This window comes from Ostrea edulis, chromosome 6 (assembly GCF_947568905.1).
Source record: "Ostrea edulis chromosome 6, xbOstEdul1.1, whole genome shotgun sequence".
In the NCBI taxonomy this organism is placed as follows: Eukaryota; Metazoa; Mollusca; class Bivalvia; order Ostreida; family Ostreidae; genus Ostrea; species Ostrea edulis.
In genome coordinates this window covers 84,505,155-84,617,654 of record NC_079169.1, presented here as the reverse complement: position 1 = coordinate 84,617,654, position 112,500 = coordinate 84,505,155, and the positions used below count along the sequence as shown (strand labels likewise).

Sequence of the window (112,500 nt, the reverse complement as noted above, 5' to 3'; positions counted from 1 at the left end):
TCTCATGTCACACATACCTGTCATATTGTTATCTCACATCACACATACCTGTCATATTGTTATCTCACATCACACATACCTGTCATATTGTTATCTCACATCACACATACCTGTCATATTGTTATCTCATGTCATATATACCTGTCATGTTGTTATACATCACACATACCTGTCATATTGTTATCTCATATCACACATACCTGTCATATTGTTATCTCACATCACACATACCTGTCATACTGTTATCTCATATCACACATACCTGTCATATTGTTATCTCATGTCACACATACCTGTCATATTCATTATTATATCATGCCATACATACCTGTCATATTCATTGTTATTTCATGTTGTACATTTCTAAAATTTTCGCTGTTAACTTCAGCAGTAGATGAGATCAGAAGTGCTGGCTTGGATTTTTTGATAAAATCTCGAACTTGAGTTTGAGTTTTCTTTTATTTAAGCAGTAAAAATTTGAGTAAAATCTCTTACTTAATTCCATGTTTTGACTTAATTTTTTGTTGTTGAGAAATCCAGGCCTGATGTTAAGTATGGTTAAGGCAGTCATTTTGGTCATTCCCATTATGCAGTCACCTCCACCCCACCCTCTAAAATTTATACAGTCTATTCATGTACATTTGATACAAGAAACATGACTTTTTAATGCAGTCATGCTAGCCATTCTGTTTCTAGCTTGTAATATTTGATTCATGAGGTTTTTATTGCCAGGTATGACGTGGGTACAGGTTTCATTTAATTCGCTTGAAAATTTATCTATATTGATTAGAGTTCATTTTGTGGAATCCCTTAGTTTAACTACTTCATAAGTGTTTAACTATACTTCATGTCCTAGTGAATACAGTAGATTATTATTACACATAATGAACTAATATACACATTAATTTGCAACAAAATCAAGTCTCTGTTTATTTATTCATCAATAATTTACATACCAGGTGAGGTCTTTGGAGTATTGCACCTGCATTTTTACATTCTTGTAATTTGACTTAGAATGACAATTTCATCAAATTTTAAAAGTACTGATGTTAGATAAGGAGTCTGTAGTCCATTAACTTCACCATAGTACGTACCAGCCGCAGGTGCCACATTGTAAAACCAAACACTGGGTTGAACAGTCTTGCATAAAGATGACTCCATCATAATTAAAATTTGTATGTCATGAATGATATTTTATGCCCCTGTAATTGGAGATATAGTTTTTGGTCTGTCAATGGTCTGTCCATCTCTCTGTTCGCCCACATAAACTTTAACCTTGGCCATAACTTTTGAAAGTATGGTGATAGAGCTTTCATATTTCACCTGTGTATCCTTTATGACCTTTGTTTTTTTATACTAGATGTTTGAGGTGGTGGAGGAGAGGGCTGGTATTATGACCCCTAAGTATAACCTGGAGCCCCCACACTACGACGGAATTCAGTCGCTCTGTATACACGATGACACACTCTTCAGTGGATCCAGAGACATGTGTATCAAAAAGTGGGACCTGTCATCTCAACAACTCAAACACGTAAGTCACATGTCATCTCAACAACTCAAACACGTAAGTCATGTGTCATCTCAACAACTCAAACACATAATTCACATGACCTGTCATCTCAACAACTCAAACACATAAGTCACATGACCTGTCATCTTAACAACTCAAACCAAAAATCACATGTCAATGTCATCTCAACTCAAACATGTAAGTCACATGACCTGTCATCTGCACAACTGAAACATGTAAGTCATATGACCTGTCATCCGAACAACTGAAACATGCAAGTCACATGATTTGTCATCTCAACAACTCAAACACATAAGTCACATGTCAGCTTGGCTTCCAGAAAATTTCATACACCAATGTTAAAGCTCAACTGAGCTGAAGACTGAAGATCAAAGTTAGTGACTGCTACATACAAAAATGTATATCATTTGCATTTAATTTTCCACATGTTCAAAAGAGCCACTGACCAATTTCAACCAATTCTTAACACAAAGCACTTTTGAGTAAAAGAGGAAACATTTGTTTAAATGAAGAGCTGACACTTATTTCAAGGGGGATAATTCAGAAAATAATTTTTTTTTTTAAATCTTGCCTAGAACCACAAGGTTAGAAATTATTCATTTCAGCCTTATTTCATGTTGTTCAAACCATGTCCCCAAAGCTTAGTTGTGCCATAATGGAGGACCCAAAATTTTACTTAATTTGTCCAAACCTGCCTCTGAGTACTCCAGCGCTCTGTCAATTCTGGTCACAAAATATAGTCCCTAAAATTTCTTTAACAAATCCTTTATTAATAAATCCCTGTACTCCGGATACTGCGTATTCTGTATATCGGCCGGCTTACACAGTCCCAACTGCTATTAATTAACTCTAATTATCCTGTGTAAACTGGCCCCTCGATGACACACCAACCTAATTGGTACGTCAATCGTATTTGGTTTACACGAGGTCCCAACTGCTCGTAATTAGCTCTAATTATCGTATTTAAACCAGCCACCCCACGATGACCAACCTGTCGGTATTCGGTCGATCACACGCGGAGTACACAAAGGGTGTTTCATGGGGAGCCTCAGGTGAGGAAAACAGTTCAACTGGCAATGAGTCGTAATCAGTTTAAAATAAAACCTGATTTTTGGGGGATACCCTTTTCAATTATGACAGCACCACGCAAGAGATAATGGTGCACGGGCCTCCCCCATAACGATAGAGACGAGAACTGACAACAACAGACAAAGTTCAATTAATCGATGAATTCGATACATTCTTGGAATGAAACAAAATAGTCATCAACCCAGTCATATTTTCCAAAAGCAGGGTATACCTTTCGGGGCTCTCCGACGAGTCAGACAGTGGTGATATACAGTTAAGTTAGCTCAACTCGCTATATCCGGTCGATCACTCGGCATTACATCAGATTCCGTTCCACAAATTGAGACAGTTAAATGCGATATTTCCATTGAATATATTTACGACGAAAGCTGGGAAAGAGAAATTTTAGACGAACACAACACAAACTTGACGAACGCACATGATGTAGCACTTGAAGACGGCGATGATGTAGACGAAATTGATAATTTATTCACAGAAAAGTGCGCGAATAATTCCCAGATTTTTAAACCGTTTAATAAAAATTGAAACTTTTTAAAAAGAACACGGCGATAAAACACTGATATTTATATTTTCACATTTTGAATTCTTTTGTGATATGATAAAACATTAGCAATCATTACACACGTATGCATAGTAGACAGCAAATACAAGGGATGCAACTCTCATACTTTTCAACATTCTGCACTCCAGACTCTGTGTAAACTGGCCAATTTCTTTGGAACCACACACAGCCGGTTTAGACAGATTATACTGTATAAGAAATTACTGTCCATTGGAAAATTAACACGATTTAACATCTATATGTGAAATCAAAACCATAGTGAATAATATGCTAAAAACATTTAAATGTTTTTGTAATCAAAATTTTAAAAGCAGATTTTCTTATAACATGGAATTAAAACTATAACAATTGGTACCCTTGTCACAAATTGTGAAATTTTAGCACCGTGGCATTAATACAACTTACAATATATGAAAAAATTCTACCTGGAGCAATGATACTATGAAGTATTGAATTACTATACAGATGTATCCCTGTTGTACTAATTCTAAAACATTCAGATCACGACTACATGATTATGTTATTTGTTTCTTATTTTTATTTCTTTAGTCTATAAACTCGGCTCACAAGGATTGGATTTGTGCTTTGAAATTCATGCCAGAAAACAGTGTTTTGTTCAGTGGCTGTCGAGGAGGGTTCCTTAAGTTGTGGAACGTCGAGAACTGTAACCAACTCGGAGAAATCAAGGCTCACACAAGTCCCATCAACGCCATCGCAACAAACTCGTCTGCCATCTTCACAGCATCCAAGTGAGTGTGCAAAGTTGATTCATGTAATGAAAGTATCTCCATTTTTAGGTCATTGAATCAGATTATATAGTAGCACATTGCATCATCTCTTGCATGAGGTAGTTGAAATTAATGTGCAATATATAAATCATTACTCTGCAAGCCCATAAAGCCCAGTTCATGTGGATGATATGTTATAGTGCTATGGATTAACTTTTGATTACTTGGGATATGATGATGATTGATGTTCATTTAAACAGGAAATGAAGCTGTGAAATGATTTATTTGTATTTCAGTGAAACTGTAGTGAAATTCTGGCAGTACAGGAGAATACAATCATGTGAATTTTACATCTGACCATAATTACAATGCATGAAACTGTCCATGACCAAGGGGAAATAACCTCTACTGACGTGTAGCATGAGACTCGCATGTTATGATAAGACCATCTGACCGTGTATGAACTCATTGCTGTTTAATAATTAGCCAAGAAAAATCTATACCTGTGACCATTCAGCATTTAAAGGAATGACTAAGATATAACACAAGAGGAACTAAATGAATTATTATTCTATTTCTCTTCTATCTTTTCTTTTATTCTGTGTATTTTATAAACAGTCCTTTCATTATCAGCTTGCCAAACACACCTTTGCATTGATATCTTTGATTCACTCCTGGACAAGTTAAAGTACTAATTTGAAAGTTGTTTAAGCTAAGACAAAGGTCAAATGGTTGTACATAAACTCTGCATTGAACCAAAATTCAACAAAAGAAATCCATTCCTCTGTGAATGTATTGAACCTTCAAAAATTATTTTTATGGTTTAGCCCCTAATTATGATTTTATTAATTTTTTTTTTTTTTTTTTTAAAGAAATTAATAACCTTAAAAGTATGTTCAGTGTTGAGTAATGAAATTGATATTTTAGAATTGGTACAATTAATTCTTACATGAATTTGACAGCTTTCAAATGATTTCGATTTTATGGTTGTATTTGGGGTAATTAATTGTTATCATTTATAGGAACTTTCAAATTTTAGCCTCAGTTTATGGTATATTTTTCTATTTTAGCTTCTTCTTTTCTTTTATTTGCATCTCACTCCTCTGTTTTGTTTTTGTTTCCGTAGTGACCACACTGTGGGAATCTGGGCCATCAAGTCCGGAACCGATGTCAACGAAAACGGGGAGAGTTTGGAGTAAGTCAGGCAACCGGTTTGGGAACAAGTCTCGCGTTTGACAACAAATTCAACATTAGACCTTTGTTGTGTTAATTTTCATGCCATGCTTGAATGATTTCATTTCGTGATGCTTCGAATACCTGTCACTGTACGCAGAAGTTGAAAAATTGTCATTCTTGAAAGCTTTGGCAAACCAGTATAGTGCTTCATATCGACAATATCTCTGAAAATTTATTATGTACTGCCGAGTCTAGTATATCAAGTCAATGGCTTAGAAAAACACAGAGACATTCTGAATTCATTTAGTGTCGGCTCATGTTTGACGATATTGTTATGACTTGTTATTAAAACATGTTGAAAATAGAGGTTATAAATAGAGTTGAAACCATTCTTGTTCTCCCATTGTTATAGTTCCAAGGTTGTGATGAATGTTGCTGCAGCTTTAAATGGTGCAGTTAGCTTTATAATTCTATGTACCAATGTCAATAGTAAAAGAAATATTTGGTGGTGCAAATGGTTAAAGCACCCAGTACATACTGGTTTTAGATGAAAATCTCGTACAGGAGGATTTTTATGTATCCACATTGAAGTGGGAAGTCCTGTACCAGGGCAGATTGTGTATTAGAATCATAGTAAAGGAGTATTTTAATAGTATTTGTGAAAGTCTTCCATTAGGAATAGATTGTTTTGTAGCTGTAATAGTAAACATGGGGAAAGAATTTTCTGTCTATCTATAAATAAATGAAAATATATATAGATTGTACTGTCAGAGGTCCTTTTAAACACTTTTGAAGATCTAAATATTTGTATTTATGTTACATATATAGTAAATACAAATTAATTCCATATGTGTTTTTTCTTTACTTGCATCATGATGTATAATTAATCTTAGATTGGATATTTCAGCTATTAAACAAGATCAATTGTAACAGGAAAATAAAATGAACAGCATATGTTTTTCAAGTATTTCATCAAAGTAAAAAGATTTCGAGTCAGTTGGTTTTTTACCCTCTGTTTCTGTAAGTGAGCTGTGCTCAAGTGAAGCTACATTGTGTCTTTAAAATGTATGAATTGCGTAGCTTGGTATGTATATATGTTTTCTGTTCATATTTAGATTTCTTATCTTTTTCCAATCTCACTTGAAGCTTTTAATTTTTTGCATGATGATAACATTCCAACAAGTTCTGTGTTTAAACCTGTGATGGTTAGCCAATTTTCTTGGTACAATAAAGCTGATATCCACACTGCTACATTGACCCCCCAGGGAGTGTGTTTTGTGTCATTAATTATTAATATTTTTACATTTTTTGTAATTCTATACTAATTTTGATACATTAAGAGGGAACATTATTTGATGATTCATAATTTGTTGACATGAACAAATGGAAACTGATCTCGTAATATAGATTACATGTAGTATCAAATATTTTTTATATATGAGGCCACTGGAGGAAAGGTTGTTTTTTTCTCACTTAATCATGTGATGTTTGATTCTCCATAAATTGAATATTTGTCTTCGATTTTAAATTTTCACTTATCTGCACACAGTCTGTAGTTCTTTTGGAATTATTATCAAAGTACGTGTGCGAGTTTCATTATTATTCAAGTACATGAAAGTACACATTTTCTTTGGTGAGAAAAGGGGAAACCACAACTTTTGTCAGTTATTTTGATCATATTGTTGATCTCTCATAGTGAACGTTATTATTTTTGTATGAAACGTATTTGTTTAGAATTCATGTAACTGGTTCTAACAGATCTGAAACAATAACATACACTGGTATCATGTCAGATTTCACACTTAGATGTTATTCATTTCATATTTATTTCCCAATACTGGTATTTTGGTGGGTTTTTTTAGATCAATGCAAAAAGAATAGAGACATTTTTTTAATTTTAAAAGCTACAGCTCATTGCTATTGGGTATTTCTATATATAGAAATTGGTTCAAAGTTGAAAGAAAAATTTGTTGAATATTTTTTGCTGGATACTTTTGAGTATGTTCATTGTCTCATCTCCAACAAATTGGTACTGTCAGTGTATATGGTAGACTGTCTCAGTTATTTTTGTTAGTACTTGTATGTTTGTTGTCAAGGAGTCCTGCCCCCTTTTGTCTCTTGGAGGGACGGAGCTTTGAATCTTATTTCAGGGAATTGTTTCAAGATAATTCGTACATGCGTTCTTTGTTATTATTGAAGTCATTGTCATTTTGAAGCGTTTGCTTGCTAATAAGTAATGTAACTGAATAAATATTTTATATTTTATAAATGTTGTTATTTGTACATGTTTTCATATCTGTGTTGAAATTCTGGTAAAAACCAAAAGTGCATTCTCACTAGTAAACAAGATTGCGAATGTGTAGATGTGATACCAGAGGGTTTAGCTTTAAGGGTGTGTGGGCATGTGATACCAGAGGGTTTAGCTTTAAGGGTGTGTGGGCATGTGATACCAGCTGGTTTAGCTTAAGGGTATATGGGCATGTGACGTCGGAGGGATCAGCTTTATGGGTGTGTGGGCATGTGACAACAGAGGGATCGGCTTTACGGGTGTGTGGGCATGTGACAACATAGGGATCGGCTTTATGGGTGTGTGGGCATGTGACAACATAGGGATCGGCTTTATGGGTGTGTGGGCATGTGACAACATAGGGATCAGCTTTACGGGTGTGTGGGCATGTGACAACGGGTCGGCTTTATGGGTGTGTGGGCATGCGACACCAGAGGGATCAGCTTTCTGGGTGTGTGGGCATGTGACGCCAGACGGGTATGTTGGCAGTTGACAATGGAGGGATCAGCTTTATTTGAGTGCTAAATGTCTACCATGTGATGATTTTTCCAGTTTTAGTTGATTAACGAGGTCAATATACAGATAGATTCGGAGGTGTATAGTTTTTGATTTGTAAACTGTAATTTTTGTTTGGAAATCTAATGACTCTTGCAATGTAAATCCAAGTTGGTATTCTGTGAATACATGTTCCAGAAAAGAATTTTTTGATAAAGGAAAGAAAGGGTGTTTCTTTGTGAAATTCATGTTTCTATCAAAGTACTTAGTGGTGTCAGAAGATATTTAATAACACAGGGAGGGCAAAAGTGGGGGTAATTCCAATAGCATCTTGATACCTGTACATGTAATATTATTTCTTCTGTCATTTACTAATGTTAACCTGATAACACAATATGAAATGAAACAAGTTAATGTTTTTATTAACTTCATTTAGCAATAAATAAATATATCAAAGTTGTACAAATCACATCGCATTGATGATATTTTCTATTTGTTATTACATGTGTAGTAGTTGGGGCTATACAGACCCTTGTTAGCACCGTGGTTAGAGCACCTGACTAGTAATGCAGGGGTCCCAAGTTTGATTCCTGGTCTAGCCATAGATTTCTCATCCTATACTACACATGCATAACTATTATCCCCTATTAAAACATGGGAAACACTAGTGATCAAGTATTGATTGTTCTGTACATAACGGCTTAAAATCATCCAAATATGAATTGACTTGATTCCCCTGTCAACAACAGTAAGGTTCAATGCATCTGTGACCTCCCTGAGTGTGCAGAAGAGTGAGTGGTTTAGCCGGAATAGAGTACGAGTAACTCTTCACACTAAAAAAATAAGCCTGAGTAGGGTAACAAACTCGAAGAACACATTCTTGCACTGACTTGTTTAGTCTCGGGATTTTCGCAGACCAATCACACGATGTGCAACTCATTTCATACTCTGTGGCCTCCTCTTTGGCTGCCAATGGAAGAGAAGAAGCCCTGTCCGATCAATGCATGCAAGATTGTGACAAATAAAAAAGACGAGGTGGGTTTGAAGTTTAAGAGACTTATTGTATGACATCTCCCTGACCTTACTTATGCCTGCCATTCCTCCTGGGGCATAGGCCACTGACAAGAGTTCTCCAGGCGTCTCTATCCTGGGCCTTCTGTTCAATCTGTCTCCAGGTGTATCCCATATTCTTGATGTCGGCATCGAGGTCTCTGTACCATGTGTTTCTCGGCCCACCTCTGTTTCTCTCGCCTCCAGGATTCCAGGTCAGCGCTAGTCTTGTGATGTTTGACGCTGGCTTACGGAGTGTGACCAATCCAACTCGAGTGTCATCCCAGAATCTCATCTTCTGCAGGGAGTTGGTTGGTTCGCTGCCAAAGGTCTTTGTTGCTGATGGTTTTCAGCCAGCAGATTTGGGGCATCCTTCGCAGACAAGAATTCATAAAATTCTGGACCTTCTTGACTGTTGCCACTGTTGTTCTCCAGGCTTCAGCACTGTAGAGAAGAACCGACTTGACGTTTGCCTGATCTTGGTCTGCAGAGTCAGCTCTTTGGAATTCCATGTTCTTCAGTTGTAGGAATGCTGCTCTGGCTTTTCCTATTCCAGCTCTCACATCAACACCAGTTCCACCCAGCTTGTCGATGACAATTCCCAGGTATGTGAAAGACTCCACCTCTTCTAGTGTCTCATCTTCCAGCTTGATCGGTTCGCTACTGATGGTGTTAACCTTGAGGATCTTGATCTTCCCCTTGTTTAGGTTTAGACCTACTTGCGCTGAGGTGGATGCTAGGTTGTTGGTCTTCTCCTGCTTTTGTTGTCGGGTATGGGACAGTAGTGCCAGGTCATCTGCGAAGTCGAGGTGTCATCAAGTTGCTTGAAAGGTGTCCACTGCACTGGATTCCTGTTGTGTTTACCATCGACATCCTTATTATCTAGTCGATAGCGAGGAGGAAGGGAAAAGGGGAGAGCAAACACCTGGAATACTGTCTGGGCCTGCTGCTTTGTCGTTCTTCAACTGCTTTTTTGCCTAACAGATTTCCTGTTTGGTGAGTGTTGCTGTCTATGGGGAGGTGTTTCTCTGCTGGTGGTATATCTCGCAGATTGGGTGGTGCTGGTCTATTCAGCAGCCTTTCAAAGTATTCTTTCCATCGGTTGCATTGTTGCTCTTCTCCTTTAAGTGTCTTCCCATCTTTGCTTTTCACTGGCCTTTCTGGCTTGCTATACTTTCCGGGCAATTTCTTTGTGGCGTTATACAAGTCCTTCATGTTTCCGTTTCTCGCTGTCTCTTCTGCTTCTGTCGATGTAATTTCTCTTGTCATCTCTAATATTTTACCTGACTGTCCTATTTGCTTGAGTGTATTACTCTCGTTTTTCAGCTCTGGTTCTACTGTTATTTACAATTGCTTTCTTCCTCCTAACTTGGATCTTCATCGTTCCTGCCAACAACCATTCTTTTATGCTGGTAGCTATTGGGTCTTAGAATGTCCCTACAAGTCTCTTTCACTGCTTCCCTCACTTTATTCCACTTGCCGTCGAAAGTCTCTTCTTCTCTCAGTTCCTGCAGCATTTGGAACTTGTTTTCAGAGACATTTTGAATTCCTCTTTCTTCTGTACATATCTCAGAACATGTGTTGTACTTGTGTCTCTATATTAATGGTCCCATCAATGCTTCTTTAGCTTCAGTTGGAGACCAGCTAACAGTAGATGGTGATTCGACTCAACATCAGCTCCTCACTTCACCCTGGCATCCTGTAGAGACCTTCTGAACTTCTTAGTGATGCAGACATGGTCTATCTGGGTTTTAGTGCCGCCGTGCGGTGAAAACCAAATTGCCTTGTGTATCTTTCTGTGTGCGTAGACGCAGCCTCCGATCACTAGGTTGTTGAGAGCGCACATGTTAGCAAACATCTCCCCATTTTCATCCATGTCGCCAAGTCCACAAACTCACATGACCTCTTCATACCCGGATCCCGTGGGGATTCGGGTTAGAATAGGTTCTCGCAACCCCTTGCTTGTCGTAAAAGGCAACTAAATGGGGTGTTCACAGCAGGTGTGGCACGAATAAGATCCCTCCCTGCTCAATGAACATAAGCGTCGAGAATAGGCCTAAATTTTGCAGCCCTTCACCGGCAGTGGTGACGTCTCCAAATGAGTGAAATATTCTCACGACGGACATTAAACAATATTCAATCAATTCGATCATACCTGGTGTTATCATTTCCTACTTTCGTATTGAAGTCTCCCATCAGGATATTGACATGTCTGTCTGAGAAACTTTCAAGGATGGTCTGCAGTCTATTGTAAAACCGATGTTAAACATCACCAATGCTGTCATTTGTAGGAGCATAGCACTGCTCTACATTCATCATTGTCTTTTTCTTCTTTGTCTGGAAAGATGCTGTAATTATCCATCAGCTATGAGCTTCCCATCCGACTAATGCTCTCTGATCTATTTTCGACAGCATCACTCCTTGGGTGTGTGGGGCATCTTCCTCATGTCCTGAGTACAGCACCATCTCACCAGTCCTGATTGTGTCCATCGTGTTTCGTTTAGTCCTAACAGGGTTAGCTCTTTGCAGCCACCTGCGCTCTCTTGCCTGCTTCGTACATGATTCTCACGTTCCATGCTCCAATGTTGGTCGCCCTGCTGGAGAGAATGGTTATCAGCCTTGTAGCTTTCGGGTCCCGGATTTCACCACACGGTGTCATACTTTTTGATGAAGAACCATTTCTTTCCAGGACTAAGGTGTCTTTATCTCTCTTAGGCGTTTCTGTTGCTTAAATTTCTTTAACGAGGTGGGGTAGCTGGCCCCACACTCAACCCTCCTCCTTTTTCATCCGGGCTTGGGACTGTCCTTGGCGGAATTTGCGTTGCATTGATCGGACAGGGCTTCTTCTCTTCCATTGGCAGACAAAGAGGAAGTCACAGAGTATGAAATGAGTTACGCGTCGTGTGATTGGTCCGCGAAAATCCCGAGACTGAACAAGTGTCAGTGCGGACCAATCACACGGCGCGTAGGTCATGTCATACTCTGTGACCTCCTCTTTGGCTGCCAGTGGAAGAGACGAATAATGCACGCAAGATTGTGACAAATTAAAGAGATGAGATGGGTATTCAGTTGAAGAGACTTGTAGTATGATATATCCCTGGCCTGCTGCTCGCCAAAGTTCCTTAGGTAACGCTTCAATTACCTGGAAACAGAAGGGGGGGGGGGGGGGGGGTAATGTCCATACTTCAGGTGCAGGCATCATCACCCGATGAAACAACGAAGAAAACATTTCTGATTCACGCAGACATACTAGCGCGTTAGCATTTCATCCGGCGTCAAGCGTTGCAGTTCATACCCTCATGTATTTTCAAAATTGGAATGTAGATACACGAAACAGTTTAAAGTATGATCGTCATCACTGGGAGTAGGGTGGAACAATAATGAGGAATGGAAAAAATCCAAATGCTAGGGTGAACCATGTAGCCCATGGACCGTTTATCAAATGTTAAACTATGTTTCACACGTTTTCTGTGAAACTGGGACGCTGCATCTGTTTTAAATTAAAAAAAAGAAAGAAAGATATGTTTCACTGCGCTGATATCTCTCTCTCTCTCTCTCTCTCTCTCTCTCTCTCTCTCTCTCTCTCTCTCAGTTCACTAATTTAATTACATTCTAGCTAGTCCTTTTAGTCTCAATACGATTTAAATGATAAGTGCTGTCTCATCCTTATCCTGAGAGGATTAAATAACCTGCGTTTAAATGGTCTTGTTAATCGGGTGCTGAAAACTTTCCTTAAATTTTATCGCAATAGAAACAAAAACCAATGGGTTAGAGCAGATATGAAATAATATTCACTTATATAAAAGAATACCTTTTCTGAACTTTAAAACATTTCTTTAATTTAATTTTTTTTTTAGATTGCTTCATGTATATATTTCGGTTTCGTGCCACCGTATGATAAGGGGGTTTGTTTACATTTGCTATGGCGATCAATGAGTTTTAAATCTATCGTACGAAATAAAATATGGCGTCTTCAAAACACGGTTTATGACGGCGATACTTTATCAAAATCAAAAGCTTGCAAATTGGGAGCACGGCTCCGTATAAGTTAGAGGATTAGTTAATTAAACTAGGTAAGTCATTACTGTTAATTAGAACAACTGTCTATACTGTAAGAAAGTTTTATGCATGCAACAATTTATAAGAAATTCAGTATAGGCTGTGTATACCTGTCTTGACTTTGTTTGATAAAATATAAAGATCTTTCTGATTGCAAATTCATGCATGTTCAAATCGCTAAGAGTTGATTTGTCCCTGCCACCAGGGGGACAGGTCTGTTGCCCTCTAACAAAGATTGATGGAACTATGAACTAATTTTACTTCAATCATAATGCACATCTCCGTCGATCACGCTGATATGTGCTATTATTAAATGAAACATGGATTCGGGAAGGGACCCCCCGATTTGATTTCGACGTTCTTGAAACGAATGGTTTACAATTTAATCACAGAGGTGTGTAAAATGCATTTGATCTGCCAAAATCTTGTCAGGCTAGATCCGAAATACGGAATTAGTTAAAGAGTTTAAATACGTAATCCAGAACTTCTGTACGGTCTCGGGGGTTTGCCTGTGAATATCCATATATCAGTGAAATTCTTCTTGCAGAGAACAGCAATTGCCATGAAATGGATCTAGAAAATATCTCGAATAAGGTATTTATTTATTTCTTGAGGTTGCCTTCACTGTTAACAGTTTTAAAGACAATCTTCGACATTTTCTATCTGTTTTTCTTTTTTAATTTACAGGAGTAGCATACTTGTTTTATACATATGCTTACATTCATAAATGTTTTGTTTGCATTCCTTCGAGAAAAATCGCGGAAATCCCTGTTAAATTCAGAACAATAAACCACCATTTGCCCATAGAACTCGGTATAGGTGGTCTGGAACACCAGCGATTGATAGAAATTGCACACTCTGTAATACGGTACATGTAAATTAGCCGACGACTACCTCTTCGTCTCAGAATGTTAATCCCTATCCACTTTACGGAAAGAAATTTTGGCTTCTAGATATTGTCATCTACCAAATACACTGAAATCTAGAGAATTAATGACAACATCCAACTTTAAAACATTAAAAACGCTTCAGGAGATAGTCTGCTGTCCTCCCTAACACGTGCGTATGCATTATGCCCCCACCTCTATTTAGTGCTAATGAACAGATATGTACACGTACTATTGATATACTTGTACCCTTGGCAATATTGTTTATATAATTATAAAATTATATTTATGTACCATTGTGAATGGTTTGAGTGAATAAATGAATTGAATCGAGCAATAAACATTGTTTCCCCCAATTTCTCTATGACGGCACAGTGACGCACTTTTTAGTGGCGCATCAAATAAATGGACATAAAGTTTTTTATTATATGTTCTCAATGAATATAAGGGTTGAGGTTGTTCGTTGTACGGGGTTATGAAAACAATGCAATTCTTTAATGGTATAATCGGCGAATAAAACACCTCTTCTAAGAATGTAACATCCAATGAATGGAAGTTAGAAATCCACGACTCTATCTAAAAGTGAAAATTAATTTCAAGCACTAATTATTCTTCATTTGTTAGCTGTGAAATCTCACCACCATTGTCCTATACTTACGTTCAGACCTAATTTTGAAAACTGTATTGCTTTTCAATGGTGTCTGTTGTACAACTGAACAACACAGAAAAAAGATCGATGTTTTTTATACGGCGTATGAATGAAACACTTCGTACATTAGATTAAATTGATTTCACGCTATTACCTGTTCTTCATTCGAATACCTAATAATTTAATTTTCTATTAACCAGGACTTGCTATGTATATTTGCCTTTGTTGGGGTTTGGCTGTACAAATAACCTAACATGGCTTTCAGTCACGGTGAATCACTAATATTTTATACAATAAATGTACAGCCGATTGTGCTTAGAATTTAATCTGTCGATAATCTCACTAAAGTTAACAACTAACATAGGGGTGGGGAGAATGTAGAAAAACTGGGAAAGACTTGGACAATGTCTGAACTCTGATAAGGTTGGTTCTAAATTTGATAAACGACAATAATTTTGACCATGAAACGTATTTTTTCTCTCTTTATAATTATCTCCATATATGTACACCACAACCAATAAAGACTGTACATTTGCATGTTAATCTGGTTGTAGAAAGGGTCTATATACCGGTAGTTGATTGACTGCTTTATTATTCAATACAGCCTCAAGACAAATTCTAATAGCACGTAACACTATGTCAAATTTATTCCAAATAGCTATAAATGGGATTTGTTAAGATACCCATAATCTCCCAGTCTGTGGGTCATTTTTTTTTTTTGACAAAGTTATTTATATACCACAGGGAATCAAAAATGCATTTTTCAAATAGGGCACTCAAATTTCCTAGCAACGAAAGGCAATTTTTATCCTTAAATATAGATAAATCCAAGCCTTTAGCGCTTTCATCTAAGTAGAAACGAACTCATTAAAAAGTTATAGATCGAGACTCCTGGTTGTACTATCTGTTGCTGCTTGACGGTATTATAAATGACCTGTTGTAGCTTCATTACCACATCGAGGAGGGGGAATTAAGAGACATACAACTTCTGCTGGACCCCATTGTCGACAAGGATGCCATTCAACGGATTGAGGAGAAGGTAGGCGTCGCTGCTCTTCTTTAACAAAGGGTGCGCGTGAATTTTGATTTATTTCTTTTCTTTTCTATATTCATATTGCTCGGTTTAAAATTGTCTGAGTCACGAAGAAGGGATTATAAACATTAAATGCTGTAAAAGTTTTAAAGAGATCAATATTTTCATTATCCTCAATACTCAGAAGTAAGTGCGGGGTGCAATCAATTTCTAAACATCCTTTTAACTAAATTGGAGAAACATTATCATTTGAGTTAACTTGTTGCGTTCAGTAATATTTTCAACGGACAAAAAACTGCTACCATCCTTGCAAAAATGAAATGAAATACATGTAATGGAAAACATACAAAGGAAAGAAAAACTTACTTTCTAAAACCAAAACAAACCCCAACTAAGTACCCGTTTTCAAATATTAATGAATCTCCATGAATTTTAACATGACCTCACTAAAATTAAACATTCATAATTTTTATAGTTTTAGTAATTACGATTTCCCTGTGCACTTTTAAAAATCGATCCGAATACAACGAATTTGTATCTGAAATGTCACAGCATAAATCAAAAGTTAATATATTCAATATTGACTCGTGGATGTAATTTACTTGACTCCAGACAATAGTATACATTGATCTTCTGTGAAATCATTAACGGAAAATGATAACACCGAGCATTTAAATGTGGGCACCATTGTCATTTCATCTCGTTTTCAGTTTTTGCAAAGACACCCCGCAACAGACCCTGTTAACCTAGCAATATCGCACAAACACGAACAAATTGCGATCTACTTAGTGGAAAAGGAATTCTCCATAGACAGAATATTTCACGTGAGTATATTTACAATATATATATATATATATATATATATATATATATATATATATATATATGATTAATCCATGTCGTTTTCCTGAGTTTTTCACGTTCTTTTAAATCGTAAGTAAACTCAAAAGGGCTATATCTAAATTCCTTGATATATTGCATGTAGTCGGTATAGGCTAGAATTTTAATAGTTGTACAGATGCACTAATGCCACAACACTAAGATTTGTATCATAAGGAAGATGTTGCCTAATTACCATAGACGGTGATAGATCTACATCAAAAGGAAGTGTTGCGAAAATAAAATTATCTGCTTCCAGGGTTAGAGTTAGGGTTATTCTGCCTGTAGATTTACATTTAATTACCGCTTCCATAACACAATTTTTACCAAATGTTTTTATCATTGCTAAAAATATAATTTCTACACAATATCAGTCAAGATTTGTAAAACGAGGGAAATATTCGCCCAATATAAAATGCAACAAATTCCATCCAGCTTAGTCTTAGCCAATCTTCATGTATTATTCAAAACGAAGAGACAAGATTGGTAGCCGCATGTCGAAGCTTGGTACAGTATTGATTGTGCTATCCGAAACACCCTAAAGCACTATAGCCCGATAAATTGCGAGTTTGACCGAAAGTAGGGAAGAAAATAGGGCTTCTCTTGTTGTTGTTGTTTTTTTTAGTTCATTCGTCAAGAAGAGTTCCTCTAAGAATGGAAAATCTCTCCGAATAGGGAAGTTGGTGATGGACAGAGAGGGGGGGGGGTGTCTTTCATTTGATAATGCTGATATTGCAAAAGAAACTTCTACTTCTCCTTATGGTCACCTGACGATTGTAAGAAGGGGGGGGGGGTATAATAAGATTGGAAATCTAGAACTTTAAGTATTAGTATTTTCAAAATAGCTATAAATAAACACGTGTTCACTGTCGTCTTTTGAGGATGTATACTACATCGTCATAATCACCGACTCCCTTTTAAAATAAGAATGGAAATATAAAATATCAGCAATATTCCTTTTACATTTGACTACTTAATTGGGTAGCTCAGTCAGTTAACCTGTCGACTGCTGATCTGTGGATTGTGAGTTCAAGTTAATCTTTTTCAGACTTAAATAAAGTAAATTTGAAATTTTTCAATTAAAAAAAAATCCCCCATTTTCATCAATTATTAGATTCCACCTAGAGTGTCATTCCTCCTTAAACGATTATATTGCGTTTATAGTGGGATAATCAGAATTGTGATCAGTGGTGCTATTACGATCACGGGATTGACATTTGTGCATCAGAGTACACAGCGGCGGATCATGCTGAAAAACAAAATCTGTACAAACTAAATCAACTCATCAACGAGATCCGCCAAGGAAAAAGAAAGCCGGGCCAAAGTCTGACAGTGCTCAATATACCGAACTATGTGACCAAGTCCGCGGGCAAATCACACCAGGTCAAGTCAGAGAGGGTACAAAATTATTTTAATTCCTGAAGAGTGCACCGTCTCCAATTGCTATAAAAAGGATCATTTTAACAAGTATATAGAAGATAAAATGTTCACACGCAGACGCAAATTGTAACCTGATACACCTACATTTTAGTATTTGAAACACTTTCACTATTTTTCAGCATTTATTAAATATGGAAGCACCCAGGAGAAAGGAAGTAGAGGATGCTCACGAAATACTCGAAAAATACGGGAAAAATTTCACTACGAGGGTAAAGTTTTGTTGATAGTGTATTTGAAATTCACTGAAGATAAATAACTTCAAGAGAAAAAACGTCGTCATGGAATGTTTTCATTTTGATTCTCCAGGACGGAAACACACTCCTGCATGTACACCTACAAAAACCGAGAGTGTACATCTACATCTTCGCCAGTGCTGGCGTCCCAGTGAACATTCAAAACACAGTAAGTCACGATGTCTAAAATCACTGTCAGATTTTAAATTTATTCTTCCAATTTGGTGTAAGAATTATACATTGATACTGGATTCCTAAACTTTCACAAAATCCCTTACAAGTGCAAATACAATACTGGATCCAGTAAATGTTCTATCAAGCCCCTATCTTTGCTCCTTACGAAAATGTTAACAGCTGTGAAGGAGAAACTTCAAACGTACATGTATTGTGCCACAACATATGCCAGAAGTGGTGTCAGTCAAATTTGGATTTTTAAAAATTCTAAAGAACTTTTGAAATCGTAAAACTCCTCAAATCAACAACTTCAAAACGTATGACTTTTCAACACTTTATATGACAATTCCTTACGATAAGTTGAAGACTACACTACATCATAGACAGTTGTTTCTTCATTCAAAAGTCCATTGAGCTCATTTTCGTAGCAAGATATATTTTTCGCGTTATAACGCGTAACATTCGCGAATAAATGCGTAACTTTCGAGGAATGGAGTTCCTCATTGACAGTATCTTAGTTGTCTTTGGTGATCAGGTCTTCCAGCAGTCTGTTGGAATTCCAATGAGCACGAATTGTGTTCCTTTATTAGCAGACCTGTTTTTATATTCTTTTGAGACGGAATTTATACTAAAGCTTCTTCGTGAGAAGAAAAAAATCTCTTGTTGTGGCCTTCAAGTCGACATTTAGATATATCTATAAACAACATTGATATGTCGATTCGATATATTCCAGTGAACTCATGACAAACGGGATGACTTCAGCTTCTCCATCTAATGGTCATTTCCCATATTCATGTAGAAATATTCCGTTGTCGTCTGTTTGTGGCGTTGTGTATCTCAACTGATTCGATACAAAAGAGCGTGTTCTCCGTATGATCAGTTTTTAAGTCGACACAGGCTACTGACAAACAAGTTGATGTTGCAGTGGTTTCAACAGTCTCGTTTAAAGTTATCATTTCGCAAAATTCTATGGTCGTTTTAACGATCTAGTTTGCCAATACAGCATGCCATTGGGTCAAATATTGTCTGACATGTTTCATACCGAATGTTAGACCATTCTTTACACTCTGATTTTACTCCTTTTACCTGATTAAAGTATAGGGATTACGGCGGGTGTGACCGGTCGACAGAGGGATGCTTACTCCTCCTAGGCACCCGATCTCACCTCTGGTGTGTCCAGGTGTCCGTATTTGTCCAACTCTTAATTTTGTATTGCTTATAGAAGTTATGAGATTAATCACTGTTCGTTATATTCACCCTTTCATTCTTGTTCAGTTTTGCTTTGTTTTTTGTTCTTAATGGGGGATGGGTAGCGAATGAACTTTTCACTCAGATCTGTTTTGACACTTCTGGATTATGTCTCAATTTGACTTCATTAGGATGGTGATACAGCCCTTCACATTGCTGTCCGTCAGGGCCTGCTGGAATCTGTGGAGGCGCTACTGCAGTGTTGTGCTGACCTGAACACCAGGAATAAAGTAAGGATTAATACGGGCATTCAAACTGGTATTTTGTTTATCAACAGCTGATTAAGTTAATCAATTTATACAAAAGTCACACTTATGCATTGTACAACAGTGGTTGGTATAGAAATTTACACTATTCTCGTGTACATTAATACTAGAAAGTCGATTATGCACATTTGGACATTTTTGCGAGTCTTTATTTTCGCTAAGTATTGTTGTTATAGCAACAAGAAATGGAGAAAAAAAGAAATTTTCGTGAGTTCATATTATTGCTACATCAAATGTAAACCCATCTTCGCTAGACAAGGGTTTTCGATTCGCTCCGCTTTTCTGGAGTGGATCGTAAACCCCTGGCTAGCGAAGATGATATAAATCTCGATATGTCAAACTCGATCTCCATCGGTTTTTTTGTACGTTTCTGGTATGTATACTAAATCAGTATCAATCATATACATGCATGTAAAGGTGTCTATTTATCTTATTGTTCAGAATTACAGGAAAGTGTAACAGGGTTTCTCCCAACAAGAATGTACAAAAGCAAAACTGCTCAAATTTTACCTCCATTTTATATTGTTAGATGGGGATGACAGCAATCGATGAGGTTGATCCCAAACAAGAGGCCATGGCAGCCATGTTAAACACTTTCAAGGTACGTTATGATGAAAGTCTTCATTCCAGTTAGGGATCTTTGAATTGTAATATATATAATGAAAAGGACAAAAATGTGAAAGTGCTGTTTATTTCTCAAGATTAAATTTAGTATGGTTAGAATTATATTCCATTATCCTACAGACTAAAGTTACATTTTGACAGTTTCTTGATCGTGGTGAAAACTACGGAGGTATACAGTCACAAGCACGTTTTCTATATATACTAGACAAAATAGTAGACATTGATTGCATGGGATAGTTATGTCATGTGTATCTAATCAGATTTATTCAATCATACAGGTCTTGAATTTGTCTGTCTTGAATTTGCTTATGCAATACGATTTATTAGAAAAATTCTGTTATCCTTAAATTTTGTAGTCTAAATCGATTCCAGTAATAATAAAAAATTACAAAGGCTTTAGAATAATGTGGTATTGTTTAAATTTCACCAGCCCGGCATAGTGTCTGCCGTTTGCAAAGGCAATATTAGGAGCGTAGAGATATACAAGCGCTTTTGGGGTAGCACAGAAGCGGTGGCCAACAAGGTACAAGGGAACCAGATTGCTGAAACCAGCTAAAACTCGATGTCAGCGCCATCTAGAGAACATATTTTACAGAATATAAAAAGGAAGCCTATACCGAAGTGATATCGATATTTATGGAAATAGAAACATGCATTCATTACAATTGATTGTTCTTTGATATGAATATCAAAAACAAACAAACATAAAAAACAAAAAACCCACCCTAATTGATGGGAGTTTGTACATGTGTATCCAGACATTTTGTTTCCCATTGAGAAATATGTCCTCGCTCTCGATACACACGGAGGCGCTGACTAAGAGTTGGATTGCTGCACGACTAATCTGGAACAACTCTGCTATGCCCTCACTATGTAGCATGATTGTGTAGTTGTTTTGTCTTCACTGTCGTCCTCTGTTCGAATGGCGAGAGGGGGAGGACGGGGGTGTATGTCTGAAGAAAGTTTTTATGTTGTTTTTTGTGTCTAATTTCGTAGAAGTGAAGTTTGAATTCCGCAGGCACAATGCTTTAAACACCAACTACAACAAAATTTTGTTCAGTCGTCTCATTTTAGAAATTGTAATTGTCATTGCCGTTGGTATGTTCTGGAATGTAGTTTGTGATATTACATAAAATAGGAAAATATAACAACTGCATGTTTTAGTCGCTTTTCCATTAAACATCGGCAATACAATACAACAGTGTTAATTAGCAAGTTTTGAGATAGAGAACATGAGAGAGAAAACAAAGCTTAAGATTAGAAGTGTCCATTAGATGTTGCTAATTTCAACACTTGCATCGGAAAGCATTGTGACTGTGTCGTTTGAATTTGTAACTTTCTAACCATAGCAATCAACTGAACGCCGCTCACGGCGGGAGTAGGCGTTTGTGCATTTTAGATTTGTCAGTGTGTTTCATGTACATTCTAGCCCGGGATAGTGGAAGCTGTATGCTCAGGAAAGAACCATATATTAGATCGATTACTGAAACGATCTTGGTGCAGTTTGTGCAGCATTGTTAAGGTAACTGCAGAACCTTTGACCTTTGACACGGTTGTGTTTTAGACTTACCTGGGCTGCGTTCAAGATCGTAGCGGCTAGCCTAGCTGCTTGGCTAGATATCTAGGTCTATTGAACGCACTGTATGAATTAACGCTTGTTATTCCTATGTAGGGCTAGCCTAGCACATCGTTCAAGATTGTAGCGATACCGAGCCCTACCTAGCCGCTACGATCTTGAACGCAGCCCAGAAGGCTACATAGCTGTATTTGTTAAATAAAAAATAGATTCCGTGTAATTAATTTTGGATAGTTGTAGAATTACCAGTAGTCTAGACGCATTGGTTAAAAGTAGGCCAGATAAATTAATTCTAGAGAGTCGTTGTGGTGGAAATAATGTTCATTTGATGTTAAAACATAACTTTAACCTCAATCCTTCAGTTTCAATATTTGGTAAAAGCGGGCGATTGAATAGAATTTTATTTGAAATCTTTACAAATAATTTCATTGAATTAATATTCAGCTGTAATATTCTGAAGCATGTGTTCAAAATCTGTTTTTGGAATTAACATCTAACAAATATCTAATGACATAATTTATTGAAGTGGGCATTACTGACGGGTAAATGTCGCATGAATTGGTAACTGAGCTAACAAATGAGAAACAGCTGATGATATAGATTTCCTCATGCTTTTATTCTGTTACACGTCAAAGAAGTTCGTTATGAAAAGTCTTTCTTAAAAAAATAAATACACTTTAATTCTTTGAATATCTTTATCATGAGTATGTTTGGTATACCTGTACGATACTACAGATCACTTTTATTTCACGAGACCTTATTTTTGCATGGATGCAATGATGTATTTATTCACTAAGACATTACATTCGCGAATTATTATTTATTGTTAAAGTCTTCTACATGTCGGAGTTTATTCGCGAAAACTAAATTTTCTCGATGGGCAAGTCTCGCGAAATCACGCGTAAAGAATGTTCTCGCGAATTGAATGAGATTTACAGTATATATGATTGTATATCAAATCTTCAAAAGGTGTTTTATTTCTTGATTTGCATATCAGGAGGGCAGAACTCTCCTAGAACTGGCAGAAGCAAAGGCCATGACGCTAAAGGGCACAGTCGCCAACTGCTTCCGAATTCTACAGGAATACAGAAGAACGAGTGTCAGTATTTATGTTGTGTTTGTAACCCAAACAAAAAATCCCAATGTGAAATTGTTATAAAGGACAAATTCTTCAGTTAGTTAGTTTTAATTCAATGATTGAATTTTACAGGAGCTAATCCACGCTGTTTTGTGTGAGGATGTCGACACAGTCCGAAGCATCATTATGACAGAGAAAGGCTGGGCTGTCAACGTTAGGTTTAAGGTAGATCAACGTTTCCTTAAACTCGCAAAAATTATAGTTAATGCCGAGAAAAAAAATTATAGTTAAAGCTATCGTGGACTTTCTTTCTCTCGCTACAGTGATTTCATAATTCTTGTTGAATACCAATTATCGTTGTTTTCGGGGCTCTACCAGACCACGGTATTATTCTGATATGACGAACAAACGCAATTCTCCACGAAATAAAGTAACAACACAACTTCTTTGTAACAAATTGAGGAAACCATGGTACAGTGTAATTAACTTTTTCTTTCTTGTACAACTGCTCACTTTCAGATCGTAAGTAAATGCATGTATGTGTCTGTATGTTTCATCTTAAGTTGTTCACATACATGTCCGACTAGCTCGGGGGACAGAAACTATCGAATACTTTGTAATTTGTTTGGTAATTCTTTTACTGATTCCGTTGATTTTACAGGATCGGATCGGGAAGACATTGTTATCTCAAGCCATCGAGGCGAACAACCTGGAACTGGTTAGCCTTCTAGTGGACGCTCCAGCCAGGGCCAAAATAACGGGGATCAGAGTTCGGGAACATGAAGAGGTCAGTCGTATTTGAAGTTCTTTCAGTCCTTGTGAGTGTGATGTAAACCGAGTGTCAATGAAAATGCGTGGATCTTTTTACGGTCATCTTTAAAACTTAAACCATTGTTACCGACATAGGTAAATTCGTAATTTCGTATTTTTCCAGACAAATGTAACGGTGCCATTATTCCACAAGTCTCTTCATCTAGACATCAATATAGACATCGCTAAATACCTCCACTCCGTCATGAAGGACCCATCCGAACACTCAGAAAAAGACAAGGTGGGTGTGGGTTCCGTCGGTCTGTCAGTCACTTTCCTCAGTGATTCAGTACTAAGTCTTCGCAATGTGTTCAATGAACAATATCAAAGTCATAGTAGGTAAGTCAGTAAATAATTTGTTATAGTGACATGTGTAATACAACTTTTGCATTCAGTAAGATACATGTTAATAGAATTTTACACCCGGCCCTACGGATCTATGTGTCACTTTAAGAAACGATGATTGCGCATGTACAGTCATTTGAACATATATTTCATTTATGCATAATTGAATTGAGTTATAGCTAGCATGGCCTGCACTACCATTCATTACTGATAGTTTGTTCTTTATGGATGTTTTTGTGACGTGGGGTTTGGAAGATTGCTGTCTATTCATGGGTTCAAGGTGCAATCATTTTGGTCTGAAGATGGGGCCTGCATTTGTCTCTGGTTTCAGTAAAGGATAGGATCACACCACAAGCTGTGGACTTTGGAAATCTTCACAGCATTAATAGTTTGTTACATTTTCTTTCTGATTTAGAACGGCAACACGGCAGTATTACGAGCGATCGAGAATGACTGCACTGTCAAGTTTGTCCAGTGGTTGATCCAGTGTACGAAAGGGTTCTGTCTAATGGACAGGAACAAGGTAAATTATCTGTCTGTAGGAACAAGGTAAGTTTTCTGTCTGTAGGAACAAGGTAAGCCCTCTGTAGGAACAAGGTAAGTTTTCTGTCTGTAGGAACAAGGTAAGTTATCTGTCTGTAGGAAGAAGGGAAGCTCTCTCTGTAGGAACAAGGTAAGCTCTCTGTAGGAGCAAGGTAAGCTCTATCTGAAGGAACGGTAATCTCATAGGAACAAGGTAAGTTATCTGTCTGTAGGAACAAGGTAAGCTCTATCTGTAGGAACAAGGTAAGAACTGTTTGTAGGACAAGGTAAGCTCTATTCAAATTATAGGAACAAGGTGAAGCTCTCTGTAGGAACAAGGTAAGTCATCAAGTAAGCTCTTTCTGTGTTGACAGGGGATATCCTGGGGTTTGCCATTTGAGGACTAAAGTACATTATATATTCAGCCTCACTTTGAAAATTTTCAACATCCATGATGTCGTATATAGCGTATTCCAGGGTTTTTGTAAGATGATGTGAATTTTGAAACATTTCAAAATTTAGTCACAATTCAGACCTTAGTTAAGACTTTATTTTCATGTTTTAACACGAAAGTTCATACAACATTGTCTGATTTTAGGATGCCCTGACCCCGAGGGAACTAGCAAAAGCTCACGACAGAGACGACATAGTGAAAATGATAGACAAAGTAAGTTTTTAGTTTCTAAGTCAGAAAATCACAAAGAAGCCCTCTAATGCAGATGAGGGCATATTAAGATCAAATCATGCCTTGATTTATGGATTTTATATTTTCAGTATATTATAGAGAAAATGATACCAGTAAATATACCCAAATTTTCCGGATGTTTTTTCAAAGAAAAAGACTTCGTCAATATCATAGATGAGGTTGGTATATTTTATATTATTTCAAAATGAGACTGGTATTTTTTAAAATTTTATTGTTTTTTTTTTTTTTTGGTTGATTTAAGACTTGTTTATACAAGCTTAGTTTAATAATTGCTTTTCTTCTCGTAGCAAACTGGAAGAACGCTAGCTGAGGTAGCTTTAGACGACGATCGATTTGATGCCCGAAAATGGCTAAATTTTCATGATGTACAGGTGAGTAAATGAATTCTAATGCATTATTTCCATTATGAATTGATTACGATTAGACGCGTGTGTTAAACGTTTGCTATTTTTAGAATCATGCAATTCGCCTTTTTGAGGCAGCGTGTCTGGGAAATGTGGACATCGTGGAGAAGACGTATGATTCAAACTACAAGGACAAGGTATGTTGATTAAACAGCATTTCAACAGTTTGAAGCAAACTGAGGTAGTAAACGACGGTTACGTTCTTCATCCAGATATTTGCAAAATCATACGTCCATGCATTATGTTTACATTGAATTTAGTTATTAGACCCGCCAGTGATATTGGCCGTTGACTTCATCTGTGCCGATCCAATGGCTATAGCCTAGATTTCTTACCAGTGAGAGCTAGTCATGACCACATGAACTAGGAAACGTACCTCCGAATATCTCTGAGACCGAGCTTGACACACTCCTTAGAAGATTGATTGATTTAATATTGGTTAACGTCTTATTCAAGAATTTTTCACTCCTATGGAGACATCGAATCATGCAAAAAATGTTCTGTTTTCCAACCTCTCGTTTGTGACCACGAGCAATTCAAAATGGCGTGTTTAAGAATTAATTTGAGCAAAATCGAATTGACTCCACAGGGAACAAACGAAACTTGGAGGAAACAATGCAGTGGGGTGCAGTGTTCCAGTATGCGAGGACCAACGCAAGTCATTCGATATAAGATGTCCCAATTTACAATTTTGAATTATTACTTTGTAGGGTCTATGATTTTCGCAACTATGCTAGTTTAAAGTTTTGTAATAATCCTAGTATACATTTATATTTGCAATGTGCCTCTTACAACCCAACTCCCAAACCTACCGTTTACTAATGCGGTTCTCCTTCTTTTTCATTAACCGCGATTATCGTGCCTCTTTCTATCCAAAATTATTGAACGGGATTGCAACCCCGGTAACCCTCTTTAGGCCTTCCAATATCCGGAATTCTCAAACCTGGTAACCCCCTCTATATCCCCCAATATCCGGAATTCTCAAACCTGGTAACACCTCTTTATCCCCCAATATCCGGAATTCTCAACTCCGGTAACCCCCTCTAAATCCCCCAATATCCGGAATTCTCAACCCTGGTAACCCCCTCTATATCCCCCAATATCCGGAATTCTCAATGAACCCCGGTAACCCACTCTATATCCCCCAATATCCGGAATTCTCAATGAACCCCGGTAACCTCCTCTATATCCCCCAATATCCATAATTCTCAACCCCGGTAACCCTCTATATCCCCCAATATCCGTAATTCTCATCCCCGGTAACCTCCTCTATATCCCCCAATATCCGTAATTCTCAACCCCGGTAACCCCCTCTATATCCCCCAATATCCGGAATTCTCAATGAACCCCGGTAACCCCCTCTATATCCCCCAATATCCGGAATTCTCAATGAACCCCGGTAACCCCCTCTATATCCCCCAATATCCGGAATTCTCAATGAACCCCGGTAACCCCCTCTATATCCCCCAATATCCGGAATTCTCAATGAACCCCGGTAACCCCCTCTATATCCCCCAATATCCGGAATTCTCAACCCCGGTAACCCCCTCTATATCCCCCAATATCCGGAATTCTCAATGAACCCCGGTAACCCCCTCTATATCCCCCAATATCCGGAATTCTCAACCCCGGTAACCCCCTCTAGATCCCCCAATATCCGGAATTCTCAATGAACCCCGGTAACCCCCTCTATATCCCCCAATATCCGGAATTCTCAACCCCGGTAACCGTTAATTGGAGAATTCATGTAGTGCAATTGTCTTTGTTTTCCTTTGTCATGTGCTTCTGTGATTTTCGACTTTATCAATGTACATCATTATGCTCCTCTGGGGGCCCAAATTGGTTGAATAAATATTCTATTCTATACTATATTGATGCATATATTCAATAATGGTAGTTAGAAAACTACAACATAGATGTGTCATTCCACATGTTTAGGTATCGGATCATAATCCACGTTTTGGTTTTCTTTGTAGAATGGCTACACAGCTATGATAAGGGCGATTGCTTTCCAGCAGTACGATGTGGTTCGCTTCCTGTGTATCACCAGACCCACTCTCAAGTCTGTCCCCGATAACGTACGTCACATCGTGTTACTCCTTCACAGAAGTCAGTGTACTGATCTCACGATACATTTCAGTGGTGTATTTTCTTTTGCAGTGCAATAGATACCCACTACATTATGCCTATGCACTACCAGAGTCTTATGGTCCAGAATCAGATGGTGTAAAGTTAATCAAATTGTTATTAGAACAAAATCCACAGGCAATAGAGCAAAAAGTAGACAAGGTAAGTATCTCTCTCTCTCTCTCTCTTTCTCTCTCTCTCTCTCCCCCCTCTCTCTCCCCTCTCTCTTTTGATAAGCAGATTTATGTGTCTCTATTTCATTCCCAGGACGGTCGCTCTCCTGCGGATTACGCGAAGATTAGAGATACTCTGGAAATACAGAAAATGTTGTATGATGCCAGAACTTTGGATCTCTATGGAAAGGTAAAATTAATTAACATAGTATAAATTGTATGCGAGTAAATATCAAAATATTCTAAGTTCCCCAAGAAAATTAATGTGGTTTTTTTTCTCTTTAGAGAGGTCCACCCCTAGGTCCCTGGCCAGACGGTGCGAGTCGAAGACCACCAGACGAAAACCAGCCGATGGATTACCTTGACGTCATGTGATCTAGACGTCATGTGATCAGGATGTCGTGTGATCTGGACATCATGAACTAGTGCATATAAGGAACAATGCAGTTTTGTTGTGATTACTAAAGCAAGCTCAACATCTTAGAATGTTCTTTTTCTTTTTTTCCCCCCTTTTTTTTCATTTACAATAAATTTATATTCCCAATACTTTGCTGTTTGTATATTGGTGTTAAGACACAACATGAAGTTCTATATTACCTCAATTAATTTATATTTCAAACGAAATTTTTAAAAATGTAAATTGATATATACATGTACAATTATCAAAATGCAAAGTTTGCTGCAAATGTGCCACGAGTTTGCGGCAAACGAATCTGTGTATCAGAAGTGTGCAATTAACGCCGCTAAAACAGTATACATGTATGATGTATCAGATGTTCATCACAATTTTTTCTGGTGGATATATATTGTTCAAAAATAGTTTTGAACGTATTTTATTGATCTATAATCAAAATTATCGGCAACTTAGTCCCTTTCCTTAAATGTAACGATTTAAAATCTGTCCACACTAAGAAATTATTGCACAAAATTAACAATATATACTATAGACATCACATAATACACATGTTTCTGTACATAGCAGTTAATGTGAATTTCAAATGGCAAGAAAGTGTACAAAGGGGTAGGAGGGTATGATTGAAGATGTGATGTACATGTCTAAGCATGGGAGGAAATAAAAACAAGTATTGACTTCAATTCATCGTATTATATACCTCTTACTCGAGATTGGTTATGTGATATTGGTTTCCTCGTAATAATGACCTTTAGAATTTGCGAAATGCTGACTTTAAACGAGACTGTTGAAACTCCTGTAACATCAACTTGTTTGTCAGAAGCTTGCCTCGATTTAAAAACTGACCACACGCAGAAGAATCAGTTGAGAGACATAAACACCATATGCAGGTGATAACGGAATATTGCTACATAAAGATGGGAAGTTGACGATGGAGAAGGTGAAATCATCCTGTTTGTCATAAAGCTGAGTTGTTAGTTTGCCGTTGATATCCATTTTTAATAAAATATCTAAGAACGAAGCAGATGTGGAGAACTCCATGGTTTCTTTTATCTCAAGTTCACAGGGATATATCGAATCGACATATGAATGAGAATTATTATTGTTAAAACGTCGTCGATATATCTAAATGTCGAGTTGAAGGCCACCGCAAGAGATTTTTTACTTCTGGTATATAATATAATTTTTAAATCTGTTGACAATCTTGCACGGTTGTGTAAGATGGCTGGTCTAGAACAGGTGGAAATGTTCTTATCATTTTTCTATTTCATTTCGTGGATTTGTGGGAACAAATTAATTTTGTCTGAAAAACGTTGATTCCGTATATAGGAACGAAATTAATTAGATTACCATGTTCATTGGGAATGAATTTCATTTCGTGAGAACAAAATTAATTCAATGGTATTTCCTGGGAACGAATTTAGTTTCGTTGGAACAAAACTTATTTCTTTGTGTACCAATTTTTTACTTGTCTTAAACAAATACGTACAATTTTTACAACTTGCCCCAAATCTTTGGAGCTTTGAAATACTAAATTTTCTTTGTACTTTTAGGAAAGACATTTTTATCATATATCGTGTAGTAGATTTTAATTTGTCACATCTTGATGCCTCACAATAAGATTTAATTAGTGACAAATACAAGAGGTACATGGGCCACATCGCTCACCTGAGTCACCTTGGCCCATATTTAAAGATTTTCCATACATATTCTCATGGAAAACTTTATCCCTATTGTGGCCCCATCTTACCCCCGGGGGCCATATTTACAAACTTCAATCTGAACTATGTCAGGAAGCTTTCATGCAAATCTCAGCTTTTCTGGCCCAGTGTTTCTTGAGAAGAAGATTATTAAAGATTGTCCCTATATATTTGTATGTTAGACTTTGATCCCCTATTGTGGCCGCACCCTACCCCTGGGGCCGTGATATTAACAACCTTGAATCTATACTACTAGTATGTCAGGAAGCTTTTCATTCTTGAGAAGATTTTAAAAAGATTTCCCCCTATATATTCCCATTTAATTTTTGATCCCCATTGTGGCCCCACCCTACCCTCCGGAGCCATGGTTTTGACAAACTTGAATCTACACCATGTCAGGAAGCTTTCATGTAAATAAAATCTTTTCTGGTCCAGTGGTTCTTGAGAAGAGGGTTTTTAAAGATTTCCCCTATATATTTGCATGTAAATCTGTTATCCCCAATTGTGGCCCCATCCAACCCCGTGGACTTGAATCTGCACTATGTCTAAAAGCTTTCATGTAATTTTCAGCTTTTCTGGCTCAGTGGTTCTTGAGAAGATTTTTAAACGACCCCCACCTTATATTTGCATTTTTGTGATTATCTCCCTGTTGAAAGGGGCATGACCCAATCGGAACTCCTCGAATGTCTCGCGCACTCGACATAGATCTCGGATGTAATACGGTGGCTTCCATGAGTGAATTTGATGCATTGCCAATTGTAATTTAGGGTCATAATTTATCAACTACACTAATATGAAATACAAGTATTGACATAAAAGGGAAATGTGATTTTTCATTAGTCTGTCATAATCTGACTTTGGTGTATACCCCCTATCCACATGTTTCAAAACCAAAGAAACTGTCCTCTGCCACCTCAGGTGAGCTAAAACGATTTCAAGTTTTACGAAAAACATCTAAGCATCTGGTTGAACGAGACTTCTACCACTAAGCTTTTGAATGATCTAGATCTTAAATTTGATGTATTCTCTTTTTTGATTGGTTGAATGTTTACTTATACGCCAATGAAATAAATTGACTCGTAAAATATACGTCTTTTCTTTCAAAATGGCGAGTAGACGTGATAAAAAATCCTTCACCAGGTAATTAAAAGATATATGGCGCAAACCTAGGATGTCACTCATATACTAGTTGTACTTCAGTATCAAATTCTGCTTTATATTTTTCCTAAAATGGCGTAAGCTTGAAATACAGGTTACTCTTTGCTAACGAACTTCTTGATAACTTGCAACACAGGGACCCGTCACGTATAATTGTCCGTATATTCATATATATTTATTATATATACTATAGGTATATTTTAATTCCACCAGGAAAGACATTCAAAACGCCCGCCCGCTTTAGGCGCTTGTATCATTTCTATGAACAATACACATTCCTTATGTAAATGGATTCTGCTCAGTTTATAGAGTACCTGGCTAAAGATTCAGGGGCCCCAGGTTCCAATCCCGGTCTGGTGCTTTGCATTTTCTCCCTAATACCTTTAGGGTTGTAGACCAGCCCCTGGAACTGACAGGAGAAAACGTCTATCAAGTGATAAAGATCCAGGGTTGATCGGGCCCAGTCCAAAGACTATTTCCACCTAAGTAGCTACTTATAGCTACCTAGGTACTTAAACCAACTCCAGGTAGCTATATTTACCTACTTTTTCCTTTACTTGCATTTCATGGCCAAATGCAGGAACAGCACAATATGGTGTGTACCAAATTTCTTGATTCACTTACACTGACGATGAATACCACAAAAATATTGGACAAAAGATGATTACTTTCTAACCTTTCAAATTTGCATCAATAACTACACCCAGTTCCATTTTCTAGGAGCTTAGGATCAAAGCTACGTGATAAGAAGTCTAGAATGTCTTACAAATCTGTATTAATTTTAAAGATTTCCTTCATGCATTATTACATTAAAGGTTTTTGAGGCGATTTTTCACGCATTTCCTCTACATTCTCCATCCTCGTTAAGTATATCGTGGGTCATGTTCTTTACACTCCGAATTTTGCCGTGGACATGCACAACATGATACTTAAAACGACTGACCTGTTTAAAAGATGTGTCTTAATTATTATTTATTTATATTTTTAAAAATAGGTAGAAGTAGCTACTTTAAGTAGGTTTAAATACCTAGGTAGCTAATAATAGCTACGTAAGTAAAAATAGTCTTTGGACTGGACCTGTTGATGTCTCCAGCATGTTCATGAAGAAGTTTAAGGAGAGAAAGAAATGTGGCGGTCAGACAGGTTTGATGATTGCTAGTGGCCAGATGGCTCAGTTGGTAGACCACCTGACTAGAGATTCAGGGGGTTCCGAGTTCCAATCCCTGTCAGGCCTGTTGCATTTTCTTCCTGCCTGTTACATTTCAGGATGTGCAATTATATAAATATTGCATGTAGTTGAGGGTAACATTGAAAATTTTACCCTGAGAAAACCATTGTCGACCGAAACGTAGCAGTATTTGTTTTATTATACTGAATGTTATATAAACAACAAAGCAGAAAGACTTACGTCTGTTTACATTTAATCAATCACTGTCATGCGATCTTTTGTATATCGATGCAGCCATTCGTGTTTATTACAAACGCTCAAACGACGTCATCTAACAATCTACGACGAACCGTACACACATAAATTTGGCGCATGTGATAATTTTTATTATTATACTTTCATGTAAAATACTCGAACCTGATTGGTCGAGAAGCATTTGAAAAAACATATTGTTACCCTCTGAGAACAGAAAACACGCGACCCAGGTTGATAGTATCTAGCAACGGGTAACAGTACTTGACAACGGGTGATATTATAAAAAATTATCACATGCGTCAAATTTATGCGCGTACGGTTCGCCGTAGATTGCTAGACGACGTCGTTTGAGCGTTTGTAATAAACGCGAGTACCCGCATCGAAATACGAAATATCGCACGACAGTGATTGATCAAATGTCAACAGACGTAAGTTTTTCTGCTTTCCAGTTTACATAACATTCAGTATAATAAAACAAATATTGCATGTATTTGAGGGTAACATTGAAATTTTCACCCCTCGAGAAACCATTGTCAACCTCGGCTACGCCTCGGTTGACAATGGTTTTCTCGGGGTGAAAATTTTCAATGTTACCCTCAAATACATGCAATATTTATATAATAATATCACCCGTTGTCAAGTACTGTTACCCGTTGCTAGATACTATCACCCTGGAACGCGTGCTTTCTGTTCTCGCCATTTTCACAGTATTGGTGATAATTCATACTTGCTTATGTTATAATGCATTCTACATCAAGATATATGAGTAAACCCATAACAAATATGACCAAATATTGCCCAAATGGTACCTTTAACAAATCCAATAATATATAACAGTCCCATGTTCTATCAAAAAAAAATATTCAAGATATACAACTGAAAAAAGGGATATTTTGTGTGTTATGCTGTTGCAGCTAAAAAATGGCTTTATTTTCAAGTTTTTGTTCAAAGAGATTTATAGAAGAAGCTTTTGGTAATAGAAACCAGATCAGTGAGAAATTATTCCACTTTTACGTGCAATTTATTGTATGTAAATCGAAAAAATATTAGCAAAATAATGTTTAAATATGTGAAAATGCTTGTACATTATGCTATTTTATAAAATTCCAATGTTAAAACTTACAAGTAAAAAAACTACATGTTAATTCATTATTTCAACTTTTGTTTTGCATTGAAAATTGAGTTGAATACTAAATAAAACATTATAGAAAAATTTGAGTGGATTATTCCAAACTTGAAAAAATGACGCATTTTTCTCTAACTGGCATAAAAATGTCCCAAAATTCTGTAATGTCCGCATCATGTGCATATTTTGGAATGCCTGATGACTTATACTTCTATACTCTTACTGGTAAGAGGCAATACAGTTACTAATGTATCTACCAAACAAACAGACTCTAGCTCAGTATTGCTAAGTTTTCTGACAGATATATTGTGTTTTGTAGTGTCCGCAACCCTGTAGAGTCCGTAACGGCTTTTTGATTTCATAGATTTTTTCAAGAAAATGTATTATGATTTATCTTTATGATAACTATAACTATTCAAGTATTTACTTTAAACATGTAATGGATTAAAATATTGTGAAAATATATGTTCAAACTCGAAATTTACACCCATAACATCTAGTGTATACATATTCAAAATCCTTCAATTTTCAGTCTAAAGTTACATATTTCAAACTAAAGTGGAAACTAACTAAACAAATATATGTCAAGATATTAATTGTGTAATGATAAATCTAAATATATTCCAATTTAATTATGTTACGCACACTACAGTAATGATATGTATTCCAATTTTCTTAAGTGTCTTAGACTAAAAGATTTCAATAAGCCACTAAGATGAGCAGCCCAGAGAGGTTAATGAAATCAAGGGAGAAGATAGAAGAAAGACAAAATAAGGAAAAGGAGAAATAGAGAGAGAGGGGGTGGGGTGGGGTAAAAAACAATCCCCAATTTCTTGCCACAAAAAGAGATTACATGAATGAAAAATACAGACAAAAAGAAATCTTGAGTGAAAGAAAAGGTTGAAATTGAAAATGAAATGCAAGAAAAGGTGAACACAAAAAAAAAAAAAAAAAAAAGAACAACTTTAAAAAGGAAAAGAATTAAAACCAAAAGGGGCAGAGAAAGAAATGTTATTTGTGACAAACATAATTTTCAGATCATAGTTATGGACAATGAGAAAAATGAGGTTGAAATCCCCCCCCCCCCCCCCCCCCCAAAGTACTGCTGGATATCTTAATACAATTCCTGTTCACACGAAATACAGAAAGTAGATTCCTCCTGCCCTGGGGAAACTAATGATAAAATTAGCGTCATACTTTCTGAGTCAATGTTATCCCCAAACAGTACCAACGACAAGTTATTTCATTCTTTTGATAATTAGTACTGTTTTAACATTATTTTGCAATCAACATTTAGTTCCAAGTTCAAGTTTGTTTGAATTTGAAAAAATAAATAAAAGAGTTGTTCATAAATTTATTTACAGTACTTGCATTGTCTACATCAGCATTAATTATCATTTCACTTTTATTTCATTACAATATTTCTGAAATAAGTGAATATAATAAAACATCTCTAATATTCTGTTCTTTTGATGATAAAGTTGGATAACTTGATTAAAAAAAACCCAGATGGTTAGTTTGAAAGATGACACTTCAAACTTGTATACACTTTATAATTGATATATAAGTATTATTTCCAAAAGTATCATTATAGCCCCCCTCTTTTTTTTTTAATTTTCCAATCATATTATACCATTCACTAACATAGAAAACAAGTTAGAGTTTAAGGTTTATAATTTACTTCATTCATATAAAATATGGATTCAATCAGAAATACTTCAGTAGTGTCCGCAACAATATAAAATCTGAGAGAAAACAAATAAGGGTCCTCAGTAAATTCTTTAATTTATGAAATTTACTCTATAAAATCATTCCTTAGAACATGTTTAATAGAATGAACATCTGTGACACCATCAATATTTTTTGAAACTGCATAACAATATATAATGAGGAAAAATTAATGGTCAATGTTATATGGTAATTCCCATCTCAAAAAACCCATTCTACAACTTTTGATATCCAATTTTCCAGAGTTGATCCTATGGCACATGAATTAGTCGAGAAAGAAACATTTATCAACATTGATTTTAAAATAAATGACAATATATTAGATATTTAATGTAGGATAACCTGTAGTGTCCGCAACAAAAATATCTATGTATTTTCAAAATTTAAGAAGAATGAAATGAAGACATACAGAATATTATGATAGATTTATTTGAATTTAGGAATATTCAATGTCATTTTCACATGATAATCATATAGGTCTTATGAGTGTTTGTAAATGTAAATAAACCTAAAAGATTGGAGACAAATTGGGCAAAAATATTAGTAGGACATTTATATGAAAATTTTTCTTGTTTTCAAAGAAAACCACAAAATTTTCTTTTTTATTTACTTCTTTCTGGTACATAGTCCAAAACCATTTTGGCCATGAACATTATCTTTGCATAAGTTTACTAGTTGTAACGGGTGTAATGTAGTGTCCGCAACACAGGTTCTTTTCCAAAATTTGATGTGGCATAACTTTTTTTTATAGAAATGCTTATATAAAAAAATTTTGGTTCTTGTACGCATACATATTGCACTTTTTAGGCAACATGTCAAAAATGTGCTATGTGGATTTTTAATTTTTGCTCCAAGTGCAACATAATTCGCACAAATACTGTGAAAATGGCATCTCTGAGAGTAACAATATTTTTTTTCAAATGTTTCTTGACCAATCAGATTCAAGTATTTTACATGAAAGTATAATAATATAAAATTTAACTACTAGCCCTGGGGCTAGTGGCAGTAATAAAGTTACTTGTCCAAGATCGTCAGTTGCTAGCCCATGAACAACTGATAGTAATATAACAAAACACATAAAAATGGAGTTGATACTTGCAAGCTGAAATATGAATATGCAAATAGTGGTCAGTTTCATACCTTTTATTATTAAACAATTTGTTTGATAGCTTCTGGCCAAGTGGTGAATGATTCAGTGTAATCATAATTTTAGGGCATTTAATACTTTCTACACGAAATGTTAACAACCTTTTAAGTCCAAGGAAGTTAGAAATTTTCCCTGGACCTTTGGATTTTGCAACATCTTGATCTTTTTTTTTTTTTACAGTACTTGCAGTGCGTGAGACTTTTCTCATTATCAAAGTACCATAGTCATGTGTTGTCGACTGTATCTGTCTAGCAGGTGAAAATGCCTGCTAGGGGATAAAGATCCTGGGTTGTTGTCTTTAGGTGTGAAAACATATAAGGAGGGAGGAATGTGTTTGTGACAGGTCAGACGGCTTCAATCCCCAGTGGTCTGATAGCTTAATTGGTAGAGCACCTGACTGGAGATTCAAGGGGCCCTGGTTCGAATTCTAGTATGCATTTTCTCCCTTTCTGTTACACATTGCCCCTACATATACTTTACCTTTTTACATTTCATGGAGGGTAATAAACATTTTAGTATGAATTTTACTTTTAGAAAATCTTTTAAAAATTAATGAACTAGAAAAGCCAAGACTTGTATGTGAAAGCAATTATATACAGTGTATATCTGGGCAGGGCCACAATTGGGGTTCAAAGTTAACATTAGAATATTCAAAATGAAATTTTCAAAAAATCTTTAAATCTAAACGGGCACAATTTATCAAGTGACTATCTTAATGTAGAGCAGATTCAGATTTGTTCACACTGACACCCGGAGTCAGGGGAATATATGATGGGTTTATATAGTCTTTTAGGAATTTAAACACACGGTAAAAAACATCTCATCATTATTAGAATAATTTGTGATTATGTTGAAAGGAAATACATATCTATATGTACATTGGTTCAGGCAATCTAAAATTTGGTTCTGACAAGAAGATTTCAGAGTACATACATCTGTAATGAAGTTATCCATCTCTGCAGTTGCCAAATATGTACCAAGAAATGAATTTTATTCACTGAGTATTTAGCCAGAGAACTTAATTAAAATTTGACTATCCAATGATATTCATTTTTTACATTCTAAGTGCACTTAATATCAGGAATTTGTATTAAATGAACTAGGTGTGTACTACCATTTGTTGTTTTGATTCCTAATTATTCCTGAAACGCCCCTCAGAAGAGCTCTTTCTGAAAAAAAAATATAGTTGTATGAATTCATTTTTGTATATACAGACTGCCCTATTTGTACATGTACCACTTTCTACCAAAAACTTTAAATTATTTCAAAGTTAAGAAATTCTGACAAATCAAAAGTGCTGACATGTTTGGTGACATGTGATAATGAAATTAATTTTTGTGGGAGTTTGTGCACTCTTTGGTGGCTACATGTGAGTTTGTTCTCAAATTTGTAGCATGAATACATGAGTCATGCAAATGATTTGCAAAGTGAATATGAGCATAATGAAATTACTGTGAGCTGTAGACTTATGTGATGTTTCTCCAGTGTAGGGTTAAGGGCAGTCTGATTAAAATCAAACCGTGCCACACCATCCCCATGCTCAAAATCTACATGCACGAAAAGTACAAGTCATACTTTGTCATATGCTATCAAATAATTTGAACCAGTTACAGTTAAAGAGGAGAATTGCAAAGACAGACATCGGCGCCAGCAGCGACAATTAAAATAAAGTTAAGGGCTGATCTCAGTCAGACTGGATTAAGGGATATACAACATGATTTTAATCTTCATAAAAACTAAATCTTGTGCTTATAAATGTTCTCAGATATTTTGATTGTTAATTAGAAGTTTTACATTTTGTATTTTTTTTTATAGTGAAGTTATTGAGATAGAGAGTCTTCTTTTGAATCTAAAGCAAAGGACAAAGAGGAAGTTGGCAGACTGTGATTCAGATGTGAATTCACAGGATTCCTGGAACAAAGATGCCTTCTTTCAACGAGTTCAAACCTTCTCCGTATCCTTTTTTGTCAAGCTCCCGCAGCGGACTATATTAGATGCATACAAAATTATGTTAACAAAATCCTCTATTTTCTATGTACTTTACCCCCCCCAAAAAAATCTAATTTAAAAATCTGTTATTTTTGTGATGTCATACTTCATACTCATGTGATACTTTATTGACCTTTGATAAATAAATATACCCATAGCTATATGGACCACTTTCTAATTTTTGTGAAGTGTTTGATTTTCAAGGATGAAAAACAAAACCAACTTCTCTGTCATACCAGTATTACAATATATCATGGTTTTGTTGACATATTTATTGTTCCTTAAATTTATCATATTACTACATGGTTTGGAAAACCTTCAGAGCTCTCTCCTCTACAGTGTGCAAAGTATGGCTGGATAAACTCGGAGTCAGACATGCTGCAGTGTGTTGTGTGCCGGGCCGTGATCTGTGCTGCATTACCTGTGAACTATGACCCTAAAGTCTGTAAGTTATATATACCATATCATGTCCCTTGAATCAAAGATTTGGGGGCTTAGGTATTTTGTCTATTTGTCTGTGGTTAAACACTTGAACATTGCTTGACAAGGTCTTTCTAATGGTGCCATGTTTGACAACTCTGTGACCATGGCATTGACCTTTGACCCAACATTAATTGTAAATTTCAAACTATTAAGACTGGAAAGGTTTTGACTCTTGGGTAAAAGATTATTGTAATTCTCTAACTATGACACTGCTTTCCAAGTTTAGTATATTGATAATAAACATTGTATCTTGAATTCATATTTAAGTCACAATTGTTCAGTGTACTTAGTAAAGAAACAAATTTACTTTTGCAGATCAAAGTTGTGTTAAAAAGTTAACGGACAAACTTACATCTGCTCATGAATATGCTTGCAAATGGAGGTCAAACCCAACTCCAGGTGAGAATTTGAATACTGTAAATTCTTTATAATCACATCATCTGCGATAACAGGTTTCAAGCAAAGAATAAAAATGATCGATTCATTGTTATTTGGACTTAATAATGGTTAATGTATTCTTGAACTAGAAATGAATGGTCACTACTTGTTTATACATGTGTGTTGTAGTATTTTATCTTATGGAGATAAATTCTGCATTGCCATTACAAATCTTTCTTTGTACTCCTCAAAATAGGAACTATTAAATTCCAATTACAGATTCTCTGATTCGTGTTCCAACTCACAGTAAAGCAGAGGTTAAAGAAGAATTCAACAAACGGTTACAGAGTCTGCTGCCATGTGGAAATAAACTTCCTTATATCAACATCACAACAATGGAGACTCAGGTAAAAGATTAGCACTGATACAGGCACATGCTCTCCTTTTTCTAGAAGTGAGTAAAACCAACCACTTTCTAAATATTCGGTTTGAATACGTTTACTTGTGTCTTAATTACTCACATACATGTACTCTATTGATTTTTTTATGTTTTTGACTCAGGAATTTAATATCACTTTCTCCTTTGCTGTAGGGGGTCACAGATGAAACACTAATAACTCTTGTACAACACCAGTTGATTAGTTCTAGTAGGGAGGGGACGGAGGACTTGGAAATTATGAAAAGAGCATCAGCCATATCACTTTGTGGATGGAAAAACAGGTATCAAACAAATTTTGGTTATACAGTTACCAATTTTCTGTCATATTCTACCTGACACTAGAGTAATTCTATTTCACTTTGATTATTTTGAGTAATCACATCATGGACATCGAAAGGTCATTATATTTTTCTGCAGTAAAGGGCACAGTCCATTGCTTTAAAATGGACAATGGACATGCATATTATGAGCTAGATTTGACTTCTCAAAACAATGGGGGAAAATGATTTATAAGCAAAATCGTTGAGATTTGAAATGCATCTTTTTTTCAAAGTTTCATTTCTAATGTGTCAAACATGACAATTGTATTTCCCACAAATTTTATATCAGTTCTTATAATTTGAATTCATATATATGATATATATAGAATAAAAGTAGCAACTATGAATCTTATTCTTGAAGGTTGTCATTACATTTACTTTATATTAATTTTTATTTTTTTAATTTATTATTTGTCGTACATACAAAAAAAAAATTTATGAAAGGATTTTTGAAAAATATGCAAAATCTTGCAGACGTTGGAACTTTTAACGTAGATGTGTACAAAAACCATACTCAAAACAACAGCCATTACTATATAAAACTTTTGGGAATAAGATTTTTTCTTTGGTGAGTATATCTTCATATATCCCACATTTTTCTAAAGTATTGATATCAACAATGAATGTATTGCAGGTCAGATGATGTAGAAGATATCTTGTCCTGCGACTTCTGCCGAAGAAACATCGGGTTGTGGAACTACAAGAGTCCACATTGGTACCAGACTTATCAAGAGAGTGAGTGTGACACTGCACAAAATTCTAGTCCGAGTCTGACGGAACCCGTCAGTCAAAACAAATATCAAAATGGTGTCGGGAAAGGAAATGTAAATTCTGGTGAAAACAAATCACCTGACCATGTACTCGAGTCGAGTGCTAATGTGGATCAGGGACAGAGTGAATCAAGTGACAATGGAGCTTCTGCTAATGATGGACAATGTGAAAGGTGTGAAAGTGATGGGCAATGTGAAAGGTGTGAAAGTGATGGAGATAAAGGAAATAATTCAATCTCAGAGACACATTCTGGCTCAACAGAGGAAACGACAAATATGGACATTGATGACAGTGAATTGACAAAAAATAAAGATGTGAAGAGTTCAGAGGACTCTCTAGACATGTTAGTAGTACAAACCTGTCATACATGTGAAAGTGGCAGCAACGATAATGCAAGTCCTGCAAGAGATTCTGATGATAGGGACTCAAATGAAGACAAAACTGCAAGTCCTGCAAGAGATTCTGATGGGAGGGATTCAAATGAAGACAAAACTGCAAGTCCTGCAAGAGATTCTGAAGGGAGCGACTCAAATGAAGACAAAACTGCAAGTCCTGCAAGAGATTCTGAAGGGAGGGATTCAAATGAAGACAAAACTGCAAGTCCTGCAAGAGATTCTGATGATAGGGACTCAAATGAAGACAAAACTGCAAGTCCTGCAAGATATTCTGATGATAGGGACTCAAATGAAGACAAAACTGCAAGTCCTGCAATAGATTCTGATGATAGGGACTCAAATGAAGACAAAACTGCAAGTCCTGCAAGATATTCTGATGGGAGGGATTCAAATGAAGACAAAACTGCAAGTCCTGCAAGAGATTCTGATGGGAGGGACTCAAATGAAGACAAAACTGCAAGTCCTGCAAGATATTCTGATGGGAGGGACTCAAGTGAAGACAAAACTGCAAGTCCTGCAAGAGATTCTGAAGGGAGGGATTTAAATGAAGACATAGAGGATAAAACAAGTCCTGTAAAAGATTCAGATGAGAGAGATTTAAATGAAAACGGAGAGGATATAGCAAGTTATGTAAGAGATTCTGAAGGGAGGGATTCAAATGAAGACATAGAAGATAAAACAAATCCTGTAAGAGATTCTGATAAGAGGGATTTAAATGAAGACAAAGAGGATATAGCAAGTTCTGTAAGAGATTCTGATGAGAGGGATTTAAATGAAGACAAAGAGGATATAGCAAGTTCTGTAAGAGATTCTGATTGGAGAGCAGACAAAGATGGACAAGAAAATGAAGACTGTGATTCCACTGGTGAAACACGGCAAAAAAGCCAATCAGAGACAGATACTAATAGCATTAAGGGAACAGAGTCTAGTTGTGAACTGGTAAAGTCCAATGGATGTTCAGAGGAGACTAAGGGGAATATAACAGCAAATGGTGTTGACACCAAAGGTAATTTTTGTCCTTTGAGTTTAGAACTTAATCATGACCAGAAAGATTTGCATACAGAAGAAGAGGACAGTGAAAATGAGAACACAATTCCTAATGGTGAAACAGAAAGCAAGTCGGAGACAGGTACTGATAGTGATAAAGACATGAAATCTGGTCATGATGCAGTCAAGTCCAATAGTTGTTCGGAAGAGGAAATGAATGGGGGTAATACTAAAGCTGTTGCCACTGAAGAGACAGGTGAAGCTCTGAAATCACCAGATATGCCACCAGGTGCTGAATCGATAAATGGTCCCTCTGATATTGGAGAGCTGCCAAGAAAGAGATTGAAATTGGTATGATGTTTTAAATTTTAAACCTGAAATTTAAGAAATAATGTTTAGAATCTCCAAATAATTAAAAGCTTATTTTCTTCTTTATACCAAGTTGAAAGGAAACATTTGAAAACAGCCAGGTTTTCTAGTGATTGTGCAGAAAATGTGTTGTACTCCTAACATGAAAAGAAGTGGTCTAATTGTGTCCTATAAAACAATAAAAATATTTGAATACACAACTTTTACAGAGTAGAATTTTTTTTTTCAAAAACTTTTACAGGAAGAAAAAGACAGTTTTGATCCTCTGGCAGAGCATCGAACATGGTGCCCTTGGTTACAGAAATCATGTGACACAAGCCCTTGGAAGCAGTCAAAAAGTGATGAATTGTTACCATGGAAGAAAATACTAAACATGGTGTGTCCCCATCTGAAGGAGAAGAATCCCCGTGAAATGTCCCTCAGCTTTCAGTACAAAGAGGTAGTTCTCTTCTGTAATAATTTACTGCAAAGGGCTTTCATTTTGCGGAGCTAAAATTTCGTGATTTTTATCGTTTGGTATTTCACTATGGTTTAAATTTTGCAGATAAACTCCTTCTCATGTATGAACTCACACCCTCATATACTTTGAACAGCACTTTGCTTGGGTTTTATTTTCGTTATTGTTAATATAATCGTGAATATAGTGAAAATTAAAACCCAAGCAAATATTTTTCCCTTTACAGTATTTTCACTAAATCATGTGTTCCAGTGTCTCCTTTCTGTTCAAAAGATGTTATTAACAAAAAAGTTTATATTTCTATTTTGTAGGTGTCCCCAGTTGTAGCATTAGAGAGAGTGCGCAGAATATTGAATGACTGGACAGACATGCATGATTAAAATGGAAAGTTATCATTCAAACAGACTGAATGGGAAAAAAACCCATGCCATACTAGTACTTTGATGAAGCTAAATTTTGTTGTATTCCTTGTCTATCTAGGAGATGTATTTCCTTCCCATCAAAGTATACAAATGTTGAAATTGTTCTGAATACATGTATGTTAATAAAATTTGAGGAGAATTCTTTTGCTTCTTTATATTTTTTGGCAAGTTTGTTACTTATTTTGTTTACTTTGGAGTTTGTTACTTATTTTATTTACTTTGGAGAGGTGTATTACTTTTCACTCTGCATTTGTTTAACATTCGATAATTTGAAACTCATTCACAGTGAATGGCAAGGTGCATGTATCGATGTCTGCAGGTTCTTAGAAGTATTTTAACACCAACACATACATGTACTTCATTCTTGTTGAACTGAAAAGTTCAGGGTCTGAGTGAGAAAGGTCAAGGTCATGTATTTATGCTTTGCCACCATTGAGCTTGGTCATGGTGAGAAGCATAGAATGTATATATAGTATTTTTCATTTCAGTAACAAACAACAAGTACTGTTGTAAATATACATTTTATCCTGCAATTATACCTTCATTACTGACCTAGTTAACATGAACCAAAGCTATATTCAGTCGAAGCTGAAATATAGCTTTGGGATGTAATATCAATTTTTTTTTCAAAGTTTACATAGTAACATCTGGACACATTTGTTGAGGGGACATAATTATATACATGTATACTTAGTTTTTCTAATGTAAAATTATCAATGTTGGGTAGGTATGATATGTTTATTCACCAATTAAGGGCCCTTGGGGGGGGGGGGGGTTGTACAATTTAACTATCAATTAATTATAACAATATAAATTACAATCATTATTGTTTAGGAAGATAAACAAATACATGTTTACTGTCTTGAAATGATAATTGATATTTTGGCTTAGGTCTAAATTTTTCAAGACAATACTATGAATTTTTTATATTTTCATTGGTTACAATATTCATAATGTAGTTTCAAACCATTATGATTTTACTTGATACCCAAGTATCTGATGTCATGATGTGATTCAATCACTTCAGTTGATCAATTTGAATATAAATTTGCAACTTGCTGCATTCAAAATGTGTTGTTGCATCTGAGAAAAAACAACAAAACATTTTATTTTAAAGATGTCAGACTAAAGAATGCATGGAGAGGACTACAATGCAAAAATATTTTGTTTTGTCACATTCAAGTGTCATTAATTTTCATTATAGTGTAAATGTTTCTTATGCTATAAAAGGGCAGTGTATAAAGTGCGAGAGTATGTCCTACATATGATAAATTTTTAAATTGGGGTAGACTAGTTCATGTTACGGGGGATTCAGCATTTCACAAATCTGGTCATTATAATGAACTAATTTGCAAATACAAGCTATCACTTGAATGCTGTTTGATGTGTTTCATACCAATTGTTAGGCTGCTCTTTACATACTGATTTTAACTAATAATGGATTACTCTTTACCTGGTCAAAATAAAGGGCTCACAGTGGGTGTGAATGGTCAGACAGGGGGTGCTTACTCCTCCTAGGCACCTGATCCCACCTCTGGTATGTCAAGGGGTCTGTGTTTGCCTGAAATTCTCTTTATTTTTTTTTGTTTGTCTTTTATGGGATTTATGAGATTGATCACAGTTCTTTATCTTCACTGTTCATATAAATTACTAATTTAAATAAATTTCTACTTCTATTATTTTCATAAAGTTCTGACAATTGTTCATTCTTTATCAAACTAATTGAAATTTGAATTAAAATACCATGTATCGTGTTAGGTTCTAAAGAAATTTTTCCAAATGCACCTTATTTTCATCATGATTATAAATGTTGAAATATATATATTTGATGTTGATCGAAGAATGGGGAGTTCATTTGTTATGTAGCCACAAATTTCAATTTTTAAAATTTACTTTTTAGGTGTTTCATTTCACAGGGTTTTCAGTTTTATGGGAGTTTTTGAAATATATTTAAGGGGGGGGGGGGGGGGGGGGGGGGGGGGGTAATAAAAAGTTTCGACATTTTGGGAACGAATCAATCAATGTACAAACTGTCTTGAACTATTGATGTGGAGTGGGTAATGATAGGGCCACCACTACCAGAAAACACATTATGTATACATGAATTTTCTGTGCTATTAACTTTCTGTGAGGTGAAACGAAAATCGAAATTTATATGAAGTATTTGATATATATTCAATTAAACGAAAAACAAATAGATAAAAAAAGAATTCCGTTTCTTGACTTTCATTCCCGGCCTATTAAGATTACTCATTTTACCAAGATCACACAAAATCTACTTCGCGAAATCCTCATGTGGAGTTGGTGTTCCATGAATTTCACAGATAAATAAGGTAAGTTTCGTGTTTCGTAAGAAATCGTAAGGCTAATCACGATGAGTTTGAAAAGTATTGATTTGTATACTGTGAGTTTGAGATTAAGTTTCCGATATAACCGTATTTTAATGGACATAACTCGAGTTTCCTCGAGAAAAGTCTTTGTTCAAGTGCTCCATTAAATCCTTTACAATCATTAAATTGCATATTATTGTATATTCTACAAGCTTCAAAACGTTAGTAGATGTAACACTTTGTAATAATTCTTCCCCCAATGTCTCACTGGCTCGGCTCTCATACATGATTAATCCGAGATTCCTCTTACTCTTACCCCCGCTTTTATTAGCCGAGTTGCGTAGTAAATCTCGGCTTTTAAATTGGCGAAGGATGGGCGTCCAGTCGGGCGGACGGGCTGACGGGCGGCGACCACAATTGGCTTGTCCGGTCTTTAACTTTAATACTTTTTGGTGCATCTTTGTGAGACTTACATAACATGATCACATCCTAAAGAGGAAGGTTCCTATTTATTTTGAGGTCCAAAGGTCAAGGTCACTTTGTCACTAAATGCCATAGATTTGAGCTTGTCCGGTCTCCAACTTTCATACTACTAGGGGCATCTTTGTCAGATTTCCATATTTTGATCACATCCAAAAGAGGAAGTTTCCTATTTATTTTGAGGTCAAAAGGTCAAAGGTCAAGGTCTCTTTTTCACTATATACTGTAGATTTGAGCTTGCCTCTAACTTTTATACATGTACTTGCTGGTGCATGTTTATCAGACTTCAAATCCTGATGACATTCAAGTTTCATGTTGCTTTTGAAATCCAAAGGTCAAGGTTATTATCACACTAAATACCTATTGCGGCCATTCAAAGCTTCATACGTATAAACTATATTTAATGCGTGCATGTTTTTACTTCGTGAATGCAAGTGTGCATAATTTTCCAAACTGCAACTCGGCCATACGCATCTTTGATGCATTTTAGTGATTTTATTGTGACATGTGTGGGGGAGAGTCAGAACGGACTCCATATTGAAAAGTGGGAATTCAGCAACACCAGCTGGTGTCATTGCTTTACCTACTTCTTACAACTTTATTTTGCAGATCCATCTTCGCCGTTTAAATGGCCCTAACACCAACAAATGAAGCATCACTTATATTAAGTTGCCGCCTTGCCATTTGATTTCTTTGCGCATGACATCAGCATATAAACACACAAAATTTCATCGTTTAAACTGCCATAGCATCATATTAATCATGATCTATTTATAGATTTATCTTCCGATAACTGAATTCTCACGTCTTGGAAGATAGATCCGCGAAATAAAGTTGTAAGAGATAGGTAAAGCAGCGACATCAGCTGGTGTCGCTGAATTCCCACTTTTCAAAATGGAGTCTGCTCTGACTCTCCCCCACACATGTCACAATATAAAAGCGGGGGTAAGAGTCGGAGGAATCTCGGATTAATACATGATCTGTACATAGCTGTCAGTCTAGCCAAGTGTGGGGAAATATTAGGACAGACCAGAGAGCTACAGATCCACTCCTTAGAAAAATCTTGGATTTATGGGACAGGTTTTTCTGCACATGGTTGAGGTTTTGTATCAATGTATTCTTGCATCATCATCTCAAAAATTTGATAGAAATAATTCCCAACATTAATCTCAGCGAGATTCGTTGAGGCTGGATATTTGGAATGACACCTCTTACGATCTCAGACCAGTGTCACACAAAGTGATTCAGGAAATCTTGCCTGAACTTCAGTCGCTTGTTGCAATTAAAATGGGTTAAATTGAATTTGTTGTCCGCTTCAACTTTTTACCTTAGACATACTATTAACTCCCTATCACAATGAAACATGCATTTCTAAACCTTTACATGGTGTAAATCCCACAGTAAATAAAGTTGGGTATTTTCAAAGTCGTTGCAAACAGCCACCATTTCATATTTACCTTCTTAACACTGAAGAGTTCCGATAGTTTAGAACGCCTTCAAATAGACTGATAAAGACTTACACAGTTTTCTTTTTATTGCTTATAATTTTCATGCTTAAATACTTTGTATGAAGTAATTGTCAATCAGTAAGTTCTGTATTTCCAATCGTAGTATAAATTGTCATGAAATAGAATATCGGAACTCTTCCCCTCCATGGTGTAGGTACTTCTGCTTCTCACTATAAGCACATTCACCCTTCATTTTCAGCTTTTGAGATTCATGTAAAAGCAAGGACATATTTTTGTAAATGTAACATACATGAATAGGGTTGGAAGAAGTTTTCCAGGTTTACAATGAATGTTTACATATACTAGGGTAATGATACAAACTTGATCAGTACACAAATATACAATTTACCGTATCTTAACTAGATTTCTCCAAGTGGAAGGCCATTACTCTATGCTGTATATACATTTAGTTTTAAATCATGTAAATTTTCTTTCACTTATAGGCTTCAAAATGATTATTCCAGTCCGGTGTTTTACATGTGGAAAAGTTATCGGCAACAAATGGGAAGCGTACCTAGGACTGTTACAAGTGGAATATACCGAGGGGTAGGTACAGAGGTTATCTGGCGACCAACAGGTAGTTATTACCTGGTAAATGTTTTCTATATCTGGTGTGATATGACTGATATAAAATTATTTCTCATATATCATTGTGTATTCCTACACCTAGTAATATCATCATACATATACAACCTATTTTGGTGTTCAGACGGGTAGAGCACCTGACTTGAGAATCAGAGGGCCAGGGTTCGAATCCCGATCTGGTCCTTGCATTTTCTCCCTTTCTGTTACATTTCGTGCCGTAGACCAACCCCTGAAACTGACAGGTGAATAAGCCTGCCAGGGGATAAAGATTCTGGGTTGATATTTTCAAGATGTGAAGACATTTAAGGAAGGAGGAATGTGGTGGTTACACAAGTTTGATCGCTGTTGGTGAAATAGCTCAGCTGGTAGAGCACCACACTAGAAATTCAGGGGGCCCAGTCTTGAATCCCAGTCTGGTCCATTGCATTTTCTCCCTTTCTGTTACCCTATTATACTACAATTGAATACATTGTGTATCAGAAATCTAATTTCAGAATACTTCATTGGTTTTGATGAAATAATCTTGCATTATTTAAAGGTTGATACTTTCAACTGCACTTTTTCCCTTGATTACATTAGGTTGTCACTTAACTTCTCATGAAATGTATGATAACTTCTCAAGTGCATACTAAGCGGATAGTGAGTCATGACATGGGGGTAGAAAAGATTGATGTTTATGATATGGATATGAAAAGTGAGGTAGGAACAGAGAAAGATGTCCACATTTATTGGAATTGAGACAAATGGTAATAATAATATTAAATTTACAAGTGGATTCCAAGGGACAAAAAACTTTTCCATGTAAACTGCACTGTCTGACAGGCTAATATATTTCATATATCTACTGAATCCTAAGGTTCATGTAATTCTTTGGAAGCTTTCTCCAGAGGCATTTTTACATAACTCACCTGTACTCAAATTTCCCATTTTATGAGGAGGAAAAGTAAAGTATTTGTCTACTGTCACTTTAATTTCGAGGTACACGTATGTCATAGATCTAATCTGAATGTTGAATCCCTTTTCAGTGACGCTTTGGATGCCCTGGGACTAAAGCGATACTGCTGCAGAAGAATGCTGCTGGCTCATGTTGACCTCATTGAAAAACTTCTGAACTATGCGCCATTGGAAAAGTGATTTGCTGCGGATTGAAAAAAATTTCACAAACTCCTACTGAATTTGGTTAAAATTTCACAAACTCCTACTGAATGTGGTTAAAAAATCACTATAGTGTGAGACACATCTCAAAGGTTTGCGACATGAGAATAGACATTAAAATCGTTTATTCATTTTTACTGTAAATACAGTATGCCCATAATAACATTGTATTTTCATCATTAAAAATTCATCAAAAGAAAAATTACGGTATTCTTGTTAGTGATGAAACGATCGTCAATTGTTTTTGGTTGTTGATTCCGATTATCAATTCCGTTTTCCATCATTGTCGCCCGAACACAAACCCACAACAGACGAATCACCTACGTATGTGCGTTTTGATTAGTATATTTGAAAAGGGAGAAGACTTCTGATATCATCATCCTCATGGATATTGAAATCAATCAACAATCATGAAGTTGATGACTAATCCGAGATTCCTCTGACTCCTATCCCGATTTTTATAGTGTGACATGTGCGAAGGAGTAAGAGTCAGAGGAGTATCGGATTAGTTGATAACTTGATTTATATCCCTACCCAGGGAAAGCCAAGTCAGACGTCTGGAAGTTTTTGGGGTTTCTTAAAACTTTTGGGATGTTATGGCTAGAAAGAAACACACGTTTCATTCCTCATTCATAGACTAATATATCTGTGTATGTTGAACATATTCATAAAACTATAAAGAAATAACCCCCAAAATATTAAACATTTATTAACTACATGTAAATACCGATTTTATTGATCATTGAACAATACAGTTCTTTCAATTTTGACTGATTATCGATTATGAAATTTTTCCGATTATTTTGCACTAATTCTTGTCATGAAAGACTATATCATCAAAGGATTAATAACAAATACAAAATTTAATTGCAAATGCAAACCTAAATAGCTTTAACAAGTATCCAGTTATGGGTGAAACTCATTTGTTTTATTTTAATTTTTTTTGTCTGTGATATCTCAAAATTTAGTTCTTTTCCACATTTTCTTGTAAACTTTTGTTTATTTTAGCTTTACAGAGTATAAAAAGCCAGTGGTTCCAGTAACAGTTATTTCTGTGATAGCATCATTATATACATTATATTAAGAGAGAGAGAGAGACTACATCTCAGTTGTCGAGGTACATGGGAGATACAGAGCTCACAATTCTTTGTTATGTAAACAAGGCTCATGCCATGTTCTTGTTCACTTAAGGCTAGATATACCAGTAAAAGTTCGTTTAAAACAGATTTTTCAATTTACAAGTTAATTCTGAACATAATTTAGTAGTTTCTATTGTTTAGCACATTTCATTTTGTTTTAAATATGCTATTTTCTATCAAGCAATCTATATATGTAAACAAAAACAGGGCACGAATTGTGATTGCTGCATCTCACTTGTACTCAAAAATTGATATTCATATTTTGGTTGACCATTAGAAATAGCTATTAGTTAAGCATTGTAAACAATAAAAATGGAAAAATAAAATTTTAAGCTCAACGGTGTCCATGCCCCTTTAATGCAGGCACAGCTATCATGAAATGAGAAACTGAGTCTTAACATAGTTACACTGAGAAACAAAACCTGATATATAAATTATATATAATTCTAAACACATTCTTCAAATATGTTGACCATGTTACTGGCCTTCTTCAGTCATGTTTATTTATCATGGCATCGTAACACAAGACTACATGCACAAAAGTACTATGACATCACAGTGTCATAGTTCATATGGTACGAAAAACATTTGAAAAAAGCAAGAGTGTAAGAATGAAATTAACAATTGTCAATGTGTCCACGGAGTTGGGTTAGTATTGTTAATTTCATTATTAGACTCTTACTGTTTTCAAATTTTTCAAGAAAGTGTTTAGCATTTTATTAAATTTTACTTCGACAAAAGATACCTTATATATATAGTCACATTGAAAATTGGGACCTTATATTTGTGTTTTTAGCTCACCTGAGCCAAAGGCACAAGTGAGCTTTTCTGATCAAAATTTGTTCGTTGTCTGTCGTTGGCGTTGTAAACTTTTCACATTTTCGACTTCTTCTCTAGAACCGCTGGGCCAATTTCAACAAAACTTGCCACAAAGCATCCTTGGGTGACGGGCTTTTAAGTTTGTTCAAATGAAGGGCCATGTCCCCTTCAAAGGGGAGATAATCACAAAAATGCAAAAATTGGGTGGGGTCATTTAAAAATCTTCTTCTCAAGAACCACTTGTCCAGAAAAGCTTAAATTTACATGAAAGCTTCCTGACATAGTGCAGATTCAAGTTTGTTCAAATTATGGCCCCCGGGAGTTGGATGGGGCCACAATAGGGGATCAAAGTTTTACATACATATATATAGGAAAAATCTTTAAAAATCTTCTTCTCAAGAACCACTGAGCCAGAAAAGCGGATATTACGTGAAAGTTTTCTTACATATTTCAGATTTCAGTTTGTTAAAATCATGTCCCCCAGGGGTAGGATGGGGTCACAAGGGAGGATCAAAGTTTTGCATACAAATATATAGGGAAAATCTTTAAATCAATCTGATTAAAATCAGATCCTCGATCCGCTCCTCTTTTTTTTTTTTTGTTGCTCCTCGTGTAGCGACAAGAAAAAAAAAAAGAGGAGCGGATCGAGGATCTGATTTTAATCAGATTGATCTTTAAATATGAGCCAAGGTGACTCAGGTGAGCGATGTGGCCCATGGGCCTCTTGTTAGATTTAGTAAATTTTCTTGTTAATGCTCAATGTTCAGAATTAAAGTACGGAATGTACTCCTGGGAGTTGAATTTAGGTAAATGATAAATAAATCTGATTTTAGTCCAACATCTGTTGTACCTACATTCAAGACAGTGCAGAAAAGTTGTGCTTGTATTTCCATTATTTGATATGGTTGATAAAACTGGCTTACAATGATACAAAACTTTTTCTAAGCCACAAAGTTATCAAATTACATAAAATAACATTTTATATATGTCTTGACACAATACAAATTTTTACTTATGATATCTGTCGGAGCATTGTATTCCATTCATGTCATTGGCGTAGCTACATTGTAGCACTGTAAGCACATGCTTACAAATAATTTCGTTAATCTTATCACCGTAAACAAAAAATGTCCTCAGCTTCTGGTCCCCAGACCCCCTGCTTACAAATATTTCAAACCTAGCTACACCACTGCATGTTATATATTTCGGGTGGGGTCTGAGTTTCTTTAGTTTTAGGAGAGTAAAACATTTAATGGAGGACACTGTACACAGAATTTTGTATATAGGCTATTAGGATAGTCTTTTCAAATGAAGGAAACAATGGTGATTTATGGTGACCTGAAATGCTCTTGTAACGTGTAGCGCGTATAGCGGTCACCTAGCCAAGTGCTGATCACGCTCGCCATTGCTTAACTTGCGTGATCAAGAGAGAGACTCTACCACATCACCAGAAAAGCTAGCTCACTAGTGAGGCAGTATAAGTTCCCTCTTATACTGTCTGCTACATTTCCCCCCACTCGGGGAAGCTTCGTCCCGAAGCTTAGTGTGAGTCCTCTCTGAGTGTTTGGCGCCTGCTCAGAAACGGCATCCGCCGTTCCCGACGACAACCACCATCGTCTCCGGACGAATCCACGTCCGTACCCAGAGCTCCGAAGAGACTCTACCCAAAGCAGGCCTCCCGCCAAGCACCATGAAATCTTGAGAGGAGAAACATCACTTCCTCGAGAAAAGCATGAACTCTTATACTACTGTAATGTGTTGCGGTCACCCAGCCAAGTGCTGATCACGCTTGCCATTGCTTAACTTGTGTGATCAAGAGAGAGACTCTTCCACATCACTAGAAAAGCTAGCTCTCTAGCGAGGCAGTATAAATTCCCTCTTATACTGTCCACTACACTCTGATGTATTTCTGCAGCTATTGCATTGGGACATTTATTTCAACTGTAGTGGTCAGACATGTTCGATCACAGTCTGGTGAAAGCCCTGCCAGGGGCAAAAAGAATCTGGGTTTTCAAGGTGTAAAGATATTTGAGGAGTGTAGTGGTCGACAATGTTCAATCGTCAGTGGCCAGTTAGCTCAGTTGGTAGAGCACTTTACTAGATAGTTGGAGTCTGGGTTCGAATCCTGGTCTGGTCTGTTCCATTTCCTCACTTCCTGTTACACAACTACCGGGTATTGCATTGGGTCATTTCATAAACAGATCAGACTTGAAGGTAAACTTGGTTACTAAATGTTCACAACTCCTTTTCGAACAAGTATATAGAGATTTCTGTATCCTATTGAATCACAGAGTATTTTACAATAGAATATTGATGTTCTGTGATTTAAGAGTTATCATTCCTTAAACAGGGGGTCACTTTCTTCTATTGGATTATGTAACAGGAAGGGAGAAGACCGGGATTCAAACCCAGGCCCCCTGAATCTTTAGTCAGGTGCTCTACCAACTGAGCTATCTGGCCACCGGCGATCGAACCTGGCTGACTGCTACATTTATTTACAGTTATGATAGATTGACAGTACACATACCATGAAACCGCAGAAAAGAGGGATATTACAATATTTATGCAATTATAATGAGAAATAAGCACTCTAAAGTAAGACTATTTCTCCTTGGTAAGAGATCTGAATATTGACCTACATGTCTCCTGGGTAAGAGATCTTAATATTGACCTATATGTCTCCTGGGTAAGAGATTCAGGACCCTGGAGGGGTGATGATAAATGCGATATGAAAATGTAATAAATTCTTTAAAAACCGATTCTGGATATCCATGGACAAAATGTTAGTGTAATTTAATCATGATCATTTAGGTCTTTTATATTCTGGTTTTTATCTCCAAAAATTCTTCAAAATCCTTATGTTGCAGGACATCAACATAACATTACCTCGACAAAACACCACTTACACTGAGCACAGTGCAAATCCAACCAATTAACACATTAATTCAATTGATGAGAGCAATTATTGATTTGATGCATGCATTAATATAATTGATGAAAGCAATAATTGACTTGATGTAAGTATCCATTCAATTATTGCTCTCATTAATTCAATTGATGAGAGCATCAATGTGGTGGAAATATTGCTCGCAAAAATTGATTTGGAGTTCGGTTTAAATGATTTGATAATCTTTTTGATTCAGTTGATGATATCTTTATAATATTAATTACGATATTTTTGTATAAGGAATTAATGTGCACATCAATTCTTTTAAAGAGAGAAACAATTCAATAAATAGATCATTAATTCGATTGTAGATATGTTAAAATTGAAGATATCTCAAATTAGATAGTTGCTCTCTCTAAAAGAATCATTGTTCACATCATTTGAATAAATGATATCTATGGCACGCCAAATTCACAAAAATTAGCTAAACATAGTTTCACAATTGATAAACTATGTTTATCGACTGTAAACTATAGTTTACGGACCGTAATCTATATACATCTGTAAACCATAGTTAACAGATAATCTATGTTTCACAAGCGTAAACTATAATTAACAATGAAAACAATCATTTGCGATTGCAAAACATAGTTTATCTGATAAATACGGTTTCACGATTGTAAACTACAGTTTACGAGTCATAGTTTATCTGATAAATATAGTATCACAATTTGTGAAACTAGGATTAACAATTGTGAACTATAGTTAACGAATGTAAATTAGAGTTTACAAATGTGAATCTGTATTTATCAGCAAAATCTATTGTTAACGTTTATTTAAAGACAGATAAACTTGGATTAGCATTTGTAAACTATAGTTTACAACCGTTAAATATAGTTTTACGGATGAAAACTTGTTAACGAATCCTTAACTATAGTTTACAGTTCGTAAACTATAGTTTACAGTTGATAAACCTAGTTTATCAACTGTGAAACTATGTTTAGCTCATTTTTGTGAATTTGGCGTGCCATAGATATCATTAACAATTGAAGAGAGCAATAATTCAATTGTTGCTTGCATTATTTGAATTGATGTGCATTACAATTCAATTGAAGAGAGCATTAATTAAATTATTGTGCACATTAATTGAATTATTGCTCCCTTCAATTTAATTGTAGCATGCATCAATTTAATTCTTGATATCAATTCATTTGAGAAAAAAACAATTCAATTATAGTGTGTATCAATTCAGCAGAATAATGAATGCAAACACCAATGAATTAAAGATATAAATTATTTGAAGAGATCTATAATTGAATTGTTGTGCACATCAAAAATGAATTTAGTATGTTATCTTAAAATAATTAAATATACATGTATCTTCAATTATTTTAGTATATGTTATTTGGGTCATTCATAAAAACAGATGTTGAGACTAATTTTCATAATGGGCCATTGTGCAGTCTTTGCCTACTCTCTCACACTTAAAACATCTAAAATCATAGATAACAAAATTCACTGCATCTCATAAATTAAAATTTTTCTGTATGTTTGACCTGTATGCACATCAGTCTATTAAACATACCATAGATCGGGTATTTTCGGGAAGTTTTTGCGATTTCCTCGGTAAATGGTAGCAATAGTTTATTGCATTTTCCAATTTCTGCAGTTGCATTATATCTATATGCATGCAAGGTGAAGATAACAGTGATCAATGTATATATATTTTGCGATTGTAATAATTTTTGCAAATTTATCTTTAATAGCTGCAGAAAATGCACGTTATTTGGTAAGATGTTGCCTATTGCAAGTAGTTTAAGGTTGCTTTCTAAATGGATTCATCCTTCGGGGTCTAGTGTGGTCGATTTTAAGACCTGTGTGCTGTGGTATACAGTCACATTTATAGACTGTGGTTAATGAGACCCATCATCACAAAGTTCTAGTTTGGTTTTCCTATCGATGAAGCACAATCGGTATATACCAGTATCCCTTCCTAGGATTCAGTTCAAACGCTTTAACCTATTTGATGATATGAATATGCTGAAGTATAAAAAACAACAACTTTATTTTCATATTTTATTTATTCATTAACAAAATAGTCAACACGACGCTTACAACAAATAAATAAGTGGATTTTTTAAAGAATAAAAGCACTGTAATCAACTGTTGCAATATTGATTTTTTGAGACTAATAAATAGCACCATTTCATGGATTGCCTCTGAAAAATGGATGAATGTCTATATTGCCAATGTCTTTAAAATGCAAGACTTCGTTCTCTATTTCCGATTCTCAGACTTTCATAATGAAGCCATTCGAAATATATTCTACGTTTTACATCAAGTGATTGTTCAAAAATGTATGACGAAGCAGGAAAATAATAAACAAATGTGACTTTAAATCATAATAAAGGAGCAATCAGACTTGCACTCCTGTGCGTGTAGGTAATGTAAAACGTAGAATTTATCCAGAACAGCATCAAGTACACGCACACTATACTTTAACATGGTGTAATTACATCATATGCTGTCTCGATTCTTACTGCAGTTTCATTTTCCATATACTTATTGTACACCAAAACGATGAATAATCATGTTATAAAATTCATATAGGATGGACATAAAAAAAAGTAAATTTACAACTGCATGAAATCAGATTTTGACCAGAAGCCATGAAAAATAAGCACGAGTGATTTTAAAGCTGTAGACTGTATTCATGACGTTCATAGAGCTCCTAGGCAGATACACATACACTGAAGTGTTTAGTCTCATAGGTGCATGTACTTGGCATAAAATGTGGGCAAATAAAAATAAAAGTACATATACTAAAATAAAGGATAAAAAATGTACACTTCAAAATTTATACACATTATGACTCAATATATGTTACAAACACAGACTTTTACCACGCAATACTGAAATGTGTCCCCTCCCATGTCAGATAAAAAAACCCAGGTCTGATCCTCTTCTTAAAATGTTTAAAAACATGATAAAAGAAATGTTTACTTTTCACACAATTATGTAACATAACAAGTGTTTTATATCACACAGTTAAGGATTTATCAGCGCTGTCATAAAATATATTGACAAAAGCCGCAGTATTAAAAATATAACATGACGATCCACATTTACTCATTCTTTCACCAGACAGAGTAATCATCATTCTTGAAGACACACATTAAATATTCATGGACAGATTTCGCACTGATTGTACTTTGAACACTGTTTTCTGATGCCTGAGTGAAGTACTTTGGTGTGGGTTTAAGTTTTATCACAGATTGAGGAAACTATTTGTGTGTTATCTCGTGTCAGCTGGCACACTGATTTATCCACTTGTATACTTCCGCAAGTCTTTTGGGGAACCACTTTTGTATCAAGTTCAAATTGTAATTTGGGAGTACTTTTCGAAGGACAGGATCATGTGACATGGCATAGTTATATAAATACACGTGAGGCTCCTCCTTCTGCAGAAGTCTCTGTATAGCAGTCACAGTTGACTTCTGAAAGACACAGATGGTTTGTAACATCTGTTGATGGAAAGCAAGAAACTTGCTGCCTCCGAAATCTTTATTGTACATTAAGTAATAGGCATCCAGAAGTCCACTTTCATTGTCAATTAACCAAAATTTATTGGTCTTGGTGGACTTGAACAGATTTCGGATTCTCTCGGTAATTATGGCTGGTTTCTTCTGTTCATATGCAGCATCCTGCATACTTGCAACTCTACAACAATAATCACAATAATTGAAAGAAAACAAACCCAAAGTCCATCATTATTATCACATTACACACACTTCCAAGGGGAGTAACTTTTCCTCATTCAACACTATTAACCAACAACACATGTCTTATCTTCTAAACCAAATCAATCATGCATTTTGTTTATCTACATACTGCCATGTACCTTTAGGACTACAACACAACAGCTGCAAACTTTCACAGGGAATTCTGACCAGGAAATGGCCAGTTCTCTTGGGTGATGAATTTACTCACCTGTCGACCAGGAAATGGCCAGTTCTCTTGCGTGATGAATTTAGTGATGCATTTACTCACCTGTCGTAGTTTGCAGTGAGGTAGTCAAACAAGAACAAGCTTCCCCACTGGTGTAGTTCTATGACTTCCTGCAGGGTGGCATTGTGTAGGTGGGCACCTAGAATCGGTTTTCCATCATGATACGCCTTCAAGATCCTCAAAGGAATTTTGACATAGGAACTACAAAGAAAATGACGCAAGTTAAGCTCCCACATATGATAATTTTTCATAGCATAATTTGAACATTAAGACAAAACCCTTCCTTGTTTGGGGAATTTTTACAATTACCGCCATCTTCAATAATACTCCCAACAAGTTAGAGCGTCGGTTCAGTCAGAAGTATCTCGCCGTGAACATTTATCATGCTGGAGTACTTCAATATATACTTTTTCTAACCTGAATGTGTTCATATTCGGGATCCACTGTATCAATGCCACCAGCTGATTCTTCTGCCACTCGAGTTTGTCCAGATCTTGTTCAGACCACTGGTCATCACTCGTGACCGAGAGTACCACAGCAGGGACATTGTCCAGTCCCAGTAAGCGAGACAGATAGAAGGACAGCACTTCTCCTAAAACATGGAACACAACCTCACAGAGTTATCTACCTTTAAATATGCATGTTTTCTAGCAAGTACACAAGCAGATCTTATTTTTGTATGTGCATCATATAACAAAGTTGTGTTGAAAAAGCAATGCTTCTGCATACCAAAAAATTAATACTGTTAATCTTTCTTCAAATACATCATCAGGAGAAAGAGGAGGAAGGCTAGGTACCTCTGTGCAACCCATCCTACCCCATGCTTACTTATATTTGAAAATGACAAGGCTATCTGTTGTTGTACGAGAAGGATAAGCATCCTTCAGGTCTATCCATTTCACAAAGAATACAAGTTCAGTGGTCTCCTTTAATTGATGATAAATCTTTCGGTGTATATACTCGCCCAAATTAGTTATACGAGCTTGTCACTAAAATCTACTACTGTGTAAACCTAATCCTAAAGTCACTGACCTAATCAGCAGGACTACTGAGGCTATCATAACAAAATAAGGCTACAGTATTTTTCTCATTAACGCATTTTTCTCATTAACTACAAAATATGATACAATGAACTCTCCCTGAAATCTTACCTAGAATAAACTTGACATGAGAGTCTCTATAGCGGGCACACACGACTCTCTTGTCCTTCAGAGTAACGTAAGCATTCTTAGGTCTTCCACACTTGTTCCAGGAAGCAAGATCCATGCTTTGGACATGTTGGGACTGTATGCTCTCGGTGTAATTGAATACTTCTTCATCTGAGAACCCTGTCAAAAACATGTCCTACCATTGTAAACATCAGCAACTCAGTTGAAAGACATTTCAAGACCAATGAGATATATATTAATTCACCTGATTGGGTGAAGCAAAACTGCCACACACTTTTGGAAAATCAACAGTAATTGTGCTTCATTAAAGGATACTTCATTAGTAACACACTATAAATGTGGAAATGTTGACCAAGTGCAAATGTTAATGAATTTGACGAATGTCAAAATTTTCCACTCCGATCAAATATCTTGACATTTTATATAACCATTCATCAGAGGATAGATACTGATCACAGTAAAAAAAGATTGATTGTTTCCTTCATTTCATTCCATCCAATATAATTGTGCACTCTTTTTGTAATCAAATTTACCACCGGACACGATGACGATGACAGGTATAACAATCTAATCAGTATGTGTTAGGTATGGAAGATGGGCTTCACAGCCTCAGGCACTTGCATGGTAACTTAATAATTTAATCTAATATCAAGATACACATAATTTGTTCAAAATGAAATAATGATAAACTTGAACAAACTGATAATAGATATAAATGTTTCAATTCAAAAATGCTTCAATTAAGAAATAAATTTTCAGTTTTGAAAACACAGGAGGGTATGAACTTTGACACTTATGCCTGTATACTTCATGAAGCCCGCTAATGATTCATAAAAAGTAGGCCAGCATGAAGCCCGCTAATGATTCATAAAAAGTAGGCCAGCATGAAGCCCGCTAATGATTCATAAAAAGTAGGCCAGCATGAAGCCCGCTAATGATTCATAAAAAGTAGGCCAGCATGAAGCCCGCTAATGATTCATAAAAAGTAGGCCAGCATGAAGCCCGCTAATGATTCATAAAAAGTAGGCCAGCATGAAGCCCGCTAATGATTCATAAAAAGTAGGTCAGCATGAAGCCCGCTAATGATTCATAAAAAGTATGCCAGCATGAAGCCCGCTAATGATTCATAAAAAGTACGCCAGCATGAAGCCCGCTAATGATTCATAAAAAGTACGCCAGCATGAAGCCCGCTAATGATTCATAAAAAGTACGCCAGCATGAAGCCCGCTAATGATTCATAAAAAGTACGCCAGCATGAAGCCCGCTAATGATTCATAAAAAGTACGCCAGCATGAAGCGCTGCAGTTCATACCCTCAGGTATCTTCTAAAATGAAATTCTGAATCAGTTTTTATATTTCCATTCAGCTTTCATTTCGGTCGGAATTCTGAGCCATTATAATAGACGTACCAAAGTTATGAAATGAATACAGAATGTAAAATAAAAGTTCATTTAATTTTTTAAATACAAAAGGGTTTGAACTGCAGTGCTTCATGCTGCTTTATACTTTTCATGAAGCACATTATTAAACAATCATTATATTAAAAGACCGATATGCAATTATCATGTACATTGTGATATATATATACAATCTGAAACAATAGGAAAGCTATACTCAACACAAAGTTTGGGAGGCAGGATAAAAGAATAACACTTTCTGCTGTTGAAAGTTTCTATATATACATTTATATTTCATCAAACACTGTTTAGATTTTTCTCAAAAAAGTGGTTTGAAATGCACTTTGTTTTCTAAAGGATTTTTTAAAATTTGATGTTTTCATTTTTGCCAATTTTTTACATCTGCCAAAAGAGAGAAGCTCTGGCAATAAATAAATTTTCCTTATCACCTACAGTCAGGGAAAGCAGATAATCCCTCACAAATTTCAAGTCAAAGGTTAATTTAGTAAATTGGACACAGCTGACATAAGAGAAAGTTCAGAAGTTTAAATAGTAATTTTTCATCACTTGCTCCTACTATGGCAGGAATCCAGGCTCCTATTGATCTTGGCAGTCAAAAGTCAGGTTAATGGGACATGGATGAAACTGTTTTAATATAAAAGCTTTAATTGATTTATTTTCCTTTCACATCTATATTTAAGAAACTTCACACACTGACTGAATCAATGGGGAGAGGGTACAACTATTCAGAGAAAGATAGGAATTTCAATCTTTACAGAATCACAGTACATTGTATATAACCTTTTTTCTATCAAAAGTAGTTACTTTGCTCGGAGTGTTTTATCGTCAATTGCATGCAGTGTAGTCATTTCTATAATCTTTCTTAATGTACCGTACACTGCGAAACAATAAGCTTCTATTGAAAACGTCAGAAAGTTTTTAAATTTATTATCATGAAATCGTGAGTACAGAAAGAAAAGATAACAATTTGTTAAACAGATACTAAGATGTATTATGAAGTGTTTCCTTTGAGTTTTTTTTCCAGAAGGATGTTATCTAGCCATCTTAGGTTACTCCTTGTAATAAACAAATTACGTGCTTGATTTAACCATTACAGCAATAGATTCTCTCTATTAAAGCTGTGTTCCTTTTGGTGCGAACACAGCTGTTTATCCACGTTATTAAATTTTTCGCTATCAGCATTTTGTTAATGCTCTCTGGTAGTATCTCTTGATACCTTTCATGAGAAGGAGAGCTCTTTCTCGGGGATTCTTCCCACCGATAATTAAAGATGAGACCAAAAAGCATCATCAAAATACAAAAATCAAATGCAGCATGCTCCAAAAATCCAATATTTCTTAAATGTCAGAGCGTCTATCACTTCTCCACTGAAGATTGCTTGGTACACATTTAATATGCTTCCTATCAGGCATTCAGGTAATGAAAACAATTTGGAACTGGCTTTTAATTAAGGTGATGAAAATAATGAAAGAAATTGGGAGATTCTTATCTTAGTCATTTCCTTTGAGGAGTCTATTTTCAAATTGAGTCATGCATGCTTCCCTCAAGAGGATCACAATGATAAATTGAAATTTGTCTGTTGATTGCATTCTTTTCCCCCCTTCAGTATATAAATTAATCAAAATGAGCAATATTTGCTGTATTGCATAACATATTGGGAACAGTCAAAAATTATATAAATATAAATACAGGTGTGGTGGGTTATGAAAATGCATGTAATATACAATGACTATGTTTATACTGTCGCATGACATAATGGATAATGCATTGTATTGTTATACAGTAAAACACTGTTACAGAAAACACACTTATAATGAATTCACTCTTGCAGTGAAGGGATTTTCATTCCCTATAGTTTTAAAGTATGAGCTTATTGAATATTATGAATTATGTTTACTATAAAATTCACTTCTGAACTCTATAAGCGTGTTTTACAGTACTTGTGACTGGCCATATGGTAGTTCAGTTGTAGAGCATTCACTTTGTAATCGGTAGGTTATGAGTTTGAGCACCATTTGTGTCATGGCCACATCGAACCTAAGATGTTAAAATAGGTAGTGATTGCTACTTTGCCAAATGCTTGGCATATAGAAGTGAAAATCATGGGTCTTTTGGATATGACCTTAAAAACGGAGGTCCCATGTCATGGCAGGCAAGGTCATGTTAAAGAACTGTCACTGCTACAGTCCCGAGTGCTAAGCTAGGTCTAAATTTGTGGTACATCACCTACAGCTTAGTGACGTCTCAATATGAGAGAAAAATTCTCCATGAGAGGTAAAACAAACACCCAATCAACCAACTGTGTACTTATTAATGATGCAGTAGCCTCATTATGAAACAGTACTGGTCTTGTTTTGACTTATTTTTAATTAAACTAATTTTAACGAGAGATCTCAGCACTTTATCACCACAAAGTTTGGCTAAGATTCTTGCCAATATTGCATGAGCTATCAGTTTTAATCTTCAATTAATTTACAATGATGAAAACTGAAAAACATGCTGTAAACAACATCACACCTTTTAAACATGATCTTAAAGGAAATCTAAACAAATGGAATCAGTTTATGTATCTGCTATGATTTATCTATGACAGGATTGAGGGATCTTGCACATGTTCAAGAATTTAGAAGCGGAGTCAATGAATCTGATCGCCTGAAATGATTTCATGTAAAACAGGGAAAGAAACGTGTTGACCTATGCCCCTTCTCCAGGCTTCACAGAACACAAGCAATACATATCATTTACCTGGGCAACTACAAGCTCTTATCTCCCTCATACCTGTCACAAATGTGTTTTATTGTCAGTTTAAATGATTCGGAGTTTTTATAATTTAATATTTGATCATTTAACATTTAGATCATTATCAGTGTCTGAATTCACATAAAAGCCCCAGTTCACCGGGTCCTCACGTCTCAAATAACAGTGGGTCCTGCATTGCTGTTCCTAGTTTCCCAATTCTCCCACAAAATGGGTGCTTAGTATTCAGTCCCTGCTCAATATGCGTGTGTTACAAAAAAGGTTCAATTATATCTTTCCACTTCTACCATTAAATATCTCTTTCAAATGATCATGCTGGTTATGCATATATTGTAAAGAAATTTTACATTTCATAAGTTTCTTACAATTTGGTCATAATAAAATCATCTCCATTGTTACTGTGCCTGTATATTTACTATGCATGTCTTTTTCAATGAATATTTTCGCTATTGCCCAACAAGAAGTGTTAACCTTTACAATAAGAATCTATGATAGTCCCCAGTGAAGAATTATTTTAAACAAAAAATCTTCTCAAATACTGGGGTTTCATAAATTTTTGAGAGCATTAAATCATATAGATTTGTAAAACAAAATTATGGTTTACATTCATATGTAATTTTATGAAATTCTACTCTTAAGAACAAAATTTTTATTTTGTTCAGCACTAACAATTTTGACATCTGGCACATCTATGATAAGAACGAAAACTGGTATTCCACAAAAAAATTATGAAACCACAGTATTATCAATTTAACTTCATTACTACCACCACCACCACTCCATTTCAGACCTGAATGAAAATCATATTTCAATTCCAGATTTTTCCAGTCATATTAGCTGATAAAAGACTGATATGATAAATTCCCCTACCATTTGTCATTTCAATGTACAGCAAATATTTATAAGATTTTGATTTTGATAACAAATAACGCCTATGATCTATATCAATATTTTTCTTGCTGGATCTACCTTTAGGCACCATTTTCTCTACATAAGTGCTCCAGAAGATCCCTTCAGACACTGCATGTTTTCCCAAGGGTTCCCTCACATCTGACGGAGCCATTACTTTCTCTTCAGACATTTGTTTTCCATTAGGAATTTCTTGGAAGCGCAAAGGAGGTTTTGCAAATATCAACTTGGACATGTTCTGGAAGTCATAAGGTTCGAATATTTTGTTCAGAGAGCCAGTTTTAAACTTGTCATTCAATCCTTCTCCTGTATTGTCTTTGTCATCATCAGCGTCATCATCATCATCATCATCAACCAATCCACCATCTGGATATTCCTCATCACTGTTGTCTGCTCCGATATCTTGATCAGGATTATCTGGAATGTTTTTGTGTGATGTGAAAATGAATTTTTTATACGAACCCTCATCAAATTTTACATTGCCATGGTCACTTTTATCAATGGCTGCTTGGGGTTTCCTAATTCCCTGTGCAATATATAATTCTGGGTCTTTGAGTAAAAATCCATCATCTTTCTGTCTCTTAACCTTCTTTTCAGAAAAGTTCAATTCATCAGCCAGTAAATTTAATACACATAGGAAACCCATCGACATCAGTGATATTGTCACAATCAAAATCCGCCATGATCTTCGGCGCACTTTTAGTATCATGGCTAGAACATTTTGTGCATCCTCATCCAAACTCGAACATTGTGGTAAAGCAGAATATCAAATTGCGAACACATCAAAGTCCATATATCACCTAATTGTAGCAAAATTTTCTTTTGGTGTTCGCATAATCCAATAATAAGCCTCCACTGTAAATGGCATTGAAACATCTCCGCAGTATCAGATGGTTCTCCATTTGTAGCGATTAGGAACTATTCCTTGTGTGGCTTCTCTGGGGATGTATCAAATCTGCCAATAAATGAAAACCAACACTACAGTCTGGGACTTCTCCGAAATAAATCACATCTTACAATTGGTCAACTTTCATCAATAATTACCACAATTGATTTTTTGCCAGCCGCGAGATTTTTTTTTCCAGTAATACTCTTCCTTTACAAAAGTTTGCAAAAAATTCTATCTATCTGCTTTTTTCACTGACAAAAACATGCTGTAATTTCAAAACCACATACAAGAAGCAGGGAATGTTTACTCAAAGGCACTGAATTTTAAAATCACACAAATTTTCTTTGAGATCTGTTGACTTAGGTATCGGATTCACAATGGATATTTGTCAGAGATTGTTTGACCAGTTCTCCTTGCCAAGCTTTGATAGGTAGAAAAAACCATAGGTGTCTCTCCCCACAACAAAAGTTCCTAACTACAATGTCTTTGAAGTGTTAAAAAATTCAGTAATTACTACGATTACATATGTTTACTCAAAATCTGACAAATCCTGCCCTAAAAAGAATGTATGCATGAAAATTGAAATCTTGCACTTACTATACAGCCATATTACTGACCACATCAATCAACTAACCATGCAAATGATATTGGAACAAAATGTCCCCAAAATCGGTCAACAGATCAATGTTTAGATAAACATTATATTGTCAAATTAATTATGGAAATTCAGTGTTTTATGTCTTAATTGATCTTGGCTGGAACTAGTGCTGTATGGCTCTATAATCACTGCAACCTTTAAAACTCAGCAGTTCATTAACCATCTGTATTGATTCAGTTTTTCCTCCTTTGTTGCAACTCTAATGATTTAAAAACATCCAAAGACCAAGACATCTGAAACCTTATAAAAGTTTCATGAAAATAGACGACAATGGAATTTTATGGAAATACCTTCAATGCAAGTCAAGTTTCCATGACGACAAATGCATCCTGCAATTTCTTGTTCCTTTCAATTCCCTCGTTGGCTCTAGGACATGTCATCCTCAGAGAAAATTTTATGCATGATGAGAAAGTAGTCACTGGGAATCTGGAAGAAGACACAACAAAATGATAATAACTTATGAAATCAGTGTGTGCTGTTTTAAACCCAGGTGTTTTGAGGATGAATGGGTTCACCTGAAACTTGATCCTAATAAACATTCCATCACAGCCATGCATGCAATTCACACCGGGACTTGGAATAGATTGTAACAATGTTTCTATTCAATTTAATTAAAGCTGTCCAAAAGCCACTGCAAACTAACATCTCCAGTACTCCGATGATATATCACCTTAAGCATGCACACATACATTCTGTGCACTGAATTCACTTGTGCAAAAGTCAGAGGGAAACAATTAATCACAATGCATTCCCAAATACACAAAGATATACAGAGGAGAAGAGAAACTAAAATATCATTTCATAAGCAGACGTGTCAGTTTATATAAATAAACCAAATATTATGTTCTCGAACATTAATAATTGAAAATCGAACATTAATAATTGAAAATCGTCACACAGGACAATGAAAAAAAGTGCAGCAATGGAAAAATAACACATCAAATTTTATTTCTGTGAAAATGAATTGATTTTGAGACTATTCACAACTTTCGGTTTGTTTGTAATAGATGATAAAATGCCAATTCAGTTATAAATTACTGGAAATTAAAAGCCAACATGAATACCAGATCATGCAGATAGTACAAGTTTGATGATCATGGACATGTATCAAGAAAACAGTTTTGATTCAAGACTTGCATGTTTAGGATAATTTCATTATCTTCAAACAGATGACCTCCTTAAAATAATGTGTTTTCAATTTTTACCAGAAACTCCACATTGCTATGAAAAAAGTTATAATTCTAACATTTTTGCGGATAATTTCTACCATAATAGCTTTTCTACCATTATCATATATATTAACTTTTTGGCAAAATCATGCTATATAGTTCAACTTTGGCTTTAAAATAGGCTACAATCAGTATTCTGTATTCATTTATATATATTCTATATATAAGACACAGTGAAGGCAGACTTAATACATGCACTGTGTCCTTCATCAGATTTTACGATACACATACATTATTCATGTACGGCATCTGGTCATTATCAACAGTTAATAGTGACCAAGTATTGAACTTTATTCTTTTATTTCTCTCTCACAAGGTTTCACTTAAAAATGAACTGAAACCGAAGAACAGGAGACAGGGAAACAGAGGACATCACACAGACAACCATGACGATTTCTATGGGCCGACCAAACACACAGACAACCATGACTATTTCTATGGACCGACCAAACACACAGACAACCATGACGATTTCTATGGGCCGACCAAACACACAGACAACCATGACGATTTCTATGGGCCGACCAAACACACAGACAACCATGAAGATTTCTATGGGCCGACCAAACATACAGTTTGCAGCTTGGTTACAAAAAGTAAAGATTTTCAAGATGTACTCCATTTTTAATATAAATCAAGCATATATTTAAGCCTTGTTATCTAGAGTTTTACACTTACTGTTCAGGAGTAAAGAATATACATGTAAAGATTTTGAAAAATTCTCAATCCATGTACAGCGAAAACTGTCAATCCATTTAATTCTCTTGGCATTCCGACCCTTATATTCATTCCAAATTTCATTTTTTCATTGTTTTTTACACTGTTCATTCAGATGAATTGTGCATTCTGATAAAAAAAATTGTCTCCCAGTGCATATCGGATTAGACAGGTTTCACTGTACATATGATCTATATCAACTGCTCTGGAGCCTGAAACCTTGGAGCATGGAAATTCAGGATTTGAATGGAGGCCTCCATGTTCATTTTGCATCCAGTTATTTTGTAACCCCCCCCCCCAACCCCCCCCCCCCCCCCCCCCCCCATATTTAAAGACACTGTTTTCAATAAACTGGTTACTATAAAGTGCCTATAAAACAAAACCTGGTTGGCCATTTGTAGACAGATGCAAGACCTAGGAGTTGAAAATGATCACACAAGTTTTTGTTTATCATATGACTATAATTAAAAATAAAAAAAACCCAGGGTACCAGAACTTACTGAATAATATCTTGTTCATTCATTCATACTTTATTTCCTCCCTTAGAAGATTATAAAGCAAATACATTTACATGGATATAATTACAAATACATAATTATATACAAAGCAGAAAAACTATGTACACAATATAACCAAAATAGAAAGGAAAAGGATATTCCTAGTTGTATACACCTCAACAAATGAGTACATACCGTAGCACCCTTTCTTGACAATCATAATGCAATACCTCGTCAAAAGGGAGTAGATTATAAACACAAGTTTTCACAGAACAACCTAAAATTAATAATCATCATATCAATCTGGAAATTCCCAATTTATTTTTGAAAATTATCAATAAACTATAAAATATTCATCCACCAATCTTTTCCAGAAATGCTGCCGTTTTACAAGTTGTATGTTGCAGGTGTCCATATTCATTACAGTTCAAAAGCTTGTTCAAATTCTGCCTTTTAAGTTAAAAATAAATTAAAAACATACATTTCATAAAGAATGACACTATATATAGCTCTCTTATTTGACTACCGTTAATGAAAATGCATTGACAAAAATCTTTGCTGCATTTCATAACCAATGGTGCTTTAACTTTGGCCCCATATTAAAGTAGGTGTATCACGCCTGAGAAAACAGACATGGATGGAGTACAATATTTTGAAATCAAAACTTTAAAATGTAACTGGGTTTTAATTAAAACCTCTGCAAGATCCAAACATCAGCAGCCTTGCACGTAAAACTACTAAGCTAATTACTGGCATGGCAATACAATTTTAATAGGACAAGAAATATAATTTTGAAAAGTTTAAACTTTATCTATTTTACAATGATTAACGCAGTATTAAGTCTTCCCCGGAAGACATGTGTCGCCTGCTAGTTCATTCTATATGTAATATATCACGTATAATGTTGAAAAAGTAAATTATTGAAATGGTTTTTGTCACTAAACAGGAAGTTGATAAGCAACAGATTCGAAAATGTCTTACACAATACAGTTGGCCACACTGATGCTCTGTGCCAAATATCAGGGAGTTGCCCCATGTGGTTCTTGAGAAAACTGTGACAGAAATTTTTTGTGACGACGACGACGCCAGACGATGGATAGTGATCCCTATATGTCGCCACTGCGTAACGCAGGCGACACAACAAACACATTCTACAACTTATATTGATGCTTCTCGTTAACTCGGATATTGGTGTGAAGGGACATTGATGTGGGAGGAAACCAGAGTACCTGGAGGAAACTGGAGTACTTGGAGGAAACTGGAATACCCAGAGGAAATCCACGTATCCAGGTGAACAACCTCTCTATGGCACGCCAAATTCACAAAAATGAGCTAAACATAGTTTCACACGTTTATCGACTGTAAGCTATAGTTTACGGACTGTAATCTATAGTTAACGACGTTAATCTATATTTCACATCTGTAAACCATAGTTAACAGATAATATATGTTTCACAATCGTAAACTATAATTAACAATGAAAACAATCATTAGCGATTGCAAAACATAGTTTATCTGATAAATACGGTTTCACGATTGTAAACTACGGTTTACAAGTCATAGTTTATCTGATAAATATAGTATCACAATTTGTGAAACTAGGATTAACAAATGTGAACTATAGTTAACGAAATTAAATTATAGTTTACAAATGTGAATCTGTATTTATCAGCAACATCTATTGTTAATGTTTATTTAAAGACAGATAAACTTGGATTAGCATTTGTAAACTAGAGTTTACAACCGTTAAATATAGTTTTACGGATGAAAACTATAGTTAACGAATCGTTAACTATAGTTTACAGTCGATAAACCTAGTTTATCAACTGTGAAACTATGTTTAGCTCATTTTTGTGAATTTGGTGTGCCCATACCTCTCTCATACACATGCACAACCACTGGTGATCCTGAAGATCAAACTGAGGGTCATAGTGGTGTCAAACATTACTCTACCCATACATCCCAAAAAGGATTTCAGCCATAATAATGTGCAGGGTAAATGATGCAGTAACTCATCAGTACAAATGTCCATTGAATTAAATGTCCATTTACACAAATCCTATTGCTCTTTCTTAAGTAATGATGTCAAATTTCTCTACATACCTTACAGGTAACTCTCTCTCTCTCTCTCTCTTTGGTATTCCTTTATGGTACTAGCAAGCTATTTAAAATCACCATGATTGAATTTTCATATGCATGTAGCAGTAGGTGGTCACCAATTGAAAGGAGTCTGCTATCAAAAAGAGTGTCAACTCCCTTCATAAAAGTGACCATGTCCAACAGGGATCAATTATTTATCAGAAAAATCACAAGTGGTGTCAATCAATAATAACCAATCATTGATACAGGCAGCAGGAGGCAATTGTGCCAGCTCAATTTTTCTCTGTCTGGGGATTATAATAAATCAGAAAAAATCCATCATTCAAAGGCTTTACTCGAATAATGGTAAAGAGCTCAAGTTATCACTGCTATCCCGAGGACATAAATAATAATGTCGTGAAAAGACAGCTTTGTAAAGAGCTGTCTATCCTCCCCCAGTAGATGGAGAAAATCCCCGATTATATACTTTGAAATAAAAATGTTAAAGGTGATCGTACGTTGATTTACTAAAACTATGATAAATAGAAAACTATCCCAAATCCTGCAGGGCAAATTTCTCTGTCAAGATGTTTCCATACTTATTTCAAATCTGCACTGGAATTTCATTACAGTTCAACTTAATACACACCATTTTTTGTTTTAAATTTCCATTTTTTTTATGAATTGTATATTTTTTTCAATCTACAATGTCTGCATACTGCCTCATTTTCTCTTACAATTTTGAAAATTATTAAAGAGTCCTACTTAATGTGTTCATGGCTGACATCTCATATTGATGTCCAAAGTAATGAAGGAAACTTTCAAACACAAAATCACATTACTGTCCCCTAGGGAACCCCCCTTTTAGTGAGTCAGTCTTTTAGTTCATCTGGGTCTTCATCAGTTTAATGGAGTTTTCACACTACAGCTGTCTGGGCACACAATGATACATTCTACTCTCTGGGAATGGAAACGCACAAACAGCAGGCAACAATGACAGTTTGGCCTTTTGTACACACAAATAAATGTGCACTCCATTTACTTCAAGCATCTCCTAAATATCCAAATTGATAACTTATCATTGTGCCAATTACAAAGAGTTACAGAGATATTTGCATGTACTGCACTGGGGGAAAAAATCTGTGCCAGTAGACAAATACTTGCATCATTATCTTGTAAAAGCAACTTGGCAAAAATCTTTGTTTTTTCTGCTAAATTTTTGACACCATCTGGAATTCATTTTCATGAAAACTTTGAAAAGGACACCAAATTCCCTTACCTAAAATAAAGATGGACACATCCCAGGCACTGAAATACACATCTCTATTACTCCATCCAAGCTGGCTTCAATTTTGCTCTCATAATCTAACAATAAACATAGTTTATCTTCATTATCAGTAATTAACCAATTGAATGGCCCCCTGTCTACCAGACATTAGCCCTTCCACTCTTTCTCTAATGCCCCCTATCTCCTTCATTTGATAATATGCATATCAGGTGGAACTGGCACCAAATGGAGGATTAGACTTCTCAAGTTTCTTGTTTAATTGCTTTAAAAGCTGCAAGAAAATGCCAAAAGGCTGATTTAGTGGACATAAAAAACGTATATTGTGGCTGCAAAAAGAAGATAAATTGCACCTCCAATTTCAAGTGCATGTCAGTATTTGAAGTCTGCTTGAAAGTTTATGCATTTAAATGTGTAACTAAATCAATGTTATTTGATAAAAGTTTGCTGTGATTCGAAAGTCTGGAAATTCTAAAAGGAAATGTATCAGATAATATTTAAGATGTATCAAAATGTTGTAATTCATCCCATATATTTTACAGGTAGTTGTAGCATTTTAGTAGCACCTCCTACCAGTGAAGAACACACATGAAAAAACTGGCATGATTTTAAATTTATGGGCACTCAAGTTATACAAATTCTTCTTTCTTAAACGGAACACAATATCAAAACTGATTCAACATCGTTCAAAATTATCAAGTCTACCTGCTATAATCAAAATTTTTACTGGAATATTCCATTCGTCATATTCCAAGATTTTTCATAATTACGACAACGTGATTATACAGTATAGGGCATAATTTGACCAATAGTTTTGAAGTAAAGTTGTCAATGACTTCATTTTGATGAGGATCGAGTTTAAGTACGACTATATACATCAAATTCCAGAAGTTTAAACTTTTCACGAATAAGTGAACATTTTTTGTAGCTGTTTTCTTTCTGCTAACATCTAGCGTGTTGCAGAACATGGGATAGGTCATTGGTAGGAAAATAAATCAGGTTCTCCAATGCACAAGATGTTTTTGAAAGAAAAAGCAAAAATTAAAAGTGACATTTTTAGTGAAAAACGACAATAAATTGCTGCATTTCTGATGTCAAATTTAAAGATATAGTGCAAACCTTGTGGTAGATATTTATGGTTTTCTGAATGAAACAAAAAAAATGAAGGGGTTGCGGGGTCTAATCTCAAATCAAGCTATTATCATATATAGATCTCTGTAAGATCCCCCAAACCCTTTTTTCAACCTCAGAATTTTATGCTTTAGGAATAGCATGGCATAATTTCATCGCATAATTTACCTTCTATACAAATCGTAAATAATTAATTTGTTTTTCCCTGAGAAATTTGGCATTAAAACAGGGCAGATTTTGGACAAGACTTCATTATCATTGACCAAGAATTTGTCACGCACACATTAATTTGATTAGCAAATGCATGCACAATTCATAGTGATATCAAGTACACATAATGCTTATCACGCAAACGTTTGTTATTAAATCAGCAATATTATATTGAGTTCCATTGCGGGTTATGGTATAGCAACACTTCCATGGTCTATAATAGTTTGTAACTTCATTGATGAGCCATTTTTCATCTAAAAACATTTATCTCTACACCTTTATATAATTAACACACCTTTACATATTGAACAGTTCAGGATATTGTCTCTATTAAATATATATAACGCTTATTAACATGGTTTATATAACATTATTTCATGTCTTGTGGTGTAGTTTGTAATAACCTGCAATGATATTGTTACAAATCATTTCATACACAACAATTTTCTTCTTGATTAAAAATACAATAGAATAGATTTATATCTAATCCAGAGCCCCAAACAGGAATAAGGGTATATATATATATATAGGCCTACATACTTTAAGGAAAGAAATCCAAATTATGCCCCCTTTTTTCAATTCTTATGTAAATGGTAAACATGGTACTTTTGTGGCTTCAGGTGTATCTACACTCTATTATTCTCTCTCTCTCTCTCTTAAGATTTGTACTGGTATTTAATCCAGCAAAAACATTTTTCAAAGTGTGAAATTAGTACATATTATCTCGGCTGTCATACTCATGAGTGTTTTAAAGTAAATCATCAGCTGCCAGGAGTTGAATGTACTATAAATACAGTATTGTGAAGCTTGATATCAGATAACACAATTTTTCTAAATTGTTTACGCTTTCCGTAAGTATTCTACAGATAGAAGAAAAAAGGTCGCGGTTAATCAGGGTTTCTCCTCTCAGTGAAAATAATCAAAGGCGAGGGAAATCCCGACAGACACCCCGGTATTATCTTGGAGACAGCGAAGCTCCACTCTTGTAAAACAAACATGCATATCGGCAAATATTCCCTGATAAAGCGACGGGTTTCACAAAGGCCGGGCGAGAAAAAGACGTTTGTTCGATTTTCCACCTTTCAAATTCATCACCCATATATATATATACATTGTTAATCTAATCTATAAGTCTGAAGGCGAAGATAGATGTTAAAACTATACATCAACATCATACATTGGCCTGCTTGAGAAATAGAAAGTAACATCGTTATTACACAGAAGTAAAATGCTAAATAAAAAGAAGCAAATGGATCTATTTTAGAAAAGCGTATTACAAACGAAAACAACCGTAAACCTGTGAGCGATAAAGTCGAGAAAAATGCCCCACTTACCTAAATTTCAATGCATGAACATGGAAGGAAATTAGTCCGGTCTCCTCTGACCCCCGTCGCTGAAGGTGTTAAAATTCACACATTTTTCTCTCCTTTCTCGATTGGACACATGTTAAGGGGGGCACCAATGGGGAGATTCCAAAAGAGTTATCTTCGACACCACGGGAGTTCCTTTCAATTTGTTTTGATAGGGAAAAACACCAAAATACAAGACATGAATGCGAGATATCCAGTGTTCTTTTTCATTTAAAGATGAGACAGAAATCAGGGTAACATTTGCATGAATTATTTATGTAAGATAATGTGTATCCACCTGCACAGATTAGTTCGTGTGAAGATACTTGATTGTTGCTGTTGATGAGAGCAGTATTTTCCCTCCGGGAAAAGATGGTTGTGCTGAGTTTATCATTGTCAGTATTAAATCAGCAAAAAAGAAAAGAAAAAAAAAATGCTAAAGGCTGTGATTTAATAGATCTATATGTTCATCACTTAATCACTGAGGATTTAGCTTTTAAAGGCAGTGGGAATTTCTTTAAATTAGCAGGGGAGGGGGAGGTTACTTCTCGGAATAAGTAAAAGTAAAACTCCCAAGAAGGGGATGGAAATGTCCCTCAATCATTGGGCCACATGCATTTGAAGTAAGATCAGTAACTCTAGCTCAGATTAAATGTGATGACTGATGAAGAATAAGAATGATTTTTTAATAATTTTGTGTGCGCGTGTTTACGTACGCCGTACGACGTTTAGAAATGAATGTTGTGTTGTGCATGATTGTGTTTAGGAAAAATTATAAGATCATACTGAAAAGACTAAACGCATTAAGTTAATGATCCTAGTCACTTTTCGAAGCCCGAGACCACGGGTAAATCAAAGCTTTGTCAGCGCAAGTTGTACTGCCAGCATAGTCTGAGGATGACATGGGAAAACGAAATGTGTGCGGAATGAAAGAGATTTAAGATAAGTGGATATACACAAAAACTACCGAGAAAAAAATATCCATATCAAAGGGGATCTCAGGATGTAAATCAGTCATCGTTATAAACGAACGTTGTCTATTCTGTAAAGATTTCACAAAGGTTTCAATTTTGTCATGTGATTTCATTGAAGATTCAGCTTTGGGCCAGAATGCATAAATAAGTAGGGATGAATGAGGGGGAGGAGTCTTGACAAATAAGCACACCGAAGTGAACTGTTTCACAAATTCCTGTAACATTTTTTTTTATTTTTAGTATCCACTGTCCATTTAGCTAGTGGCACTCATTTCCATTTCAACAAAAAGTCCCGATTTCTCAGTCACTGACTTCAAATGCATCTTTCGAACATTTCAATAGCACAGCCGAACTAGAACCCTTTGGAAAATGGCACTAATCTTGCAAGACCCGTCAGCGAACTCTGACCATCACTTAAACGAGATTAAGGCCTTAATTATCTCTCTATTAAAACCTGTTATGCAACTATGCTCAGTCGAGCTTACGGAGAGAAGATCAAGAGATTAAAGTGATCAATTTGTGTGGAATACGAAATATACCACCAAGGGGACACATGTCATATTGTAATTTTTGTATCGCCCAGTAAATAAAAAAAATTATATGACACACACACCATAACAAAGAAACATCCATGTTCTCATCAGTTTCACGGAAGAAACGGACCGCACGTTTGTTGATCACTTGCAAAGTGCGCCCCCCGACGTAAACTATAGAACACGTGATTAGAAGAATAGACAAAATTCCTCACGCCGACCCTCTCTTGTACCCGAACATCAATAGAATACTTAGAAATACTTATTAAAAGTTCTTCTGACAATGCCTGTGACCTCCACAACTTCGGAACATTCTTTCATTTGTCTTCAGTCATGGGTGATGAACGTGCCTTAGGTTTGTCGTTTGCATGTTCACAAAGATTTCAACATTTGAAACAAACTTTTCCGCTGCGGGGAATTGAAAATCAAAACTAGTTTACTTTTCTCTTCCTTATTAACACTTTTCAACCAAAAAAAAAAATAATAATAAACCAAACAAAAAACAAAACAAAAAACAAAAAACCACCACTAACAACAACCAAAATCAAACAAACAAAATACTTCAGGCATTAAAAACAACAACAAGCAAATGGTACAACATGCGCCCGTTATAGACATTCAGTGCAATACCGGTTTCCATGATGAGAAAAGGTCCAGAAAATATTTGACCTACTTTTAGCCCTATAGTAGGTCATGGTGCACCAATGAAGTTGAAATGCAGTGAAGTGATTATGTATAATATATTGACAGATAGGTTGAGTCAAAATTTCGGGCTAATACCTGTTTTCATAGCGAAAAAAATCTGGAAGACGAAAAACAATGTTTTTCGACTAAGTGATACTACGAGTTTGACCTTGAGAAACAATAAGCATCCTCCGCTTGGCATAAGGTGTATGTGTACCAAGTTTGACGGTCCTAGCCCCTATGGTTCGGTCTGTATCCTGCCTACAATATTTTCCTACTAAGTGACACTACGACCCATCTTCGCTAGCCAAGGGTTTTCGGTCCACTCCGCCCCGGGGAGCGGAGTGGACCGAAAACCCTTGGCTAGCGAAGATGACTACGAACTTGACGAACAAAAGGTGTCCTTCACTTAGCATGAGGAGTATGTTTACCAAGTTTGACGGTCTTAACCCCAATAATTCGGTCTGTATTCTGCCTACAAGGTTTTCCTAAAAACTGATACTACGACCTTGACCTTGGTTGCCATGGTATTAAAATCTGAAAATCAAAATATGGGCTCCTTATTTCAGCAAATTTTTCTCCATTTCCTGGTAGTTAGAAAACTAAGTTTATCGCCACGCACGAGTGGAAACTTTTTTCAACACGGACTGGAGATTTTTAGAATTTAATTTTGTGGATTATTTTCTTTTGATTTAATGTTTATCAGATATATAATATACATACATAATTCAACGCAGTCTTGTTCATAACGATGAAAGCATTGATAGTAGGCCTAATTGCAATAAACTTTTTTGCAATAGCGATGTAGTATGAGTAAATATGCATGAGAAACGGGGGCAGCATTTTTCGTAAATCGAGTTCCATATACACATTCAGTGTTTTCTTCTGCAGTTTTCGCGGACCATTGTTCTGTGATCAGCTAGATTGATTATAAGAATTGAACTAATTATTACGTTCCTCTTGGTTTCAATCTCATAATAGACCTCATACTTTCGAGTTGAATACGTTTTACCAAATGTTTAACACTATAATTCATTTATACAACAAGTAAAGATTTTTAAAACTTTAGCAGCAACTCTATAGAGCGAAGTTGAATTATGTCCCTTGTCTTCATTATTGAATTGAGCTAAAATAAATAATCTCACGGACATCATGCCTACAAAGCTGTGTCCTGACTCCCATTGTAAAAGTTTGTATTTATGAAGGGTATATGTACTGGAAATCAAAATCACTGTTCCCTGTATTAGCACTGATTAAAGCCTCTATATCAAATGAAACTGAGATTTTCAGTGTGTATATCAAAATAGTTATTTTTTAACAAAGTTATGAAACAAAACAAACTAAAAAGATTTAAAAAGTTCTCAAATGCCACTGATAATACAAACAAAAATGGTTGCATTGGAATCACTGATTGTCAATTAAAATTATTCAAAATGTCTACTTGCAACTTATTTTAATAATATGACATATAAACTAAAATGACAAGTGAATATTGTAATTGTCTAAGATTAGACAGCAATTTTTTTTTTAATTTGTGCATGAAAAACTTACAACATAATCTAAATGTAACTGTTCCTGTAGTGACCTGTACTTGAGACAAATCTTTATCACTATCATACAAAGAAATACATTTATTACTCAGACTACTTTGTCTTCAGCATATGAAATGTTACTGTCCTACTCCTTCGTTAGCAAAGTTTTCAATGCCGCTGATAATACAAACAAAAATGGTTGCATTGTAATCACTGATAATCAAAATTTTCTTTTGCATGCTTTAAAAAACCCAGTGATCCTCATTTTGAAGTCAAGCCTTATTTATTCTTATGTAATTCTTAGCTTAAGGTATCATTAAAACTGTTTTGTAGGGATTAGCCCTACCGAATAGACAATTCCCAAAACACAAGCAATCAAAACAAAAAACGGCGAGTTTTTCTATTTGTATGCAAAAATGAAAACATTGCTGTAAATGAAGTAACCATAGAAATGCATTGTATTAGTTGCTTTTAAAAAAGTAATGTGTCAATTTCATGAATTGCTTTTTTCTTTTGTTGGTTTTGTCGATTTTTTTAAGATTGAAAATCTTGAAAAATTGTTAAGTCGTACGAAAATTAGAACACCAGAAAATTATCTCCCTTGCCTTGAAGAGCATTTCAACCAATGAAATAATTGAAAATTTTCACTTCATGCACTTTCTACCAATGAAAAAAGAGAGGAAGTGCAAAGTCCGAAGACTGTAAAACACTTCAACTCTGTATACCGTCTTCCTTGATACTAATAGTAATAAGAGTAAAACTAAGTGGATTGAAAATCTACTTAGAAATTAGGATTTCAATCCAATGTTTTCAAAGGAGTCCGTGCTGAAAATGTTCCCACGCGTGCGCGGCGATAAGCGTATAGATCTTTTCAATCCACTCCATGCATTGCATTGTGACATCAAACGTTTTGACTGTAACATATGAACATCACGACTCTGTTTATTTCATTTCTTGCTACTTAATGTCGCCGGTATTATACCAGAGGTGGGATCAGGTGTCGAGGATGAGTAAGCACCCCTTGTCGACCGGTCACACCCGCAGTGAGCCCTATACCTTGACCAGGTAAATTTTTCATTTATATTGTATCTTATAATATTTTAGTCATATGGTATTTCATTTGTATTGTATCCGAGGGATTTTCAACGGGACGTAAAACAATCTATCAATCAATCACTCTTCTTGTAAACTACACTTTCTTTATTTTGACACGGACCCCTGGGTATACAGTGCTGCTGATTGATTGATTGTTTTACGTTCCGTCGAAAAAAATAATTCACTACTGAGACATCGCCAGCTGTAGATGAAGTACTACAAATTTAGACCAATGCTTAGCGCTCAGGGCCGTAGCAGTGAGGATTCTTTATCGTGCCAACGCCTACCGCGATACGGGGCCTCCATTTCTAAGGTCTTATCTAAATGACCCGTGATTCTCACTTCTGAATGCCGAGCGTTTGTCGAAGGAGCAATCACTATCTATTTTAACGTCCTTAGGTTTGACGCAGCCATGGTACGACCGGGGCCCTCCAGGTTACGAATTGAACGCTCAACCACTGAGCTACTGTGACCGGTCCCGATTACGAACGCTCTAACACCGAGCTAGGTGTACCGCGACCAGTTAGATTATGATGATCAGGTAAAGATGTTGGCCAAGAATGATAACTTTTCCTCTCAGAATAACAAAGCAGTTAGTTGATAGCAATGAAAATGTTCAGTGCCCAAATAGTGGCAATAAGGCTGTAATAGACCGTGATGCTGAGTGGAATGAAAGATCAGCTGACCTACCTCCAGGATCACTGGACACAATGCTACAGACAGAAAACATTCTGGAGGAATCTCTTGGCCCATGGAGAAGAAAATCCTTTGAATATTTTTCTTGAGAAACATTCAGAGTCCCTTTCATTTCCATCTTTATATGCTGCATGGTCAACCAAGATTAGATGATAACTCGATAGAAAAAATATTAGATGACAACTCGTTAGAAAAAAAGATTAGATGACAACTCGTTAGAAAAAAGATTAGATGACAACTCGTTAGAAACTAGAGTACACTATAGTGACCTATGAAAATCCGAATTAAGAATAAAGGATAGACCTGTTGCTGGACACATTCCTAACCTTTCCTACAAGGTAAAAAAAAATCCAGATGAACCACATAAGACTTGACCTATTTCCTTCTATCCCTATGGAAAATAGGACCGTGAAAATTTCCTCTCCATTCTGTCCTTCGTTCTGCCACCCTGTTTGTTTCTATATAAAGCAAAGGTTCCGTTAACATAACAGCCTGTGAACTAAAATCTCTGGATTTTGTGAACAAACCTATTCAACGTGACGATGGGTTTCTTGTATTTAAGAAGTTTAGAGGATCTCCTCCCTATTGGGAACAAGTAAAAAGGACTTGTTTGCCCTCCTAAGATATTCAGGCATTCCAACTTGATTTGCCTCCTTTTCGTCAGCGGAAACAAGGTGGGATCATTTATTGAAAATACTTGGCAAAATCGTTGATAAGAAGACATATATACCATCGAAGAAATTAGAAGTTTCACCGGGTTAAAAATATCAGCTGATTCAGAAAGATCTAGTAGAATGCGCCCGTCATTTCAACATGAAGTCGAGACGCTTCTTCACAAGGTTTTGCTGAAAAAGGTAAATCGTATAGGAAAAGTGAGATACATTTTTTTTAAAGCAGAGTTTCAAATGCGATGATACCCCATATCCACATACTTTATGGATTACGAATGCACCTATACGAAATTCCTAAGACGAAGTGATAGAGCTTGTGAATCGGTAGATCAAATGTGAAAAAGCAGGTGACAAATCTGATATATAATATATATATATATATATATATATATATATATATATATATATATATATATACATGTATATATATATATATATATATATATATAACAACTTCAGGAGCACTCTTATTCCAGAACATGTAAGAGAGGTGGGGGAAAGGTTTGTAGATGTGATTTTCCTCAGTCGCCGTTTCATAAATCTATCATTTTGGACCCTGGAGAAAGGAACGAATCAAACATTCAAACTGGGGAAAATTCTATTTGAGTGAACACAATAAGACTGTTCAACCATTATCTTTCAAAAATTGGATGAAAAAAAGCTATCCTCTGGCGATACGGTTAATTCTTAGAAGTAGTAAGGTATTTCACAAGAAATCTTTAGATTCAATACGAGTTAACAGCTACAATTTACGTTTACTGAAATCTTGGTGAACAAATATGGAATTGCAATACGTTGTCGATGCTTTTTCCTGTGCAATATATATCGTGCCTTACATAACAAAAACACAACGAGGGATGAGCAATTTATTATACAATGCATGTAAAGAAGCACGAGAGGGAACTGTCGATTTGAAGAAACAAGTTTATATGATAGAAAATAAATTTGTTAATAATCTTTAAGAATTTGCTCAAGAAGCCGTCTTTTCCTTCATTTTACATATTTCTCTCCACATGGCTAGTAGAGATGTGCAATGTAGTGTTCATTAATACTTTACCTCCGGAGCGCCGAGTTGTCATGCTGAAATGTCAGAGCACCATAATTGGCCAATAGAAGATGATTCAAACGATGTTGAAAGTTTAGAAATTATAACACGGTATTCCGAATTGTTTTGAAGACATGTATTTCGTATTACAAAGTCCTTCGGATGAACTCGCAAAACCCGAGGCCCCGTGTCACAGTACGTGTGGCACAATAAAGATCCCTTCCTGCTCAAAGGCCGTAAGCGCCGATCATAGGCCTAAATTTTACAGCCCTTCACCGACAATGGTGATCTCTCGTGTCACAATAGATGTGGCATGATAAAGATCCCTCCCTCCTCAAAGGCCGTAAGCGCGAGCATCGGCCTAAATTTTGCAGCCCTTCACGGGCGATGGTGACGTCTCCATAGGAGTGAACAATTCTCGAGAGGAACGTTAAATAATACACACACACGCAAAGTATGTACGAGTGAAAGGAATTAGAAAGAAAATATACAACGGGCAAGAAGAAAAAGTTAGTGAAAACGAGCAATGCACAAAAGAGCAGTTGAATTTGGAAGGGGGATTCAAACTGAAAAGAAGACAGCTGAATTCACAACCTAGATATGTACGCTGTAATATAGAACTTGGCAGGGAGGTCCATTTCAGAAAACAATTTCCTTCTCTTTCATCCTTGGCGTGTTGGAGAAAGCTTTCTAGGGAGAAGTGGCAAATTTGAAGAGGAGTTTCAAAAGAGTGGTGCAAAATGAGATAAAATTATTGTGAAAATGAAAGTCTGAAGTTTTGGAGAAAGCAATAAAAAGAATTGTTTCATATCAATTGTTATACCATTCGTGGCACACTGATTTTGACTACGGATAACTTCGTTTACCTGATCAAGATATAGGGCTTACGGCGGGTGTGACCGGTCGACAGGTGATGCTTACTCCTCTTAGGCACCTGATCCCACCTCTGGTATATTTTTGCCCAACTGTCTATTTTGTATTGCTTATGGGATTTATGAGAATGATCAGTGTTCATTATCTTCACCTTTCATGGATAAATCTCAACTGGAGAAAAGTTGGAATAAATGTGTTTAAAACACACACTGCACCGACAGGAAGGATGGGGATAAGGGTATGAAGAATTCAGACAATTATCCAGAATTTGTTATGGAAGTAATGAGGAAAATGATGTGAAATAGGGATTGCTGATGTCATTGTTGACATGGTCTCCGAAGAGATTGATTGAATATTTTTTAACGTTCCTCTCGAGAATATTTCACTCATATGGAGAGGTCACCATTGCCGGTGAAGGGCTGCAAAATTTAGGCCTATGCTCGGCGCTAATGGCCTTTGAGCAGGGAGGGATTTTATCGTGCCACACGTGCTGTGACACGGGACCTCGATTTTTGCGGTCTCATCCGAAGGACAGCCCCATTTAGTCCCCAAAGAGGAATGCTTCAAGTTGTTGAGGTCATTGAACAAGAGTCAACGCGAATTTTACTTATACCTTTCATTCTCCACAAGATGAAAGAACAATCAAGTCCTTTCCCTATTTTTCTAACGGATGGAACTGGAGTTAGAAAGAGTGTTAATATCACCACTATTCATCAGGTTTTATTACGATACCTAGATGAAGGTTCACAAAACAATCCTGATGAACCTAACATTCTCCAGGGAGCTCCAACAGGAATTGCAACTTTTCCCATGAAAGGTAGCACCCTCTATTCACTTTTTTTTTATATCACAGCTAACCAAGAATTTTCCTACAAACCTTTTAATTCTGCTATCTGATATACTCAGCTGTATGACAAACGTGATGATTTCAGCTTCTCCATCGTCAACTTCCCATATTTATGTAGCAATATTCCATTATCACCTGGATATGGTGTTTATATATCTCAACTGATTCGATATGCAAGAGCTTGTTCTGTGTATATTCAGTTTTTAAGAGGGTGTCCATTATGATATCAGGCAGAGGTCAGCACATGCTATCTCTCAGATTTTCATGAAACTTTGTGCACAGGTTCCTACTGACCCCAATATGAAATTTGCCAAATAAAAAGTTTCTATCATGTTTAGTATGGGTTCAACATGGAAAAACAACTATGAGATAATTTTCGGTGCAAAAAGGTCACGAAATATTGGGGAAAAGTGCTATGTTTGAACAGCTTTAAAATGTCATATATCTAAGAAATAGAGAAAAGCAATATTTTATATGTTAGATATACACTATATGCAATAACTAAGAGGGTTTTTGTGTGTATATTCATCCAATGAATGAATTTATTAATTGTTAAAATTGCACATATTTCACACCAATATATTTTACAAAATAATTATCAAAATCTAAGATCTCATAAAACCCAATACAATGTCTCAAAAGAAATAAATTATGTATAACCAGAAACTTGAAGAGGTGTATTTCAAGTTACAAAAATAAATTCAGTGGGAAAAGCAAGGTTTGATGGTGAAAAGTTGAACTGAAATCTCAAAATTTTCAATAAGTGCAAAAAGGTCAACTACTTAAATGAAGATTGTTGAACTACATAAATAGAAATAAATATGAAGTCGATATAACCAATCAATGATTAAATGATTAAAATTCATGAAAAATTACTAGAACATATGAACATTCAGAATAAATTTCATGTCTTTGTATACATTCTATAATAAAGGCAAAAAAATGCCTATGTAATTCATTATATAAAATTTTACAATGTTGATTTTTAGAGGTCATTTCTGACACAGGATTTGAGATAATAGTCAATTAATTAACACACATATATGAAGTTAAAATTATCAGTAAATCAAATTTTAATCAATTGCCTATCATGAAGAATCTTAATTCATTCACTCACATTACAAACTTGACATTGGCAGATCCCGAGGGGGGAGGGGGGGGGGGGGGGGGGGGGTTTAGAACACACTCTCTCCTTTTTTCTGGGACATCTAGATACTTATTTAGCATTAACCAGAATTTTTTTGACTCTCTTGTAAAGCATTTCCCTTTGCATTCATGAAATAACATGTCATATTCCATTTTCTGCCTACATCAGATTGGCAGACTTGCTTTAATGCATGTTTACTCTGATGTTGAAATATATATTGACCACTTCCAGATACACAAAATGTTTGTTAAATTTTACCCAGTGACGGAAAATGTTCATAAAATATCTTTAACTGATGCATAAAAGGTTACATGTAACTAGCAATCAATAATAAACATATTTACTTTATCAATTCATTGGATATGACCTAATGCAGATTTTAGATCATTTTTCTGGGACCCCCCCCCCCACCCCCTTTCAAATCACTGTCTCTGTCTCTGTTTAACAAATGACAATAAACAAATCATGTCTTAATGCCTGGTACTTAGTAGCAGGTTTGCAAAGAAAGAGCTAGTGCATATTTCTGACATTTGTTACAAACAAACTTTTCCCCTAGAAATTATGAAAATTGGCACTGAATTTATATTGATACATGTACATTGACAATTGATACATTTCACAGTATGGAATCTTATTTTGTCACCCCACCACTCTCTTCTAATTTATGTCTAATGCCATAGCAGTGTTTCTTTTGAATATTGGTTCACAAACAGGAATAAAATTTGTCACTTCAAAAATTGAAATATGCTGCAACCATAGAGTTAAAGTAGTGGTCATCATTTGATTATCTTTGTCAGCTGCAAAGTGTTTCTGTGAAATAACTGTCAACAGATCTAGATTGAAGTGGAGCTATGAGTTCTGCAATTCCCCTTATAACTTCACAAGTCGTTTGTTTGTAGTAATTCTGTGTTCTCTCCAAAACCTCTTCCTATCTTGGAATCAGCTGAGATCTAAATAACAACAGTTGTGTAAATTAATGGAAATAAAATGATGAACATGTTTAAATAGCACTGTAAGCAATGCACTAAGAAAGTCAAGATCATGTTTGATATAGTCACAAGGTCAAAGGTCATGCTATAAAATAAATTCTGGTCATTAGGCATTTCATGTGAAACAAACTAACCCAATACCTTATCACTCAAGATATAACAGATCTGGTAATAATGAATGTTTTTCAAAAGTAGGTCAACATGGTCAAAGTCAGAAGTTCAAAAGTAAAGCTCTTTTCATTAGTAATCTATAATATGTGAAATCTATATCAAAGCCCAATCCAAAGTGGCTGAGAAACTATATACCAATTTAAAGTTTTTGAAAATCATGCTATTTTAAAGACTAAGGTCATGTACTAAATTAAAAGTCTGGTAATAAAGAATATACACATTTTGTATATCTTTATGTAAAATATCAATATAATAAAATCTGGGTTAAACTTCAAAACCAAGGTCACAATATCAAACAGCATGGTATCAAATGAAAGTTCTTGCCATAAGATATCTAAATACTAAACATAAAAGGCTAGACTACCTTATATATACTTCAGGAGAATTGCCTACTGTAGGTTATATTTTGTTAAAAGTAGGCCAAACACAAAAGTAAAAAAAAAATTAATATCAAAAGAAATGTCTTATTATAAGGAATAAAAATATGAAATATGAGAGCCTTATTACTAACATGAGCAAGTTCCAGACAGACATTGGTTCTGGAGAAGATGAAAATGGGAAAAATTATTATCACAATGATGACAACAGAATCCAGACAAATTTTTATGAGAAAAGCTCTCTTGAGCCTTCAGCTCAGGTGAGCTAAAAAAATAAAAATAAAACTATATATTCATTGATTCAAAAATTAAACCACCTTCTGATTTCAAAACATCACCTCTGACTTATATATATATATAGTTTATAATTCATATATTGGTATAATACTGATACTGTCCATCCACTTGTATATATACATGATTAGCAATTCATATATGTTTGTACTTGTTTCCCCAACATGCTGCATCCACACGCAGTTTGCAGTCTATGTAACCTGTAGTTAATGTTGTAAACTTTCTTTCTTTTTTGAATTTCCTTCTTTATAAAATGTCTTACTGTTATGCCCTCTGGGCCCAAAATTGGAATAAATTTATCTTATCTTATCTATACGAGCTAGTATTTGAAATTATCTAAACAAAGAATTGTCTGAAGAGAGTTTAAAACTTGTCGAGTGGGTTAAAATCTTTGATAACAGTCATGAATTAAAAATGCATGTATGTGTTGTGTGTGGCATGGTGTCATCACATAAAACTTCAATATGAAGGGTCAAGGTTGTAAGGTAAAAATGTTACTATCATATGACATAAGGAACACACATTTCTGAAATATCCAACCCCCATCTCTAACCATTCTTATGTTATTGTCAAAGTTAAAGTACATGTATGTCTGTCAAGTGAGTTAAAACAAAACGATTGTGACATCATAACATTGGATGCATTTGGTCAGGATTTCTCTCAAGAAATATACATGTCAAATGTGGAATTAAGCTCTTATCTGTAATAGTTCTAAACTTACATAATTTATGAATTATGACAATATGACAAGGTCAGATGTACCATGTTCTGAACTTAAAATCTTTTGATTGAAATAAATAAATATACTCACTGATAGTCTGATAATTGGCTTGCAGTAGGGGTGATTTGACTATAATTATTTTCCAAATCTGTAATGAAATGGGCGTCGTATCATTATCAAGCTTTGGTAATTGGTATATACATGTATGTCACACTAATACACTTTAGTACCTGTGTGCATGCAAATAAATTACCAGATTTTGTGTCATGTTAAACCATCTGAATTTTATAATCCATTCAGCTTAAATTTACAGAAATTAATGATATACATCAACCTTTAACACACACCCCACCCCCATAATGGTTCTTATAGTTGCATAATTACATGAATAAATATATATCATTATTTTTTTAATATTTATTATTCGGTTTTTGTCACATACATACATGTACATATACTACCCTCTCACACTGATTCATTCATCCTTTAATAGTTATTAAATCTAGGAATCCAAAAAACAAACACATGTGAAAAGTAGCTAGTAAAAAAAAATCAGTCAAAAATAATCTGATATAATTTTAATATATATTATTTTTTATGCATGCATGCTGATATGTACATAGCTTGCAGGACAATAAACATTTTTATAAACACTTATTGAACTTTTCACCATTTTCATCTTGTTTTTGTGTGATTCTATTGTTTCTTAATTCAATGATTTGTGGATAAACATTGTGTTGTAGTACAGATTTTAAAAATCCCTACATTAACCCCCCTCCATATTGATTTAATGGGTTTTTTTACTGTGGGGATTTATCATTTTAATCATTATTATTTTAAAAAGAATCATTTCATCAAATGAATTGTTTGCATTGACACATCATGAGAACTTGCATCAAAATTGTCTAGCAATCAAAGACAGTTTTCAAATAAAAATAACAGAGAAAATTCGACATTTATACTTACCACTTCCAACGGGAACAAATATTTCCCTTGAAACTTTGAAGTTTACTGCTCTGTATGCTTTACACTTTCCTTTGTGTAGTAGATAACTACATTTGGTGGTGGTTGTCTCCAGTAAATCCCCCAAAAAATCGCAATGACCTCGGCATACTAGTAAGCATCTGTACCGTGCACGATAGTTTAAACAGTTAAACTTTTACGTCGAATTCGAAGTACCCCGATCTGTACAGCAGGGGGTCAAATCTCGGTTGAATATTACACGCAGTTCCAACTTTAAAATATCTTGAATATCCACTTATGTCTTTTGAACAATTATTAAGGGTTGACAAGTCCCTAAAATAAGGACCACTCCTAAAAAAACTTCACGTTTCTATCACTTGTCAGCCGTATCTGTTTACCACGAAACTTTGATAAGGTCCGGGCTGAATATTTATTTTTCACCATCAAATTAAAAAAAAAATTAATTCCACGTTTACACTTGATAAAAAAAATCGAGATAAGTGAAAAATGTTCTAAATAAATACTGTTTTCTTCGAAAATTACAATTTATACAAGTTTCGGGTCATTTTACATTTTTTACGCCAAGGGAGGTAACTCAAATTACTGGCTTTTTGGCTACTTCTGTCAGTAAATGCTCAACAACAGCATTGTTTCCCAGCAATTTTATTGTTTCATCTTAATTATTAAAGAATTTCCTTCAGATATTGTTTATACCTTCTGGACCAATTTTATTGTATTGGGTATTATTTAACTTTACAAAATTATCATTTTCTATAGATTATATAGTGTCCTCGAATTTATGAAATAGGCCAAGTTTTGGCATCTAACAATATTTTTTGTGAAATTCACTTTACATACGATAAAATTGGCGTATGACCTTAACTTTTATTGGGTATGAATAAAATTTTGGGGAATTGCATGTGCCAGCAGTATTATAGCTACTGCCTGATATCTCCATGGACGGCCTCTTAAATCGATGTAAGCTACTGACAAACAAGTTGATGGTACAGGGGTTTCAACAGTCTCGATTGAAGTCAGCATTTCGCAAATTCTATGGTCGTTATAACGATCTAGTTCGTCAATACAACCTATCATTGGGTCAAATGCTGTCTGATGTGTTTCATACCGATTGTTAAGCCGTTCTTGGCACACTGATTTTGACTGCGGATAACTCTGTTTACCTGATCAGGATATAAGACTCACGACGGATGTGACCGGTCAACGGGGGATGCTTACTCCTCCTAGGCACCTGATTCCACCTCTGGTGTGTCCAGGGGTCCGTGTTTGCCCAACTATCTATTTGTATTGCTTATAGGAGTTATGAGATTGATCACTGTTCGTTATCTTCACCCTGCATCCTTAACTTGTATCAATGTAAGTTCCGGCATGTGAAGTTATTAATCATAGATGAAATATCTATGGTTGGACTTAAACTCCTTAACTACGTGAACAGAAGACTACAGCAAATCCTAGAAACATCGGAAGGACTCGGTGTGTTACCGGTTGGTGATCTGTATGTCAATATATCCCAATGAACTCGAAATAAAAGACACCACAGAGTCGTCCACTTCTGCTTCATACTTAGATATTTTATGAAATTAGATATAAACAGCAAACTAACAACTCTACTTTATGACAAACGGGATGATTTCAGCTTCTCCATCGTAACTTTCCATATTAAAGGCCGGAAATTGGGTATAAAAGCAGCCAATCGGTGGAATATATGAATTTTCTAGCCACATTCAGATTGCAGCACTTATTTTGCAAAAATAATGATTAAGCTGTTGTTCTGAAATTTTAGAATGAGTATGCTTGTTCCCCTAATAACTGTGCATATATTGGCCATATCTATTTTAGATATAAATTCTCATGAAGTTTTAATTTTGGCTTGAAAAATTTGAAGCAGGGCTAAATTTGTATTTCAAACTAGAGATTGGCAGTTTGTGGGTGTGATTATCTTTTGTTATTGTTTACACCGGATGTTGACTCACATATTGCACGAGCATGCTTGTCTAGTTCTAGATAAGAGGGATTGCACCAAAGGAAACATGTAATCAATCACTGCATAACGTGGGGGAAAAATACTTACTCACATATTATTGGTAAATCCAGATTTTATTTTTTAATTATATATCACATTCCTTTTTTAAAAAATTGGTTAACTCTATGAAAATAACTCACTGATCACTGTTTTAGTGTTTTGCAGGATTACCGGTATTTTTTTCTCGAATAATGTCAAGCATGATGTTTGTCTGATTAAGCAACAATCTCCTAGGCCAGTTGTGCAACTCCCATTGTCTCTCGGCAATAATGACAAATGTCCAATTGATCAGTCATCACTCTAAAATTACTCTGAGACTCAATCTGGACTCTTACGTGTGAACATTACAATGTCAAAAGAGACAATCACAGATAGTAGGTCTCCAAATATCATAATGGACAAAATGTTTCTTAATAATCCTTCAATGCACATGTCCTCCATTGCACAGCTACAATTTCCCCCAAATTATTTTCATAATTGAAAGGTACCAAGAGGAAAATCATAAGTATGGGTATATCATATATACCAATATTTGTGTATATTATCTAAAAACTACATGTTTTAAAGGACATGAATAAAACAATGATGAATTCATTTTGTAGTTCCTAGGGTGAAGTATTGTTAAAGTATGAACATATCCTTTCAGTGCCTCACAGATGGAGCAGAGTGGTAGAAAAATGCGGGAAAACTTTAGTTTATTTTGATATAATCATGCCAGTGTCCCTGTTCAAAATATCATCTGCTACAGAGCACGTGTAGAGTCAAGCATCAGACTGCTGCTTCGTCTGATATAACACTGCTAAGCCCTGCCCTCTTGCCATATATGCTTAATTGCTGTAGAGGTGTAATTTTTTCTAGGTTACTCCCGGCCTTTAATGTAGCAATATTCGATCATCACCTTCATATGGTGTTTATATCTCTCAACAGCAAGAGCTTGTTCTGTGTATGATAAGTTTTTATACGCCCGTCGAAGACGGGACGTATTATGGTATGGCGTCGTCCGTCTGTCCGTCCGTCTGTCTGTACCTTGTGGGCAGGATACAGACCGAACCGTAAATTCCAGGATTTTACAATTTGGTACATTTGATTACCATGGTGAGAGGAAGATGCCCATTGTTTTTTAAGGTCCGAGGTCAAGGTCGTAGTATCACTTAGTAAGAAAACCTTGTAAGCAAGATGCAGACCAACCTGTAAGCTCCAGGATATTATAACATGGTAGATTTGATCACCATGATGAGAAGAAGATGCCTATTGCTTTTCAAGTTAAGAAGTCAAAAGTCAAAGTAATAAAACCTTGTGGGCAGGATGTAAACCGAACCGTAAACTCCAGGATGTTTACAACTTGTTATATTTGATCTCCATGACGAGAGAAAGATGCTTATTGTATTTCAAGGTGAAAGGTCAAGGTCACAGTATCACTTATTAGGAAAACCGTGTAGGCAATATACAGACCAAATTATAAGCTCTAGGATATTGCAACTTGGTACATTTGATCACTATGATTAGAGGGAGACAGTTACTATTTTTCAAGGCCAACGTATCAGTTTTAAAATAGGTAAACATTGTAGGCAGAATACAGATTTAACTATTGGGGCTAGGACTGTCAAACTCGATACACATACTACTCATGCCAAGTGGAGGAAGCTTTTTTCTTTTTGAAGGTCAAATGCTGTCTGACGTGTTTCATACCGATTATAAGGCCGTTTTTGGCACACTGATTTTGACTACGGATAACTCTGTTTACCTGATCAAGATATGGGGCTCGCGGTGGGTATGACTGGTCGACAGGGGATGCTTACACCTCCTAGGCACCTGCTCCCACCTCTGGTATATCCAGGGGTCAGTGTTTGCCTAACTCTCTATTTTGTATTGCTCATAGGAGTTATGAGATTGATCACTGTTCGTTATCTTAACCTTTCACCCTGTACATAGGAACTTTTGAATTTCGTATGCTCTGAATGATGTACACTTCTGAATCCCATTAATCAACTAACTTATGTTTTCCTTGGATTCCCACTTTCTTTACAAAGACACTGTCTTCTACTTCCAATTTTGAATATCTGACTTTGTGGTTATACTGGCAATCGTTTTGGCTTCGGGGTATACAACTGAAAAGGCAGACGCCATCCATTCCTTAAGCTTTGCAATATAAGTATTGTGGTCTTCCCCTTCAGTGTTTGGATCCATCCGATCCATCCCAAAGAATACATCACTTGGCAGTCGAGGGTGTCAATCAAACATAAGATATATCCTGTGGCATCATTTCTAGTTGCATTGTAGACCTGTAGAAGTGAATCAATGTATGACTTTCAATTTCTATTGTCGACAACATTCTAATTAAAGTTTGATTGAACCTTTCAGCAGAGTCATTTCCCATGGGGTGGTAATGCGTTGTTCTCGTTTTCTTAATTCTTAGCATCTTGCAGAGTTCTTTGATTATTTTAGATTTGAAATTCTGCCCTTAGTCATTGTGAAGTTTCTCAGGAAAACTGTAAAGAAGAAAATAAAATTTATATAGAGGTTTAGCAGTTGTATGTGCTGTTTGATTTCTGTATGGAATGGCTTGGATAAATCTTGTGAAATGATCTGTAATTGCTAAGGCATTCTCAAAACCTCTTTAATATTGCTTTAAGCTCAAAATATCTATGCACATTAATTACATGGGTCTTGTTGTAAGAATTGATACGTTCTGATTCTGGACTGACTGGAGTTTTACTACAGATACATATGCTGCACGAGTCTACATGCTGGTTTACATCCTGTTCCATTCATGGCGAATAATAGCGCTGTCTTGCTAGCCAAAGTATCTTATCCTTCCCTGGGTGACCAACATCATTATGTATCCCATCCAAAGCTACTATCCTGAAGCACTCTGGTAACAATAATTGCCTAACTTGCTGACCATCATGAATAGAGGTTTCCATGGGTCCTTGTTTGCCCAACTATCTATTTTGTATTGCTTATAGCAGTTATGAGATTGATCATTTTCGAATTCCAACTTCTTGTATATTCTCAAATTTTCTCTAAAGGTTCCTTTCTGATATTTCCTCTCCTTGGTCGGACACCACTTCTCATGGTGTCAATAACCCTGCTTATGGCTTTGTCTTTGGACTGTTCTGCGTTCCAATCGTTCACATTGAGTGTATCACGTGGTAATAGATCCTCACAGGTTGCATGAGGTGATCTATCCACTAACATGGTATGGATACAGAGGCTACCAAACACAGAGCTTTTACCGTCTCTGTAAACAAAACTGGTTTTCTCGAGAGATCGTCTGCATCCGCGTTCAAATGACCACTCCTGTGAGATGTGTCAAAGTTATAGCTGATTATAGCAGCTACCCACCTCCGACTTGTGGCATCCAGCTTAGCCTTTGTGAATGTGTATGTGAGGGGACTATTGTCAGTAACGACACGAAATTGATTACCATACAAATGATGGTGCAGCTTGTCACATACCGCCCATTTTAAAGACAAAACCTCCATCTTACGCGCTGGGTAATTCTTCTCACCATGTGTCCTATGGCCTTTTAAAAACACCGGACAAATGCATTCCCCATTTTCGTATTAAATGTGGATGTGTTCTTTCCACAATCAATACATGCAAAATCGCTAGTTGAATATGATTGGGGATAAAGACCACAGACCGATGAAGGGGTTGGGGTTAGTGGTATTATATAGACAAATAACTATTTATAAGTTCTCTGTATTTTTCATTAAAGTTTATACATTAGGACTGAGAAAGAAACCAGTGAATCGAGAATATGGCCCGTCAATAACAATTCCAGAGCTATGCTGACCACCTCGGACCCCAACGTAAACGTCATCACCACTGGTAAGACTGACCACCACCGAGTTTGTCCCAGCACCGTAATAGCCACCACCCGCGCCGGAGTAAATATTGCATATTGGGTTTCCATTATGCACGATCTGCGTCTCAATGAACTTGTCTGGCATTGCAACAATGGTCACCGTGAAGAAGTATAGTCCATCGTAGGGTGCAAGGAAATGTCCGCTTCTTAAACTGTAGCGATTGTCTATGTTGGTTGTATCTCTTTCAAACACCAAGATTTGGCTACTGGAAACTCCAATATTTCCATGCATCGAAGCAGAGAATCCCAAATTCGACGAAGCTCTCCCTAGAAGTGAAGACAGGAAGTTATACGTCTCTCTAGATAGTATTGGATTTAAATAGGAAATCCATCAAGGAAACCCTTAGTTATTGATTCTAGGCAAAACTTTGATTTTTACTTACTTATTCGTTGTCGGTTTTCCTTGTGTGTATAATTTGACAACTGTAAATGTTTTGTTTGGCTTTCAGTTTCTGTATTAAATTTCTTCCCTGTTTGTTCTTGACTTTCCAGTTTCCTTCGAAGTTCCCCATTTTCACCAATAAGGAGAGTAACTATGGTTCGTAAGTCCTCGACTTCAGTTTGAAGGTGCCTGTGGTTTGTTTCCAGGAATTTTGTTCTTTCCAATAGCAATTTCAGTTCTTCTGCAAGGTCAATGGAATCATGGTTGGAACAAGATACACACACCAAAGAAATTAGTAAAATGGCTAGAGAATCCATTGTCAGAGAGACGCATGCATAAGATAGCCTTATCAATATTGCTGGAACACTCGCACCGTTCTATAAATGGAATGACGCCGTCTGTCTATGCACATATCTTCTGTAATGAAGGAAATTATCTCTTGTTGTTATCTTTACTTTTATTATATATCAAAGGACCATTTACAGTAGATGATTTACACATATCTATAGAATTGTCCCGTGGGGATTCGGGTTAGAATAGGTCTTCAGTATCCCTTGCTTGTCGTAAGAAGGGTCCTTCGGATGAGACCGCAAAAACCGAGGCCCTGTGTCACAGCAGGTGTGGCATGCTAAAGATCCATCTCTGCTCAAAGGCCGTAAGCGCCGAACATAGGCCTAAATTGTGCAGCCCTTCACCGGCAAAGGTGACGTTTCCATATGAGTGAAACATTCTCGAGTGGGACGTTAAAATATACAATCAATCAATCTATAGAATTGTATGTTAAATGTATTATCTATGCATCGGGCTGATGAATGTATTGGTCTCGGGTCGATATTTAGAATCTCGGGTTCATATTTGGTGTCTCGGGTTCATATTTGGAGTCTCGATTCATATTTAGGGTCTCGGGTTCATATTTGGAGTCTCGGGTCGATATATGAATTTTCGGGTCGATATTTGAAGTATCGGGCTGATATTGCAGCTTCGGGTTGATATTCCAGTCTCGGGTTGATGTTGTAGTCTCGGGTCGATATTGGTGCCTTGGGTTGATATTTAGAGTCTCGAGTTGATATTTGGAGTCTCGGGTTCATATTTGAAGTCTCGGGTTCATATTTGAAGTATCGTGTTGATACTGGAGTCTCTTGTTGATATTTGGAGTCTAGGATGATATTTGGAGTCTCTGACAGATATCTGAGTCTCAGTTTAATACTGGAGTCTCGGGCTGATATTTGGGTATCGATCTGATAGTTGAGTTTCGGGTTGATATGGGAGTGATAAAGATTTCGTCATGTTTTATTTTCTATTTATTTTATCTTGATTCTATATCTTATATTCAGATACCTTAAAAAGAAATGCATCCCTGTGTTGAATAACGGAGGACGTCAGAAAACACTCCAATGTTGACGTATATCATTCCGATCTCCACAATACAAAAGTCGTTATAATGTAATATCATTCCGATCTCCACAATACAAAAGTCGTTATAATGTAATATCATTCCGATCTCCACAATACAAAAGTCGTTATAATGTAATATCATTCCGATCTCCACAATACAAAAGTCGTTATAATGTAATATCATTCCGATCTCCACAATACAAAAGTCGTTATAATGAATGTAATATCATTCCGATCTCCACAATACAAAAGTCGTTATAATGTAATATCATTCCGATCTCCACAATACAAAAGTCGTTATAAATTCTTCCAATGTTGACGTATATCATTCCGATCTCCACAATACAAAAGTCGTTATAAATTCTTCTAGTAAAATGTTCTACAGATTTATCTATAATGCATTTTCAATATAGATGTTCCATCCATGCATGTTTATATTTGTATTGATGTTATAATGTATTAATTACATGTATATCATCAAGTTTAAATTGCTTCGTCACAGCCAGACTGAACTCAAAAACACGTAAATGACGTAAATATCACTGTAAACAAATTTCAAACTGCAATAAGACGACATTTTCTTCCCACTGATCTTTTGTTTTTAGCTCAAGTGAGCATTTCTGATCACTTTTTGTCCGTCCGTCCATCAACTTTTAACATTTTCATTTCTTCTCTAGAACCACTGAAACAATTTCAACCAAACTTAGGAAAAAGTAGATCCTATAACAATTTTTTTTATCCTTCCTGAAAGATGAAAGGTGAAGACAACGAACAGTGATCAATCTCATAACTCCTATAAGCAATACAAAATAGAGAGTTGGGCAAACACGGACCTCTTGACACACCAAAGGTGGGATCAAGTGCCTAGGATATGATCCATGATAGGGCCGGACCGGAAATACCAAATCCAAGTTCTAGGCGTCTCATTAGAATAGAATGATCAATGATATTAAAGGCTGCAGAAAGGTCTAAAATGATTGATGCGACGCTAGAACCAGCATCCAGTGCGGAGACACTTTCATGGTGGACTCGAAGTAAAGCTGTTTCAGTGGAGTGACAGTATATTATCGTTATTTGACTCCAAGTGACGATCCAGAAATTTAGCAACAACTTTTTCGAGAATCTTAGGGAGAAAGGAGGCGGGGGTTGAAGACAGGTCGATAGTTACGGTACTCCTCTAGATCCAGACTTGATTTCTTGATGACAGGACGAACAACAGCTTGTTTGAAGGACGGTGCAGAGAGGAACAAGGGATGACACGAAAATAGGATACCGGTTGTAAACAAAGCTCAAAATCACCTTAGTTCCAAGAAACAGATCGAATCTTCCTATCCAAAGGGTGTTAGACATCTCGTAATACAAGTCCAACGTAGTCCGATCCTTTCATATTTATTTGATATCTGACAGAAAAATTTATTGCATAGTCATGTAGAGCAAGAAGGCCTTTACCAAAATTATAAATTTCATGATATTCGGGATAGAAGTTCTGACTCCAGGGTGGGACCTAACTTGGTATATAGTGTTTATGTGCAAAACATTTCAATAGTATCTTCTTTAATGCTATTGATACTAAATTCAGTATAAGTAGACATTTAGGAGCAGGTAGTCCTTTACCAAAATTGTAAATTTCATGATCCCAGGGGTTGGGTTATTGTTGCTGGGTGGGACCAAATTTATTTTGTGGACTATTGTGTTTATCAACGTCATATTAATATATACAGTTTACATTTCAAAATGATCAACAGTTTCAGGACATTCTTTCCCATCCATATCTGTTATCTTAATTTCTTACAGAAAATGTATAATTTAGTTGTGAAATAAGGAATTACTGTTTGAATTTCTCCTGTTATTTATTATTTAGTTGTGAAATAAAGAATTAATGTTTGAATTTTTCTTGTTATTTATTATCCTCATTAACATTTCAGACAGAATTTATGAATTCAGCTTAGCGCTTTTCAGTACTTTCAGTACTTTGATTCATTCAAACTTATACATTTGGACTGAGAAAGAAACCAGTGAATCGAGAATATGGCCCGTCAATAACAGTTCCAGAGCTGTGACCACCTCCGACCCTCACGTAAACGTCATCACCACTGGTAAGACTGACCACCACCGAGTTTGTCCCAGCACCGTAATGGCCACCACCCGCCCCGGAGTAAATGTTGCATATTGGGTTTCCATTATGCACGATCTGCGTCTCAATGAACTTGTCTGGCATTGCAACAATGGTCACCGTGAAGAAGTATAGTCCATCGTAGGGTGCAAGGAAATGTCCGCTTCTTAAACTGTAGCGATTGTCTATGTTGGTTGTATCTCTTCCAAACACCAAGATTTGGCTACTGGAAACTCCAATATTTCCATGCATCGAAGCAGAGAATCCCAAATTCGACGAAGCTCTCCCTGGAAGTGAAGACAGGAAGTTATACGTCTCTCTAGATTGTAATGGATTTAGGAGATCCATAGAGGAATTTCTTAATTATTGATTCTAGGCAAAACTTTAATTCTTACTTACTTATTCGTTGTCGGTTTTCCTTGTGTGTATAATTTGACAACTGTAAATGTTTTGTTTGGCTTTCAGTTTCTGTACTAAATTTCTTCCCTGTTTGTTCTTGATTTTCAAGTTTCCTTCGAAGTTCCCCATTTTCACTCATAAGGAGAGTAACTTTGGTTCGTAAGTCCTTGACTTCAGTTTGAAGGTGCCTGTGGTTTGTTTCCAGGGCTTCGGTTCTTTCCAGTAGCAGTTTCAGTTTCTCTGCAAGGTCACTGGAATCATGGGTAGAGCAGGATACACACCCCAAAGAAAATAGTAAAATAGCTAGAGAATTCATTGTCAGAGAGACGCATGCATAAGATAGCCTTATCAATATTGCTGGAACTCTCGCATTGTTCAATAAATGGAGTTACTACCGTCATAAAGAAAATTATCTCTTGTAATCTTTCCCTTTACTATACGTAAAGAGCAATTTGCAGTAAATGATTTGCATATATCTATAGAATTGTATGTTAAATGTCTTATTTATGCTTCGAGTTGATATTGAAACCTCGCGTTAATTTGTATGAGATATTGTATATCATGCATTGGATAGAAGTGGATAATTCACATCCAATAGAACCGTATCTTGCTGCCTTTTGCATTTTACACTTACAGAACCTATATGTTACATATATGAGCTTAAAGTAGGCGAGGATTAATGGACCTGGTTGGTTTCCATGCACGTCTATCTTACCACAAGTTAACAACCTTTTTAGATAACACAAGCATTGCGTGCGTAAACTTTATGTTAAAGGTACTATGTATGTAATGTGTATGCTGCTTTGGGTAGAAGTGGATATATTACCCAACTGTCCTGTAACACCCTCTATGTACGGCAGATTATAATCTACAGACACAGTCTTCTCAAGTGTTTTTCATGACTTTGTGGATAGGGCTATTTTGCACTGGCTTTAGACATATGAAGTATAAAGATAACCTATATTAAATTTCTCCGGAACTATTTAAGGTTGTATGGAGTATGGAGCGCCAAATTAACATAAACTCAAATAATTGAAGATATCTTCAATTATTTGAAGATATCATTAATTCATTTGATGCGCGCAACAATTGAATTAAAGATATCTTCAAATAATTAATGATATCTTCAATTCTGAATTATTGCGCGCATTAATTGAATTGATGATAGCATTAATTCTTCAGTTGAATTGATGCTCTCTTTAATTGAATTAATGATCTCTTCCAATGAATTAATGATATCAACAATTGAATTGATGCGCGCTACAATTCAATTGAAGAGAGCAATAATTGATATAATGCGCGCATTAAATCAATTGATGAGAGCAATAATTGAATTGATGCGCGCATTAATTCATTTGATGAGAGCAATAATTGATTTAATGCGCGCAGTAATTCAATTATTGCTCTCTTCAATTGAATTAATGATATCTTTAATTCATTTGAAGAGAGCAATAATTCTTTTAGAGAGCAACTATATAATTAAAGATATCTTCAATTCAACATATCCACAATTGAATTAATGATCTCTTTAATTGAATTGTTGCTCTCTTTAAAAGAATTGATGCGTGCATTAACTCCTTATACAAAAGCATTGTAAATGATTTAAAGATATCTTCAATTGAATTAAAGAGATCATCAAATTATTTATACCGAGCTCTAAATTAATTATTGCGAGCAATATTTCTACTAAATTGATGCTCTCATCAAATGAATTGAAGAGAGCAATAATTGAATTAATGCGCGCATCAAATCTATTATTGCTCTCATTAATTGAATTAATGCGCGCATCAATTGAATTGAAGAGAGCAATAATTTAATTAATGCGCGCATTAAATCAATTATTGCTCTCATTAATTCAATTGATGCGCGCATTAATTCAATTGATGAGAGCAGTAATTGAATTGAAGCGCGCATTAATTCATTTGATGAGAGCAATAATTGATTTAATGCGCACATTGATTCAATTAAAGAGAGCAATAATTGAATTGATGATATCTTCAAATAATTGAAGATATCTTCAATTATTTGAGTTTATGTTAATTTGGCGCTCCATAATGGAGCGCCAAGTTAACATAAACTCAAATAATTGAAGATATCTTCAATTATTTAAAGATATCATCAATTCATTTGATGTGCGCAACAATATAATTAAAGATATCTTCAAATAATTAATGATATCTTCAATTCTGAATTATTGCGCGCATTAATTGAATTGATGATATCATTAATTCTTCAGCTGAATTGATGCGCGCTTTAATTGAATTAATGATCTCTTCAAATGAATTAATGATATCAACAATTGAATTAATGTGCGCTACAATTCAATTGAAGAGAGCAATAATTGATATAATGCGCACATTAAATCAATTGATGAGAGCAATAATTGAATTGATGCGCTCAGTAATTAAATTATTGCTCTCTTCAATTGAATTAATGATATCTTTAATTCATTTGAAGAGGGCAATAATTCTTTTAGAGAGAGCAACTATATAATTAAAGATATCTTCAATTCAACATATCCACAATTGAATTAATGATATCTTTAATTGAATTTTTGCTCTCTTTAAAAGAATTGATGCGCGCATTAATTCCTTATACAAAAGCACTGTAAATGAATTAAAGATATCTTCAATTGAATTAAAGAGATCATCAAATTATTTATACCGAGCTCTAGATTAATTATTGCGAGCAATATTTCTACTAAATTAATGCTCTCATCAAATGAATTGAAGAGAGCAATAATTGAATTAATGCGCGCATTAAATCAATTATTTCTCTCATTAATTCAATTGATGCGCGCATTAATTCAATTGATGAGAGTAATAATTGAATTGAAGCGCGCTTTAATTCATTTGATGAGAGCAATAATTGATTTAATGCGCGCATTAATTCAATTAAAGAGAGCAATAATTGAATTGATGATATCTTCAAATAATTGAAGATATCTTCAATTATTTGAGTTTATGTTAACTTGGCGCTCCATAAGGTTGAGCGTTCATATTTTTTTTTATAGACTCTCTGTTGTAAGCTCTGGACATTGCTATACGGGGGGAAAGCAGACCAACTGATTAATATCGCAAGATAAGTTAAATACCCCCCCCCCCCCCCCACGTTCTTAAGGCACGGATCACACAGCAGCCTACCTCAAACAAGTAGCAGATTACAAAGATCCTACTTCTAACAGTTACAAGATTATAAATATCCTACTTCTAACCGGTACAAGATTATAAATATCCTACTTCTAACAGGTACAAGGTTATAAAACATCGTACTGCTAACAGGTATCTGATTATAAAAAAAAACCCAATCTGATTAAAATTAGATTTCATGATCCGCTCACCTGCGATCGTAGGTGAGCGGATCAAAAGATCTAATTTTAATTAGATTGATAAAACACCCCACCTCTTTAAGAACCAGATTATAAAGCACCCTACCTTTAACGGATACCAGATTAATCAGCAACCTATCATTAACAGGTACCAGATTATAAACCACCTTACCTCTATTGAAATATTACGCGCAATATTCGAATTGATGCGCGCATCAAATTATAGCTTTTGCTCTCATCAATTGAATCTATATTGTTTTCATTGCTTCGCGGATTATAAAGCGTAAAGTGACCCAAACCAGGTTATACTTGTTTAATAGTCCACCAGGTTATACTTGTATAATATATCCCGAAATTAAAGTATCTTGATTAAATACATGAGGGCATGAACTGCAACGCTTTACGGCAGTATTATATACTTCATGAATCGCGTTAAATGAAAATGAAATCTATTTCTGTATTTACATTCTATTTAAAATTTCTGTCGGAATTCCCAACCATTAATTTAAGAATAGACGTAATATATTCATAAAGATTTATATGCACACTGTTTCATTTTATTCAGGTATAAAATATCACAGAATGTCATGATTGTAAATTTAAAATAACAAATTGAAACCTGGCATAATCTAAAGCACTATGCAGATATAACAGTTAAATAATAAGTGACTGTATGAATAACATGACAAATGATGATGTCATAACCTACCGGTAAGGATAACCCTTAAAAGCTTAAATTAGCTTATTTCAAATGGGGTCCTTATATCTATACAATATGTATGATCAACAGGAAAAAAAGAAGAAGAAATAAACATTACATGACTAACAATTGGAATTTTGACAGGTTTTGATTAATAATTACATAATGCATTGAAAAATGATAAGCTTCAGACATATTTTATACTAGAATACTATTTTAAAAGTGATAAAAAAAAAATACTAGTAAGTATGAAACAAAATTGAACATGTTATCTGGTTATGCCCCTGCCTTGCTGGCTAATAAGGACTTTACAGCTTTTTTAAAAACTTTGCTTATTTGCCAACTCTATTGTATCTAAAGTTAAGTTATTCCAATCCTTGATAGCATTGTAAAAAAAAAAACCAAGAAGATTCTTTGCCTTTTATCTTAGGTATGATAAATATTTTGTTTGTAGCACTTCTTGTAATAAATTGTTTAGAACAAATTGATCATAGAGATAATGTGGGGCTTTACCATGAAATATATTAAATACATGGCTCAATCTTAGTTGAGTAGCACTGTCATCCACTCTTAACATGCCCAAAGAATCTAGAATGTCACTAGGAATGCTAGCTCTAGGACCTACATTCAAAATAAATCTGACAACTTTGTTTTGGGTTACTTGCAAGTTTTAAAAAAGGTGATTTGCCAATATCACGATACCAAGAAGAACATGCATAATCAAAATAGCATTGTATTAAAGCAGAACATGAGATCTTTCTTGACTGTAAGTTTAGGCAAGATGCATTTCAGAGAAACGATCAGAAGCACCCGTGGGTAACCGACGATGGTGATTCATGCAGGTGCCCTAAATAGTATAAAAAGCAACTAAGTCCTACACTTAAAATACAACTAATCTTTTCAAGAGTCACCACGTACTAGATGGATACAAACTACAACGTGACTTCAGAAAGGCTCTAGGTACGAAGTGGCATTGATAATACAAAAATGACCTAGGTATCAAAGGGTCAGGGTACGAAGTAAATATAATTCACGCACCGTGGCTTTGATGGAAACTAAGGACAGATAACTCTCGAGTTTGCCGACGCTACACCTCAGCACAAAAATGGCGAAGGGTAAGTAGGAGCCGGTAGATTTTGTGCATGATTATACAAGCGATATCATGTGCATTTACCGCTTTACAGGCTTTTTGTCGGTTAATATGTTCCAGTGACTTAGAATTAACATGTTTCAATGCAGTTTATGTTGTAAATTTTAGTTAAAGGCATGTGGTGGTCACTATCCAATGGAAACTGCCACGTGTTTCTATATTGTTGGTCGGTTTTGAAAAAAATGATAATAATTGAGTGACAATGACTTTCCAGGTGAAATTTCCTTTAAAATACTACCAGTTTGGTATTGTGTAGATACGAACAGCAATATCTTAACAAGAATGCAATCATAGAAGCTGCATTCCCGCCCTTGAGACCCCCCCCCCCCCCCCCCCTTTTCGCTTCTGTTCCAGGAAGATAAACTTTGCACAAAGACGCTTCGACATTGACACAGTTTATAATCACACAGCATTAAGAAACGAAATCTTTGGAAGATAAACTACATGTTTCCTTTTGAGTTTGTTCTTCTCATCCAGGATATGAAGTCCCGTGGGGATCTGGGTTAGAATAGGTCCTCAGTACCCCTTGCTTGTCGTTGAAGGCGACTAGATGGGGTGGTCCTTCGGATGAGACCGCAAAAACCGAGGTCCCGTGTCACAGCAGGTGTGGCACGATAAAGATCCCGCCCTGCTCAAAGGCCATTAGCGTCGAGCATAGGCCGAAATTTTGCAGCCCTTCACCAGCAGTGGTGACATCTTCATGTGAGGGAAATGTTCTCGAGAGGGACGTTAAACAATATTCAAGCTAGGATGTGACTTAATGATGAGTGTTAATTACTCCCACCGCATGGTGAAAAACACCTTTGATAATCAATTATAATGATATTTTATCATTATAATTGATTATCAAAGGTAAAGTTTTATTTATTGATTAGTACTGAGGGACAGCACCAATAATATCCAGAGGCTGGATGGAAAGTTTGTAGTTGTCTAAAGATGATGTCCTTTCTGTGGGTGATACCGGTCACGGTAGCTCAGTGTTAGAGTGTTCGCTTTGTAATCAGGAGGTTGCGAATTCGAGCTCTGCTTGTGCCATGGCCTCACCAAACCCAAGACGTTAAATTAGGTTGTGTTTTTTTAAAGTGAGAATCGTGGTCTTTTGGACTTGACCTTTAAAAATGGAGGTCCCGTGTCGCAGCAGGCATTGGTACACAAAAGAACCCTCACTACTATGGTCCTGAGCACTACAGAGTTCTTGAAAAGCGTCGGTAATGTCGGATTATCTGATAAAAGTAGTAAATGTCCGACACAAGTTACTTAATATTGTCGGTCCTGATGGCCGATAAAAAAATCGGGATTGAAGTCCGTTTTTTACCGGGGAAAATGGCGGCTATGCATGTGGCCCATAAATTTTCAAACCGATTCTAAATCCGGCAAGACATTGAAACGTAAAGTGAGGAATCTATTGTGAGGAACTACGAGGAGAAAAGAAACCGATTGTATCTTTGCCTGGTAATCTGGGAGACAGCTTTATTTGGCTTTTGTTTGGTGCGGCGTTACCTATTGCTAGGTGACACCATCTGATCAAAGTCGCGAGACCAACTACACCCGAGCCAAAGTGAGAGAGAGTAATTTAAACGATTGCAGAGGAAGATCAGAAAGAAGTTGAGAGGAATAGACAGGATAGAGAGAAAAAATGGAGGATGAGAGAGAAATAGAGCAAAAAATTTACTCGGTGAATTGAGGAAGATTCAGTCTGAGAAAGGGTATGAAACCATTGCAAGGAGAATTCATGAACTTATAGCTGAGATGGAGATTAAATACAATTACACATGTAGTTGATTATAAATAAAATTTATAAAAACCTTAAAAGCGATGCATTTTTTTCTGGTCTGACAAAAAAACAGTGTCAGATCAAATGTCTGACACTTCAAAAGAAATTTCAAGAACACTGGCACTAAGCATAGGTCTAAATTTGTGGTACTTCACTTACAGCTGGTAACGTTGCAATATGAGTGAAAAATTCTGGACGAGATGGAAAACAAACAACCGATCTTGATGGTCAACCTTTGCCAGGAAGAAGTTAACTCAGTACTTGCTAACTTGGTACTCGTAATTGATCTGGATGCTGATCTGCCTAATTAATATTGGAACCACATACTCTACTGTTTGTAAAATCATTAGGTGTTCGGGGATTAGGTTTTAAAGAAAAATACCTTTTAGAGGAACGAGATGCCTCTGATGGCGCTCTGGAAGTTGCCTATAAGCGAAGCCCTCTCACCATGTGAGATATAGTATGATTAAACCGCAAATCTGAGGGGAAAGAACCCATAAAAATTGCAGGCAAGAATGAACCATTTGGAGGACCAGTCCCATTGGGTTTTTTTCGTAATCATGATATGCAAATCATTTCATAACTTTTGAAATAAAGATAAAGATAAATTAAATCTCTTCATTACATGGATCAATTGTTGATTAATATTTTTCATTAGATAATCAAATGTAATTTCTTAAGTTAAATATATATTTGGTTTGCTGAAACTGACTGAAATATCTTCCGTACCTACCAGATGGTCACAGTTCTATAGCATAGCTTGACAATTGGAGACAGACCTGTTAATGCATGTACCTGGACAGATTAAGAATAAAAGGTAGCTGGACATAACCTGAGCACAGGAAGCAGAGTTGACAGGTGTTGATAAGTATAGGCTGGTACCAGAGATGACCAGTGTGCTTGTTATTGTTATGAAAACATCACCAACCACCCCTTCAAATGTTTATTTAACAATTAAAATGAAGTTTGATGAAACAATACTTATATAGGTAGTTCTTGTTAAACTAAGGAATTTGAACAGAAACTTGCATCTTCCCCAATTCAACAGAGTCACTTGTACATTATTTATTTAATGTTATGACTTATAAGTTTATTATAAACTGATAGTGCATGTTATGAATTACAGTATTTACCATAATGGTCACTTAAAACATTTAAAATAAATAACAAAGACTGTAATGACCAAATTATTTTCAATCGACCAGTATTAACCAATAGTAACCAGTATTGACCACCGGCCCGGTCAATACTCATATTGACCACTTTTTTGCCAACCTTGGTTCAACGTCTCCTCGAACACAATGCAGCATACATTCAGTCACCACTTGTTCTCTTCCTTTATATCTAATTCAGCTTTTAACCATTGTACCTTTAATTTGGCGAATAATCCATCTAATTCTGTACAGTAACCCTACATGACCTGAATGCACAGCCACTTTTGTTGTTGCTTTCAACGCGCCATTTCAAAAACGTTAATTCAAGCTTTTTGATTACAGAAACTATTTGTTTGTTGTTGTTTTTACTATTTTAAAAACGTAATTAAATGATAAGAAATAAAACTTATATTCTTTATTTGATGCATGTATCAAACGAAAAATTGGACAGAAAACTTTTTCATCAATGCGCTACCCAAGAGGTGATTTCAATTTGGCGTCAAAATTCAGTTAGTCCCACTCAGAAACTTGCCTATATTTTCTTCAAATGTAGCAGAGGTTAAAAAGGTGCAGTGATATGTTTGTCTTACGATATGTATCACAATACAGATTTTGCAATAGTAAACGATCTAAAAAAAACAACAACAAAAAAACAGAAATATGATGACTCCACAAATTCACCATTTCTATGCAAAGCTATTTTAGAAAGAAATGCAAATAAAATGCAAATGTCACAGTATTTTGAATAGCAAAGCAAAAAGAAATGTTAATGAGAAACTATTTGTAATTATAACTAACATTTCTCTTTGTTTTCTTTTCTGAAAGTCTTATAACTTTTTAACTCACATAAACCTCTCCTCGATTGATTTAGGCCTATTTCAACTATTCATGTAATGAACAACGGGAAGATGGGTACCCTAATAATAAAATGTCTGTTCTTTTTAAAGTTGGAATTAAATTGCATTTACCCCACCTTTAAATCGGAATCATCAGCAAAACATATCCATATGTATCAATATGTCTCCACCTCCATGTTATACACTTAATTACATAACATGTAAAAACATCAATAATTAGCAAAATCCATCCAAAAGACTGGACAGTGCTGGTGAGCCACATGTTCTTATAGAAAATATCAGGGATATTTCTGGAACTTGAAAACAAAACTTACTTTCAACATTGAGATTAACGTTGGCCACATTCTGTAGAAAATATAATTCTCGAGTTTTTAAAACTTGAAAATTATCAACAGCAAGCAAACGAGTGCTGTTAACTATCTGCTTTCTTCAGAAAATGTGTGAAAATGCCCATTTCTTTGATTTGAAAGGGTGTGAGGACTCTACACCATGGTGCATTATTGGGGGGAAAAAAGACAGAAAAGGGGTTCCATTGAATACAAGACAAAATTTTCATATTGGCTAACTATTGTGTCCCCATTTTTGACTTTTTCATTGTTCATTGACCAGATATCTGTTCAATTACTTATCTTTACAGTGACGCCAATATTATACTTATTTGCGGTTGCTGTTTTGGGCCAAGCCCTTACTCCATCAACATTCCTTACAACGATAGATCAGGATAGACTGAAGAAAGTGTTCAAATCCACCACGCCCTACACAGACCTACCCACAGTTCACTACTCAATTTTAGGACTGAAATTGCTGGGTGATACAAGCATCAATAATCAGGTCAGTTGCATGTTTGTTGTGATCCTTTTGTACAAACAACATTCAAAAAGTAAAAATGTAAAAGGAACGTGAGCATACATGTGTCTATTGAGAATTTTATGATTTTTGCAGGAAATATGTAGCACTATATCAAAATTAGTCGATAATAAAAGTGTCGCCTCCCTGTATCACGCATCAGCTGTAGCCAAAGGGATAGGCAACTGCAAGGTAAGATCCGAAAGTACTGGTGTACCATACATACAGGCCTGTAAAGAACATAATCTTTGTAGATGAGAGGACCGTTAAAATTTTGATGGTCAGATAACAATGGTTTGATTTTAGTACATGATAACCTAGAATTTTATGTTAACGGACAGGGTAACAAAGTTTTAATAAGAAGACTTTTTCGTTTCATTTTGCACAAGTTGTGTCACAGCATTCATTTTCCCCTTGCAGTTTCCTGTTGGAGATGCCCAGAAAGTTCTGAGTGAAGCCATCAAGGATTCCGTGCCTGTGGCTGATATTTTCTACGCATTCTCTGCCTTAAAAAACCTAGGTTTACAAGGTGAGGTGGCAATGTTTATATCTATAATATACCCATTTAAAAAAAAACCCAGTAAAAATTAAAACATATGCTCTGAATTCCAGTAATGAAAGTGATCTAGTCATAGCTGTTTTCACCCTTTTTTTTTGCAGTTGATAATGCCAAAGTTACTTCATCATTAACGGAGGCTCTGAAAAAGGATGATTCACCCCAGAGGTCAGAATTCTTTTAGTTTAGATTGGCTAGGTTGTCTCTACACTAAAAGTGATAAGCAAAAAATCTATTAGACTACCTAATAGATTTTTTGCTTATCACTTTCATTCAAATACAATGTACATTTTACAGAAGTTATGGATATTGACTATCAACATTTTAAAAATGTAAACCAAAAACAAAGAAAATGGTGTAAATTACTTCATCATTTCCATTTCAGTGCTGGGTATGGATTCTTTGTCGCCTCTCAGTTAACTGGTGACACAAAGAAAATATTTGATAGTATTGAAGACATTGTTGCACAGGCTGATGAAGTAGATGATAAATATTTACAAGTAAGTTTGGAATTTAGTCCATTTGTCCCAGACTAACATCAACTGTGAAATATACCCAATGTTGACACTTCCCCCAGTTGGACTCTGTCTGACTATGGAGGAAGTTGTCTGTGTGGCGTATGGGAGCTGAATGTCTCCTTGGAGACTTGAGGTATATTCCCGTTCCACATCATTGGAGACTAACCTAGTCCCCTGACCCCTGTGGTCGGGTGTGGACAGGACCCTGTATATTCCATCACCTTCTCAGATGTCACTCTGTGATGATGACTGGGGAGAAAAACCATACAGGGTACACAATATTATGTACAAGTTTTATATAAGGAATTTGTTATCATTATTTGCAATCAAGACTTTTTTTTTAGAGGAATGCTATTTCTGTATTGTAAAGGCATGACCAGTTTACTTCTTATTTTTCTGTGCAGTTTGAGGGAGGTCTGTACACCACAGCTTTAGTTATAGACGGAGCATACAGACTGGCAGCCAAAGAGAAGAAAGCTCCCACCATGTCAGGTGTAAGTCTGGTACATGTATTGTCATCAGGCATTTATAGTTCATCAGGAATGATGTACTACAGTGAATGTCCTCAATACCAGCCTGCTGTTGGAAGGAAGGGAATGGCTGGTTGTGAGGGGGGGGGGGGGGGGGGTGTTCAAGGGAGAGTCAATTTAGTGGGAGGGCTGGTTTACCTAAGACTCCTAACATACAATGGTTTTAAAAAATGAAACAAACAAACAAAACCACTATGTTTCTTATTGCTTATTATTCAGCACTTTATATAAGAACTTATTTCCATTAAGTCAAAACTTGATCGTATTAGATCCAGCAGTGAATTTGAGTGAGGGCAATCATATTTTTATATTGTCTTGACATGTTGCTGGAACATTAAGTTCACACAGAATAAGCCATGGTATAAATTTTATGCTTGCTGTGGAAGAAGTTGTGAGGACAAAACAAGTATAGAAAGAAAATAGTGCATGTATTAAAATAGGGTGTTTTACTGTTTTCCTTTATGCTTGGAACTTGTTTTTCATTCCTGTTAAGAAATGTTAATTTCTTTTTGGCAGGACAAACTTTATGGAGTTAGCTATTTTCGAAGTAGAAAACATGTTTATCAGCTAAGAGCAGTCTACCAGGAGGGGTGGCCCCTAAAGAGGGAGGTTCTGTTTTAGGGGTTGGTTGGTTTACTGAAAATTGACACGTTATGTTTCCATTACGTATACTGAGTGTGCTGTTCACTTTCATTGATATTGGTTTCCTATTGATAATTATTGACTTGTAAGACTCCTAAGATACCATGGTAAAAAAAAAAACAACCCTGAAACAAACAAAACCACCATGTTTTTGTTTTTTACAGCTATTTATTCAGTACTATTTCAATACTTTTATTATTGTTTACATAAAATGATATATAAATTCATGTAATTTTTGTCACCCACCGGTATCCGTCCGTCCCACTTCACTTTGTGGACGCAACTCCTCAGAAACCGCTCAATGGATTTTGTTCATATTTTGTGGGATTATTAGTCACCATGTGTAGTTGATCAGATTGTGCCACCATTTGATTCGACAAATTTTATAGGAGTTATTGGACTTTGTTGAATTTGTACATAGTACACTATAGGAACACTTTGGGGACGCATATCCTCCGAAATCGCTCACCGGATTTCATTCAAATTTTGTAGGATTGTTAGTCACCATGTGTAGTTGATCATATTGCGCCACCATTTTCTTTCGACAAATTTCACAGGAGTTATGGGACTTTTGTGCTTCAACTTTTTTTTTGTGGCGGTGGGGGACATGGCTACGTGTAGCAATCTTGTTTAATTGGCAAAAGTCGACGGAATGAATAAAGGATGGGTACTTTGGCGTCATTTTTAAGTGCTGGCACAGTAATGCATGTAATACGTGCAAGGTAAGACGAAGATGTTGCTACTGCTATACACTGTACATAGAGTTGTAATTTTGATAACTCCTGATTGCATAAAACAGTCAAGAAAATTTTTGATATTCAATTTCTGAAATCGATTTCCACATTGGCTTCCTTAAAACATAAACACTGAAAACAAAAATGCATATGTACCATGTAGTTGTTCAATTAGTAGACTCTTGTCCTATGTCTAGTTACTTAAATTCTCCTGGATGTTTCTGAAAAATTCATAATGAATCTAGTAACATAAACCAAGCATACCTTGATGCTTAAAATTTGTTGTTGAATGACGTTTGCACCTTTTACATCCGTTTTCACAGTGTATTGCATTGTATCTTTTTTAAATGTCTTGGGATCTGTGTGGATTCATTGATAAAATGAAGTATTTGTGAAGATTTGTGCAAGAAAATGATTTCAACACATATTAATATTGTTACCTCTTTGTTTCATTGCAGTGATAGATATGTAAATAGTGTGTTGCTCACGGACTGCATGTCAGTAATTAAGACTGGGGGGGGGGGGGTGTAAATGTATTGCCTCTTACATGATCTCTGACTGTAGCGATTTTTTGAGAGAGTGTTCTGTATGTTTGTTAATGGTCAATTAAAAACAAAAACAAGTGGCAGATGTCAGTCTCTGGGGTAGATTGTATTATGAATACATTTTTTTGCTAGTTTTAAAATCAGCAGATTTCAAAGGGAACTTCTTTTGGGGGGAGGGGAGGGGGCAGTAATGAGGAGTTTCACTGTATTCAAGTCAGAACTTGTTCATACTAGATCCAGCAGTAAATTTGAGAGAAGACAATCATATTTTTATATTGTCTTGACATGTT

At 35.6% G+C, this 112,500-nt stretch overlaps 8 protein-coding genes and 1 non-coding gene across 32 annotated transcripts in view; 5 read left to right on the top strand and 4 right to left on the bottom strand.

Annotated features, from left to right (window-relative positions):
- LOC125646797 (kinesin-like protein KIF21B) overlaps nt 1–7,355 on the top strand; it is a 62,098-nt gene extending 54,743 nt beyond the window's left edge. For 15 of the 17 annotated variants that reach the window (XM_056141095.1, XM_056141093.1, XM_056141105.1 and 12 more), the window contains 4 exons: nt 1,361–1,531; nt 3,732–3,931; nt 4,207–4,250; nt 5,037–7,355. In XM_056141095.1, coding sequence (XP_055997070.1) covers nt 1,361–1,531; nt 3,732–3,931; nt 4,207–4,250; nt 5,037–5,146 — 525 coding nt within the window. In that variant the 3' untranslated portion in view covers nt 5,147–7,355. The remainder of the gene's footprint in view (nt 1–1,360; nt 1,532–3,731; nt 3,932–4,206; nt 4,251–5,036) is intronic. The other 2 variants (XM_056141103.1, XM_056141100.1) reach the window with 1 other exon arrangement.
- Nucleotides 7,356–9,196: 1,841 nt separating this feature from the next.
- LOC130047335 (uncharacterized) lies at nt 9,197–10,187 on the bottom strand. The gene is made up of 2 exons (XM_056142021.1): nt 9,842–10,187; nt 9,197–9,714 (listed from the first exon to the last, which is right to left on the bottom strand). The coding sequence occupies exons 1-2, from the start codon at nt 10,185–10,187 to the stop codon at nt 9,197–9,199; spliced, it is 864 nt and encodes a 287-aa protein (XP_055997996.1).
- A 2,461-nt stretch (nt 10,188–12,648) lies between these two features.
- LOC125646798 (putative ankyrin repeat protein RF_0381) lies at nt 12,649–28,697 on the top strand. Of its 4 annotated transcripts, XM_056141091.1 has the most exons (24): nt 12,649–12,991; nt 13,525–13,571; nt 15,457–15,552; nt 16,257–16,370; nt 17,590–17,823; nt 17,985–18,074; nt 18,172–18,267; nt 19,652–19,750; nt 20,316–20,387; nt 20,841–20,933; nt 21,840–21,932; nt 22,984–23,085; nt 23,197–23,289; nt 23,726–23,851; nt 23,999–24,115; nt 24,635–24,742; nt 25,340–25,408; nt 25,516–25,605; nt 25,735–25,818; nt 25,902–25,988; nt 27,828–27,929; nt 28,012–28,140; nt 28,246–28,341; nt 28,437–28,697. In XM_056141091.1, exons 2-24 carry the CDS (start codon nt 13,545–13,547, stop codon nt 28,524–28,526), a joined length of 2,307 nt encoding a protein of 768 aa, XP_055997066.1. In that variant the 5' UTR covers nt 12,649–12,991; nt 13,525–13,544; the 3' UTR covers nt 28,527–28,697. The 4 variants fall into 4 exon arrangements, with proteins under 4 accessions (XP_055997066.1, XP_048729285.2, XP_048729288.2 ...); XM_048873328.2 differs by lacking the exon at nt 20,841–20,933 and having other exon boundaries at nt 12,781–12,991; XM_048873331.2 differs by lacking the exon at nt 21,840–21,932 and having other exon boundaries at nt 12,781–12,991.
- A 2,612-nt stretch (nt 28,698–31,309) lies between these two features.
- LOC125646808 (protein starmaker-like) lies at nt 31,310–43,998 on the top strand. Its single transcript, XM_048873348.2, has 9 exons — nt 31,310–31,403; nt 38,661–38,798; nt 39,128–39,279; nt 39,633–39,716; nt 39,975–40,102; nt 40,288–40,415; nt 41,089–42,958; nt 43,218–43,415; nt 43,745–43,998. The coding sequence occupies exons 1-9, from the start codon at nt 31,369–31,371 to the stop codon at nt 43,811–43,813; spliced, it is 2,802 nt and encodes a 933-aa protein (XP_048729305.2). The 5' UTR covers nt 31,310–31,368; the 3' UTR covers nt 43,814–43,998.
- A 12,822-nt stretch (nt 43,999–56,820) lies between these two features.
- On the bottom strand, nt 56,821–77,099 carry LOC125646801 (four-jointed box protein 1-like). 5 transcript variants are annotated; one of them, XM_048873335.2, is made up of 8 exons: nt 75,049–77,099; nt 72,368–72,453; nt 66,857–66,992; nt 65,080–65,974; nt 59,918–60,094; nt 59,184–59,358; nt 58,809–58,967; nt 56,821–58,478 (listed from the first exon to the last, which is right to left on the bottom strand). In XM_048873335.2, exons 4-8 carry the CDS (start codon nt 65,726–65,728, stop codon nt 58,064–58,066), a joined length of 1,575 nt encoding a protein of 524 aa, XP_048729292.1. In that variant the 5' UTR covers nt 65,729–65,974; nt 66,857–66,992; nt 72,368–72,453; nt 75,049–77,099; the 3' UTR covers nt 56,821–58,063. The 5 variants fall into 5 exon arrangements, with proteins under 5 accessions (XP_048729292.1, XP_055997064.1, XP_048729291.1 ...); XM_056141089.1 differs by lacking the exons at nt 72,368–72,453; nt 75,049–77,099 and adding exons at nt 69,205–69,286; nt 69,371–69,426; XM_048873334.2 differs by lacking the exon at nt 72,368–72,453.
- Nucleotides 77,100–94,407: 17,308 nt separating this feature from the next.
- LOC125646806 (heavy metal-binding protein HIP-like) lies at nt 94,408–95,403 on the bottom strand. The gene is made up of 2 exons (XM_048873346.2): nt 94,971–95,403; nt 94,408–94,854 (listed from the first exon to the last, which is right to left on the bottom strand). Exons 1-2 carry the CDS (start codon nt 95,284–95,286, stop codon nt 94,439–94,441), a joined length of 732 nt encoding a protein of 243 aa, XP_048729303.2. The 5' UTR covers nt 95,287–95,403; the 3' UTR covers nt 94,408–94,438.
- A 2,843-nt stretch (nt 95,404–98,246) lies between these two features.
- LOC125646807 (cerebellin-4-like) lies at nt 98,247–102,044 on the bottom strand. The gene is made up of 2 exons (XM_048873347.2): nt 98,877–102,044; nt 98,247–98,764 (listed from the first exon to the last, which is right to left on the bottom strand). Exons 1-2 carry the CDS (start codon nt 99,190–99,192, stop codon nt 98,352–98,354), a joined length of 729 nt encoding a protein of 242 aa, XP_048729304.2. The 5' UTR covers nt 99,193–102,044; the 3' UTR covers nt 98,247–98,351.
- A 1,894-nt stretch (nt 102,045–103,938) lies between these two features.
- Nucleotides 103,939–112,500, top strand: part of LOC125646799 (dolichyl-diphosphooligosaccharide--protein glycosyltransferase subunit 2-like) — a 19,631-nt gene continuing 11,069 nt past the window's right edge. The window contains exons 1-7 of the mRNA XM_056141086.1: nt 103,939–104,019; nt 108,477–108,670; nt 108,782–108,877; nt 109,106–109,214; nt 109,346–109,409; nt 109,627–109,741; nt 110,164–110,253. Coding sequence (XP_055997061.1) covers nt 104,010–104,019; nt 108,477–108,670; nt 108,782–108,877; nt 109,106–109,214; nt 109,346–109,409; nt 109,627–109,741; nt 110,164–110,253 — 678 coding nt within the window. The 5' untranslated portion in view covers nt 103,939–104,009. The remainder of the gene's footprint in view (nt 104,020–108,476; nt 108,671–108,781; nt 108,878–109,105; nt 109,215–109,345; nt 109,410–109,626; nt 109,742–110,163; nt 110,254–112,500) is intronic.
- LOC125648542 (small nucleolar RNA SNORA73 family) lies at nt 109,797–110,038 on the top strand. Its single transcript, XR_007360360.2, has one exon. It is a non-coding gene; the product is annotated as a small nucleolar RNA SNORA73 family (small nucleolar RNA).

Bases quoted from the DNA above. Each gene is read 5' to 3' on its own strand.
- LOC130047335 (XM_056142021.1), bottom strand. From the start codon at position 10,187: ATGACAAGAGAAATTACATCGACAGAAGCAGAAGAGACAGCGAGAAAC. The intron at 9,715-9,841 runs GTTTGCTCTCCC...TCGACTTCGCAG, and splicing joins GCCCAGACAGTATTCCAGGT to ATGACCTGGCACTACTGTCC.
- LOC125646798 (XM_056141091.1), top strand. From the start codon at position 13,545: ATGGATCTAGAAAATATCTCGAATAAG. The intron at 23,852-23,998 runs GTCAGTCGTATT...GTATTTTTCCAG, and splicing joins GAGTTCGGGAACATGAAGAG to ACAAATGTAACGGTGCCATT. The intron at 28,141-28,245 runs GTAAGTATCTCT...TTTCATTCCCAG, and splicing joins TAGAGCAAAAAGTAGACAAG to GACGGTCGCTCTCCTGCGGA.
- LOC125646808 (XM_048873348.2), top strand. From the start codon at position 31,369: ATGGCGAGTAGACGTGATAAAAAATCCTTCACCAG. The intron at 40,103-40,287 runs GTAAAAGATTAG...CCTTTGCTGTAG, and splicing joins TCACAACAATGGAGACTCAG to GGGGTCACAGATGAAACACT. The intron at 43,416-43,744 runs GTAGTTCTCTTC...TCTATTTTGTAG, and splicing joins TCAGCTTTCAGTACAAAGAG to GTGTCCCCAGTTGTAGCATT.
- LOC125646801 (XM_048873335.2), bottom strand. From the start codon at position 65,728: ATGATACTAAAAGTGCGCCGAAGATCATGGCGGATTTTGATTGTGACA. The intron at 59,359-59,917 runs GTAAGATTTCAG...TCCATGTTTTAG, and splicing joins TCATGTCAAGTTTATTCTAG to GAGAAGTGCTGTCCTTCTAT. The intron at 58,479-58,808 runs GTGAGTAAATGC...TTATTGTTGTAG, and splicing joins CTCACTGCAAACTACGACAG to AGTTGCAAGTATGCAGGATG.
- LOC125646806 (XM_048873346.2), bottom strand. From the start codon at position 95,286: ATGGATTCTCTAGCCATTTTACTAATTTCTTTGGTGTGTGTATCTTGT. The intron at 94,855-94,970 runs GTAAGTAAAAAT...CTTCACTTCTAG, and splicing joins GGAAAACCGACAACGAATAA to GGAGAGCTTCGTCGAATTTG.
- LOC125646807 (XM_048873347.2), bottom strand. From the start codon at position 99,192: ATGAATTCTCTAGCTATTTTACTATTTTCTTTGGGGTGTGTATCCTGC. The intron at 98,765-98,876 runs GTAAGTAAGAAT...CTTCACTTCCAG, and splicing joins GGAAAACCGACAACGAATAA to GGAGAGCTTCGTCGAATTTG.